The 132,945-nt window shown below is 47.8% G+C and overlaps 4 protein-coding genes and 1 long non-coding RNA gene across 10 annotated transcripts; 3 read left to right on the top strand and 2 right to left on the bottom strand.

The window, feature by feature from the left end:
• On the top strand, positions 13,464–28,644 carry EXTL1 (exostosin like glycosyltransferase 1). Its single transcript, XM_003356212.4, is given in 12 exon segments — positions 13,464–15,053; positions 15,056–15,137; positions 20,675–20,765; positions 21,062–21,169; positions 22,019–22,138; positions 22,918–23,050; positions 23,247–23,353; positions 24,181–24,270; positions 25,018–25,104; positions 25,759–25,919; positions 27,101–27,272; positions 27,425–28,644. Coding segments are annotated over 12 exon segments (2,022 nt in total). The 5' UTR covers positions 13,464–14,365; the 3' UTR covers positions 27,608–28,644.
• SLC30A2 (solute carrier family 30 member 2) lies at positions 30,804–36,919 on the bottom strand. The gene is given in 9 exon segments (NM_001139475.1): positions 30,804–31,152; positions 31,630–31,756; positions 31,759–31,763; positions 33,165–33,270; positions 34,019–34,217; positions 34,810–34,963; positions 35,857–36,003; positions 36,573–36,677; positions 36,680–36,919. Coding segments are annotated over 9 exon segments (1,041 nt in total). The 5' UTR covers positions 36,732–36,919; the 3' UTR covers positions 30,804–31,006.
• TRIM63 (tripartite motif containing 63) lies at positions 45,243–59,514 on the bottom strand. The gene is given in 9 exon segments (NM_001184756.1): positions 45,243–45,258; positions 47,205–47,282; positions 50,438–50,562; positions 50,921–50,943; positions 51,710–51,943; positions 54,099–54,194; positions 54,970–55,138; positions 57,648–57,820; positions 59,258–59,514. Coding segments are annotated over 9 exon segments (1,068 nt in total). The 5' UTR covers positions 59,417–59,514; the 3' UTR covers positions 45,243–45,247.
• LOC110261436 lies at positions 70,703–79,457 on the top strand. The gene is made up of 3 exons (XR_002345517.1): positions 70,703–70,827; positions 77,009–77,300; positions 79,423–79,457. It is a non-coding gene; the product is annotated as an uncharacterized LOC110261436 (long non-coding RNA).
• PDIK1L (PDLIM1 interacting kinase 1 like) lies at positions 94,777–113,287 on the top strand. 6 transcript variants are annotated; one of them, XR_001309276.2, is made up of 4 exons: positions 94,779–95,433; positions 97,921–98,222; positions 107,316–107,508; positions 113,078–113,287. XR_001309276.2 is itself a non-coding variant. In XM_005665135.3 (3 exons), exons 1-3 carry the CDS (start codon positions 94,869–94,871, stop codon positions 113,132–113,134), a joined length of 924 nt encoding a protein of 307 aa, XP_005665192.1. In that variant the 5' UTR covers positions 94,777–94,868; the 3' UTR covers positions 113,135–113,274. The 6 variants fall into 6 exon arrangements, 5 of the variants coding, with proteins under 5 accessions (XP_005665192.1, XP_013854525.1, XP_020951269.1 ...); XM_005665135.3 differs by lacking the exon at positions 107,316–107,508 and having other exon boundaries at positions 94,777–95,433; positions 113,078–113,274; XM_013999071.2 differs by lacking the exon at positions 113,078–113,287 and having other exon boundaries at positions 107,316–109,910.

The raw sequence follows: 132,945 nt of genomic DNA on the forward strand, positions 1-132,945 counted from the left end.
TGAATCCGACTAGGAACCATGAGGTTGCGGGTTTGATCTGTGGCCTCGCTCAGTGGGTTAAGGATCTGGCATTGCTGTGGGCTGTGGTGTAGGTCACAGATGCGTTGCTGTGGCTCTGGCATAGGCTGGTGGCTACAGCTCCCATTCGACCTCTAGCCTGGGAACCTCCATATGCCGGGGGAGCAGCCCAAGAAATGGCAAAAAGACAAAAAAAAAAAAGAAGACTATCAGGTTCTTATTGTTACCTCCACACTTATATTCATGCTCTTCCCTCCACTAGGCACTCTGCCCTGCCTGGTGGCCTGTCTAATCCTGTTCTTCCGTGGAATCTACCTCTCCACGAAGCTTCTCTGATTCCGCTCCAGTCCCAAACCACCTCTACACCCTCTAGGTGCTTACCTCACACCGCCTTGCATCTTCTACCAGGTGGGAGGCCTTAACTCTCCAATAAGTTGTGAGCTCCTTAAGGTCAGGTGCTGAGTCATACAGCTGATCCCTCCATCTACCCTCAAATCACCAGGGTCCGGATTCCATGCTCCAGACTTTAGACTGTCCTCTCTTCCTGACACACTGTCACCACTACTGTCCTTCCAGAAGCCAAGATAAAGTCATCAGGAAAGAGTGATGGCAGCAGTACCCTGTGATAATCAAACCCTGGATTTAATTAAAGCTGTGCTTGGTGTCGGTGACTACAGAACATAAAGAGCTTAGTGCAAATCGGAGATGGTTCTCTTTGGCTAATTAATCAGTGCTCTGCAGCTGACTCAGAACACTCATGATTAACCAGAGTTCCTAGTCATGAGAGGGGCAGCTGGAGTTTGTTCCCCTCCCAGACAAGGCCATGCCAGGGACATTTACTGGCCAATCAAGATTAGTCTTTATTTATTTATGTATTTTTGGCCGCAGCATGGAGCAGCTTGATGTGGGGTTTCAGTTCCCAGACCAAGGATATAACCCTGGGCCACAGCGGTGAAAGCACTGAATCCTAACCACTAGACTACCAAGGAACTCCCTAGCCAACTAAGTTGTAAACTTCCCAGGGACAGCAATGTCACAGCCTCCTTTACCTCCTTTGTCACTGTTAGGAAGATCTACCTTGGGCCCAAACTCCTGTGGCCAAATAACCTACTTGAATTCAATTGCATTTCCTTCCAATCTAGTCTGTTTGGGGAGAAACAACCCAAATGCTTTAAGTTTTCAGCAAGTGGTTTCTTTCCCAGGCTTTCATTATAGATCCTGTTCTCAAACGGCTCAAGGATCTCTTCTGGTCGGCTACCATCCCATTCCAGAACTACCTTGTTGCTAAATTACTTTAAGTTGGCATCTGTGTGACCAGCTTTGGATGTTCTCTCCCCACCTCCACCTGCTGAAGTTGGTAGACAATACTTTTTAAAATTAAACTATAATATGCATACAATAAAATGTGTGAATTGCACTAATATTAACTGTACAACTTAATCCTTTTTTTGGCCACATCTGTGGCATGCAGAAATCCCCAGGCCAGGGTTCGAACCTGCACCACAGCAGTGATCCAGGCCGCTGCAGTGACAGCACCAGATCCTTAAACCCACTGCACCACAAAAGAACTCCCAACTTAATATTTTTTTGTTGTCTTTTTCTTTTGTCCTTTTAAGGCCATACCCACGGCATAAGGAAGTTCCTAGGTGAGGGGTCTGAGCTGGCTCAGAGATGTGGCTGCCAGCCTACACCACAGCCACAGCAACATGGGATCTGAGCCTCATCTGTGACCTGCACCACAGCTCATGGCAACACAGGATCCTTAACCCACTGAGTGAGGCCAGGGATCGACCCCAGGTCCTCATGGATACTAGTCAGGTTTGTTACCGTTGAGCCATGATGGGAACTCCAACTTAATCTTAAAAAAAAAAAAAAGAAAGAAAAAGAAAGAAATTGATGTAGCCATCCTCTCGTTTAAAATGTAGGACCATTTCCAATACCTCAACAAGGTTGTCTCTTGTCCCTTCTCCATTTACAATCACTCATCCCCCAGAGGGAACCATTATTTTTCTCTGTCATCTTATTGGGACCCAGTTAGTCCAGACAAATCCTCCTTTAACCTCCTATGAACAGAGGGAGTATATGCTTAATAAAGATCAAGAACAGTAACTGTCCTTCTCTATTATTGTTGCTGTAATAACAATAATAAGTGCTGAAAATCAAGCCATGAATAAAGAGATTAATTCCCTACCCACATAGTATTTTCGTTCTATTGAGGAGAGGCAGATAATAAATTACCAAGATAATCGCAGACTGTTAAATGCGCTAAAGAAAGTAAGATGCTTGGATGGAGAATACAAAGACTGAGCTATGCTCAACAGGATGGTCAGGGAAGGAATCTCTGAGGCATCTGAGCCGAGTCCAGCTTTCAAATCCTTTAGCTCATTTAGTCCTCCTGGGAATTACATCAAATCTTTTTTTTTTTTTTTTTTTTTTTTTGCTATTTAGGGCCGCACCTGCGGCATATGGAAGTTCCCAGGCTAGGGGTCAAATCAGAGCTGGAGCTGCTGGCCTACACCACAGCCACAGCAACACCAGTTCCAAGCTGCATCTGCAAGCTACACCACAGCTTATGGTAATGCCGGATCCTTAACCCACTGAGCAGGGCCAGAGATCGAACCTGAATCCTCATGGATACTAGCTGGGTTCATTACGGCTGAGCCATAATGGGAATTCCCCATCATATTCTATTTTTCAGACAAGAAAACAGAGGCTCAAAAAGGTAGTAGCAGACATTGTTGGTACCTGCCTCATATGCCCTCATCCCTCTCTGAGCCTCCTTGCCAGTGGGATAGTTTCCAGCGGCTGAAAGCCCCTCCACTCAAAGTCCCTCTTCTCTCTGCTTCCTTCCCTGAGGGCTTCCTTAGGCATCTATGAACCAGGAAGGGGGAGACATGTGCTACCCACCCCAAGGGCAACCTTCAGCCATCAATGAAGTCTATGACTCCCCATCCTTAAGATGATTCTGAGGTGCATTTCACAGATCTCTTAAAGAGTTTCCAGGAGGAGGGAACCCAGTTGCTCCCAGCAAGCTGCACATTAATTTACCCATCTTATTTTCTCCCCTCCCTGTCTCACTTTCTCCATGCTCTTACCTCTGCTTTTTTTTTTTTTTTTTTTTTTTGGTCTTTTTAGGGCCGTGCCCATGGCATATGGAGGTTCCCAGGTTAGGGGTTGAATAGGAGTTGTTGCCACCAGCCTATGCCACAGCCACAGCAACGCCAGGTCCAAGCTGCATCTGTGATCTACACCACAGCTCACAACAACTCTGGATCCTTAATCCACTGAGTGGCGCCAGGAATCAAACCTGCATCCTTATGGATACTAGTCAGATTTGTTTCCACTGAGCCACAACAGGAACTCCTCACCTCTGCTTCTTGCAATCACCTCCCAAATAGACTATGAGCACCCAAGTCTCAGGGTCTTCTATTGGAGGAACTGCCCAAGCACAGTAGAGTGCTTGGGGACATAACATTCTCCAGTCTGGCCATGTTCTGTCACCCTCCGTGCCATTGCAAATGTTGTCTCCTCTGCCAACACATGTGTTGAATCCACTGTGGTCCATCCAATGTCCACTTCAATCCACCCCTGCCACCCTCCACCTAATGAACTCCAGCCTCCGGTCTCCAACACTGGTAAAGAATCATGTTCGTGGGTTATTAAGTGGGTTAAGTTTCCCCAGTGGGTTAAGGATCCGGCGTTGCTGTGAGCTGTGGTGTAGGTCGCAGACGCAGCTCGGATCTGTCGTTGCTTTGGCTCTGGTATAGGCAGTGGCTACAGCTCAGATTAGACCCCTAGCTTGGGAACCTCCACATGCTGCGGGCGTGGCCCTGAAAGAACAAAAAACAAAAAAAAAGAAATAAGATTTTTGGAGACTAGGCCAAAAATTGAATTCCTTTAGGCAAGCCACTCACTGTCCAGTTTGCCACAGTCCTTCCTGCTCCCTACTGCCTTACACCTGACTTGCTTGGACCCCGAAGGCATTCATGTTTGCAACCTCTGCTCTGGGTACCTAGTAATCATTCCCTGATTCTTTCAACCAACACTCACTGTTGCCAGGTGCAACAGTGTCAGACTTACTCCTGTCAGACTTACTCTTCCTTCTCATCCGAAATGACGAGCTGGTCCCGAGACAGGCATGAGCTCAGCCATCTCCATGCGTTTGTTTGTGCTTTTTCCATTTGCTTGTGCTGCACCTTTTCCATCTGCTTCCAATCGTTCAAACCTGGCAGAGATGTCACTTGCTCTGGGAAATCCTTCCTGGCTGAATCACCCTGTGTTGTTTGATGTTTTGCTAATACTCATTGGCACGGCCATGACAGCATACATAACAATGCAGTGAAGCAACCTGTGTGCAGATTTCTTCTGAACATGGCCATGGGCTCCTTGAGGGCATGGATGCCATCCTACTCATCTCCATGGACCTAGCACAGCACTTGGCAACAGTGAGTGTTGGTTGAAAGAATCAGGGAATGATTACTAGGCACCCAGAGCAGGGTGGCAAACATGAACGCCTTCGGGGTCCAAGCAAGTCAGGTGTAAGACAGTAGGGAGCAGGAAGGACTGTGGCAAACTGGACAGTGAGTGGCTTGCCTAAAGGAATTCAATTTTCTTTTTTCGTCTTTTTTTTTTTGCCTTTTCTAGGGTCACTCCCGCAGCATATGGAGGTTCCCAGGCTAGGGGTCGAATCAGAGCTGTAGCCACCGGCCTACGCCAGAGCCACAGCAACTCAGGATCCGAGCTGTATCTGCAACCCACACCACAGCTCACGGCAATGCCGGATCCTTAACCCACTGAGCAAGACCAGGGATCGAACCCGCAACCTCATGGTTCCTAGTCGGATTTGTCAACCACTGCGCCACAACGGGAACTCCCAGGAATTCAAATTTGATTAAAGAGCTTGAGTGGGTGAAATTCAACTTCTGTTAAAAACAACAATAACAATAATCATTACTGTAAACTTACTATGGACTAGGTGATAAAGTGCGATGGTTCAGAGTATGGACTCTGAAAATGAGCTGCTAGGTTTAAACCCCAGCTCTCCCACCTGTCAACTGTGAGACTTTGGTCATGTCACCTAACATCTCTAAGCCTCAGTTTCCCTACTTATAAAATGGAAATAATAATAATAATAATACCTACCTTATAGGGTTGTTGTGAGGATTCAAAGAGTGAGTACGTGAAAAGTACATAAAACAGAGCCTGCTCGTGGAAGACACCCAGAAGTGGTAGCGATTGTTATGCCTTGATGGTGAGTGCTCGGAGAAGGCCTCCCTCGGGAGGTGACATGTAAACTGAGCCCTGAGTGTCGATAAGGAGCAGCCTATGCTGAGCTTTGGGAGAAGAATGTTCCAGGCAGAGGGGACAGCCAGATGAAAGGTCCTAACTTGGAAATGGCTTTGCTGGATCAGGAACCAGGGAGAAGGCAGGAGACAAGGTCTTGAGGGCAGGCAGAGGCCAGATCAGGGAGGGCCTTCCAAGCTGTGGGAAAAAAATCTGGATTTTGTTCTGTGTGATGGGAGCCACTGGGGCATTTTTTTTTTTTTTTTTTTTTGTAACACATAGGTGTTATTATTTAGATGTAGCGAGGCTGACCAGGTGAGGATTGCCATTGGAAAGACAGTTTATTATACTCATAGATCCCAAGGGGAGTGCACACCTTGCCCCAGGGGGCCACACGAGGAAGCACCAGACTCAGTCAGGAGGCAGAGAGAGGGAGGAGACCATGCAGGCAAGGACCTTTATTGAGGTTTCCATGGGAGGAACAGGCAAGGCATCAAGTAGGCTTAGAAATGACTGGTAGGAATAACTTCAGGGAGCTCTGAGGTAGGGGCTGTCTCCAGCTGCCTGGTATCTGCTCCTGGGATGCATAGAGCAGGGACATAGTGGCCCTGAGTATGAGGGCCCAATAGAGGAGGTGACAGGGTCTGGGCTCTAGATTGCTTGGTTTACATTTGAAAGGCAAGCTCAAAGGCCAACTGTTTACCACCTGTAGGAGTCTGAAGGCTACCCTGGGAGGCTCAGCAAGGCCCCAGTGCCAAATAGCAAAACACAGAAGCTAGGGAGTTCCCTGGTGGCCTATAAGGTTAAGGATCCAGCGTGGTCACTGCTGTGGCTCCAGTCACTACCATGGCACAGGTTGTATCCCTGAAATTTCCACATGCTGCAGGTGTGGCCAAAAAACAAACAAAAATCCCCACAGGAACTGAAGAGACATGGTTAATAGAGAATACAGTCAAGGAAGAGATGGACCTTACCTTTTAACAAATCCTCTGGCTACTCTGAGGAGATAGTGTTTGAGTAAGACCAGAGGGACGCAGAAACCAGAGGCCACGGCAGTGATCCAGGTGTGAAATGATGGCAGCCTGGACGCCAGAGGAAGCAGGGGGGATGGGGGCCAGGTAGCACTGGAGTCTGGATAGAGGTGGGGCTGCAGGACCTGATGGACATTCAATGAGGTTGCCTTTGGGTTACAAGAGGCACTTGAAGCCCATCCGGCCCTTATTTCTGGGTTTCACGTCTGTGTTTCCTTCCCTAGTTACAAACTGTACAATCTCACTCTTTTGAGGTTAGTAGGAAAGGGATTGCAGGGAATACTTCTGGCTTAGAGATTGAAATAAAGGTCCAGCATAGCGCCTGGCCCATAATAGGTTCACAGCAAATCGACAGCCTTTTCTTCCATTAGCGAAAAGGCGGAAAACCCAGCAGATCCGATGTCAAATAGATGGTGTTTGGTCCCAGGGCTACTGCCCACTAGCAGGGTGACCCTAGACAAGAGAGTTCACCTCTGCATGGCCCTTCCCTAATCTGGAACCAGAGATAAGAGCCCCTTGCCCTTCTGGTGCTTGTGAGAATTAAATGAGGTGAAGTATATAAGCGGCTCCATCAACTTCAGTGATAAATGATCATGTCTTAAAGAATGTCAGCCTAGGCCAGGCTCCTGAGGCGGGGCCCAGACTCCAGAAAAATGGGACTGAGCCCCATTTAGCTCCTTCTCCTCCTCCTCCTCAGAGCCTACCTCAGGGCCTGATCCCTGCCCCCAGTTTCCACCCTTTGCTGATCATCTTCTCAAAGAGCCAACAGAAAGCTGTGTTTACTCTGCCAAGCGGCCTCCCTGGGGAGGGAGGAGAGGCGAATGAAACCTTCCTGCCTTGGCTTTGGAAAGCAGCTTAATTACCTGGGGTTCCAAGCAGCCTGCCTGCTAGGTAAACATTTGCCAGGCCCCAGTGGTTAACCCCTTGGCATCCAGGGCTAAGGTGGAGGTGCCTGGGTGTGGGCAGCTCTGGGAGGCTTCAGGAACGGGGGAGGCTGGGCCTGACTTCTGGAGCCTTCAGAAAGGGTCTAATTCACAAGATCCTGCTGTACAGCACTGGGAAGTATATCTAGTCACTTATGAGGAACATGATGTGAGCAAAAGAATGTATATATGTATGTGTGACTGGGTCACCTTGCTGTACAGTAGAAAATTGACAGAACACTGTAAACCAGCTATGATGGGGAAAAAAATCATTTAAAAAATAAAATAAAATAAAATGTATTTCAATAAATTTTTTTAAAATGAAAAAAAAAAAAAAGGGGTCCAATTCAGGTGAAATATTTAGCAGGATGGCACAGAAGGACTTCAGAACCAGCATCTGAAATTTACTTGACTTGGTCTGTCCAGATCTGCTGTCCCCCAGCCCCTACTCTGGACCCCTGCCCCAGGAATACAGGTCAGGAAGGAGTGGCCAGGGCTAAAAGCTCAGCCAGTAGTTTCCGGCAGGTGTCCTGTTTGTGAGGGCCGGGACCAGAGATGCCTGCTCACCTCCATCTTCTCTGCCTTTCTCCTGATATCAGAAACCTATCTTGGGAGTTCCTGTCGTGGCGCAGTGGTTAACGAATCCAACTAGGAACCATGAGGTTGCGGGTTCAGTCCCTGTCCTTGCTCAGTGGGTTAAGGATCCGGCGTTGCCGTGAGCTGTGGTGTAGGTTGCAGACGTGGCTCGGATCCCGCGTTGCTGTGGCTCTGGCGTAGGCTGGCGGCTACAGCTCCGATTCGACCCCTAGCCTGGGAACCTCCATGTGCCACGGGAGCGGCCCAAGAACTAGCAAAGACAAAAAAAAAAAAAAAAGAAAGAAACCTATCTTGGGAGTTCCTGTCATGGCGCAGCGGAACTGAATCTGACTAGGATCCATGAGGATGCAGGTTTGATCCCTGGCCTTGCTCAGTGGGTTAAGGATCTGGTGTTGCAGTGAGCTGTGGTGTAGGTTGCAGACATGGCTCGGATCTGGCATTGCTGTGGCTGTGGTGTAGGCCAGCAGCTGCAGCTCCAATTCGACCCCTAGCCTGGGAACTTCTATATGCTGCGGGTATGGCCCTAAAAAGACAAATATATGTATAGTGAGATGTCAAAGCTGAATTTCACTCATTCATGAGGAAACTCTCAGGACGACAAAGCTGGTTCAGAATACTCATTGATTGTCCGCAAAGCACAGAGGAGGCTGAAATAAGACAGCTGGTCAGATTCTCAACTGGCAAATGCATGACTATAACCTTTGGGGTAATCCCTCCTGGTCAGAAATCATTTGCATCACTATTGGACAAAAATCCTTTGTATCTTGTCTGTTTTCTACAAGGTACCATCTTAGTTCTTAGGCTTATAAAATGCCTGGATCCTAATACAGAGGAAGTCCCATGACTTTCAGGGGCTTGTTAGATGATGCCCCAGTGGATGGATGAAGGTCAAGCAGTCTCCCCATTGCCTCGCTTCCAAGTTCACATACTTTTCCTTAACAAAGTCAAGTGTTGACAGGATGGGAAAGGGAAGGATTGACCTGGAACCTGTGTCAGGGTGACTTCTCAGTAAGAATTCCAGGTCTTTTGGCTCTGGGAAGCCTAGTCCTGCTACCATGTTAGGCTGATGATGAGAAATTAAAGACCTGAGGTCACAAACCATGCCTGGAGGAAGAGCAGAGCAGAGGCCAGTTCTGCTTTCCCCACGTCCCCTCCCTGGGCGCTCCCCACCCAGCCCTCCCGCAGGTGGGGTCCGGGTGTGAGTTATCCCTGCTGTGGGCAGGAACTGCTCTGCATCCTGGTGGAGCGCAGGGGGCAGACACTTGGGCTTGAGCTGTGTAGATATTGCAGGGCCTGTGGGGGTTCACCTGGGTTTGGGGTTTTCTGTGCTCCAGCAAATGAGAGCTGCGACTCCAGAGCTTCCCGCAGTCTTCAGCCCCCGCATTTGCTAATTCTGCCATGAGGCACCCAGAAGGCTCAGAGCTGGAGGAAAAAACAGCAGCAGATAAGAAGCAGCAGATGGGTTTCCATGGTGATTGCCTCCTAGAGCTCCAAGTGTCTTATTTCTTCCCAGACGGCGATGGGGTGTAGCAGGAGGAACTCAGGTGCAGGAAGGAAAACTCAAGTCCTGGTCCCGATCTACCCACAGGGCCAGCTTGATGCCCCTTGTGCGAGTCATCACCCTTGAGGGGCAGGGAGGCCATCATTTGTTAGGTGCCTGAGGGTTTCCAGATGCTGTACATTCATGATCCCATCTCCTCCTCCCAGCGAGCCTTTGAGAAAGGAGCTATTACTGGCATTTTACAGAAGAAGCAGCAGAAGCCCAGAGAGGTGAGGTCGCTGGCAGGGGCACACAAGCTTGCTAAGAGCACCCGAGCACAGCACAACCCAGTTAGGCGCCCCTTTCCCCCAGGAGTAGATACAGTCCTTCTGGAGCTTTCAGGCTCAACCCAGAGAAGGCAGGCGGGGAGGGAGGCAGACTCAGGGTACAAAGAGGGAACACTTCAGATCAAACCCATTGATGTTAGCACCCATTTTCTACCTGGGCCAACTTGGTCTGCATGACACTTGGCACTTCAGGCAGGAAGCAACCCCACGCTCAGGCAGCCCCTGGGCAGCGCGATGCCACCACAGCACCACGCCGTAGTGCTCAGAGTTCCGGGAGCACCCCCTTGTCCTCAAATCCACCTAAAGGCCAGCTTTAACCCTGCCCTGCAGGAAACAAGACCCCTGCCTCCTCCTAGACCCCTCAATGTGCTGAGCCAGACCCCTGGCCTTCTCTTTCTCCACCTCTCCTTCCTGCCCCCAGTCACGGCTGTCCTCTTCTTCCTGCCCTGTCCCACTCCCCTCTCCCCAAAGAGTTGGCTTCTGTCCCATTGATCAGAGCCCTAGTACAGGCTGGGAACTCCTAGAGGCTTTGATGAGCCCTGAAGAGCCTGATGGAGGCCCCGGAGCCTTGGCAGAGCCCAGAGATGTATTTTTAGGCTAAGCCCAGTGCAGTCTGCCTGCCAGGATGCCCTGCCATCTCTTCCTCCATCCAAGCCCCAGGGCCACTGGGTGACACGCAGACCAGACAAGCCCAGGCCCGGGCTTGCCCAAGAGCCCCCTGCAGGGATGAGAGGAGGAGGGGCTAGTGTATGGATGGAGGTGTGGGCCTGGGCATGAGCCAGCCAGGGTGCCCAGGGCTGGGAGCTGGAACAGGCTCGTGTTTCCCCCCTCCCCCCAAGCTCTTCAACAGCTGACCTTGGCCTCCTACCCTCCCAACTTTTTGTCCGTCATCCCTTCATGCACTCATTCAATAAGCACTTGCTGGCCATTTATGATACTAATGCTGGGGATGAGAAAGATGAATGAGACCTGACTCCCAGCCTCAGAACCGAAGTCCTGACCTTCTTCCCAAATCAGCTCCCCACTCAGTTCATCTCAGTGGGCAGCAGGTCTGTCCTGCCTGTGGCTCAGGCCAAACCTCACATCCCATCCATCAGCAAATCTGTCACTTTGCCCTGGCTCAAGCTATATCCAGAATCCAGCTACTTCTCACCCTCTCACCACCCACCACCATGGTTCAAATCACCATCACAACTCATCTGTGTGGTTCCCCTGGCCCGATGGGGCTCCCTGCTTCTGTCTCTGCTGCTACATCAGCCTCTCGGAGTTCCTGCTGTGGTGCAACGGGATCAGCGGCATCTTAGGAGTGCTGGGTCACAGAGGCCACTGAATGAATGGATGATGTCCCAGCCCAGCACAGTGGGTTCAGGATCTGGCACTACCGAAGCTGTGGTTTAGGTTGCGAATGTGGCTCAGATCTGATCCCTGGCTCGGGAGCTCCATGTACCGTGGGATAGCCAAAAAAAAAAAAAAAAAAAAAAAATCTGCATAAGCCTTTTGCCTGGAGTCCGAGCTGTGCTGTGAAAACAGTCAGATTGGGCTGCACACATGGCAAGCACACTCCCCACCCAGAACCTGTGCCCTGGCTGCTCCTGTGCCCAGCATGACCTTCTTCAAGAAACAGCCTCCGCTCACTCTCTCACCTTGAAGGTCAGCTTCTCCAGGAGGCCTGCCTGATCCGTTGCATTTAGCATTGCAGGCCCTCCTCTTCTCCAGAGCATTCTTGCCAAATACCACGTGAGATCTGTTTTGCTTGTTGCTGATTTTCCCTCTCAGGAAAGCAAGCTCCACAAGAGCAAGATTTTGTCTGCTTGGTCCACCACCCTGGGGACCTGCCTGGCCCACAGTAAGAGCTCGTGAAGGAGGTGGGGAATGAGTGAAAGAGTGACTCGTGGGCCTCCACTCCCGCCATTTCCTGTCTGTCCCCACACAGGCAGCCACACCTGTCACTGCCAGAGATGCCATTTCTGGGCCCCTCTGAGCACTTGCCACAGCCCCCTTCCCTCGCCCTGTAACTGCCAGGTTACTGGTCTTTCTTTCCCTGGGACAATGAACTTGGGGGGTGGGGGGGACCACATCTGTCTCTCTCAGGAGGTAGAATGGTGCAGGTGCACAGGTTAAAGGAATGGACGGCCTGGATTGGGAGTCCCAAGGTAACTCGGGAATATAATCAAGTTTCTTAAACTCCCCGGGGGCCTCCATTTCCTCATCTGGAAAATGGGGATAATGATAGTATCTCCCTCAAAGCCCCCATAGGAGAGGATTAAATGAGCCAAGGCACTGGCACATCCCAAGGGTGATATGAATGTTAGCTATCACTGTTCTTCAACCCCCAGTGCCTGGCACAAACCTGGCCCATATTAGTAACCCATTAAGTATTTATTTGCTGGGTGAAAGAGTGAATGAACAGAGGCACAGAGGATGAAGAAATGGAAGAAATGGCCCAGAAGGGGGTCCTAACCCAGCTGGAGGAGAGTCAGGGGAACTTCCTGGAGGAAGGGAGGCTTCGGCTGAGTACTGTGGGCTGAGGAGGGGTTCGTGGAGGAAGGAAGGAGAGAGGCGGGAGGAACCTATGCAAAGGCCCCTCTTGACGGGAGAGAACCTGGTGCGTGCAGGGAGGTCAGTCTCTCACTTAGTACCTGACCCTGCGGTGCCAAGAGGCCAGACCCCCCTGCTGTTGGCCATTTTGAGGAATTCTTGGTGTACGGACTATGCCCCACCCCAGACTGGCTGCCTACCGAGGGCACAACATTCCCGAGGGGGGTCCCTATCAGGGCAAGGCAGGAGGGCAGGAGGCTCTTGCGGAAGGAGCCGCATGGGGCAGGCCTAGCTCTAACTGGGCCACTACCTCATGGTGGATATATCATTCCCTTCCTAGAGAAGAGGGGACGGACACCCAACATCATCCAGCCAGAAAGGGACAGAAGCAGAGTCCACTCCAGGTCTGCCCTGTGGCCGCCCTCATCAGACTGAGGCTCCTGCAGCCAGAGTCTGAGTCTCTCTCACCACTCCAGTGACTCTTCAGTGGGTGACCTCACCCGCTCCTGACTCCCTTCATAGAGCACAGGCCCAGGAACCAAGCAGGGGACCCTCAACGGGTGTGGACGAATGGAGAGTTAGCTCATGCTCAGGAAGAACTTCCCATGCGAACTGGAGCAAGGATCCCATCCCACAGACCTTTTCTCCAGAGCTCCAGGCAAGGGCTGCCCCATATACCTGAATGCCAGGTGCCAGGAATGGCCCTGAAAAAGCAGGGGCTGGAGCTGGATGAGGTGGTGGAGGCGGAGAGGCAAAGGAAGAGGGACCCATCCTGGAAATAGTTGGGAGCACCTTACCCAATCCCACCCCACCCTCAGGCCACTTGACACCTCACGAATCTCATCTGTTGGTGGAACGGGTTAAGTGGAGGGTCTGCCTCCCAGCCAAGAGTGAATCCCCGAGCTGGGCTAACCAGCAGGGAGCTCTAAGGATTTGGGTCAGGAGCTCAGGGTTCAAATCCTCCCTCACTCCTTAGCTGGGTCACCTTAGGAAGAGACCATTCCCTCTCTCACTATACCTTTCTCACCTGTAGGAAACAAGAACGATGATCTTTGGGCTTGGAAGATTGATGTGAGAATTCAGAGACTGAGGCTGCGATAGCTCAAGACCAACTGTGAGGTGTGGGCACTGCTGGTTCTTATTATTAGCAATCCAGAAGACTGGTTTGGAAAGGGTTAAGTGGAGACCCTGCCTCCCAGCCACGAGCCAATCAGAGCTGGCAGGGGTGGAGCCAGGCTGCTGCTGGGAAAGAGATCTAGACCTGACAGATGCTGTCTTGAGCCGGGAGGCAAGACACCAGCAGGGTTTGGGTGTCAAGAAGCAGGGGCTTGGCGTGGGGTACCTGGCCTCTGCACCCAGATAGCTCCAAACCAGAGGGTGCAGGACCCGCTGCTAGAGGTGGGGGGAGGAGGAGCCCAGCTGCCTGAGCCGGGAAAGGGGCAGGGTAGGAGAGAACCAGAACCCAGAGCCCTCCTGGCCCCCTAGGTGGCGCGGGGTGGGGGGGGGGCACCGGCTGCACTCAGGCCTTGACCTCAGCTGACCCTGAGAGCCCACATGGGCTGTAGGGTCTAATTTTAGCTTCAGCCACAGGACCCAAAGCCCAGGAGTGCCTGCCAGTGGGCACAGGGGTGATCAGGGCTGCTCAGGGGCTGCTCCAGCAGGAGGATTGGGGAAACCAGCCCTGCTTCCATCCAGCCCTGCACCCTTTCCAAGCCACCTCCTGTGGGAGCCCTGACGGGTCCCCCATGGCCTGGCAGACGGCCCTTCTCTCTGTCCAGGCCAAGGTCAGGGGGTGCAGCCAGGAGGGCAGAAGGACACTACCTTGCAGTCTGGACAGGGGTTGCATCAGCCTGAGCAGCCCTCGGGGCAGGGGCCCTGCTGGGGGGGAAGGTTTGGCTTGTCCAAAGTCCGAGGAAGCCGAGCGCTGACCACAGGGAGGCAGGGCTGGAGAGCTGGTCCCACCTGGCCTCCTGGTGCCTGGCCTGAGACTTGCTGTTAGACCTTACACAGGGAGCCTGCCCTCAACGGGCCTTCTGTACCCACCTGTACCATGAGGGCACTGTACCTAGAAGGTTGATCCCAGTCCTAGAGACGCGCCCTCTGTCCCCTGCTCCTCTGCTTCCCGCAGCCCTGGCTGTGGGTGGCCACATGCAGTCATGGAGAAGGAAGTCCCTCTGGCTGGCAATGTCTGCCTCCTGGCTCCTCGTCCTGCTGGGAGTCTTCCCCCTTCTCCGCCTGGCAGTACCCTCCAGACCCCGGGCAGGGACCTCCCAAGGCTGGCCCCGCTGGCTGGACGCCGAGCTCCTGCAGAGTTTCTCCCAACCTGCGGAATTCCCGGAAGATGGCCCTCAACCTCCTCGAGCCCCCGGTGGAGGCAGCTGCACCTGGGAAGCTTGCTTTGACGCCTCAAAGTGCAGAGGGGGTGGCCTCAAGGTGTTCGTGTACCCAGCGACTGGACCCGTCTCAGAGACTCACCGCAGGATCCTGGCTTCCATCGAGGGCTCCCGCTACCACACCTTCAGTGCTGCCGAGGCCTGCCTCCTCCTCCTCCTCAGCCCAGACACCCCTGCTGGACAGTGCACCCCGGTGCCCCTGCAATGGGACGGGGGCAGGAATCACCTGGTCCTCGGTCTCCACCCAGCCCCGTGCCCCCGGCCCTTCCAGCTGGGACAGGCGATGGTGGCCCAGGCCAGACCCACAGTGGACACCTTCCGGGCTGGCTTTGATGTGGCCCTCCCGCTTCTCCCTGAAGCCCACCCGTTGCGAGGTGGGGCGCCTGGCCAGCTGCGACAGCACAGCCCGCACCCTGGGATGGCCCTGCTAGCCCTGGCAGAGGAGAGGGCGGGTGGCACACAGCAGGCACCAACTCCTCTGCCTGCCCCTGGGATGGGCACTGTGAGCAGGACCATGGACCCAAGCAGTAAGTGGATCTTTCCCCTTGGGGGCTGGATGGGAAGGGTATGTGTTGGGAGTGAGCCCGGGGGCCAGGGTGGAGGGCAGGATTGAGATGGGTGAACCAGCTCGTCCTGGCAAACTTAAGCCTCCGCTGCAGCAAGAAGGAATCGGGTTAGACAGCAGAGAGCACTACTACCAAGATGGTGATTTGCTGCAAGGGGTGTCCAGGGCACATTCTGGAATTCTTCCTTGGGGATCTTTAAAAGCATAAAACATGACTCACTCCTCTTCCTTTATTCCTGTCCTTCCTTCCCTAATATTTTATTTAACATACAATTCGATAGTGCTTACTAGATGCTAAGCACTTTTATAAATGATTATAATAATATTCACTGCTGTCTTTTAAGTGTTTGTGTACCAGACACTGAAGCGCAGAGAGATTCAGTAACTTGTCTGAGGCTACCCAGCTGGAAAGAGCACAGCCAGTGTTTTAATCCAGAATTGCCTGTCTCCAGAGCCTTCAGCATTAGAGTTCTGGGTTTTAAGCAAGAGTTTATGATCAGTCCTGTCAGAGACTGAGTTTATGATCAGACCTCAGAGCCATGGTCGCAGATAGAAGCTGCTCTTACATCTAATTTTGGGGACTAACCTCTCAAAGTAACTGCCTTTGCTTAGAGCAAATATGAAGTCAGACCTACAGAGGAACTTCCCACCAGTGAGAGTGCCTGAGTACCTATAAGGGACATCGGGACCTATGGGGACATGGAGAATCATTCAGAAACTTCTCTCTACCTGTGCTAGTTGGGTGACACACCCCAAGTGGTTAGGCAGTTGACCCCTAAGTACCCTAACCCCTCTGCACCCCCAGGAGGCCAGCAGCATCCAAAGGCTGGCTAGGCAGACAAGAACAGTCCTTTTGTGGTTGCTCAAAAGGGCCCCTGTAGCAGAGGGTCCCCCCTCCATGTTCCAGGCAGACTGAAGTTGGAACCTGTCCCTCTAGAGTCCTCCCTCTGTCCCCTATCTCAGGAATCTCCCTGTTCTTTGCTAGAACAACATAGCCTATTCTGAGCTCCACTTCTCTCCCAGGAATTCTTCACGTGGCCGGGCTCCATTTTTGCCTCTCCTTGGGGCTTCTGGGGCTTCTCTCAGCCACAGAGCTCTTGTGGGAATGGAATCCCTCTACCCCTTGAAGGCACATGGCCTCCAGGGAGCCCCATGGCCAGGGATAAGGGCAGAACTGCCTCTCTGTCCCCATGGCCCTTCTGCCAGGGCCCATCCCTAGCAGGCATCCTCAGAAGTCCCCTGAAAAGCCAGATCCCCCCAGGCACCTCAAGCTCCCAACTCAGAGCTCACCTTGCCCAGCCTTACTTCTGATTAGGCACTTAGCCATTCTTGGCTATGAGCATTTCTTTCGGCTGACTTTGGTTCCTGCTAAATGTAGGCAATTATTGGTGACTCTGAAAGCTATTTCAGCTAGAACATCTTTGAGAAACCGAAAACTTAGGGAGTAGACACCATAGGTGGGTGCTCATGAAATGTTTACTGATTGAGCGCAAATTGGCCAGAACTGGCCAAGGTCTACTAATAGGCATGGGCCACCCTCCGAGTAGCATTTTTAATGATTATTTCCAAGGTGCAACACCTGGCAGCCTTTAACTGTCCTCAGAACTTCAAAAAGTTTTGCCTTTGGCTTCAACCCACCTGCAGGTGATGGGACTTGTAATCTCTGGAGTAGATGAAGCCTCAGTTTCCCTGAAGGGCTGGGCAGCTGCCTGAGCCAGTCAGTCAAGTAGAGGCATAGAGAGGGAGGGAGGCCCACAGCCACAGGCTGGCCCCCGGAAGGTGGCCTGAATAAACAAGTGCTGGCCAGAGAAAGAGGCAATTCACAGTCCCTGCCACTGTCCCACATTCACTCTGCCGGGGGGCGGGGGGGGGGGGGGAGGGGAGAAAGTGAGCATCTGGGGAGAGCCCGCTCTGGGCCAGGTGCTGTGCCAGCTGCTTTATGTAAGTCATGGCTAATCCTCTCCAGCACCCTTCAAGGGAGGTGTTATCCCCATTTCAGGGAACAGGAAACTGAGGCTCAGAGAGGTGGAGGGAGCCAGCCAGGGGCCTTTGGTGACAAGCTCCTTGGTTTGCCATGGCCTCCTTCACTGTGCTGCTCAGGCACTTGGAAGCAGCAGCACTGGGATTAAACCCCATACTCTGGCTCCAAAGCCCATATTTTTCCACCTCATTGAACAGTCTCCTGTTGCTTGGGAATAAGCCTCCACCCATTTAAATTGTTATTTATTTATTTTTATGAACAGAGAATTCATTCACATGGTACGAAATTCCAAAGGCACAAAAGGGTATACAGTAAAAACTCCCTCCCACCCCTGTCTCTGGCCACCCACTTTTCCCTTCTTGGAGCCAAATACTGTTTCTAGTTTCTCTTGTGTCTTTTCTGAAGCACTCTGTCTGTACATAAACATGTACATATGATCTCCTCCGGTTTGGGGTCTTTTTTTTAAATATAAATTCAATGCATGTCTTAAGGTCCCCTGGCCTGTCTCCACCAGGCACAGAAAATGCAGTGCCTAGAACCCATGTTACTTTAAATGGCCCCTGAAAATTTTCTTTGACAATCAGAAGAAAATGAAACAGAAAAAAATGCTTTAATATATAATATTAGTATGTTCATTTTTATGCCAACGCAGTTATCAAATACAATTTTTATAGGCGTTCTCACTGTGGTTCAGCAGGTCAAGAACCTAACTAATATCCATGAGGGTGTGGGTTCGATCCCTGGCCTCGCTCAGTGGGTTAAGGATCAGGCATTGGTACAAGCTGAAGTGTGGGTCACAGATGTGGCTCAGATCCCGCATTGCTGTGGCTATAGCATAGGCCTGCAGCTGCAGCTCCAATTCAGCCCCTAGGCCAGGGAGCTTCCACATGCTGCAGGTACGACCCTAAAAAGAAAAATATATATATTTATATATACATATATAATTTTTATATTTTTATGGCTGAGGGGCCACAAAGGTAAGTGCCTAGGGCACTGAAGTTTTAATGCAGCCCTGCCTGGGGCTGTCGGTGGAGTCCCATTGACAACAGCCTTGGGCACTGGGGCCCAAGTCCAATGGCAAGCACTTTATAGGCCCACAGATCATCAGCAATCACCGCGATATCCCTTCTACAACACACATACACACAAACACACTCAAGTGCTCATCCAGTTTCTGATGGGGAAATTACCACCTTCCAAGGCCACCCACGCGCTACTCTCAGCCTACCCCATTACCAGACTATGTGCTAAAACTGACCTTTCAGACATTTGGTCCATTAGTCCTGGGTCTCTTCTCTGTTGCATTCATTCATTTAGCACCCATTGAATGCCTATTCTCTGCCAGGAGCCCTGCTGGGCCCTGGAATACTGAGATGAAGGAGGCAGCCCCAGCCCTCAAGTCGCTTGGTCTTATGACACACAGTATTAAGCAGAAGAGGCTGGGCAAGCTGCATGCCTGGCTCCTCTTCTTCAGAGCTGTGTGACCTCTTCAGGCCTCAGTTTCCTCATCCGTAAATGGGATACCAACAGCACAGACCTCCCATCTCATAGGATTGCTGTGAGAATAAAGTGAGGCAAGGCCTGTGAAGCCCTTAGAACAGTGCCCAGAACAAAGGACATGTTCAGTAGCAGTTAGCTTGACTCATTACTACCACAGTGTCCACAGGGGCTGTGGGAGCAGAGACGGCGGGGGGGGGGCGGCTGGAGAGACCAAGGAGGGCTTCCCAGAGGAGGTGATGTTTGAGTTTTAGACATTAAGACCAAGTAGGAGAGGAGTTCCTGGTGCCTCAGTGAGTTAAGAATCTAGTATTGTGGCTCAGGTCACTGCTGTGGCATCAGTTTGATCCCTGGCTCAGGAACTTCTATATACCACAGGTGCAGCCAAAAAAAAAAAAAAAAAAAAAAAAAAAAAAAAAAAAAAAACAAAACCCAAATAGAAAGGAGGTCCTGTTGTGGCTCAGTGGTAATGAACCTGACTAGTATCCATGAGGATGTGGATTTGATCCCGGGCCTCACTCAGTAGGTTGGGGATCTGGTGTTGCCCTGAGCTGTGGTGTAGGTCACAGATGCTCCTCCGATCCCACATTGCTGTGGCTCCAATTCACTCCCCAGCCTGGGAACTTCCATATGCTTCAGGTGCAGCCCTAAAAAGCAAAAAAACAAAAACAAACAAACAAACAAAAAAACGAGTAGGAGGAATTCCTCGGGCTGCAAGCGAGGGAGGGTGCTCCAGGCTGAGGGAAAAAGAGGTGCAAAGAACAGAGGAAACAGTGGAGGTTAATGAGGACTCATGGGTTTGGATTATTGAGCAGTCTCTTTGGCTCTAGGTTCTCCGGAGCCTTAAACTTGGGGGTTTTCAGTCCCTTAGGGCTTTATTGGAGAAGGGGGAGGGGCCGTAGCTGGCTGGTATTGTAGTTTTTTTAATGAAGTGCAGGGTGTCCTGGTATTTAACTTGTGGTTTCTTCCAGAGGAAGCCAGGCAGACCCCTGAGCAGGGTCCTCTGGGAGACCCCTGGCAGCAGCTCTGGGGTGGTTCAGATAACCTGGGGCCAGGAGTTAGCACACCGTGATCCTAATTCTAGCTCCGCCCCAGCCTTTCTGAGAGCCTAAGCCAGTCCTCAGGTCTGAGACCCAGTCTCCCAATCTGTTCAGGGAGGGTTGGTCCAGAGGCTAAGTACTCCTAGGAATGCTTCTTGGAAGTTCAGACTCAGGACCAGATAGACTGTAGTTGAGACGGGTGGAGGGACCCTCTAGGCCCTGCTCATCAGCCCCCCCAGCAGGCCTGTGAGCCCTGGAGTCCTGCGCGTGTGCACACACATAGCTAGGTCATGGCTGGGCAGTCCCAGGAAGGTGGCTCTGAGGAGAATGTGACTCTTGCCTCTCCCCCCACAGGCACACACAGGCTGGGTGTGGCCCTGGGGCCGGTAGTGGGGTAAGGGGAGGGACAGAGGAAGCCTATCCTCTGGGCAAGGGGGGGCCTCTGGGCAGCAGCTTCCTGTGTGGTTCCAGGCTGGGGGCCCAGCCCACCTCCCGACAGAGGAGCCTTTCATGGGCCTGTGCCCTCAGGATGGGGGGAGGGCAGGGCATGGAGGCCACTCAGGTGAGGGCTGCCCGGGAGCCTGCGTGTGGCAGAGTGGTGGCAGGGCAGACGTGCTTGCCCAAGTCAGTCCGGCCTTGGAAACATCTGCTCCCGCCACCTCCCAATTTGCAAATGAGGGAACCAAGGTCCAGAGAAGGGAAGGGAGGTTTGGAGGACCACCAAGGGCAGCGATAGAGCCAGAGCTCAGGGCTCCTGCCTGCTGCCCCAGCCGTGGGCAATGGGCAGGCCACTGTATGGCTGCGCGTGGCTGTGCGTGTGTGTGTGTTTGTTAACATATGAGACCATGATGGTCGGTCTGCACATTGTGAATTTGGGAGTGTTTCTGTGAGGGGCTGGGGGGCCATCAAAGGAGCTAGGTGGGGTGAGGGGCAGCTGTCTCAGGCCTCCTGTGTGTGGGACCCCCTCCTGTGCCTCCTTAGGACCCACCCTGGGGCAACGCTACCCAATGCCACCTTCTGCCTCATCCCTGGCCGAAGTTCTGATGCCTTGCACTTCCTCCAAGCCCTGCAGGTACAACCCCCATTTGAGCATCCCCCCAGCCCTGTCCCCCCACTGTCCTGAGCTGACAGGGCAGTCTGGGCCCGGGGCCAATGGGAAGGGGTGGTGAGCTGCCCATTCCTTTATTCTGGGACTCAGATGTGCTTACAGCTGTGTTACTGCTTCCTCTGCAGACCACCCCCCCATACCCCTCTTCCTCCCTCTTTACCCTTTGCCCCCAATGCAGCAGTTGCTGCCTCGGAACAGGGAGGAGGGGTGAGTGTGTGCAGGGTGGGACTGGGCTCCCCAGTGACCCCCCTACCCCTCAGGCTGGCTGCATCCCTGTGCTTCTCAGCCCTCGCTGGGAGCTGCCCTTCTCCGAGGTCATCGATTGGACCAAGGCGGCCATTGTAGCTGATGAGAGGCTCTCACTTCAGGTAGCTCAGGGCCTTGCCCACGGGGTGGGGACTGGACCCAGGACATGGGAGGACCCCCGGGATCCTGGCCCCCAGGCTAGTCTCAGTCCTCATTCTTATCCCCCATCTATGTATATTGTCCCTAGTCCCAAGCCTCTGGGGTTCTGAGCAAGTCCTGAGCCTCTTTCAGCCTCAGTTTCCCCATCTGTACAATGGGATAAGTTAGACCAGATGATCTCCACAGGCCCAGCCCCACTGGTCCAGGACTCCTTAAATCCCCAGTTTAAGGGAAGGCCACAAAAAAAAAAAAAAAAAAAAAAAAAAAAATCCAAAATCTGAGTACCTACGTGGAACTTAGGATAGGAAAGCAAAATGCACAGTGACTTTTCCAGCTGATGAAACTAATTTTGCCCAGCTCTGAAAAAAACCTATGTGTGAGCCTTGAATCCCCTGAGAAGAGAGAAGAGGGTAGGAAGTTAGTAAGAAGAGCATCCATTCACTGAGCCTCTGCAATGTGCTAAGTACTTAACATGTATCATCGAATTCAATCCTCACAACCACCCTATGAGACAAGTACAATTTTTGTCCCCATTTTACAGATGAGGAAACAGACTCAGAGAGGTTAAGTAGTTTGTCCACCATCACACAGTTCCTAAGGGGCACTGACACCCAGCTCTGTGTGATCCTTGAACTCTTTGATTGCTCAGTGACCTGGGACTTGGCCAGAGATGGCTGCTGCCAATCCATTTGGAGAACCGTGGGGAGGGGGCTTCTGGCTCCCAGACCTGCAGCCTAGGTTGTCTCCACCCCAGGGTGAGTCCGGGCCGGCCAGGGCCCCGTGCTGTCTCCTTTTCTCCGTCTGTGCCCCAGGTCCTGACTGCCCTCCAGGAGATGCCCCTCACACGGGTCCTTGCCCTGCGTCAGCAGACCCAGTTTCTATGGGACGCCTACTTCTCCACAGTGGAGAAGGTCATCCATACCACTCTGGAGGTGAGGGGCTCGCCTGCTGGGGGCTCTGGTGCTTGGCTCTGACTCATCGCTGCCCCTTCTCCACGCCCCTCTCTCCAGACACCTCCTCTGCCCTGGTGTTAGGGCTTCTCCCTTGAAACTGCTTCTGGGGTAAACTTGAGACTTGGCTTGGAGCTCTTGGATGAGTTCCTCTTCCAGTCATGGGCTCAGTTTCCCCATCAGTAGAGGAACATCTATAGCAAACAGATTTCAAAGCAGGTGCCAGGGAGTTCTGTTGTGGCTCAGTGGTAATGAAACCGACTAGTATCCATGAGGACACGGGTTCCATCCTTGGCCTCACTCAGTGGGTTAAGAATCCCCTGTTGCCATGAGCTGTGGTGTAGGTTGCAGACATGGCTTGGATCTGGCATTGCTGTGGCTGTGGTGTAGGCCAGCAGCTGCAGCTCCGATTCGACCCCTAGCCTGGAAACTTCATATGTCTTGCGTGCAGCCCTAAAAAGATATTAAAAAAAAAAAAAAAAAGCATGTCCCAACTCCAATGGATGGGCAATGGTTCCCTGGGGCGTGTGTCATGACCTATTACTGACATCTGCCATCAATGAGGATACCCTCACTGGGTGACCCCTGCTCTGGACTTCTGCATTTGAACCCTCTGTCCCCAGCCATCTAGTGATGCAGATGCTACCTTCCCTAGATTCCTGAATTGGAGGTGTGGGAAGGCACCAGGTCCTCACTTTCTCAGACCCCGCCCACAGCCACACTGACAACTCCCCCCTGCATAGCCATCTCTCATTTCACAGATCATTCAGGACCGGATCTCTGGAGCATCTGCTCACCCCTCGCTACTGTGGAACAGCCCTCCAGGGGCACTCCTGGCCCTGCCCACTTTCTCCACAAGCCCCTCGGACTTCCCCTTCTATCACCTACAACAGGGTATGCCCTACGGATGGGACAGCTTGAAGTCCCCCACGAATTCTTCCCAAGTCTGCCCCAGCCTCAACCATAGAGCCCTACCAAGCCCCTCTCTAAACCCCCTCTCTCTCCTGGCTCCCCAAGTCCCCAGCTCAGATCACTCTCCAGGGGTGCTCTGTAACCTCCCACCCTAATAGCTTGTGTCTCGTTTCCCCAGGCTCTCGTCCTCTGGGCAAGTTCAGTGCCCTGATTTGGGTGGAGGCTCCAGGCCAGCTCCCCGTGAAGCTCATCCAGGCAATGGCAGGCTCCCAGCACTGTGCCCAGGTCTGCCCCCTTGCCAGCTAGGGTGTGGGGATCCAGGGTAGGGGCAAGGGATAGGGCAGGGCCCTTGAAGACATCTGGACAAGGATAACCACACATTTTGGGGGGAAGCATGGGAAGGATTTTCGAGTACCATTACTCTTTCTCTTTAAGTCCCAAGTTTCTAGTTCCTTTCCCCCACCTCCAACCTCCCTCCCTCATGGAAACTGATGAAGCTACCTGAAAAACAGGTGCCTCTTGGGGAGGGTGAAGTTGTCATACATGCCTCCATTTATTTATTCACCCAGCATTTTCTGAGTACCCTGGGCTTGATGCTGAGGAGGCAGAGCAAAAACAGGAGAGGATTCTGCCCTGGATTCAAATTCAGCTAGCATTTCCCTGCACACTGACTGTCAAATGTCACTTCTAGAGAAGCCAGATAGGCTCTTGAGAGTACTTGGAAGAGACAAGCATCTCAGCCCAGGCGCAGATGGAAGAGCTTCAAAGATGGAACATTTGCGCTGGGTTGGGAAGGATAAAGGAGCAGGAGGAAGAGAATGAAACCTCTGAGAGAAGACGGGGATGGGGAATGGGGTCAGGGCCCAGGCTAGGTGTGACTTGAGTTCTAATGCTACAAGTCACTGCTCCAAGTCAATGGAATTCCTGCCTTCCAGAAGCCCAGAGGCAAAAACAGGGCAGCCATGAAAGAACCTTGGCTCCAACTAAACTCTCATACTCACGTATACAGCTGCTCTCCCAAACTTGTTCCACCCTGAAAAAGCTTACTCCTGGGATTGCCCGGCCCCCACCTTCTGCCCCAGTCTTCAGGAAACACTCCCCTTTCCTTCTAGATCTTGGTTCTCTGGAGCAGTGAGAAGCCACCCCCACCAAGGTTGCCGGAGACAGCAGTGCCCTTGACAGTCATTGATGGACCCAGGAAGGTGAGGGGTGGGGAGGGGCGAGGAAAGGTGGCCTCAGTCCCCGAAGGCTGGGATCTGGGGTGGACACACCCAGTGTGACAGTGTGATTTACTTGGGCCTGAGCCGAAGCTGGACTTCACGTTGGGCCTGAAGAAAATCGGACTGTGGGTTTCAGCTGCAGACCTGATGGAAATGATTCTTTTTCATCCACGGTCCTTGGGAATTGTGCTTCCAGAGAACTGGGTATTTTGTACTGCAGAAAGGCAGAGGGAGTTCATTGTTGTCTCAGATAAAGGATAGAGGAGAAACCTGGGATCCTGAGAAAACAGGGATGGGTGGCAGCACATGGGTGGGGGGTGTATGGGGAGGCGTGGCTTCTGAGAACCAGGCTGGTGTGACACACCCACTTGCTGTGTGGTTCTGGGAAATTTCCTTCATCTCTCCAGACCTGTTTCTTTCAAACGAAGGCTGTTGAATAATCTCTTCCAGGGTCGAGGTGAGCCCCTAATGTGACAGTAGAGGAATCCGAAAGTGTCAAAACTGAAGGGCCCTACGTGGGACCAACAGTCCCATTTTACCAAAGGGTGAACTGAAGTCCAAAGACATAAAAAAAGGTCCTCAGATCCGAGTTCCAGGCTGACTTGCTGGGTTCCTGGCTCTTTCTTCTACACCATGTCTACAGGGACTTCTGCTTAGCAGATATTCAGATACTCACCATGGGAGCCTGGGGAGGGGTCTCACAGCTGAACTGCACCCCCCTCCCTGCAGGTCAGTGGCCGCTTCTTCCCGTACAGCGCCATCAACACAGATGCCATCCTCAGCCTCGACGCCCACAGCAGTCTTTCCACAAGTGAGGTGAGGAGCCCCATCTGGGTTGGGGCAGAAGCAAAGCCCTGGTGGCCCCTCAGATTCCGGAAGCTGGGACCACCAGAGGTCAAGAGGTCCAGCCTCCTGCTTTTGATACCACCCCAGCAAGCCAATCACGCTTCCTCCTCAGAAATCTAATGGGAGCTTTCCACAGACTCTCACTCTTTCTCTTTCTTTCTTTCTTTCTTTTTTTTAGCCCTGCACCTGCAGCACATGGAAGTTCCAGGCTAGGGGTCGAATCCAATCTACAGCTGCCCACCTACATCACAGCCACAGCCATACGAAATCTGAGCCTCGTTTGTGACCTACACCACAGCTCACGGCCATGCCGGATCCTTAACCCACTGAGCAAGGCCAGAGATCGAACCCGCATCCTCACAGATGCCAGTCAGGTTCGTTGCCACTGAGACGCAGGGGAACTCCATCCACAGACTCTTTTGAGAACATTGTTTTCTGCTCCCAACTGCAAAAGCATTGTTTCTAGCTTCCAGTTGGAAAGTTCCCGTAAACATCCCTGGGAGCTTTCAGGCTTCTGTCTCCTTCCCCAGGGCCGCTCAGCCAGTCTGGCTTGCCTCCATGTCTCCGGATGCTCCTGGCTGGTCAGGAAGTCCTTCCTCTTACCTGACTTAAATACCTCCCCAGGTGGACTTCGCGTTTGTGGTGTGGCAGAGCTTCCCGGAGCGCATGGTCGGCTTTCTGACGTGGAACCACTTCTGGGATGAGGCTCGGGGTAGCTGGGGCTACACTGCTGAGAGGGCCAATGAATTCTCCATGGTTCTCACCTCGGCTGCCTTCTACCACAGGTACAGAGGGCCAGAGACTCCCACCTTGAATCTGGAGCAGGGTGGCATGGGAATGAACACAGCAGTCAGCCTAGAGCCCAGAGGTTCAAGGCCACTTCCAGTGCTGTGATGGGCAAGTCTCTTCACCCTTCCAGAGTTTCTGTTTCCTCATGTAAAGTGTATTTGCCTCACAGGGCTGTTGTGATCATCAAATAAGAAAACATATTAAGTCCTTGGCACACAGTCAACAAACGGCAGCTAGGGGTTCCCGTCATGGCATAGAGGAATCGAATCCAACTAGGATCCATGAGTTTGCAGGTTCGATCCTGGCCTCGTTCAGTGGGTTAAGGATCTGGCATTGCCTCGAGCTGTGGTGTAGGTCGCAGACGCGGCTCGGATCCTGCCTTGATGTGGCTGTGGTATAGGCCAATGGCTGTAGCTCTGATTCGACCTTCATATGCCTCAGGTGCAGCCCTAAAAAGCAAACCAACAACAAAAATGACAGCTAGTGTTATTTTAAATAGAGCCATGCAGAGTATATGGACAGTTTGGATTTGGTGCAGGGTTGGGGCTGGGGGATTACCAGAGAATGGTCCTGATGCTTTATAAATGGGCTGGGGCCTTCCAGAAGCTGCCTGCAGCACCCCTAGGGACTGAATTCTGAAGGGCCTCTTTAGAGGGGTTCCTTAAAGGTGTTTAAATTAAATTTGTGTAACCTGGAATCTCTTTGTAGACCTACACAAAAGCTATGCAGGAAGAGTGACAAATGCCCCTAATGTCTGCAAGGTGGGCCCAGGCTGCTCTGTAGGAGGGCCTGTGGGACATAAGGTTGGTTAATCCACAACCTTCTGAAAGCTGGTCTTTGGGCCGCCATGGCCGATGGCCCTGGAACCAGCTGCTCCTCCCCTCATTCTGGCTCCGAGTTCAGACCTCAGAGCCCGGGGAGGGGGCCCCAAGGAGCTGTGAGGGAGGGGCAGGGGGTTCGCCATTGGCTGCAGACAAGCTGCAGAGCACAGAATAGTGGAGACGGTGCATACTAGGAATGGGAGCTCTCCGAGGAGGCCAGGGCTCAGAAAAGGGAGCAGGTCTTTCACAGGAAGCTTAGAGGCTGAGGTCAAAGGGAGAGTGAGATGGAGAAAGAAGAATGGGGCCTGGGAGGTGAACGCTGCTCCAGCCTCTCCTGCTCCTCCTTCCTTACCCAGGTATTACCACACCCTTTTCACCCACTCCCTGCCCAAGGCTCTGTGGACCCTGGCCGATGAGGCACCCACCTGTGTGGATGTCCTGATGAACTTCCTAGTAGCAGCAGTCACCAAGTTGCCCCCTATCAAGGTGCCCCATGCAACTCGGCATGGGGAAACCAGCCCTCCACTGGTGAGGAACCAGGGGGACTGGTGGCACTGGGAGGGCACTGGGGAAGGGATTCCCTTGGTCTAACCCAAATCCTTTTTGCTGCATGGGGCAGGGGTGGCTGAGGTTCAGAAGCTCAGAGAAGCCCTCCAACACTTTGCTCTGCCCCCTTTTAGGCACCTGGGGGTCCAGGTCTCAGGCAGGAGCAGCAGCCTGCCGCCCAGGACTGCATCAACCAGATGGTGGCAGGGTTTGGCCACATGCCCCTCGTGTCCTCTCGCCTCCGTCTGGACCCAGTGCTCTTCAAGGACCCAGTGTCTATGCTGCGTAAGAAGTACCGCAGCCTGGAGAAGCCCTAGGAGGGACCGTCTCTACTGCCCTCCATCTGCCTGGGGTGGGTAGGGAGTGGAGTCTCAGCCTCCCTTGAGACTTCTGGAGACCCAGTCAAGGCTGCCAGCTAGCCCCCACCCGCAGGTCCCGATTGGCCAACCGCACCCTCCAGTCCCCAGGCTGCTGCTCCGCCTGTGCTTTCAAAGACCTCTTGCCTTCCTGGCTTCTCTGCCAAGCTGACATCTACTTGTCTTTCAGATCTTCGTCTCCTCTACCAACTTGCCCGACTCCCACTTCTTCCCCGGATCCTCTGAGCTTTCCCCAGCTGGGTGTGTCCCACAGTCCCGAGAGCAGTCATTGCTGCCTTGCAAGGAACACCATCAGGTCCCCGGAGGCCCGGGCCATGTCCCCTTCTCTCTGGCCTGGCAAGTGTGCCACAAACACTTGACAAAGAGATGGAAGAGACATCAACTACATGCCTGGCTCTGGGCCCAGTGATGGGGGCATGGGCAGGGTGTTAACAAGTGAGAGCAAAACCCTACCCCCATCACCTGGGGTTTCTAATCCGGCCAGAAGGCAGTTTCTCACAGACTCCTGGATTGTGAGGCTCAATCCTGGATGAATTGGAGAAGTGTCCGGGAGCCAGTGTCCGGTCTTCCTTCCCCACCGGCGGCCAGAGCAGAGTTTGGGCAGAAGAAGGTGGCCTGGGACCCTTGGCTCAGGCACTGCCGTCTCCCTGCATTACCAGCCTTGACCACTAGAGGTCAGCGCCACACCATGCTTCCTCCTCCCCGAAAGGGAACAGTTCTAAACCAGCCCAGGGAATGTGGAGGTTGGCGGTGTGCAGCTAGTAGTCTGAAAACGGGCGTAAAGAATCTGAAAGAAAAGCCCCACCCTTTGGCCCACACACTTAGGAAGAAGACTGGGCCATTTATAGTGGGTGGGTGGGAGCAGGGGCAGTCCCCGATCGCCCTGCTGAGTGGCGTGAGGGAGATGACGCTGGGTTCGTTCACCTGGAACTGGAATTATCACTTCCGAAATAAAGCCTATGTCCTTGCCCCCTCAAGCCTGGGCTATAAGTAGCTCTGCAGCAGCTGCCTGGAGGGGGACTCAGGCCTCGCCTGGGAGCGGAGGCCACTCTAGAGTAATGGGGATGGTGGGTCCAAGCCCAGGTCCAGGGTATCGGGTGTTCTGCTGCTTTGGTAGCCTCACAACTTTGGAAACTCCCGTGACTAGTGCCTAGCTCGCTGTCCAGAACATGCTGTCCCCAAGGCCTCTCCAAGGTTTCCCACCTCCATCCTCCAGCTAGACCTCTGGTCCCTGGATGGCTTGGGTCACTGCATGGGGTGCAGAGAAAGCTCCCCTTGGGGAGGCTTACTGTGCCTAGATTCTTGAAGTGGAGGGGGCACGGAGAGTTAAAGGAAAGGGGAGACAGTCTGGCCCAGAGTCAAGGACAGTGGGTGAGGAAGCACACAGCTGCAGCCCAGGCAGCCTTCCCAGGGTGGGGAGGACTCCAAGTGCAGGCCCAGCCAGGGGGACAAGAGGCACCTTTTCCCTCCCCACTCACAGCTGCAGCACCCAGAACACTGAATGGCCTTGGCATGGCCTTGGCCCTGGGTTGGCAGTTCCAAGGGCTCATACTGTACCAACATGCAGCCCAGAGCAGGCCTCCAGCCCCTGCCTGAGGAAGTGAGACAGAAATCCTAGACTTGTCCCACACTGGTTGTATAACTCTGGGCAAACAACTTCAACTCCTCTGAGCCTCAGTTTACACATCTATAAAACTGGAGGAGAGCAATGGCTGTCTCTTGAGAGGGGTGTAAGGAATTGGCAGACAGCAAAGCCCAGGTTTCCAGGCCTGCCCTAGGCCGGGGGGGGCGGGAATTTTGATTCCTGAGACTGAGGTGGAGTGAAGCTCAGCCACCCGCAGTCCCCCCTACCCCCCACCCCTACACACGCTTCCACAGATTTTTAAGTGACTGAAAAATCTGCAGACCTAGCTCACAGGCGACCCTGGATGACTGCTGGAAAGGCACAGAGGTCGTTTCCCAGGTGGTAAGAGAGAGGCCAAGAGGGGAAGGTGAGTGACCAATACCCATCCCCAGGGCACCCTGACCCAGCTGCCCCTGGGGAGGCTGGGGGGCCCACCTGGCTCCCCTGGAAAGCAGCCTCAGGCCAGCCTTCCAGAATGGTGATGAAAAATAACCACTCTTCCACAACCACCAGGTGCTTAGCGGACTTTGGCTCCAGCCCTCACAACAACCCTGTGAGGTAGGTGTCAAGGTTCTCAGTTCTCAGAGAGCAGCTCTGACTTGCCTGAGGGCAGAGACCACTAGATCAGGGCCACCAGATGACTGGGCATGCTGCCTCCTCTGTGAGACGGGGGGCATGCTGCCTCCTCTGTGAGAAGGTTACCCCCACCTTCACCATCTTGTAAATACAAGCCATCCCCTAATTCAGGAATCTTCACACGCACCCCAGGAAGCCAGGGCCTCCTGTCCTGGTCGTACCCTCTTTGTCCTCCATCCTCAAGTTCTGAGCAGGCTAGGCCGTACTAGCAACAGAGATGGTCTAACCATATTGGATGTCAGACTCCTTGACCCCCACCCCCCACCCCCGGCCACTATCTGGGCAAGAGAAGTGGCCTCGGGGGCTGTGCAGCTGTTAAATCGGGACCTAAGCTGAAATCTCTGCCCACCCCCACTCATCCTGTCACCTTGGTGTTGGCAGAGCTTCCTGGACTGGGGGAATGAGGCAAGAGGACCAGCAGGTCCTTACAAACTTGGAAGCCCCCTCCGTCCAGGAAAAGAAAGATTTAGCTCACAGCTGAAGTGACTAAGGCACAGGTTAGCCTTAGATGCCCTCTGGCTCCTCATCTCGGGGACAGGGGTGGGCGGGGGTGACCTGTATAGCTGTGCAGCGTCCTCCCAGCTCCCCAACCCCCCACTGGCCTCCTTAAACCGTATTGCTAGAGGCACAGGGAAGGGGCTTTGTTCCAGAGCTTCCTTACAGGTTCCCAAGGCAAAAGGCCAGGCAGACTGAAAATGGGAAATGAGGTGGGTAGGTGAGGGGACACTGACCCCTCACTATGCTTCACTGCCTTTCCAGAGGCTGCTGGTAGGCCAGCATGGGCTGAGGATGCGGCCCAGACTCTGCCCTGCCAGGAGCTGAGGGTGCCGGGTCACACTAGTTCTACACCTGCCGAGTTCCCATCCTGGGGCTGGCTGTAGGCAGTTATGGGAGGCAGAGGAAGAGCCCATTCCTGGAGCGGGACAAGGCTCCTCCACCCTGAACGTGGAGTGGCGATCAGGAGAGGCACCCGGTTTATAACAGAGTCAGGCTAGGCGGAGTCCTGGCTCAGCCTGGGGGACACTCTGTCCGGCCATCTGCAGGCCTGTCCATGCTCCAGGTGGTGCCTGGCCAGGCGGTCAGGCCGAGGGGCCCTGGCATGACTGACAGTCCTTCATGTCCTCAGAGTAGTCCTCGATCTGGATGGTCACAGTGTGGAAGTGGAACTTCCCCTGCAGGCAGGCACTGGCTGCCTTCAGCACAGCCTGGGCATCTGTGTTCCGAGCTGGGGGCCAAGAGGACACACAGCGGGAGGCAGCAGAAAAACGTTATTCACCGGTGGGCCCTTAGGAATGATTAGGAGCCCAAGTCTCATATCCTACCCCTTAGCAGAACAAGATGGGGAAGCACGGACATCAAGAAACCTTTAGACTCACTCCAGGCCACCCTCTGGTTTCCATACCTGGCACAACCCTTAAAGAGCAGGAAAAGCGTTGGCTTTAAGGCTAGGAAGCCCCTCTGCCTCTTACGAGCTGTAAAAGCCTGGCCAAGTGACTTTACCCCCACCACCACCCTCCGTTTCCTCATCTGTACATTGGACTGTGATGATCAAATGAAATCATGTATGCCAAGTACTCAGCCTAGGGTCAAGTCCAGTGCAGGGGCACTGCAAGCATCTGGGATCATCTGGACCCTTGAGGGATGGCCCCAGCCCACCAGCTGCCTCTCCCCCTCACCCACCCCCAGGATCCCCACCGCTCACCGATGGCAATGTGCACAGACAGGACAGGCTGGGCCACGGTCAGCGCCCAGATATGCAGGTTGTGCAAGGCTTCCACCCCCTCCACCGACAGCAGCAGATCCCGCACAGCTGTGAAGTCCACGCCCTTGGGGTCCCTGAGGACAGCAGGGACAGGGGCTGAAGGAACCAGCTCCCTCCCACCCCCACCGGCTCCTGCTGCTTAAACGTCTTCTCACTCAGACCTCATCGGCCAGCAGACCCGAAGCTGCCCCACCTCCCAAACGGTCCCCATTACATCTCCCTGTCGGAGTTTCCTCTTCACACTTAACGCTGTGGGAAATTATCGTATTTGTTAGTTTCTTGCTGTCTCCCAAGATGGAAACACTATGAGATCAGGACATCTGGCTTACTACCCTCTCCTCAGCGCCTGGAAGAGTGCCTGGGCCCCACAGTATATGCTCAATTAAAAAAAACAAAAAAAACTTTTAATGGAAAGAAGGCAACCTGGGGATCCCTGCACCCCCATGGGGCAGGATTACACTCTTATCTGGGTCAATCACACTCTTGGAGAAAAAGCCCTGACCTGCAGCCAGACACTCCTGCTGACCTCAAACTGAGCCAGATGGACTCTGACCACATAGAGACCTATGACCTTGGAGCACAAGAAAGCTGGGTGAATAAGTGTGAACTCGGGGCAGCCCATTTACCACCACCAAGCACCCCTCAAAGCCCTTCCTTGTTCTCAGGAGGCAGGAGCCACAGAAAGGATGCTCTGGGTGGAGTGGACTCAGTGGTTCTGTCCAACACCGACTGTCTTTTTCTGACCCCTAGTCTGGCCAGCCCTCTGTGCATTGAGAAGCATCATCTTCACCCCCCACAAAGGGAAGGCAAACGGAGACTAAGAAAGCGTATGAGGGAGTTCCCGTCGTGGCGCAGTGGTTAACGAATCCAACTAGGAACCATGAGGTTGCGGGTTCGGTCCCTGCCCTTGCTCAATGGGTTAACGATCCGGCGTTGCCGTGAGCTGTGGTGTAGGTTGCAGACTCGGCTTGGATCCTGTGTTGCTATAGCTCTGGCGTAGGCCAGTGGCTACAGCTCCGATTCGACCCCTCGCCTGGGAACCTCCATATGCCGCGGGAGAGGCCCAAAGAAATAGCAAAAAGACAAAAAAATAAAAAAAAAAAAAAAAAAAGAAAGCATATGAGGAAGGAAGGGCTAGAGTGCCAGATGCTACAGACACCACCCGGAAGTCCCCTAACTAGGCAGGGAGGACACATCCCAGCAGGGAGGAGGCACCCTGGGGACAAGAGGAAAGGAAAGGACGATTCAGGACATTTCCAGGAACAACCACACCCCAGGGCCCTGCTCAGTGCCAAGATCAGCCTGGGACTCTGGGAGGTTCTCCAGCCCATGCCAGGCTCCAGCCCATGGCCCCCCACCAATATGCTGGGCACCCCTCCCAACACACACACACACACACACACACACACACACACACACACACGACTTAGAGCTTGAGAGCCAAGAGCAAAAAAGGAGCCCCAAGCCCAGGTTACCTTCCATCAGCACCACGATCACATCTCTCAGGATGGTCAACGTTGTCCCCAGGACGAGGACAGAGAAGAGGAAGGTGCAGATGGGGTCTATATACTTGTACTCGGGCTACAGGAAAAGGGGAAGGCAGAGCTGGGCCTCACCACCCAACACCTCCGCCTCCCTTCTCCCCTCCCACCCAGCATTAAATCGGGTAGAAGGGCTTTCTCTGCAGGGTGGGCATGAGCCTTGCCCTGGCCCTGCCTCCCAGTTCTCCACCTTTCATTCCATGTCCAGAGGGACAGGCAGGACAGACCACGGTTCAGGATAAGGCACATACCTTCCCACCCCTCCTGGCCCAAGGGGCAGAGGCATGGACAGAGTTAAATGGAATCTACACACCATCGGGTCCAACATCCCCAGCTTATAGATGGAGAAAGAGAGGCTCAGTTAGAGCAACAGACTCACTCTACATTACACAGCTAGCAAGGGGTGGAGCAGACTTCCAACACAATGCCTGGCTCTTTCCACTACACCACACTACCTCTGTGAGATGGGCAAGTCCCGGCTTGGGAAGCACACACAGTCCTGGGTTTGAATCTGGCTCCACAACTTACCAGCTGGGTGATGCTGTGCAAGTCCCTGAGCCTTTCTGAGCTGCAGAAAACACCACCATCTCCCCTTCAGGGTGGGTGTCAAGATCAGAAGTGCTGACACTTAGTGGGTGTTGGGTAAATGGTTCTCTCCCTCTCCCACCCCTTTGTCCAGAGCTGGGAAGGAGCTAGAATCTGGAAAGGGTCCTGTGCAGAGAGGAGCCCCCAGATGAGCTACACTCCTTTCCTCACCCAGCCCACTTCCTCCTGTCCCCAGCTCTGACCTTGAAGTATAAAATGTAGGCAGCCACCAAAACGCCCAAGCTCTGCAAAAAGTCTCCAATCACGTGGATAAAGGCAGCTCGGACGCTGGGATTCTCCTGATGCTGGCTGGCGCTGTCACTGTGCCCATGGTCATGGCCATGCCCATGGCCGTGGCTGTGCCCGTGGCCATGGCCGGACTGGTGAAGGATAAACCCCATTCTATGGAAGTGGAGACAAGTTCAAGGGATTCACTGAGGTAGCAGATAAAGACTTCACTCAGCCAGGCAGAGGCCACCTATTAGGAGTGGCCTCCCCGTGGAGTAAAAATCCCAACCCCCCACCCCCAGACCACATGTTCCCTTTGGCTACATGAGGAGCCTGATTCAAGTGGCCTCAGTCCAGAGTGCCTGCCATCCAATGCCAGGCTGAATCTGGGCACAGAGATGTCCCAGTGCCAAACCTCAGACCAGGAGAGCACACAGGGTTCCTCTAGTTCCTCCCGCCTTTGCACAGATGGTGATGCTGAGGCCTAGAGAGGAAAGTGGCTTGTCCGAGGCCACTGAACAAGGGAGAGAGAAAACCAACAGAGACCCCCATGCTCTGTGCATCCTGCCTCTCAGAGGTGGATTTCAGGCACATCACCTTGAGAAAGGACTCAAATTCTGCCCCTAGGGACACCTGCTCCTGCAAGAACTACACTCGCCCCTCCGCATGGCAGGTATGAAGCCTCTTTGCTTATTCACTGACAGGCAGGTACGTGTGTGACAAGTGGGAGGAGGGAGGACTCACGGGGAACCGAGGCCACACTCACATGATGTTCACGACCACAGCACAGCCCGACGTGATCAGCATGGTGCCCCCCACGATCTCATAGTTCCCGGAGATCAGCCGTTCGACCGCCAGGTACACCAGTACCCCAGTCACGACCCAGATGGACAGCACAGAGAGCAGGGCGCCCAGGATCTCTGAGGAAAAACCCGACCCCCAGGAGCCATCTCAGAGTGCGGTCCTAAGGCTGAGGAGCCCCCTCCCCCTCCCCAAAGTCCAGGCCTGGGTCCGATCAGGCTCTGCTGGAGGTCTGGCTGGTGGGGCTGCACCTTACCCCACTACTCCTACATCTGAGAATGCCCGCACGAGAAGAAACCCAAGAAGTCAGCAGGGTCAGTCCTCTCTATTGAAGCTGACCCATTAAAACAGAAACCTGTTGCCCAGCTGGCAAAGTGAGGCTTCTGAGGAACAGAGGCTGGGCCATCTGCAGCCCAGAGATGAATTTCAGAAGCCTTTGCTGACCTTTCCCTCCTCCCCAGAGTTATATGCAGAGTCAGTGCCACAGTCATTTCTTCTTCTTCTTCTTTTTTTTTTTTTTTGTCTTTTTAGAGCCATACTCATGGCTTATAGAGGTTCACAGGGTAGGGCTCGAAGCAGAGCTACAGCTGCCTGCCTACACCACAGCCACAGCAACACGGGATCTGAGCTGCACCTTCAACCTACACCACAGCTCATGGCAATGCCAGATCCTTGACCCACTGAGCAAGGCCAGGGATGGAACCTGCATCCTCATAGATGCTAGTCAGATTCATTTCTGCTGAGCCACGATGGCAATTCCCACAGTTGTTTATTCTTAAAGTCTGGCCACCTCAGTTCCTAGGAAGGTGGAGTCTCCTTCCATGCAGGGTGGGAGTTCCCAGAGAACAGGGGACCAGGGCTCCCCCATCAGACTGGGAGCTCCCAAAAGCCAGAAGCCAAGGTTGACATTCTCTTCCCCCACCCAAGTTCCACCCACTGCACCCTCCTAAGAATGCATGTCATAATGTATCTCCTCTTCCAATTCCATCCCCAACCTAACCAGGGCCCTCACCAGCTCGCTGCCAGCCGAAATTCATGGTCTTGGTGGCTGGCCGGGAGGACATCCAGAGGGAGAAGAGGCTGATGAGCATGCTGGCAAAGTCAGTAAGCAGGTGGGCTGCATCTGTCATGATCGCCAGGCTATGAGCTAGGTACCCACCTAGAGGGGCAGGGCCAGGAGGATGAAGGGTTCTTATCACCTCCCCTAAAGAGCCAGCTTCCCAGAGTGTGTGTGTACCAGGGAAACCATGAGCTCTGGAGAAAGACATTAGCTATATAACCATGAGCAAGTGACTTACTTTCTCTGAGCCTCAACTTCTACTATCTGGGAAGTGGGATTAGCAAAACCTCTTTAGAGGGTAAATGTGAAAACGGAGTTCAAATTGGACCTAGAAAGCATAGGAGGCACTCGGTAAATGCTCTTTCCTTCTAGGCCTGCAGGTCTTCCCTGACCTACTAGGTGTGTGTGATCTCGGGCAAGTTACTTGACCTTATGGTGCCTCAGTGTCCTCATGTGTGAGATAAAGAGAATGACAGCACCCATATGACAGCACAAGGTTGCTGTGAGGATTACATGGGACAGTGGGCATACAAAGGGCTTAGCATGGTAAACGTTCAATAAATGGGACTACTGGTATTAACAGCATGGGAATACCCAGGAGAAAGGCCTTTTGGATCATTCAGACTATCCATGTGCCCACTTCATTTAATTAGCACCAAAGTCCTTACCAATGACTTCCCCAATCATGAACAACAGGCAGAAGGCAGCGGCCACACAGAGCTGGCGCCAGGCCTGCTTCTTCTTGGGGTCCCAGGGACTGTCAGGGCCCTTCTGGCATGACAATAATGGTTGCTCTTGGCAGCCAGCTCAATGGGCTGCAAGTCCATGTCAGGTGAGGACAGAGGGATCCAGCTAGCCCCATTCTGCCACAGAGATCTGTAAGACCTGTCCAGAGAGAAAGCGAGAGGAGAGACTCAGCTCTGAGATGGGAGCAAGGGGGGGCTGACTCCAGTCTTACCTCTCTTTGGGGCCTTGGAGTTCCCAGGTGCCCATTTGGAAGAAGTGCTAACAATACTCTAAGCTCGACAGACTCTCGGAGGAGTGACCAGAAGCCCCTGTTTGCAGGGGGTGCTGAGGAATGACCAGTCCAGGAGTCTCGGCCCCAGGTGCTCCCTCCTCCTTCCTTCATCCCTCCCAGGGCCTGGAGGAGGCAAAGACCTTGGAAGGTGGCCAAGAGGCTGGGCCGGTCCAGCCGAGCGCGAAGAACAGAGCTTGGGCTCAGGGAGAAGAGAAGATACCGCCTTTCCCGCCCCCACCTTAAGCCCTAGGGGACACTGGGCCTCCCAGGGCCGAGCTGCCCTGGGGCAAAGTGCCGGCCCAGGGGCGGGGGCTCCAGGCACGCACTCCCCACTAACCCTCAGGGGTTAGGATCTGCGCTCAGCCGCGAGGGAGAGATAGTCCCCCAGCCCACGCTCCATTTCCCTTTCCTTCACCCCACCCCTCCCCTCCTCCTTTGTGGTCCCAATTCAAGCCGCCGCCAAAACCATCCACTGCCAGGAGAGCACAAAAGGAGGTGCGTCTGATGCCACTCAGATTTCCGCCCCTCCCCAGGCTCCCGCCTTACCTGGCTCCCAGCCTGGCGTTCAGCAGATGCAGCTTCTCGGTGGCCTCCATGCGGCCCCGCGCGCCCAGCCGCGTGCGCCTTGGAAGCTGCGCGCGGAACGGCCCCGGGGCGCGCACTCACCTGCCGGGAGGGCCCGGCTTGCCGCTCCCGCAGCCCTGCCGCGTGCGCCCCTCGCCCGCAGGCTCCGCCGCGAGTCTGCTCCCGCCTGGGTCGCGCGAGGGAAGCCGAAGGGTCGTCCCGCCACCGCTGTCGCCCCCACAACGCCTGCCGCCGCGCCTAGCGCCCGCTGGCTTTATCCGGGCCCCTCTACCCCGTGTGAAACGGTGCGTCGTGCGCAAAAGCCCGCAGGGAAGGGGGAGGGGGTGGCGGGCCGCAAAGGGCCCCGGCGCTGCCCCCTAGCACCTGTTCCCCTGCGCCTCTGGAGCCCAAGAAGCCCACCTGGCTTGCGACAGAAAGCCTACCTGCCTCTGCTCAGCACTTCTGCTGGTGTTTCTGAGTTAGGACTGGGCTGCGCCCACCTTCCTCCGCGCGGGTCTGGCCAGGTCCCACCGAAGTTTGTAGAAATCCGTTTTGGGTCCCCTGAGACCAGGAATGTGGCTCCTAAACTTTGAATAAGGGTTCCTGAATGCCGAGGTTGTGTCTTTCCCTCAGGAAACCCCAGATCGCTTTCCACCCTCAGGCTCCAGACGCTCGAGGTCCCCCGTGTTCTTCCGCTCAGACTGGGGGCTCCTGGGCGGGGTATGCCTGCGCTCAGTATGGGGCGGTACCCTTCCTTAAGACCAGTCGGTACTGATTGACTCATCCTCACCACTGAAGAAGCGCCAGTTCCTCCCCTCTTGCACGCTCGGATTAGAGTCTGGAGTGGCCGGCTTTATCTCCACCGCTACATGGAGAGTGTCGCGCTTCAGCCGCAGTTGCCATCTGGACAGAACTGACACCACTACCACCACACCATCCTTCCTGCTCTGCCCCGAAGCAGTTCACAAGAGCCCCAGGAAGGTGCCCTGCGAGGGGTTCCGCCGCGGGCAGAAGCCGGCCAGCCCTTGCTGCAGGCTTGGTGCCCCACCCACTTGAAGCTTCGCCCTCCCCCAGGGGCCTCTGTCCTCAGCTCTGACCTCTAATAGGTGCCTTCTAAATAGAGAGAACTTTGGGTTGGCAACCTCCCTAGCCAGTCACTCCTCATCAAGGGCGCTGGGGACCTTGCCTTGGATATGGACCTTCGCAGAGACAAGAGTATAGGGTTCGAGCCCCTGGCCCACAGCAATGAAGACGAGAAGGGGCTCCTTCAGGGTCTCCCGACAGAAGTCATCTTGTTAGAAGATTAAGTGCAAGGAGTGAGGGTGGTAGCGGCATGTCCACCTAGATTGGGTCCCCACGGAGTGCCTGTCCACTCACTGTGGACTGTGTGGAAAACCTTTACCGCAGGCTTCCTGGCTTTCCTGTATAGTCTAAGAACCAGCAGAATGAGCGTTACCTGGAGAAGGTGTAAAATGCAGGTTCCAGATCCTTGCATCAGACCAATTGAATCTCGGTGTGGAGCCTGGCAATGGGCATGTTTACACTTTCCCCAGGGATTTTCTGCACAGTAAATTTTGAGGACCTCTGCATAAACTCTTAGCATCTCAGATATTCACCTGATCTCCTCTAAAATTTTTTTATGACAGATTTCCCTTAAATCAGTACTTTCCCAGGTTAGTTTGTAAGGGTTTGACTGATCAGTTAACATTTGATTTACTGAAAAACTGCTCCACTAGTATTCTATACCTGGCTCAGTCAGAGATTGCCAGGAGGTCCTCGGCGAATGATCTAGCAGTTCATAGACTTCAACAATTTTATTCTAAAAATGTAGATTCCCCTATAAGGCAAAAAATGTTTCCTGTCCTTCCAGTTCTGCAAGGATCAAACTTTTAGCTACTGCAGTCACCCACTGAGGGGAATTCAGGATGGAGAAAAACAGGAGTATTCTTGCTTTGGATATACTAGCCCTTAGGTAGTTAAAATCATGTAACGCAAAATTTCCAATGATCCCAGATTCTTGCATCTTCCCATACATAGCATAAAGTTAAAATCATTAATTTGAAATATTTATTCCTTGTGATTAACCCAGTACATGTTTTTCCCAGCAAAAAAAATGAAAGTTTATGTATACATCTTAGTTCCTCTTTTACTTCTTCAGAGCCTTTCCTCAGAACTATCTGAAAGGCTGTTTCTGGGACTGTAGCCCTCAGAATAAAACTTAACTCACAAATTTTTTGTTGTGCATTTTTATTTGTCAAAACCCACGTTCTGATTCTGTAGGTCTAGGGAGAGGGTCTAGGAATCTATATTTTTAAAACTTGTATGTTTACTATTATGAAGATATTATTTGTTTTTTATGGTATAATGGTTATGATTTTAAAAAGAACATTTAGGAGTTCCTGTTGCGGCTCAGCAGTTAACAAACCCAAGTAGTATCTATGAGGACTAGGGTTCGATTCCTCCCCTCGCTCAGTGTGTTGAAGAATCTGGTGTTGCCATGAGCTGCGGTGTAGATCGCAGACACGACTCAGATCCTGTGTGGCTGTGGCTGTGGTATAAGCTAGCAACTGTAGCTCCGATTGGACCCCTCGCCTGGGAAACTGCATATGCTATGGGGGCAGCCCTAAAAAGAAAAAACAAACAAACAAACAAAAAATTTAAAGTATTGAAAGATTAAAAAAAAAAAAAACTCAAAAAAGAGTTCCTGTTGTGGTCCAGCAGAAATGAATCCAACTAGTATTCACGAGGACGTGGGTTTGATCCCTGGCCCTGCTCAGTGGGGTGAGGATCCTACATTGCTGTTAGCTGTGGTGTAGTCATAGACATGGCTCGGATTCTACATTGCTGCTTTGGTATAGGCGAGCAGGTGCAGCTCCAATTTGACCCCTAGTCTGGGAACTTCCATATACGTGTAGCCCTAAAAAAATAAACTATTAAAGGATAAAAGGACATGACAGCTGGGATTTGGGATTTTCCTTATAATAACCCCAGTAGAGGGAGGGGGTAATGATGGAGAAGAAATGAGTGTGTCAGTAATTGCTGAAACTGAGTGATGAGTGTGGAGAGTGTGTAGTATTGTTATACTATTCCCACTACTTTTCTGTATTTTGAAATTTTCCAGAATTAAAGATTAGGGAAAAGTAAACCTCTGGTAATAATAATGCAGCAGCCTGTGGAACTGTCAATATTCATGGAATAACTTCTTGGAAGCCTGTTTCCTTATAGCATAGTCTTAAAGGAAATTTCTTTTTTTTTTTTTTTTTTTTGTCTTTTTGCTATTTCTTTGGGCCGCTTCCGCGGCATATGGAGGTTCCCAGGCTAGGGGTCCAATCGGAGCTGTAGCCACCGGCCTACGCCAGAGCCACAGCAACACAGGATCTGAGCCGCGTCTGCAACCTACATCACAGCTCACGGCAACGCCAGATCGTTAACCCACTGAGCAAGGGCAGGGACCGAACCCGAAACCTCATGGTTCCTAGTCGGATTCGTTAACCACTGTGCCACGACGGGAACTCCAAGGGGAAATTTCTTTAAGTGTTTTGGTTTGCAAGACCCCTTTGTGTGGCAAAGTAGATCCCCTTATTTGCAGTGAACAGATATCTCCCTGGAATTCAAATTTCTGACTGCAGAGCCTTGACTGCCCACCCTCCTCCCTCTGATTACTGACAAAATAGTAGATGGGTACACTGGGCTCCTATGTGATCAGTAACCTGGAGAAGAAATCTGGAGATAGAATGTGGACAGATTGTAATACTGATTCTTGCGATTTCAAGGCGATGAAAGTTTCTCTCTGGGAGTTCCTGTTGTGGCTTGGCATAAACAAATCTGACTAGCATCCATGAGGACACAGGTTCTATCCCTGGCCTTGCTCAGTGGGTTAAGGATCTGGCGTTGCTGTGAGCTGTGGTGTAGGTCGAAGATATGGCTCAGATCTGGTGTTGCTCTGGCTGTGGTATAGGCTAGCAGCTATAGCTCTGATTAGACCCCTAGCCTGGGAACCTCCATATGCCAAGGGTGCAGCCCTAAAAAAAAAAGACAAAGAAAAAAATAGAGAGAGAGAAAATTTCTCCCTTTCTGGCCTCAAATTCCTTCAGTCTCCTTTAGGAAGATACTTTAGGACTATAAAGAAAAACAAGTGCATGCTTGTCAAAAAAGACAGGACAGTGGCTATGTCCAAGCAGGAGGAGGGAAGCACACAAAGGGCTTCTAGAGGCTGATAATGTTCTTTTTCTTTCTTTCTTTCTTTCTTTCTTTCTTTCTTTCTTTCTTTCTTTCTTTCTGTTATGGCCTCACCAGAAGCATATAGAAGTTCCCAAGCCAGGGATTGAATCCAAGCCTAAGTTTCGACCTATGCCTCAGCTGTAGCCAACACTATGCATCCTTAACCCACTGTGCAGGGCTGGGGATCGAACCTGTGCATCTGTAAAGACCCAAACTGCTGCAGTTGGATCCTTAACCCACTGAGCCACACAATGGGAACTCCGAAATATAGTTGATTTGAGGTGTTTCAGGTGTACAGCAAAGTAATTTTGTAAAATATATAATGTTCTTTTTCTTGACCTGCTCATAGAAGCACAGGATTTCACTATACAATCAATTATTTAACTCTAAAATTGGAGTTCCCGTCGTGGCCCAGTGGTTAACGAATCCGACTAGGAACCATGAGGTTGTGGGTTCGATCCCTGGCCTCGCTTAGTGGGTTAAGGATCTGGCGTTGCCGTGAGCTGTGATGTAGGTCGCAGATGCGGCTTGGATCCCGAGTTGCTATGGTTCTGGCATAGGCCAGCAGCTGCAGCTCCGATTAGACCCCTAGCCTGGGAACCTCCATATGCCTAAAAAGACAAAAAAAAAAAAAAAAAAAAAACCTCTAAAATTAGTTCTGTGCACTTGTGTTTATGTAATATGTCACACATTTTTTTTTCAATTTTAATGCCTCAGAACTTGAGAAAGGACTGGAAATGAAAGCAAGCAAAAATCTGATTCCCTAAAATTCAAAGTTAGACAAAAAAAAAAAAAAGAAGAAGAAGAAAAAGAAGGAGTTCCCGTCGTGGTGCAGCAGAAACGAATCCGACCACGAACCATGAGGTTGCAGGTTCAATCCCTGGCCTCGCTCAGTGGGTTAAGAATCCAGCATTGCCGTGAGCTGTGGTGTAGGTCAAAGACACGGCTCGGATCTGCTATTGCTGTGGCTGTGGTGTAGGCCAGCAGCTACAGCTCCAATTAGACCCCTAGCCTGGTAACCTCCATATGCCTTGGGTGCGGCCCTAAAAAAAGACAAAAAACAAACAAAAAATTTGAAGTTAGAGACTAAGTTAGTCTTGGAAAAACTCCCAGAAGTGAAAATGGGTAGAGGTATGAGGGTTTAAACACTTCCATAAAGTGAATTCCACAGAATGCTAGTTCTGGAGGATGTCAACTGAATGAATAAGTTGGGAAGTGCTGGGTTATTCAATCCACCCAAAAATATTAAGAGCTTTAAGGATCAGGCAGTATTCCAAACGCCATGAACTTGATGGAGCAGTAATTTGTCTCAAGTTAAACAGCTTTCTTTCTGGCAGAACTGCTCAGAGCTCTTAAGTTGCTACTGAGTTCTGAATGGCCAAAATGTGGGACAGGATTTTTCTGATGGCCTAGTGGTTAAGGATCTGGTGTTTTCATTGCTGTGGCTCAGGTTCAATCCCTGGTCCAAGATCTTCCACATGCCGCAAGCACCACCAAAAAAAAAAAAAAAAAAAAAAAAAAAGAGTGGGACAGACTCTGCCTGTTCCTCAAATTTCTAAATCCAAGGTGTCCCAGACCCAATTAACATGGCACCTCAGGTTCACTCAGCTGCACTGCTATCCCAGCCCCTCATCCCCTTGTTCATGGAGAGGCTGAATGCTACTTCAGCTGTGGTCATCACCTCATCCCCTAGCATTCGTGGCTGTCGTGGCCTTTACTGGAGTGAATCTGGGCTCTAGCAGAGCCTCTGTAGGCAGCTCCAGTGTGCCCAGTGTAACCCCTAACAGGCTGTTTCTGGGGCTTTTTTTCCCCCATTTTTGTTATGCAAGTGCCTGAACTTAAGCTTTGATGATCCGTTTCAAAAGAGGCATCCACTTTATCTCTAATAAACACTTTGCCAGACACACCACCAGATAAAGAACCAGGCCGCCTCTCCCCACTGAGGATCCTTTGTTTTAGAGATCTTAGCTGATTTTGCTAACTGACCATTTGGGCCACTCGGCTTTTTCTCTCTTCCCCACTTTAAATTCTTGCTCTTATGTTTTAAATTCAGTGAAATTTTGAAACCCTATGCCTCCACCCTGGACCCCAATAAAAGCAGAACCCCAGGCCTATGCTTTCTCCCTCCCTCTCTCCACCCTCGAACTCATTACATGGCCCCAGGGATGCTATGTAATTTCTAGATCTTATAAGTAATAAACCCTTCCTTTTTCAAAGTTTTCTTAATGGTTAGTACTGAAGGGCTTCTTGAAATCAAAATAAGAACTGCAAGGGCAGGTCCAACCACAACGTGGGTTATTGATAAGCCAAGACCGAAGCACAACACACAACACACACCCAACCCCACTGGACCCCTGGAGGCGCTGCTGCGCCCACCACCTGCAGAGTCAGCTGACAGGTGCCTTCCAGCTTCCCCTGCAGCTGCCCCAGGCAAAGGCCAGTTAATGCAATGGAAGAGCAAAGACCTAAATCCTGAGAGATGGGAGGTGCAGGGTGCTGGCTGACAAGTCTCTCCCTTCTTCCCCCTGATGAGCTGTTGAGGCACCCTGTTCTTTATGACCTGCTAGAAGCATCTGCTGTGGCTGAGCAAGCAGCAGGGGCTCTTAGAGAAGCTGTGGCCGGCTCTGTAACATGATACATTTTATTTGCTTCCCTCCTTTCCTGCCTTAATTCCCCTTCCCTTCACTCTGGCTGTCCTGAAAATGTAGCAAAACTAAAGCCTTTACGCTTTGCCTCAGCTCTGGTTTCTGGAGAATCAGAGAAGAAGGCCTTGGCCTTTCTGGAGGGTCTGTTTTCCTTGGAGCTTTCATTGGGAAAGGCTGGCTTAAAGGACAACTTCTTTGGCAGGATAGAAACCTAGGCTTGCCATTCCTATTTCCTGGCGCACGCTTCCTATCGCACCTTCTGTCCAACCACCCAGAATGCCCCTTTCCAAAAAAGGGTGACTGAAACCCCAGCTCTGTGGATAATAAGTAGAAGAAAGCGCTGTGCATTTATTAAAACAACATATAACACAAACTCGGTTACCGTCCCTTATGTCAGGAATTGACATTGAAATACAGTACGTTATCCCTTCCTAGGCCTGTGAGGGCCACCCAGCCCTCCCGCCAAGGGAAGGAAGTGGGCAGCTGTATCAACCTGGCTTCCTTCCCTTCTTTATAATAATCGCCAGTCACACAATGACCAGGCGTTATCATACAAAAGTTCCTTTACAAAAAGCACCAAATCGGCATACATATACAAGTATATACAAAAATCACATTTTAAAAACGTACAAAATATTCCATTCTGCACCAACGTAGAAAAGTATCCAGTATGGTTGTTTCAAGCATGTTTCCAAATCTGGTTCTCAACGCTGGACACAGCGGTGGGGTCCTACTCCTAGTTCCTGCTCTCTGAGCAGAGAGAAGACACACCTCCCCGTTGCCCTCCAGGGGCCCGACCCCTCCCACCCTGGGCCTGTCACCAAGGCATCTGGGCCCATCCCCACCCTCCCCAGTCTCTCTGCATCTAGAGGGTCTCTCCATCATCCAGCTCCTTTTACTGGTGTGCTGAAAGAAAAAGAATGAGAAACCCAAGGTGAGATGACGACTCAAGAGGATCCAGACCTTACCAAGCTGCCATGACAAAATTGTCAAACTCCAATTCCTGCCTGGCTTCTTTTTAAAACCAAAATAGAATGTAGCAGGGAGTTCAACCCATGAGGTCGAGGGTCCACCCCTGGCCTTGCTCAGTGGGTTAAGGATCCGGTGTCGCCGTGAGCTGTGGTGTAAGCCACAGACGCGGCTTGGATCCCGAGTGGCTGAGGCTGTGGCATAGGCCAGCAGCTACAGCTCCAATTTGACCCCTAGCCTGGGAACCTCCATATGCCACAGGTGCAGCCAGAAAAAGCAAAAAAAAAAAAAAAAAAAAATCAAAAAACAAAAAACTAGAAGGTTACTTTGTATTTTCTAACTAGATTGGAATTTAGTTCCAATAATAATATGAATTGAAAACATAATAACATTAGCAAAACTGTCCTCTCTATGCACCAATGCATTAAATGACCATTTACTCCTAAATACCACCTATTCTTTTGAGGTTGGTACTATGATGTCCCATGCACAGATGAGTAGTTAAGACTAAGAAAAGTTGTGAATTGCCCAAGATCACACCACTGGTCCATGGTAAAGCTGTGATTCAGAACCAGGCCCTTAACTATACTCTGCTAGGCTGGCAAACTCAGATGCTCACAGGAACCAGCAGGTGACATGAATGGGTCAAGCAAGTAAGCTGAGAGTGGTGGAGATGGGCAAACCGGCAAGTGCATGTCCCACCCAAAGAGGGCAGACATTGCCCGGTGCCAGCTCTCTGAGATTAGAGAGAAGGGCGAGCCCAGCAATTGTTAGCGCCTTCCAAATTTTCACAAGGTGAAAATCCAGATTTGTAGTTGAAATCTAAACAAAACAAAACAAAACAAAACTTTTTTTTAAAAAATCTACTAATTTAGGAGTTCCATGTTAACCTAGCAGTTAAGGGATCTGGCGTTGTCACTGCTATGGCTCAAGTCACTGTGGTGATGCAGGTTTGATCCCTGGCCTGGGAACTTCTGAATCTCAAAGGTGCAGACAAAACAAACAAACAAACAAACAAACAAAATCACTAGTAATTTTAAAAAGATTGACAACTGGAGTTCTCAATGTGGCAGGTAGGAAATGAATCGGAGTAGGAACCATGAGGTTGAGGGTTCAATCCCTGGCCTCCTCAGTGGGTTAAGGATCTGGCGTTGCCTTGAGCTGTGGTATAGGTTGCAGCTGAGGCTCAGATCTGGCATTGCTGTGGCTGTGGTGTAGGCCAGCAGCTGTAGCTCTGGTTTGACCCCTAGCCTGGGAACCTCCATATGCTGTGGGTGCAGCCCTAAAAAGCAAAAAAAGGAGTTCCCGTTGTGGCACAGTGGTTAACGAATCCGACTAGGAACCATGAGGTTGCGGATTCGATCCCTGCCCTTGCTCAGTGGGTTAACGATCCGGCGTTGCCGTGAGCTGTGGTGTAGGTTGCAAACGCGACTTGGATCCCGCATTTCTGTGGCTCTGGCGTAGGCAGGTGGCTACAGCTCTGATTCGACCCTTAGCCTGGGAACCTCCATATGCCGCGGGTACGGCCCAAGAAATAGCAACAACAACAACAACAAAAGACAAAATAAATAAATAAATAAATAAAAGCAAAAAAGCAAAAAAAAAAAAGAAAGAAAGATTGACAACTAATTTAAAATATTCTGATGACCATCGGGCCAAGTCTGCCTTATGAGTGCTGTATCGCTTTCTGTTTAGTAAGGTCATTTAGCTGTAAAACGGGAATTATTTACTAGGAAATAGTTTGATTGTTTTTTTTTTTTTCCTCCATAAGTAAAAGGGAACATGATTTTAATAGGAACAGGAAATAGCACCCCAGTGTCAAGCACCACACTGTTGTCACCGAATGAATGAACGAATGAATGGAGAAAGACAGAATTTCTCACCTTCTTCCTTTCCCTCTGTGGCCTCTTCCTCTTCCTGATCTTCTTCTTCTTCTTCAATGAACTCTTCCTCTTCCTCATCTGTGTGTGACAAAGAACAACAGCATTGGTTGGGGCTGGTGTCTCAGAGGAGAGACTCAAAGGGGATCCAGGCTGGAGAGAGCACTCATCACACCCCCAGCTGGGGTGACATCAGTGGCCTGGGAGGTGATGGGCTTGCCAAATCCAAGCTGCACAGAGGCCAGCTTCCTCCTTCCCCATCTCCTCCTCCCTATCCACACCCCTCCAAGGGAGAGCGGCTCAAGGGCTCCTTTGTTCTAACAGCAGTAGTATCTCTCACTTGATCTGCCTGAGACCTGGGGAGACTCTGGGGAAGCCTTGCACCTCTGTACATTTCTTAGCCACCTCCATGTTGCCTGGGAGAAATGGGACAAAAACGCCTGTGGTTCTCAGGGATCAGAGTCCTTATCCTGAAGGAATCTCCTCAACCTTTGAAATCTGCTTGTCCAGCTCTCCTTGTCCAGTTTTCCGCATTCCTTAGCCTACAGACGCTTGGATATGGGATGCAGAGTGCTTCTGAGGCCACCTACTCCTTGGTCATCTGAAGCTGAGCCCCAGACAGTGACTGCGCCACACCCCACATCCCCACTCTCCCATCCTGGGAGATCACCTTCAAGCCCTCCTCACGCCCTCTCTCAAATCTCTCTCTTAATCCTTTGAGGGCCCCGAAAGGGTCACCAAGAGTCAGAGCCTCTATCAAGAGTTTCTGGGGAGAGGCTTGAAAGAATTAATTCCTCCATACTGATGGCCCAAATTCCAGAAAATGTAGCTGGGATCTGTGCAAAACCCAGGGAATTTTTTTGGTGGCAGTTTAATCATTATCACAATTTTTTAAAGCTTTATTAAAGCATAGTTGATTTCTTTATCACAATATACTACTGATAGAAGCATTTGCTGAGGACTTACTGTGGGCCAAGTGGCTATTTATGCTAAGGACTGTACAGGCATTGCCTCAGACAACCCCTGCAAGGGTCTTGTGAGCCAGACAGCCCTTGGTGGAATTACTGGCTGTGTAGCCTCCCCTCCCTTGGCGTCATTGCCTCAACTGCAAAATGGAGATGACAACAGAAACTACCTCTTAAAGTTGTTGTATTAAACAACAGAAAAAAAAAAAAAAATAGAAGTTCCTGTTGCGGCTTAGCTGTAACGAACCCAACTAGTATCCATCGGATGCGAGTTCGATCCCTAGCCCTGGGAACTTCCATATGCCATGGTTTTGACCCTAAAAAGCAAAAAAAAAAAAAAAGAGAGAGAGAGAGAGAGAGAAAGAAAGGCGTTCCCATTGTGGCATAGTGGAAACAAACCCAACTAGTAACCCTGAGGTTGCCGGTTTGATCCCTGGCCTTGCTGAGTGGGTTAGGGATCTGGTGTTGCCATGAGCTGTGGTGTATGTTGCAGACGCAGCTTGGATCCCAAGTTGCTGTGGCTGTGACCTAGGCCGGTGGCTACAGCCCCTATTTGACCCCTATCCTGGGAACCTCCACATGCCGCAGGTGTGGCCCTAAAAAGCAAAAACAAAAACAAAAATACAGAATTTACTTCAAGGGCTCAGTATCTGGGACATAGAAGGTGCTTGATAAACGGTAGCTGTGGGTACTCTCCCATTACCTACATGGACACTGAGGCTCGGGGAGATTACTGAAGGCCATGCAGATATTCACGATGCCAGACTACTCACATCACATGATCCACTCCTGAGTATCTTAGCTTAGGGAGGGCAAGAGCGGAGCAGATGATCTATAGCAATGGATATATCCAAGTCCAAGTCCATTGGCATCTCAGCTCTGGGATGCATTTTGACCTTACTCAAGAATAGGGTCTATTTGGGCTTCGGAGAATAGATGTAATACAGCAGATTCCGAAAGCCTGCAGGAGAGCCCATGCAGGAGGTGCCAAGAAGATTTTCTGTTTCTCCTGCCAGCCCATTCAGAGTTCTTCCCTGTTCCTAGCCCCCCTTTTTTTTCCTACCCCTCTTTCTTTCTCTCAGCAGATCTTTGGAGCATCACCTCTGAGACAATGCAACATTCAGCGGAATTGGATCCGCCCTCTCTCTTTGTTATTGACTAGCTACCATTCAACTGTGTCACCTTGAGCAAATTATCCACATCTTTGTTCTCCACCTGGTTCCCTCGTTTTCTCTGGTTATTTTTCCTTTATTATTGTTATGGCTATGTTGTTACAGTGATTATAGGTACTTTATGGAAGAGTAATCACAAACAGTAATGAGGATAGAATATAGATACATTTAGGTGTCTGAGTGTCCTCTATTATAGCAGTAACAAAGCTGAAGGTAGGACTAGCTTTAGGCAATAACTAGTATATGTCTAGAACCTTACAAATGCTTCTGCATCAATATCTCATTTGTTGCAACAGTATCATTCCGATGGTCATTATCAGTAGACCCATTTTTAACCCAGATTTAAAGTTAGGAAATGAAGCTCAAAGAGGTGGAGGGAGTCACCAAAAGGCCACGCAGATACAAAGCAGTGGAGCTGGATTTGATCTTAGGTTGGCCTGACTCTAGTTGCCATGCTCTTTCTTTTTTTCTTTCAATTTATGGCCACACTCACACACACACACGTCAGATCTTTTTTTTTTTTTTTTTTTCCCAGTTTTTAGGGCTGAACCCACAGCATATGGAAGTTCCCAGGCTAGAGGTTGAGTCAGAGCTATACCACAGCCACAGCAACTTGGAATCCGAGCCACATCTGTGACCTGCACCACAGCTCACGGCAACATCGGATCCCCAACCCATTGTGTAAGACCAGGGATCGAACCTGCATCCTCATGGATACTAGTCAGATTCATTTACCCTGCACCACAATGGGAACTCCCACTCCAGCTCCTTTAATCCACTGCACCAGGCCGGGGCTCGAACCCACGCCTCTGTAGAGACCCGAGAAGCAGCAGTCAGATTCTTAATCCACTGTGCCACAGCAGTAACTCCACCACGCTCTTTCTATTGCCCCAAATTGCTCCCTGTAGCAGATCTATACATAATTTATCGAGCAACAATTATGTACCAGGCACACTGGTGGGCTCTGGGCTCATTCAGAAGTTGGCTATATGAGTTTCACTGTTATCTGGATGCCTTTGTATCTGCTTCCACGTGGGCTCAGCGGGAGGAAAGCCAATTTCCAAGGGGAAATAGACACGGGGCACCACCCCCTCCTTACCTGTCCCAAAGTCGATGGCCCTCAGGGTGTCTGCTATGTGCTCTAAGTTCAAAGTGAAGTAGTCCATGTTTTCAAAGCCCTGCTCTGTCTTCCCCAGCTGGCAACCCTTGGAAGCTTCTACAATACTGTGAGGGAGAGAGAGGAAAGGGGGTGGGGGGGGGACAGTGAGATATCTGGCCTCAGTGAGAAAAGGAGGTGTTTTAGCTCCTCTTTAAACCAGTGCACATGCTTGTGTCCACACCCAGGCCTTGCACCCTGAGGCTCCCCACCAGAGGGTAGAGTATTTCCTCCTCAGTCACAAGCAGAAGAGATGGTTCAAGAAAGCAGGGATGCAAAGGCCAGGAAAGCCCTCCCAGCAGATCTAAAGCAAAGGAGGAGGCCCCCTGAACAAAAAGTCAGAGGCCCAGGGGGATCAGGGGTGCAGGGGGGGTGGTGGAGGGGGAAAGTTAGGGATTTGGATCATAGCCCTGAAGAGACACTGACCTTCTGATGAGCTGCTTGGCACTCTGTGGAGAGAGAGAAAGAGCATGTGGTCAGGACTGAAGAAAGGGTGGCCCCAGGAGATCAGCGAAACCAGGGACTACAGATGGGCACTTGTCGCTGCTCTCTAGCCCACTTGGGACCTGCTTGCTAGCTTCAGCCAAACCGAACTTGGGTCTTTTCCCTCTGTCCAGTCTGCACAGGTCTTGGTCATCATCCTAGGACCCTCCCATGGTCCTGGCAGACAGCTTGGATTCTAGGACTATCCGCCTAAAGTCTTAAACCCTGAAATCTCCAAGATGGGAATCACATTCTAATCACCGTTTTATACCCATCATGTAGCACAAAGCCTGCTCCATAGTATGCACTTAGGAAATTTTTGTTGAACTGCATTCCTCCCTCATAAAATCTTATAGCTGATCCTTTTCTGTCTCCCCCAACCAGCTTTTCTAGAGCAGGGCTCTTTTTCCTTCATACGTGTCTCCACCTCAGTGGCTGGCCTATAGTAGGTGCTCAATTAACAGTCTCTCCATGGACACTGTATTTGCAGTTTACAAAGCCGTTTCACAAACATCCTCTTATCTGATCCTCATAAAATCAGTTAAGAGGAAGGAAGACAGGAATAGTTACAGGCTCATTTTACAGATGAGGAAACTGAGGCTGGGAGAGCTTTAAGTGCCTTGCCCCAGGGCACACTCACTGGTGAGCAGTGATGAGCAGTGATGGAGCACGACTTGACCCTCAGACAGAGCTGTTGAGTTGAAATGCCCACACCCTCCCAGTCCTGCTCACCAAGAGGAAGATGGCCCCACCAGGCTCGTCCAGGGACTGGATGGCTGTCTCCACCAGCTTGGTGGACTTGTCCAATTGCTCCCGGTACTGCTGGATGAGACCCTCGAGGAAGCTGAGCTTCTCCTCCTGCTCCCGCGTGATCCGCTGAAGCAGCTCACTCTTCTTCTCGTCCAGGATGGCGTACAGCACATCAAATTTCTGGCTCAGCTCTTCCTTCACCTGGTGACTGTTATCCTGGGGACAGAAATCTTGGAGTCACATCCTGCAAGTCCTCCTTCCTGCCCCCAAGCACTTCCTTCCTGGGATAGGGGCGCTGGGAATAAAGAGTCTAAAGCTGGGAGAAATTTACTACACCCTGACTTTACAGATTACACAATGAAGCCTTAGCAAAAAGAAAGCATGTGTTAAGGTTTCTGAGCCACTTAATACACCAGTAATGCCCTAGTAATGTTTGGAGGTGGGTGTCATGGAGAAAGCTACCCTTTTCCTCAAAAGTAGAGACGCTAGGGTCAGATGGGATAATGTATGTGGCTTCCTGTGTGCCCCTGATATGAATGAAGTAGGATAGTTACATAGGTAGTTGTAGACATTCCAATAGGGGACCATAGATAGAGAAGGAAACCTAGGGAACTTTGGGAGATCACTGTAAATTAATACTCTCTCCCATCAGAATGAAGCAGGCTTGCTTAACTGTAAAACCACAAAGCACAAGCTATGCCTCAGGTCATTAAAATGAGGTCTGCATTCAAGCTCAGCAAGACAATGACCCTTAGGACCAAGGGCAGGAGTTTAAAGCCTGTCCTCCTGCTGATTAGTTTTTTGTTTGTTTGTTTGTTTGTTTTTGTCTTTTTGCCTTTTCTGGGGCCGCTCCTTCGGCATATGGAGGTTCCCAGGCTAGGGGTCGAATCAGAGCTGTAGCCACCTGCCCACGCCAGAGCCACAGCAACGCAGGATCCGAGCCGCATCTGCAACCTACACCACAGCTCATGGCAACGCTGAGCAAGGCCAGGGATCAAACCAGCAACCTCATGTTTCCCAGTCGGATTTGTTAACCACTGAGCCATGATGGGAACTCCCTGCTGATTTGAATAAGCACCTTGACAGTCCCAGTTTGACCTGATAGGGTCAAGTACTCTCTTATCCACACCAAGGAGGAGCTACTACTGGAAGAAAGAGGAAGAGGCAGTCTTTTCCCATCCTCCACTCCCCTTGGATTATGAAAATGTAGCCTCCTTGCCTGCCTGCTTGCATCCCTCACAAGCGTCTTATCTTAATAAATATATTTCTTGCCTATCACTTTGTCTCTCCCTGAATTCCTTCTATGCTGAGGCACAAAGAACCTGAACCTCAATAAGTCCAGACACCAGGTGAGTGATTCTAATTTAAAAACCATGGGTTCAAGACCCAATCTGGGTTTAGGCTGGGTTGGGGTCCCAGCACGTGGGTTCAAGTCCCAATCTGGGTTCTGGCTAGGTTCAAGTCATAAGTGCTGTCAGTTTCACCCACAGGTCACACTCTTCCCCCCATCTCAGGACCAAGACCAGATTCTGGAAGCTCTGCATCATGTGGTCCTCCAAGAGCTGGAGAAGCAGCTCCTCCCTCGGTGGCCTCCCCATCGAGGATCCCTTCTATCCAATACTCATGCCACATCTTAGTTTCCTTACCTGTAAAATGGGTATAATAATAGCATCTTATCCGACTAAGGGCTCTGGTATCCTCTGTCAGACTGGGAGCCCCTCATGGGTAATAATAACATCCACATCCTTCTTTAAACCTGTCATTCACACAACTCTGTCCACCAGGAATATAATGGTGGTCCCTTTCTCCCATCTCATTTCCAAGTCCCCACTTCAAAGGGAGATGGAAAATCATGGTTGCTTTTGCAAGGATAGAAAAGTTGCCTTCTGCCTCTATGGCCTTGCTACTCAGCGTGTGGTCCAGGGACTAGCAATTTGGGCAAACCCCTGAAGCTTGCTAGAAATACAGAATCCCATGCCTCATGCTAGACCTGCTGAATCAGAACTTGAATTTTAACAAGATCCCAGGGTGATCTGCATGCACATTAAAGTTTGAGGAGCCTTAGCCTACAGAGCACTGGAAAACAATGCTCTAAAAACTACTAGAACATTGGGAATGAGTGGTGGGATGCCCCCGAGGTCAGCCCTGGTCTGTCTTGCTCACCACTCCCATCCTCCGCACCTCTGTGACTCACAGCTGTGCTCAAGAAGCATTTGTTGAGTGAGTGGGTGAATGGATTGTTCAGTCCCTCCCCCACCGTCCCTGCTTGGAACCCCCCTCCCAGTCTCCAGGCCCCACGGGTGAGCCACCCCAGAGTCCAGGCTGCACTGGAAGCCTTCGAACCCCTAGGAGGCGCTATTCTTCCCCTCACCTTGGTCACTCGACAGGAGTCCTCCAGCTGAGTGATGATAGTTTGCATGCGGTCATTCCCCGCCACCAGCATGGAGATGCAGTTACTCAGCTCAGTCTAGATGGGAGGAAGGAGCGGGGGATCAGCAGAAGACAAAGATAGACTCAAGGCCTGCCCTCTGGGAGGGGCAGCAAAATGGCACCCTCATGCTCATCTCTTCCAGAAAGAGCCTGTTTCTGAGGCTTAGCTCATTTCCAGAGCAGAGACTCCAGTGAGATGCGGCATCCCTCATTTTACAGATGAGGCCCAGAGAGGGGAAGTGAGCTGCCCAAAAACACAGAGCAATGTGCTGGCAGAGGAGAGGCTTATTTCTAGGAAGAAAAGGACCCAGAAAAGCAACAGGTTTGGAGAGTTCTAGAAGAGATAGAGAGAAGAACAAGAGGTGGGGAGGACAGAGTGCAGAAAGGGGAGCTACAGCTTACTGCATGTACAGATTGGCGGGGCTCCCACAGGCCCAGAGACCCAGGAGAGGGCTCTCAGCTGCCTCCTGCTGCAGGGGGATTTGGGGAGAGGTGACCAGCATGGGAGAGATATCCAGGGTCCGAAGCTTCCTGGGTTGCAGAGGTCGTGGCCTGAAAGGGCCTTGTTGCCTGGCCCTGGGATCTGGTCTCTCCCTTGTGGCTCTCAAGTAGCTCTAAGTATAACCCATGAGCTCAGCCATCTCCCTGAGGAAGGCAAGGGCTGTTGTCCCTGTGGCCTGGGAAGTCACTCCAGGGGGACTATTCCTGAAAGCCCAGCTCAGCAGATCTACAGGGATCAAATCAGCATCCTGAATCATCTGGTCGTGCCCAGCAGGCTCAGGCTGGGGGGTAGAAGTGGCTCAGGCCAGTACCTTCTGTCCCTGGAAGACACTCTGCAGCGGGGCCACCTCGCAAGCCTTGTGGGCCCCAAACACCTTGCACATGGAGCACGTGGGCACTTCGCACGTGAGGCAGTAGATGTTGATTTTCTCGTCTTCGTGCTCCTTGCACATGGGGTGGCTGCCCTTCTGCAGGGGCCGACTGCAGAGGAGAAGAGTCATGAGTCACGAGGTGAGGATCTCAAGTTCCCGTCTGCCCCCCGCGCCAGCCCCAGGAGGCCACCACAGACCTGTGACTCCAGTTCTCAGGGCTTGCCTGTCCCCATCCTTTTCTTTTCATCCTCTGAGGACCCAAGACCATGAGAGCCAATGACACCAAGGCTAGGATTCAAACTCCAGTGATGGAGTTGAACTTGGGCCCTGATAGCACAGGATGTGGGAAGGGCTGTAGGATCCCAAAGTCAATTTGAGACATTTTCAAGAAGAGGAAACTGGGTTCCAGAAAGGTGAATTGACTTGCCCAAGGTCACCCAGCAAGTCAGGGCAAGGGAGGCTAGAGTTCATTTGCTCTAATTATAGTCTCCATAGCTCTTGGTTACAGCAGGCCGGGCGCTGAGCAAAGTAATTTATACTCATGGCCTCACTGAATTCTATATTTAATCCACTAGACTGTAATCTCCATCAAAGCAGGGAAACTTGCCTGTCCCTGAATCTGCAGTGTACAGTGCCTGGCGCAGAGAAGGTGGTCATTAAATACAGGCAGAAAAATAAATGGGGAAGCATGCCATGAGGGTGCCCTGAGGCTCCGAGAAGGAGGTGGTATGTGTGCCCCAAGTCACACAGCTAGAACATGGGCCATCAGGGCGTCCAACAGCCCAGCACAAGCCTTGACTTCTAGTCCAGAAATTTTTTCCAGGGTCCAGAATCACTTCTTTGCCTTTTTTCCCAAATACACACGTTTTTTGGTGTGTGTCTGCTGCATATGGAAGTTCCCAGGCCAGGGATCAAACTTGAGCCATAGCAGTAACCTGAGCCACAGCAGTGACAATGCCGAGTCCTTAAATGCTAGGGCAGGGAACTCCCCAAATACACACTCTTAGAATGACTTTCTCCCTCTGTCTCTCTCTTTGCTTCAGGCTTCTGGCATGTTCTTCTGTGCTTCTCTCAGGGTCACTTCCTACCTGAGATTCAGTTTTTGGAGTCTAGGTCTTACCGCTCCAGCTATACATTATACTCTCATTTAGAGCCAATAGCATGTCTACACCATCTCTGAGTTCCCAATCTCATAAAGGGTGAATCGTCCCCATCTGTGTCAGTGCCTCACCTCCAAACAGCCTTGCATGACTGATCTCACCCTGATCACAGACCTCAAGGTCTTAAATAAGCCCCTTTCCAGACTTGTCTTTTTGCATCTTTCAGCCCACCCCACCCCCACCCCATGCCGGCAGGGCTGTGCCTTTGCCACCTGTCTCTACCCCCGGGAAGGGATCTCGAGGAGGGCAGTAGGTACAGAGGTGAGGCAAGATCCTGGGGGTCTGGTGCCTCTGTCCTCCACCATCCCAGATGCCATCCTCCCAATCCCAGGTGCCAGCATCTGGGATCAAGTCCAGATTGATCTGCCACTTATTTACTGGGAACTTGGACAAGTGATTTTACCTCTCTGAGCCTTGCTTTTATCCCAGAGCTAGTGGGATCCTGGCAGGAGTTGTCTGTAATGATTGCATAGTGCCTGGCACAGAGCAGATCCTCTGCAACTATCATCATCCTTCAACTGTGTAGAAAGACCTCGAAGGGTTCAAACACTAGGTTCTTCCTAGGTCAACACTGGGTGGGCTAATATTTTGGTACAATATTGGTTTTATTATGATTATTATTATCACGATCGACAATATAATTGAATTTTTGCAGTGTTGAACTCTAGCAACCTGACAGGCAGTAGAAGTGACAAATGTCCACTATGGAGTCAATCAGACAGGCTTCTTCTCGGCTTCGCCACTGGCTAGCTGAGTGGCCTCGGCCAAACGTCTGCCTGCAGAAAGGCACTTGGTGATGGTTTGGGACCACAAGGGGCATGAGGTTAGAGTCTGGAGGTCCTGATTGTAAAGCTATCTCCCTGGTAGCTCTGTCTCTCCCCCTGGATCTGAGGCCCAACACTGCACAGCCTCCACCACTCACAAATTCTGCCTGAGAATGAGCTGCTGTTTCACAAGCAAGGAGACTTGGAACCGGATGGATGGGGCCGAGCAATTCTGCTTCTCGGCTGGGAAAGCTTGGGTAATTGACTTCACCTCTTTGAGCCTCAGCTTGCTCATCCGTAAAGTAGGGATGATGGTCCACAGGACTGCTCTGAAGCAGCAGCGAGAAGCAGCCCCAGTGTCTGGCGCTGTAGTTATCACCTCGGGGAAACTGGCTCTGTTCTGTGTGCTTTCTTGCTTATCAGGGCCACTGAGCTGGCCCCAGTGCCTCTGTCTCCCTCTCGCATCTCATCCTTCCCCTGGTTTCTGTCTCAGGAGGGCAGCTTAATGTCTGGGTCCCCTCCCATTCACCGAGTGACACCGAGAGCCAGGGTTCAGGGATAAGATGAGCTGCTGTTCCTGCCTGAGCAAGAGGGCTGGCTCCGGGCTGGATGAAGGGGAACAGAGCCTCGGGGAGCCAGGCTCAGAGGACAGGCTGGGGAGGAAGGACGGCCTCCCAGCCGCTGGAAAACCGACCTGGAGCACTCCTGCTTGTAGATGTCAATGATGTTCTCCACCAGCAGATTCCTCTGCAGGCCGTACACTCCGTGACGGTCCATGATCACCTCATGGCGGCAGGAGGGACAGCGGAAACGGCCTCCGGACATGGACACCGAGCCACTCCGGCTGGTCCAGTAGGGATTTGCAGCCTGCTGGTGACAAGGGCAGGGGTGAGGCCTGGGCTCCCTCCTCAGTCCCTTCCCCTTTCTGATCTCCCACCAGCCTTCTCCTGCTTACCGCCAAGAATTCTCATCAAGTCACAGGACTTAAAGCTCCCCGTCCTGGGAGGATATGTGAAAAAGAATGTATGTATATGTATATATGTAGTATGACTGGGTCACTTTGCTGTACAGCAGAAACTGGCACAACATTATAAATTAACTATACTTTAATTTAAAAAAAGTGAGGTGGTTCCGGTTGTGGTGCAGCTGTAATGAACCCGACTAGTATTGATTAGTATCCATGAGGACAGGGTTCGATCCCTGGCCTCACTCAGTGGATTAAGGAGCTTGCATTGCCATGAGCTGTGGTGTAGGTCGCAGATGAGGCTTGGATCCCGTGTTGCTGTGGCTGTAGTGTAGGCCAGAAGCTGCAGCTCCAATTCAGCCCCTAGCCTGGGAACTTCCATATGCCATGGGAGTGGCCCTAAAAAGCAAAGAAAAAAAAAAGGTAAATCTCCCCATCCTGAGATGAGAGAACAGTCACTTACACAGGGAGCATCTGAGGAGTGACTAAGCAATCAACAGGTTTGGAGGTCAACAGACCTAGGTTCAAGTCCCAGTAATTCTCTCAATGACTTTGAGCGAGCAACCTTCTCTCTCTAAGCCTCAGTTTGCCCATTCATTAAATGGGCCTATAATTAGAGCCAGCTCATAGGGCTGCTACTTTATTATTTATCTATTTCTTTATTTTAGCCATGGCCACTGCCTGTGGAAGTTCCTGGGCCAGAGATCAAACCCACACCATAGCAGTGACAACGCTGAATCCTTAACCACCTGGCCACCAGGGAACTCCCTAGGGCTGCAGCTTTAAAAACAAAGTAGTGAGAGGACATGTTGTGAAGTGCTTCTGGGGGAATCAGGAGCACTTTCTTAGGGAGAGGAAGCCTCTCCTGCCCCATAGTATAGGAAACAGCTTCAAAAAGGAAGATGCCTCTACTGCCCAGGGCCTCTCGGCCACCGGGCCACCCCTCTCCTAAAGCTCTGGGCCCCCTGCCACCTCCCAGCTGGCTCCAGCCCCTGGGGTCTGGTTTCTCTCTCCTCTCTGCTTGCCTCTCCCACTTATCGCTTGAGGCATTTGACTCCTGATTGGAGAGTCAACGGCTGCTCAGGGCAGGGGTGGGGTAGCTGCAGGCAGGGTCGGGAGGGGACATGTGCGTCATGGAGAAGGAATGGGGCAGCCAGAGCTGCCTCCCTAGCCCCCTCAGCCCCTTCCAGAAGCCTCCGGAGCAGCCATTCACTTCAGCAGGGAAACAACCCCAGGCTGGAAGGGGCCCGGGCTAAGCAAGAAGTGCTCTTTGCATTTCCATCACGGGTAAACTGAGTAGCCACTTGGGACCCCCGGACTAGGCCATGCCCAGCACTGACCTGGAAGATGTCGTTGGCACACTTTCGGCAGAGGTTGTGCTGACACGGCAAGATGACCACCGGCTTGGTAAACATCTCCAGGCAGATGGGGCAGATCAGCTGCTTCTCCAGGTTCTCCATGGGGTTCCCATCCTGGATCAGGCTTGACTTATAATCCATATTGTTGGGAGACGTGGGGACCCGCCTGGCTGCCTCCTTCACCTGCTCTAAGCAAACCTGGGGTCTTGCCTTTGTCACAAAATACCCACCCGGAGCCTCTTTGCCCTCTTCTCCTGGCGCCTGAATTCTGTCTTGGTCTGAGGCCCCTCTGATATTTATAGCTGAACCCCGGTCACATGAGCCCCAGGAGGGGACCAGCTGAGCATTCCGGTGCCAAGTGGCTGGCGAGGCTTGAGTTTCCTCCAAGCCTGAAAGACTGGCCCTCTCAAATCACATGTGGGGATGAGCAATCGCTGTTCCCTGGGGATGGGGGTCGAAAACAAGAACAGCCTGTCCGTGGGCAGCTTGTGGCAGGACTGGGTACCCAGAATGTCTCCAGAAATTCACCTCCTCCCACCGCAGTCTGGTAAGGAGGGGATGGGCCACTGGGGTTTGTGGGTTAATAGCCGGTACCCCCTCCCTGACCTAAATCAGGTCCGTGCCCTCCTCTGCGTCCCGATGAGGCCCATCCCTCAGCACAGCATGTGGCTGGAGAACTTGAGACCCCCCTTCTCCACCATCATCCGGGCTAGCCCATCTCTCAGCCACTGATTCCACTTTCATGCTGATAGTGTTCCCTTGAGATAGAATCCGTTCCCCTCATTTTATAGCTTTTGACACCGAGGTCTAAGAAGGAAAGGACCTTATCTGAAGTCATTTAAAAGGTAAGTGGCAAAGGCAGGAATCTTATTCATTCACCAGACATTTTCCTGAGTACTAACTATCATGAGGCACCAAGGTGAAGGATAAATGAGTGATCCTTTTGCCCGCCCTGGGATGCTCACAGCCTAGTAGGGGAGACCGACTGAAATGGTCCGAAGCCCTACCTAGCCACTCAGAAGTTATCCAGATGTTCCCCTTGGCACAACTTTAAAATTTTCTCCACGTCCTTCTGGACAGTCCTCCATGTTGGCAGGTAGAAGACATTAGATATGCTTGACTCAGGAGTCCAAGCTCCTTATGTCTCTACGGAACATGAGGTCAACTCTGCCAGGCGCTGGAGAAGGATGAGTGTTGAAAAGAGGTCATCGCTTCTTCCTTGCTCAGTTTTGTTCAGGGATCTGGTAGCACTGTTCTCCAGGAAGGAGGTCCTTTCCACTGATTCAGGAAACAAAGGCTTCTGAAGCAGCCTATTATGGAATCGTGTTCTCCTTTGCCTAAGAGACATAGTTATGGCCAAGGAGACCCAAAGGCTGGCAGAGGCAGGCTGGAGATGAAGGATCTCCTCCTGAAAAAAAAGTAAACTATCAGAAGAAAGCTTTATTCTTGCCTTTGCATGAGGTTCTAAGAGGGTAAGGCAGATATCGTGGAACCAAGAAGGGACAAGTCTGAAAAGAAATCAGCTCTTGAGGATGGTAAACAGGAACCATAGAAAGCACTGGGGTTGTTGATGTCATCATTATGCTGCCCATTTACACCCCCAACCACCAGAAATGCCCGCCTCTTGACTATCTAAGATGTGATATAACAAATGTCATAACAATGTGATTAATCTAGCCTTTGCAGCAGAAAGCAATTTATACCCATTCATGATTCCAACTCCTTTTTTTCTTTTTCCTTTTTTTTTCTTTTTCTGGTTGCACCTGCGGCATGTGGAAGTTTCCAGGCTAGGGGTTGAATCAGAGCTACAGCGGCCAGCCTATGCCACAGCCACAGCAATGCTGGATCCAAGCTGCCTCTACAACTTATACCACAGCTTGCAGCAACACAGGATCCTTAACACTCTGAGTGAGGCTAGGGATCAAACCTGATTCCTCATGGACACTATGCTGGGTTCTTAACCCACTTAGCCACAGCGGGAATACCATGATTCCAACTCCTATGTGCCAGTGACTCTCAGGTCTCTAATTCCAGTTCAGACCTTTCTCCCTTAAGCTGAAGATCTGTTGGAGACCTCTACAGGGATGACCCAATAGCACCTCAAACTCATCATTCCCAGACAGAACACACTATCCTCCCCTACCCAAACGCCTACTTCCATCTTCCTTATCCCATGTCTCAGTGAACAGCACATGCATCCAGCCATCTGCACAGACCAGAAAGCTGAAAGCCATCCTAGGGCTCCTTCTTCTTCCCATTGCACATCCAGCCAATCTCTGCATCAAGCATGGGTCTACCTTTATGTCTCACTTGTCATCTTGCCATTTGTGAGTTTGACTCTCCCTCTAGACTTTGGAGACCCTGAGGGCAAAGACTGTCTCTCCTCATCTCTGTACCTCCAGCGCCTGGCACATAGTAGGCACAAAGGAAATGTTTCTTAAATGACTGAATGAGTGAATGAAACATGGAAGCAGCAGGGTTACTGCCAAACTTGAGGGAGATGGAGGTACTTGAGCAAGTTTTTCTTGGCTGAGATGGCACAGACAGTAGGGATGGGGAATGGGGTTGATGGAGTAAATTCCAAAGCCTTGGGAAGGAGAAGGGACACCCCAAGCTTTGAGTTGGGAGGATAGGAGAGGGGAAAGGATGGAGGTTAGAATCAGAGGTTTTGGGAGGTGGAGAGAAACACACTCATATTAGCGACTTTGGTCGGTCACCAGAGATTTGAGGTCACCTTCTGGGGCTGAGGCAGGGGGAAGGGTAGCATGAGTGGGTGGCGGAAAAAGCATGGACCAGCCAGTGTGAAACACAAGAGGAAGTGCCCTGGAGAGGGATGGAAGGACTGTCCGAGAGCAGAAGAGTTCCGCTGGTTTCCCAACACGGATTTGCCATTTGAGAAGAGCCATTCACATGGCTCTGTTGACTTTCTCCAGCCACACTTGGCAGTCCAGGTGCAAAAGCCAAGCAAATGGACAGTGGGATGGACTCCAGCCCGGGAGCTGGCAAGGGCAGCACTGCTGAAAGTCAAGGGGTGAGAAAGGGAAATTCCTACATGGGCCATGCTGGGCATCAAAACATGTCTTGTCATTTAATCCTCACAACAGCCCTGCAAGGGAGGTATTATGATCTTTGTTTTTCACAAGAGGAAACAAGATTCAGAGAGTTAATTGGCTTGGCCAGAGTCACACAGCCACAAATGGCAGAGCCGAGCTGAGGTTCATATCCAAGGTAGCCTGAATCCTAAATCTAGGCTTCTCACGCTGAAGCATTTATCGAGTGCTTACTGCATGCCAGGCTTATGCTAAGCCCTTTCTATCCATTCCTCTTGTTCAGGCTTCAAAATAACTCAGTGAAGCAGGGATCATGGTTTTGACTGTGTTGCAGCTGAACTACAGAGAATCGGGGGAGGTTAAGTCACGTGGTCAAAGTCCCCCAGCCAGTGAGTGGCAGAGCCAGCCTCAGAAGCAGGAAGTTTATAAACCAGTATCATTACCAGTTACTAGAACATGCTATAAAGCTATGGACAGAAAAATGAAAACAAACATGGAATATCAGTGGCACATCTGAGCCCAGTGCTCTTAACTGTTGCATTTTACTGCTTCTCTCTCTCCTTTTTTTTTTTTTTTTTTTTTGTCTTTCTGGGGCCACATGGAGGTTCCCAGGCTAGGGGTCAAATAGAAGCTGTGGCTGCTGGCCTACACCACAGCCACAGCAACATGGGATCCAAGCTGTGTCTTCGACCTACACCACAGCTCACGGCAACGCAGGATCCTTAGCCCACTGAGCAAGGCCAGGGATCAAACCTGCATCCTCATGGATGCTAGTCAGCTTTGTTAACTGCTGAGCCACGACAGGAACTCCATGACACTATTTTTGACTGATTAAAGACTTGCAAGGAGCTGAGCATTTGCTCAGAGCTCCAAGGCACAATTTCATTCAGTCCTCACCACAACCATGAATAGGTCATAATCATCCCCCATTTCACAGATGAGGATACTGAGGTCCAGCTTGGCGTATGGAGTTGCCTCGAGTTGCAGAGCTAGTATAGGCAGAGCTGCAAGAGGCCAATTTAACCTCAAAGTCTCTGCTCTTTTTGAAGGTCACTAGGGGGGACTTTTCAGAAACCTGAGATGTGGAGGCCTTCTTGTTGGGGGAAAGAACGCCAGATACCTGGACTTCATCTCCAGCTCTGCCAGAGACAAGCAATGTGATGCCCAATAAACCACCCCCACCTCCATGTCTTCGTCTGCCACATGGAGCAACCATAAGAGATGATGCAGGAGGGTCCTTGCCCCTCCCCAGGGAAAGGCTTCTCGGAGGAACTCTTCCTGGGATGGATGAGGCAGGTCTGGGGCAGTGATGCTGGGGCGGAAACCACCCTCCATCTCCCCTTTCATTCCTGCATAGCTCAGGCTTGCTTAGATGTTTTCGTGGTACATCACAGAGCAGATCTTTGCCACGTGTGTGATGTTCTTTCCGCAGCCCCATGATCCTCCCTGGAGGGCGGGGTTTGCCCGCCTCCTCCCCTGGATTTCCCCTCTAGCCTCTGTGGTGCCTGGAGTACCCTCAGAAGCGGGGTGGGGTGGGGGCTGTTTTTCTCACCGTTTCAGATCCCCGTCACATGCTCCGGTGTCATCCTCATTACAGAATCATCCCAAATCACAGGATCAAAAGGATAGGTCATTTGATCCAGAGACCAAAGCCAGAGCAGTTTCCAGAGGTGGGTCTATGGGGTCTAAGTCATGATGCAGCGCCCCAGGTGCCAGGGCGAAGCCCACTACTGGGCCTGGCTCACATGCCAGGGAGGGGGCAGAGCATCCCAGGGTCTCACCACTCAGGGCTGGAAGCCCTTTAGGCCTGTTCCCTCTGTCCCCAGATCCAGATGACCACTGAAGGTGGCTACAAGGGCTCTAGGGAGTGGGTGGCATTTAGAGAAAGGGACTGCCCCCAAGGAACATGCAGGGTCCAATAAGGTCCGGAGGGAGGTCTGCAAAAATGAACCTGAACTAAAGTATCAAAAGTGCTTTACAAATGGTGAGAGGCAATAAACCCTTACTAAGAGGCCCTGCGAGTGCAGAGCGAAAGGAAGAGGCTGCCAGGCACTAATGGATCTGGGTTCAATTTAAGCCTCCTCTACATATCAGGTCTGTTACTTTGAGCAGGTGCTTTAACCTCCGTGTCTCAGTTTTCTCATCTGTAAAATGAGAGTTAGGCAGATCAATGATATCTCTGGGTCTTTCCAGACCACAGAGTCCAGGGTTCTAGGTGACTACGTCCAACATGCTAACCCTTGCTGAAAATTCCTTGCAGAGGAGGAACTCCATTTGCCCGGGCACACGACACATATTTGGCAAGGGACAGACACCCAGCAAACATCGCTAATATTTTTAGTCAGGGGAATAACACTGGCTGGCATTTACTGAGCAGTTACTGTGGATGACCCCAGGGTATGTATATTATCTATTGCTGCACAACAGATTTTCATCAAACTTAACAACTGAAAGCAATAATAGACATTTATCTCACACAGTCTCTGTGGGTCAGGAATTCAAGAGCAGCTATTTATTAATTTATGAGGTCAATAATATGACCATGGGTCATATTATTCATTTATGAGGGCAATAACATGACCATGGGTAATAGTATTCATTTATGAGGGCAATGCTATGACGATGGGTTCCAGCTCAGTGTCTCTAATGTGATTATAGTGAAGACGTTGACCGGGACCACAGTTCAGTTTGTCTTAAGGCTTGACTGGAGCTGGAGGACCTGCTTCCAAGATGGCTCATTCACGTGGTTGGCAAGTTGGCAGGAGGCCTCCGTTCCCCAGCAAATGTACCTCTCCACAGGGCTGCTGTGGCTGCTTCCCCCAGGGAGAGTGACCCAAAGGAGCAAGGCAGAAGTTGCCACTGGCAAAGCCCCTTAATAATTCCCAGGAAATCACACAGAATCTGGGTAATAAAGTCTAACCTTTTTTTTTCCCTTTTGTGTTCTCTAGTTTCACTTGCTCATAGTTTACCGCACACAGAGGCCCTGCGCCCAGCACATACGACCACCGTTCCTAGTGAGAAATGGCTGCACCTGACATTTCAACTTGGCTGGCCATGTGCAGTGAGCTGTACCCAGCTGACCCATGAGAACTGCCCTACTCCTTGCTGACAGGAACTCTATAAAGGGCCTTTTAGGGAGAGTGTATACTCTAGAGCATGCGCGTACACCTTTCCATTCTTTGATTGAAAAAATAAAGCTTTTGGAGTTCCTGCTGTGATGCAGCAGGTTAGGAATTCAGCATTGTCTCTGTGGCATAGCTTGCAGCTGCAGCTCAGATTCAGTCCCTGGCCCAGGAACTTCTATATGCCATGAGTGTGGCAGAAAAAGAAAACAAAAACAAACAAACAAAAAGAATAAAGCTTTGGAGTTCCCATCGTGGCTCAGTGGTTAACGAATCCGACTAGGAACGATGAGGTTGCTGGTTCGATCCCTGGCCTTGCTCAGAGGGTTAAGGATCCGGCGTTGCCGTGAGCTGTGGTGTAGGTCGCAGACGCAGCTCAGACCTGGTGTTGCTGTGGCTGAGGCGTAGCCTGTGGCTACAGCTCTGATTCAACCCCTAGCCTGGAAACCTCCATATGCCGCAGGTGCTGCCCTAAAAAGACAAAAAAAAAAAAAAAAAAAAAAAAATCAAGAATAAAGCTTTAATTTGCCTCTGAACCAAACTTGGTCTTGGAACTTAATCTCACACTATTGGTCCTTCAACACTGGGGCTGAAGGACCTTGTTGGGGAGCAACTAGGGAGGGTCAGTAACAAAATTCTAGCAACCCAGATGGGGTGCACTGTGCCCTTTTCACCACCACCTAACCACAGGCTCTGGATGTGCCCCAGTTCCAGAGAGAGAATGGTGGAGGCTTTGGGAGGTTCACCTGAGAATGATTGACTCTGATCTTTGAATTCACTCTGATGGGGTAGAACTGCAGCAGCCTTTGGCCAAATTCAGAGCAACTCTGCCCAGCAACCTGATACAGGATGTGGTGCACACACAGCATAGCCCTGAGTAATCTGGACTGCCCCCCCTTGAAGGGATCATACTATGGCATCATTGGGAAGTGGAGACTGAAAGTCATGCCTGTCTGTCCGCCGCCTCTGACTGGTGTTCCTTCAGTACCAGTTGCCTGGAAACAGTAGGGATCTGTGGACGAGACAGGGCACAACAGTCTCGCCCACAACCTCACCAATAGTGCTGTCTTCTTGACCCCTGTATAAGGCAGTGTGGCCACACCTGGCTTTTTGTTCTCCTTGCCAGTCTCTAGGGGTCAACAGTAGCATTTTCCATTGTCACTTTCAGCTTCATAAAAGAAAGTAGCCAGCCCCTTGGGCCAAGAGGTAAGACTATGAAAAAGCCCAGGAAATGGGGACAAAACAGAACGAGGACACTTGACTCAAGTTCAGAAGAAGACACCAGTGACACCTATTTAGCATCCCTAAATAGGTACATGATCAACGACCTGACCTCTTCTGATCAATACTGGTTTGTCTGAAATAGGCTGGGGAGCCCTGGGAGCCCTGTGATCCCTTGTGGCTCAGCAGGTTAAGAACTTGGCTAGTATCCATGAGGACACTGGTTCAATCCCTGGCCTTGCTCACTGGGTTAAAGATCCTGTGTTGCCATGAGCTGCGGTGTAGGTCAAAGACGCGGCTTGGATCCTGAGTTGCTGTGGCTGTGGTGTAGGCCAGCAGCTACAGCTCCGATTCAACCCCTAGCCTGGGAACCTCCATATGCTGCAGGTGCAGCCCTAAAAAGACAAAAAAAAAAAAAGTTCCTCCTCACTGTTGCCCCGTGGTGATAAAATTCCTTCTATAATGTGACCAGAGATATTCAGAAAGGATGGAACTTCACTGATTGTTGGATCTGTCACACCCAACCTGAAACAGGAAAGGACCATTAGGCATATTTAAAAGGAAGCCCAATAAAGGAGGAGGAAGCGCAAAATAACACCCCCCTCCCCACGGGTAATAAACTGAAAACAAGTTGAAGTGGCAGCTGGTCCCAGCTGTGACACTTATGGACCAAGAGCACCAAGAGTTATGTGGCAGTCCAACTCGGGGAAACAGAGTTGACTTTGGTACCTGGGTGCCTCAATAGGACCCTAGATATACTTACAAGGTTGAAAAAACAGGGCCCTGACCCTTTGAGGATTCAAACCAATGACACAGGGCCAGTGTGGTTACAAAGAATACATGTTCTTGGTAAGCCTCCAAATTCAATGCAAGGCTAGGCATCCCGGTCCTTAGACAGGACCAAGGTGAGGGGCTTTGTAACCATAACATCTATGGAAACAGATCCAAACTTAGAGTTCACAATGTGACCATTATCCACTGGAAGATGCCATGATGCTCCAAAAGAGCCACAGGACACTAGTGGCAGGAGTCATTGCACTCATAGGGGTTCTAGTGACCCTGCCTGGGGAAATCATATATAACACTGTCACCATAAAAATATATAACAGCCACAGTGGTGACAGTGGCCGATGAGACTGGCCCCAACTTTAAACTATTAGAAAAAAATTGACACGTGAAGCAGACTAAACCCCTAAACCCCATAGCAAAATCTGTTGACTCGCTGGCCAGTATGGTCCTAGATAACTGAATTGTTCTAGATTATTGTCAGCTGACCAGGGAAGGGTCAATATGTCATATTGCTTTCATGTCAATGCAAGTGACCTGATTGGAGAAAGTGTACACAGGCTACTGGAAGAAGGCTGGCTGGCTAAGAGAAGCCAGCCAGCCTCACCTGGCCCAATAAATGAGGAGCAGAGTGAAATATGCCCTCCCCAGCATCACCTGGTATCTACCTTTCCTGAGCCCCTTAATTACTTTTGTCCTCTTGCTGATCAATGGGCTATGTATCCTAAATTGTCTGGTGATCTTTGTCTCCAAAAGGTTAGGATCTATAAAACTTCCAGTGGTGGTCGCTCAGGGACACAATCAGTTAGGGCAGAGGCCTGGTGACAGTCAAACACATCTAAAGTCAAACACATCTGAAGCTGGGGGGAAGCTGTGCTTCCCTACCTGGGGTTGTGACAACGCCCAAATTCAGCAGGAAGCAGTTGCAAAAGATGGACCTCTTTGCCTCTAAGTGCCCCTCGGGAACGAGGAGCAGGACCAAAGACAGGAGGAATTTGTCATTGCCAAAGACCGTTAACAATTCCCAGGGAATAAAAATAGACTCTTATGCTTATTGGGTAAGGGTTCCCGCTGGGGTGCAACAGATCAGCGCCGTCTTGGGAGACACAGGTTTGATCCCCACCTGGCACCGTGGGTTAAAGCTCCGGAGTTGCTGCAGCTACGGCTTAGGTCGAAACTACAGCTCAGATCTGACCCCTGGCCCAGGAACTCCATATGCCACAGGGTGGCCAAAAAAGAAAAAAAAAGTGGATTCTGGGTAATAAAATAAAGTCTAACCATTTTTTCCCTTTGTGCTTGGTGTAGCTGCACTTACTCACAGGGTGCCGTGTGCAGAGGTCTCAAACTCAAAACTTCAGAGTTCCTAATGGGAAATGGCTGTTGCCTGACACCTCAGCTCTACAGGGCCATGTGCAGAAGTGCTGCACATGACACTGCAGTTCAAGATGGTGGGAGAGGGCAGTGTGCAGAGATGCTGCAACTGACACTGTGATCTGGACCATGAGCAGCATAACTGCACCCCACCTGCAAGATCTCCACCCACACTCCCCCACCTCCACCCCCCTCACACACACCCCAACCCCAACCCCCCCACCCACCCTCACTGACAAAAACCCTATAAAGCAGCCTGCCTGATGGACTTTGTGGGAGCTCACACCTCTCCTTTTTTTTTTTTTTTTTTTTTTGATGAAACCTTTTCCTTTGAAAAAAATAAAAGCTTTTTCCTTGAAAAAGGCACATGCACCCATGTGTTCATTAAAGCACTACTCACAATAGCCAAGACATGGAAACAACCTAAATGTCCATCAATAAATGAATGGATTAAGAAGATGTGGTATATATACACAATGGAATACTACTTAGCCATAAAAAAACCAAAATAATGCCATTTGGAGCAACATGGATGGAACTAGAGACTCTCATACTAAGTGAAGTAAGTCAGAAGGAGAAAGACAAATACCATATGATATCACTTATATCTGGAGTCTAATATATGGCACAAATGAAATTTCCCACAGAAAAGAAACTCGTGGCCTTGGAGAACAGACTTGTGGTTGCCAAGGGGGAGGGGGAGGGAGTGGGGTGGACTGGGAATTTAGGATTAATAGATGCAAACTCTTGCCTTTGGAATGGATAAGCAGTGAGATCCTGCTGTATAGCACAGGGAACTATATCTAGCCACTTATGATGGAGCCTGATAGAGGATAATGTGAGAAAAAAAATGTATATATGTTATGTGTGATTGGGTCAATTTGCTGTACAGTAGGAAATTGACAGAAGACTGTAAACCAGCTATAATGGAAAAAATAAAAAATCATTTAAAAAAATAAATTGAAGTATAGCTTATTTACAATATATTCAGTTATCTGAATCACTGTGCTGTACACCTCAAACTAATTTCTTCTTCAGATTCTTTTCCCTTATGGGTTATCACAAAATATTTTTTATAGTTCCCTGTGCTATACAGTAAGTCTTTGTTGGTTATCTATTTTATATATAGTCGTGTATATATGTTAACCCCAACCTCCTAATTTACCCCTTCCCACACCTTTCCCTTTTGGTAACTGTAAGTTTGTTTTTCATATCTGTGAGTCTCTTTCTGATTTAGAAATAAGTTCATTTGTATCACACCTCTCCATTTTTGATCAAAGAATAAAGCTTTCCTTTGCTGCTGAAACAAACTTGATCTCATTCTATTAACTCAAACACTTGCTGGGGACTGACTTGAGAGGTCCCTAAAAAGTGGCAATGCCGTCTGTGACCTAACCTCAGACATCTCACACCATCATTTCCACTGTATTCTATTGGTCACACAGATCAACCCTGATACAGTGGGGGGCGGGGGGAGACCACACAGGGCATGAGTACCAGAGGCAAAAATTATTGAGGAACATCTTGGAGCCTGACTATTGCAGTCTGTTCTAAGTGTTTTATAGCTATAATTCATCTATTGATTCACGAGGTCGTTGACACTGTGATCATCCTCATTTTACAGACAAGGAAACTGAGTCACTGAGAGATTTGGTAACTTACCTAACGTTGTACTTCTAGGAAATGGTCTGGGGCAGTTGCTATGGAGTTAATTTTTGTCTCTCCAAAATTCCTATGTCAAAGCTCCAACCTCCAATGTGATGATATTTGGAGAGAGGGCCTTTGGAAGGTAGTTAGAGTTAGATAAGGTAGTTAGGGTTAGATAAGGACTAGTGCCCTTAGAGACGGGGGAGGCTGCTCACTCTCTCTTCACGCACACACTGAGGAAGGGCCAGAGGAGCACACAGGGAGGTGGCAGCCGTCTACAAGCCAAGAGAAGAGGTCCCCGTATGAAACCCACCTTGTCAGCACCTTGACCTTGGACCTCCCGGCCTCCAGAACTGTGAGAGATAAATTGCTGTTGTTTATGACACGTAGCCTGTGGTATTTTGTTCTGGCGCCTCTAGCAGACAAAGGCAGGCATTGAGCTCACAGAGTTCAGGACTTGAACTCAGACAGTTGGGCTGCTTAGCCCCTGCTCCTAAAATTTCCCTCCCTCTGCTGTCCCATTAACACTGGCCCTGACGCATCCAGACCCCTGCCTGGCTCTTGGCTGTGTGGGAAGACCTGGAAAGAGGGCTAGAGGAAGCCTTGGGGGGAATTCAAGCCCAGGGGCTCCGTGCTGACCCTTATGTTCCCATGTTTGTACCCCAGAGAGAGTCTTGGGGGCCAGCTGCCCACCCCACCGGGCCTGCTGCTCCCCACCCCCAACAACAGCCTGAACCTGGGGTTTGCCACACATACCCCTGGGATGATCCAGATCATAAACGTAAGCAGGCGGAAAACAAACTATATTTAAACCTGCAGTTGCTCCATAAACAAAGCGAAGAGACCAGCAACCGTTGGGAGAAAACAGTAGAAACACACGTAAAGACCAAGTGTCAATATCCATAATATATTAACCATCTAAAAACGAGCCATGAACACAGAAAGGCAATTTACAAAAGAATAAATATCCATGTCCCCTCCCCCAAACTAAAAGCAGACAAAACAAGGCACTGGTCCTCACTAATTTTAAAAATCTCATTAAAATTACAATAAAATCTGATTTTTCCTCTATTAAGTTGACAAAAATATGAAAGATTAATAGCACCCAACGTTGGTGAAGGTGTAGGACAATGGACACTGTCACTACTTTTGACCTTGGTAGGGTGGGGGGTGCAATTTGACAAAATCATAGTGTAAAATATTTATATGTGACTCAGCAAGAATTGTATTCCAAGGAATCTTATTAAAAAACTAGGAAGGTGACAACAGAAAGTTATCCATAGTTAGCTAGGTAGCTATAGATAGAGATTCAGATCTATAGATCTATTTATATACAAGGATTTTTTTACAGTATTGTTTGTAGTAGCAAAACCTTGGAAACAACCCCAATGTCCATCAATGGAAGAGATAAATAAAATCGTTGTGTAGTTGCACTGTGAGGAGTATACAGCCAGGAGAATGAATAAATATTACCCCATGCAACAACACCTCATAAAGGATGTGTACAAAAGAGTACATATTGTAGTACTCAATCTTTATAAAGTTAAAACTAATATAAGCTGTTAGAAGTCAGAATAGGAGGTCTTATTGTGGCGCGGCGGAAAACAAATCAGACTAGTATCCATGAGGAGGCGGGTTCGATCCCTGACCTCACTCAGTGGGTTAAGGATCCAGCGTTGCCGTGAGCTGTGGTGTAGGTCAAAGACACGGCTCGGATCTGGCATTGATGTGACTGTGAGGTAGGCCAGCAGGCATAGCTCTGATTAGACCCCTAGCCTGGGAACCTCCACATGCCGTAGGTATGGCCCTAAAAAGCAAAAAAAAAAAAAAAAAAGAAAAGAAAAAGAAGAAGAAGTCAGGGTAATGTTACTCTCCCTCTGAAGTGGGGTGGAGGCTGGAAGTGGGTGTAAGCCAGGCTCTAGGAATGCTAGCAGTGCTCTGGTCCCTGACCTGCGTGCAGGTGACACAGATAGACTCATTTTTGCAAATGCCTTTCACTGTACATTTAGGGAGTATGACCTTTTCTTTTCTTTTTTCTATTTAGGGCCACACCCTCAGCATATGGGGGTTCCCAGGCTAGGGGTCTAATCAGAGCTGTAGCTGCCGGCCTACCCCACAGCTACAGCAACGCCAGATCCTTAACCCACTGAGCAAGGCCAGGGATCGAATCCACAACCTCATAGTTCCTAGTCAGATTCATTTCCGCTGTGCCACAACGGGAACTCCCAGAGTGTGCCCTTTTCTGCATGTATGTTATACTTAAAGAAAAAGTTTACTAAAAAAACAAAAGCATAGCCCAGTAATTATTCCAACTGTCTGTACATAAGAATAAATACATGTGTACATAAATATTCCTCCAATTAAAAAAATGACATTGAGAGAGTTCCCTGTGGTGCAGCAGGTTAAGGATCTAGTATTGTCACTGCAGTGGCCCAGGTTGCTGCTGTGGTGCAGGTTCGCTCTCTGGCCTGGGAACTTCCACATGCTGCAGACACGGACAAAAAAAAAAAAAAAAGACATTAAGCTTTCTACATGGAATACCAATATGAAAAGATGTCAGCAACATATTGTTAGGCACAAACAGAAAAATACATGCCTCATGTATGCAATCTACAGAATTCCCATCATGGCTCAGAGGTTAACGAATCTGACTAGCATCCATGAGGACACAGGTTCGATCCCTGGCCTTGCTCAGTGGGTTAAGGATCCGGCATTGCCGTGAGCTGTGGTGTAGTTGCAGACGCCGCTTGGATCCTGTGTTGCTATGGCTGTGGCGTAGGCCAGCAGCTACAGCTCCAATTTGACCTCTAGTCTGGGAACCTCCATATGCCTCAGCGTGACCCTAAAAAGCAAAAAAAAAAAAAAAAGCAATCTGATTCTTTTCTATTAAAAATAATATTTATATGTGTGTAAATAAATTTATATATCAAAATGTTACGCAGACACAGAAAATAGCTGGACAGAAATCTTCACTGTTAAAAATCACTGTTCCTATGGATTAAAACCCGAGGAGCCCGGGCTCCTTACTAAGGCCCTCTAATGGGGTCCAGTAGGAAATGTGAGCTGCAGCAGAGTGAGTTGGGCTCTCATCTCTGTCAGAACTGGGCCCTGGCCAGGATGCCAGAGGGGACTTAGGATCAGGGTTTCTGGAAGCACTGTGAGACCCCAGTGCAGCCAGGTCAAGACCTGGGGGAGGTGCACTTAAAGGCCCCTCTGGACAGGGGGAGGGCAGGAGAACTAGCTCTGCCCTTGTTGACCCAGGGATGATGGGAAAGGGGGGTAGTGGAGAGGGTTACAGCCCTACTCTGGGACCCCTCCCATTCAACATAACCCTATGAGGCAGGTATAACTGTCTTCATTTCTGGATCTGGACACCAAGGTTAAGCACCTGGCCCAAGGTCGCAGAGGTAGTAAATGGCACAGCTGGGCCTCAGACCCAGGTCTGTCTGAACCTCAAGTAAAAAGCTCTGCACTGGGCTGGGGAGGGAGGGAGAGAAGACAGCAGGCTGCCCTCGGCCAAGACTCCGAAACCCGGCCCACAGGTCTTTGCAGGCCTCAGAGTCTCAGGAGCCCCCAGCCTACCAGGAATCACAACAGCAGGCTCTGCCCAGTGTCTGCAGCCTCGCCACCCATCTGGGGTCAGGGCTCAACCGCTAAATCTGGCCCCAGGGGCTGCTCTGTTAACTCAGCACTGACACTTCAGCTGGCAGCCAGAGGCTGGCACAGTCCAAAATAGATCCTAAGAGCAAGAGCCCAGTCAGTCCACTGAACCTCTGCACATAGCACCCCCCAGTTCCCCAACTCCCTCTCCACCCCCTCACTTGCCCTCCCCTGCCCCAGCCCCAGCCCCTGGGTTCACTCAGACCATTGGCTATTGGGAAGAAGTAAAGGGTGGGGCCATGGGGGCCTAGAAGAGCCTGGGTCCTGGATTCAAGTCCCCAAAGTCTAAGCCAAATATGACCTAGCTAATTATCCTAAGCAGCTAAAGACAAGCTAATTTACTCTTTTTTTTTTTTTTTTTAGGGCTGCGTCTGCAGCATGTGGCGGTTCCCAGGCAACGCCAGATCCTTAACCCACTGAGTGAGGCCAGGCATTGAACCTGCAACGTCATGGTTCCTAGTCGAATTCATTTCTACTGTGCCATGATGGGAACTCCTAATTTACTCTTTGTTGGAGATGCAAGTTGGGGGCAGAGTAATTAGTGATTGGGAGCCAGTTTTGTACCAGTATTATTCAGTTCTTACAACTGTGAGAGGGAGATATTAGTGCCTCCATTTTACAGTTAAAGAAACTGGGAGTTCCCGTCGTGGTGCAGTGGTTAACAAATCCAACTAGGAACCATGAGGTTGCGGGTTCGATCCCTGGCCTTGCTCAGTGGGTTAAGGATCCGGCGTTGCCGTGGGCTGTGCTGTAGGTTAAAGACGCAGCTCGGATCCCCGTGTTGCTGTGGCTCTGGCGTAGGCTGGTGGCTACAGCTCCAATTCGACCCCTAGCCTGGGAACCTCCATATGCCGCGAGAGCGGCCCAAGAAATGGCAAAAAAAGACCCAAAAAAAAAAAAAAAAAAAAGGAGTTCCCGTCGTGGCGCAGTGGTTAACGAATCCGACTAGGAACCATGAGGTTGCGGGTTCGATCCCTGCCCTTGCTCAGTGGGTTAACGATCCGGTGTTGCCGTGAGCTGTGGTGTAGGTTGCAGACGCGGCTCAGACCCCGCGTTGCTGTGGCTCTGGCGTAGGCCGGTGGCTCCAGCTCCGATACGACCCCTAGCCTGGGAACCTCCATATGCCGCGGAAGCGGCCCAAGAAATAGCAACAATAACGACAAAAGACACAAAAAAAAAAAAGAAAGAAAGAAACTGAGGCTCAGAGGGGAATTAACCTGCCCAAGGTCACCCATGGTGTGAACTCTGGAACCAAGGAAGACCTAGATTAGATTTTTGAGCCTGGCCCTATACTTACTGGCTGTGCGGTCTTGGGCACACCTCTCTGAGCCTCAGTTTCCTTACCTACAAAGGCAATACTATTAAATTAATATCTGACTCTTAGCATGGTCCAGAGAAGGTCCTCAATGTTATGATTAGTTCAATTATCTGACCAATGAGAGTGTTCCCTCCCTAGGAGCAGTGGGGCTGGGGAAAGTTTTTAACCTTCCCAGATCAATCCAAGAGGACTTCCTGAAAGAAGCAGCATTTCTGTCCTATTTTAAACTCAAGACCATGAGCTCACTGGGTGTGTGTATAGTTGTAGTGGGGTGGGGGCAGGGGGTACTTGGAAGAAAGTGGCACAACTGGGTACAGACAGTTGCCTCAGTCTGCTGTGGGGTGGTCAGGTCAGGTCTAAATGTGGGCGGGCCTCCAGGCCTCGTTCCCGGAGGATATCCCAACAGCCTGCTTAGGCATCCTGATGATAAACAGGTTGTCACCTTCTGAGACCCAAGTGAACTTGATAAATCCTGGCAAAGCTAAGGAGAAGAGGCCCATCTATAAATACCCTATGACTCAGGCTCAGCTTCCTGTTGAAAGGGCCGCTTGTGTTTATGGTCCTGTGCTCTGGGGAGGCATTCCAACTCAGGGAGAAGGTCTAGGCCACCCTGAGGTCTCAGACCACCCAGTTTGCTCTGCTGGGGCAAGTTTGGGGTCTGGGGCAGGCCCGCCACAGCTCAGTGTCCGGTCTGAGACTCTGAGAAAATCTCTCATCTCTCTGGGTCTCCTGTCGGATGGGCTATGAGACAGGATGGCCTAAAGATTGGGTGCACAGATTTGTTTTGTTTCACAGTGGGGTGGGGGTTGGTGCTGGAAAAACATGGGCTCAAGATCTAATTTTGTGCCTTAACTAGTGATGTGACTTTAAACCGATCACTTCCCTTTCCTGAGTCTCAGTTTCCTGAAGTCTAAAATGGAGATATAGGGAGTTCCCGTATTGGCTCAGCAGGTTAAGAACCCCACATAATATCTGTGAGGATGTGTATTCGATCCCTGGCATTGCTCAGTGGGTTAAGGATCCGTCATTGCCACAGCTGCAGTGTAGGTCTCAGACGTGGCTCGGATCTGGCGTTGCTGTGGCTGTGGCGTAGGCCAGCAGCTGGAGCCCCTATTTGACCCCTAGCCTGGGAACTTCCATATGCTGTGAGTGAGGCCCTAAAAAGAAAACAAAAACAAAAATAAAATGAAGATACTAATGGAAATTCCTTGGCGGAATTGTCATGAGGATGAGAAAGGGGTATATAAGGCACTTAGCCTAGGAACCAGCATGTAGTAAACCTTCCATTCATGATAGGTATTCAGATTACAAATTAAGCTCTTTAAAATATTTTGAAAAAGGAGCACTTTGGGATTTTGTCCCTTCAGAGAGATATTTAGCGGGGGTACATGGCTGCCCCAGACGCTCTCTCTGCTTTGCAATTATAAAGAGCCAAGGTGTAAAGAAAACAAGACAGTTTCTGAGATAGCTAGGAACAAGGCAAGGTACTGTCATTCATCACATACCTACTGTGTGCCAGCTGCTGTCACTAAAATCATCATCTCTTTTGACTCTCCAGTCACCAGCAAGGTAGAACTCCTGGAAAACCAAGGCCCAGTGAAGTTCACTGAATGGCAGAACTGGTATTTGAAGCAAGGTCTGTGTGCCGCTAAAGCGCTTGCTGTGTGTGGCTGACTTCACCACTGTACCTGGCTGCCTCCCTGTTCTAGAAAGATGGCCAAAGAAGGGCTCTAAGTAAGAGAAGGAAGAAGGAAAAAATCAAAAGCTTGGCAACATTTCTGGGAGAGTACAGAGAACCAGAAGCACAATTGGAGATAGGGAGCTAGTTTCGGAAGACACACAACTTTGAGGTGAGTACATGTGGGGTTAAGCAGCAGACAGATGGAAAGGCATAGCTGAACTCATAAGAAATGTCATCCTGGGATGGAGGGAAGAGTCTTGTGCTCAAGACTGTCTGAAATGACTTCTGAACTTAAACCCCCAACAAGATCCTATCTATTCTACCTGGCTTTGAATGGCCGTCTCTGAAGCACCTACCTCAGGGCCTTTGCACATGCCGTGTGCTCTGCCTGGCAGTTTCTTCCCCTTCTCAACTGAGATGTTACCTCTCCAAAGAGGCCTTCCTTAACCACTCTTTTAAATTGGTCCCCATGTCCTTACTCCTGGATTCAGCACTTGGTCTTTACTCAGATTTATCACAATTTATAATTGTTTTATTCAATTTTTTTGTCAATTTATGTCCCCACCCCCACCCAATAAAGTATCTGTTCCATGAGTACAGGGATTGGATGGGCTTCTTCACTGATATATCCACAACCTCTGGCATACAGTAGGAGCCTAGCAAACATTTGTGGAATGAATGAAAGATTCAGCCCTACCAATCTCCCACTATGCCCCTTTTTCTGATTCTCTGCTCCTTCATTACTGGTTTCCCACTATTTCCCCAGCACATCCTCTTCATTCTCCCTCCTACGTGCCTTCGCTTGGAGACCCCTCACTCCTCTGCCCATTCAAACCCTGCCCTTGGCTCAGCTCCTACTGGAGCTCCTCAGGGAAATCCAAGCATCCCTGGATCAAATGTTCCTGTGAGGTGAACAACCTATACACCTGTGTATGGTGGCCCTACTCCAAGCACCACTACTTGTATGTGACCTTGAGCAAGTCACTTCAGGGTGGCTCTGGGCCCATTTCCCCCAGTTCTTTCTGTCTTGAGGTTGTATCTAAGGGAAAAATTCAAAAGCAGAGAAAAGCCAAAAATGCCCAAAGGTATACTTTGAAGCATTATTTAAAATAGAAAAATTTTGGAGTTCCCTGGTGGCTCAGTGGGTTGAGGATCCAGTATTGTCACTGCTGTGGCTCTGGTTAATGCTGCGGCATGGGTTCAATCTCTGGCCTGGGAAATTCTACCACCCACAGGCATGGCCAAAAAAAAAAAAAAATTAATTAATTTAATTAAATAGAAGGAAAAATTTAAAAAATAACAATGTTAAATATTATAATAATAGGCTCAGCGATTTAAGAACCCAGTATAGTGTCCGTGAGGATGCAGGTTTTATCCTTGGCCTCACTCAGTGGATTAAGGATCCCGCATTGTCATAAGACGCAGCATAGTTCGAAGAAGTGGGCTTGGATCCAATCGCTATGGCTGTGGTATAGGCCAGCAGCGGCAGCTCCAATTTGACCCCTAATCTGGGAACTTCATACACCACAGGTACAGCCTTAAAAAGAAAAAATATAGATATAATAATAAAAGCTACTGTTTAATGAGTGAACAGGCCAGACAGTGAGTAGGGCTTTAAGAGCTGTGGTTAAGAGCACAGGTTCCAGTGCCTCCGCCTCACTGCTTATTCTCTGTGATCTTGAGCCAAGGACTTTACCTCTTTGAGCCTCAGTTTCCTCATGTGTAAAATGGAGATGATAGAGATTCCTACTTCATAGGGCTTGTGTTGTTGTTAAGCAAACTTTTTACTGACTATAATCCAAATACAGAAAAGAATACAGGTAGGTGTGCATCTCAATGAATTTTCACAAGATAAGCAGGGTTGTGAAACCATCAAAGAAGGAGCTTTTGAGGATTACATGAGCCCATACCTGGAAAGCGTTTAAAGCACTGGCTCTGGCTAGTGTTTCTTGCTCTGTATTTCATGAGCACTGTGCTAAGCACTTCATATGCATTATTTTTATTCAATTTCCACAGTAACTCTACAAGGCAGGCACTAATATTACCATCGTTTCATATAAGGAAACCTAGATTCAGAGGAGTTAAATATACTGGCCAATGTCACAAAGTTAGTAAGTGACAGAGGTCAGAGAGGAACCCAAGTCTTTTGCCAAAACTTTCCTCCCAACCCTCTTGATATACTGATTCCCTAAGAAGTCTATTACAGCATCAACTAACAATTTTTTTTCTTAAGAGAAATAGGACTTCCCTGTGATCAGTGGGTTAAGAATCTATCATTGTCTTTGCAACAGCTCAGGTTGCTGCAGTGGCGCGGGTTTGATCCCTGACCTGGGAACTTCCACATGCCATGGATGCATCCAAAACAAATAAACAAAAAACAAACAAGACAAATGAAATGTATATCATTAAAAAATAAAAATAAAAAAAGAGAAACCAACAACTGACCCAAAAGCTGTGGGCTTCTGAGTTCTTAAATCAATTTAATAACTATTTATTGAATACCTACTATGTGCCAGTTACTGTTGTAGGCGCTGGAGATACAGAGCAAGCAAGATGGAAAAGTTCCCTCTCCTCATGGAACTTATATTCTGGTGGGTGAAAGCCAATAAAAAATAAAGAATTTCTGGAGTTCCCATCATACCTCAGTGGAAACAAATCTGACTAGCAGGAGTTCCCATTGTGGCTCAGTGGAAACGAATCTGACTAGCATCCAAGAGGATGCAAGTTCGATCCCTGGCCTCCTCAGTGGGTTAAGGATCTGATGTTGCCGTGAGCTGTGGTGTAGATCACCGACGCGGCTTGGATCCTGCGTTGCTGTAGCTGTGGTGTAGGCCAGCAGCTGTAGCTCCAGTTGGATCCCTCACCTGGGAACCTCTGTATGCCATAGATGTGGCCCTAAAAAGACAAAAAAAAAAAAAAAAATCTGACTAGCATCCATGAGGACGTAGGTTCAATCCCTGACTTTGCTCAGTGGGATAAGGATCTGGCATTGCCATGAGGTGTGGTGTAGGTCAAAGACACGGCTTGGATCCTGTGTTGCTGTGGCTGTGGTATAGGCCAGCAGCTATAGCTCCAATTCGACACCTAGACTGGGAACCTCCATATGCCTTGGTGCAGCCCTAAAAAGACAAAAAAATAAAAGAAAAGAAAAGCATTTCTGGTAGAAATAAATGATATCAAGAAAATAAAACAGGCTAACAGGTTGGAGAAAGACTTGTGATCAGGGTGACCGCTTTAGAAAAGATATTCAAGGAAGAAAGACACCGAGGAGGTGACCCAAATGCTGGGGAGGAGCTGGCTGCAGGGCAACCCATTCCAGAGCCACCGTGAGCTTGGCGTGTTTGAGGAACTGGTTAAATATGATGCAACCATTCTAAAATATCATTTTGAAAACTGAAACCTGAAAACTAGTAAAATAAAAAATTACAGGTACACTAACATGCTATCTTGTCTCAACATATGCTAGATAGAAAAAATTATCAGAAAAGTGAAATAATTGATTTATCAAGGTGTGATTGTGGATGGTTTAAATATTTTCCTTTTCAGAAAATATCTACTGTCACATTATTAGTTTCTGCAACTTTTTTAAAGTCAAGGGAAAAAAAAAAGAAAGAAAGAAAGCGCATTCCAGGAATCTCATACAGACCAAATAAGACAGTTCTCTGGTTACCTTGAAGGTTGTGCATGTGAAATGGACATATCGTCTCAGTGAACATGCTGTGCAATCTCCAGCCAGTCACACTCCCTCTCTGGGTCGCAAAATGGAACATGCAGGATGCCACATTGCCTGATATACTTGTCAAAAGCGGGGTCCCTCATAGATGAAGACATTGGCAAAGTCAACCCTTTCTGTTATTCACATGACACAATTATGAGAATACTTTTTAATGAGATTGGGAAAATAACATTGAATCATTAATTTAAAAAATCAGTTAGTAGAATGAGATGACAAGCCACAGACTGGAAGAAAATATTTGCAAAAGACATTTGATAAAGAACTGTTATCCTGGGAATTCATCAGTGGCCCAGCAGGTTAAGGATCCAGCATTGTCTCAGCTGTGGCACAGTTTCAGTCCCTGGCCCAGGAACTTCCACATGCCACAGATGTAGCCAAAAAAAAATTTTTTTTTTCAATAAAACAAGAACCACCTAGTTTAAACATGGGCAAAAGATCTGAACAGCTCAACAAAGAAAATACCAGAGTTCCCATCGTGGCGCAGTGGTTAACAAATCTGATGAGGAACCATGAGGTTGAGGGTTCGATCCCTGCCCTTGCTCAGTAGTTTAACGATCCAGCGTTGCCGTGAGCTGTGGTGTAGGTCGCAGACGAGGCTTGGATCCTGCGTTGCTGTGGCTCTGGTGTAGGCTGGCAGCTACAGCTCCAATTGGACCCCTAGCCTGGGAACCTCCATATGCCACGGGAGTGGCCCAAGAAATGGCAAAAAAAAGACAAAAAAAACAAAAACAAAAACAAAAAACAGAGAAAATACCTAGATAGCAAATAGGCATATGAAAAGACACTCAACATAATGTCATTAGGGAATTGCCAATTAAAATAACAAGATGAGGAGTTCCCATTGCGGCACAGTAGAAACGAATCTGACTAGCATCCATGAGGATGAAGGTTTGATCCCTGGCCTTGCTCAGTGGGTTAAGGATCTGGTGTTGCCATGAGCTGTGGTGTAGGTCACAGACGAGGCTCCGATCCTGCGTTGCTGTAGCTGTGGTGTAGGCCAGCAGCCGTAGCTCCAGTTCCACCCCTAGCCTGGGACCCTCCATATGCCACAGGTGTGGCCCTAAAAAGACAAAAGCAAAAAACAAACAAACAAAAAAACACAAACACTAGACTGTATAATTCCAAGCATGGAGACAGTAAAAAATTCAGTGGCTGCCAGGGGACTGGGGAGAGAAAGTGATTAATAAGTGAGGTACAGGGAATGTTTGGGGCAGTGAAAATATTCTGTATGACACTATAACGGCAGCTACATATCATTATACATTTGTCAAAACCCATACACACAAAGAGGGATGTCACTGTGGACTTTGGACACTGGTCGGATTCATTTCCACTGTGCCACAACGGGAACCCCCTGGATGATGATAATAATATGTCTGTGCCAGTTCATTGACTGTAACAAATGCACAGCGTCCACGGTGGGGGAGGCTGGGGTTGGGCAAGACACAGGTGTATGGGGATTCTGTACATTCTGCCCTTTTACTATGAATGTAAAAATGCTCTAAAAAAATCAAGGTGTTGTTTTTTTCTTTTGGTTTTTTTAGGGCCGCCTCCATAGCATATGGAGGTTCCCAGGCAAGGGGTTGAATCAGAGCTGTAGCTGCTGGCCTACACCACAGCCACGGCAATGCCAGATCCAAGCCGAGTCTGTGACCTACACCACGGCTCACGGCAACGCCGGATCCTTAACCCACTGAGCAAGGCCAGGGATCAAACCTGTGTCCTCATGGATGCTAGTCAGATTCATTTCCACGGAGCCATGAAAGGGAACTCCTAAGGTTGTTTATTTTTTTTAAGTCATTTAAGAAAACAAAGAAGCACTGTCTGGTAAAATTGTTACCTCGGGTGGGGGAATGGGAAATTCCTGGAAGATCTGTGTTCCTTGAGGTCTGCTACTCATACGAGAAGGAATAAGAAGGAAGTCATGTGTAAAAGAGGATAGGCTGCTAACACCTCCTCTTTACACTTTACAGGATGCATGGCACACTAAGCCCTGTGCTTCTATCAATAATTACATTTGTTCTTTCAACAGCCAAATGAAAATGTTTACATAACATGAAAGACTTGAAAATTGTTATTATTCCTTCCCAGTGAGCAGTTAACAGGTAATAGATTTTCCCAGTCACCCTGGTCTGTCTGAGCCCAGAGGCTGAGCAATAAGGCCCTGGGGCGGGTTGGGGGCTCTCAGCCCCCTTCCACCTTTAACATTTCATGATTTTATGAGTTGATTTCTCTTCCAGGGGCACAGGTGAGGGGCCTTGTTCACTTGGGCATTGGATCCCTGGAAGGGCTGTGTCCTTAGGGGACTGAGATTTTGACTGCCTGGAGCTTGACTTCATGCAGGAATTTCACACCTTCCCAGACCCTAGACTGCAGGTGGAGGGTGTCTGGTGGGAAAAGGGGCCAAGTGCTGTCTGCAAGGCCGGAAAGGGCTGATCCCACAGTGACTGCAGGCTCCTCTCCGCCCTCAGCCACCTGTTCCCCAGCTCCACCCTCCTCACCCCTCCACCTCATCTTTGGAATGCTAAATCCAAGAGCTGGTGGGGCCGGTTGGGTATTAATAACTGGACTCTGACGTTTGCACTGATTAGAAAGGCATTCCCTCCTGGCAGCCGAGACATTTGCATGCCTTTTCGGCTCATCTCTCCAGGGCCCTGAAGAGAATGAGAGGGGGTCAGATAATAATCATAAGCATAGCCACCCTGTTCTGAGTGCTCTAGGGTGCCAGGCCGAGTGCCAAATGCACCATCCACCTGCTTGCCTTGGATCCCTTCAGGTGCTTTTATTTTATTTTTATTTTTTGGTCTTTTTAGGACCACGCTTGTGACATATGGAGGCTCCCAGGCTAGGAGTCAAATCAGAGTTGCAGCTGCCAGCCTACAGCATAGCCACAGTAACTCGGGATCCGAGCTGAATCTGCGACCTATACCACAGTTCATGGCAACACTGGATCCTTAACCCACTGAGCGAAGCTAGGGATCAAACATGCGTCCTCACGGATGCAAGTCAGGTTCATTTTTGCTGAGCCAGGACTGGAACTCCCCTTCAGTGCTTTTAGCATCTCCACTTTCTATGCGGGGAAACTGAGGTTCTTGAGAGGTCGAGTAACGTGCCTTGGGTGACACAGCAGGTGAGCAGCTGGGCAGAAACTCAAATCCTATCTGCCAGCAGCACCAGCCCTCTCCTGGGTGGTGAGAGCCAAAGACAGACGTCCTGCTCCGGCCACATAAACACTCAACAAGGCAGCCCAGTTCCTTTAACTTCCAGGAACAGAGTGACTGGGAGGGCGTGGGATGTGGGGGAGGGGGAGCTTCCAGGAAGTGGATGGCAGGACCAGGCCTGTTGACCCAGGCCTCGTGACAGCCCAGCCTGGGACAGGGGTGCTTCCGGGTGGGGAATCAGGTGACAGGAACCTCTGTTCCTGGGTGGGGGAAGGGGACACGGTCTACCCGGGACAGGCCTCCACCCCTTACTCACCTGTTCTCTTCCTCTTCACTCCTTTGAAGTGCTCGACTACTGGGGGCCTCCTAGGAGACAGGGTCCATCCCAGGGAGAGGAGAGCAAAGGGGCTCATTGTCCACAGGCTCACAGTCACAAAGGCCTCAAAACTTAGGGTTTTGACATTAGCTTTTTTCCTTTCTTTCTTTCTTTTTTTTTTTTTTTTTTTTTTTTTTTGCTGCACCCATGGCATATGGAAGCTTCCAGGCCAGGGACTGAATCTGAGCTGCAGCTTTGACATTCACCACGGCTGCAGCAATGCCAGATCCTTAACCCACCGTGCCACAGCGGGAACTCCCGCCATTAGGTTTTGAGTGGCAAGCAGCATCGTGGTTAAGCCAGCAGCCTCTGGAACCAGACCACTATTGGACCTTCCTCCAGACTGCTACTAAGGTCTGTGTAGCTTTGGTCAGATTCTTTTACCGCTCTGTGCCTCAGTTTCCCCATCAGTAAAATGGGGAGAAATACCCACTTCTTAGGGTTGTTGTGAAAATTAAATGAGCCAATACATGCAAAGTGTACATTTCCCTAAGTGTAAAGCCTGGCACAGAATAAGCACTCGGTCAGTGTTAGCTGCTGTTTCCAAATGATGTTGCAAGAAGAATCACAAACAGAATGGAAAGGGGAAGATGTTCATCAAGGAAACTTTAAAAAATGATCTCCTTATCTGCACGCCCATGTTCATATGAATTATAATAGCCAAGGTATGGCAACACCCAAATGCCCATCAACGGATGAACAAACAGCTTTAAAAGTGAAGAAATTCTGACACACTGCATGAAATGAACACATTATGTGCAGTGAAACATGCCAGACACAAAAGGATGAATATTTGGTGAACACACAAATGTTGGAATTCATCTAATCGTACATTGTAGGTCTCTGCAGTTCATTGTATGTAAATTTCAGAAGCATCACATGAAATAATTCTACGAAGTTAGGTTATTAATTTGACATATTGGTGAAGTAAATTACTTTCAGATTGCTTTCAGTTTTAGGGTTTCCTTTTTTCCCTTTTTTAATGTTTGAATGTACAGCACAAAGATTGCATACAGGCCAATGGAACAGACTAGAAAGTCCAGGGAAAAAGGACAAATATCGTTATATTATCCTAGAACACTTACCTAAGTTACCTTGAGTGGTCAAATTCAGAGAGACAGAAAGAAGAATAGTGGTTGCCAGGAACTGAGGGGGAGAGAGAACAGGGAGTTATTGTTTAATGGACACAGAGTTTAATTTTGGGAAAATGAAAAAGTTCTGGACACGGATAATGGTGATGGTTGTGCAACCATGTGAATGTACTTAATGCCACTGAACTGTACCCTTAAAAATGATTAATTGTAAGTCATGCATATTTTGCCACAATTTTTAAAAACTTCAATGACTCCTGACCCTACGGGATCTGGCCCCTGCCTTATGTTGGTATTTTGGGGCTCTTTCCCTTTCAGTTGGATCTGGACCTGTTAGGAAATAGGAAAGGAAATCAGGCAGATGGAGAGAGAAAGATACAGGCTTTATTACTGATAAAGTTGGGCTGGAGACAAGGTTTGGAGCTTCCTAATACCTCCCTTCCTCCATTGCTTCCCCCAACTCCTGATTTAAATTCCCGCCTCAGCTCTCTGTAGAGCAGTGGGACATGTCTGTTCCCTCTGCCCAGGATATTTTTCCCTTCACAGTTCACTTGGCCACTTGCTACTCATCTGTCGTTTCCTTTTTTTTTTGAATTTTTGGCACACGGAGCGTTCCTGGGCCAGGGGTCAGATCCAAGCTGTAGTTGAGACCCAAGCCACAGCTGTAGCAACATGGGATCCTTAACCCACTGTGCCAGGCTGGGGATTGAACCCGAGTCCCAGCATTCCCTAGACACTGCCAATCCCACTGCACAGCAGTGGGAACTCCAGTCATTTCTTAGCATAAATGTCCCCCTCTGAGAGGCCTTCCATGACCCCATGGCCCATCCTAACACCACTCTGTGCCACTAACACATCTCAAGACCTTTAGAGCGTCTCCTTCATAGCGCTTCCCCAGCTATGTTACGTGTCTCTTTTTCACTCATGGAAGTAAACAAGAAAGTGAGCTCCGGAAGAACAGGCTCTGTGTGTGTTTTGTTCCTGGCCACACGCCCAGTGCCTGGCACAGGGCCTCGCTCCTAGACTCCATACAGGCTAGAGAACATTCTATTCACTAGCCCTCATTTCAGAGAGAGCTCTGCGTACGGTTAGGAGGAGGATACGGGTAAGGCTTTGGGTTGGGAGGTCAAGGTGAGCCTAAGCTATATTCGGTGCTACATTGAGCAGCAGGCCTTTTTCATTTTGCTACATGGGGTCTACAGGTTTGTCCTGGGCCCTATGGCTCAGAGCCATCAAGAAGCTAAGTGCAGGAGTTCCCCTTGTGGCTTAGCAGGTTAAGAATGTGACAGAGTGTCCATGAGGATGTGGGTTCAATCCCCGGCCTTGCTCATTGGGTTAAGGATCCAGCATTGCCATGAGCTGTGGTGCAGGTTGCAGACGCAGCTCGGATCTGATGTTGCTTGGGGTCCTCCATACACCGCAGGTGAAATAGTTGAATACAATTACCTGGACTCCCTTCTCGGCCTTTCCCCAGTAGCAGTGTTAGGCCTGCTCTACATAACTGTTGACCAAATATTCAAAGAATGTCACTTGAAAGAGCATCCAAACGTCTCACTTAGAAACTCAAGTCTCAATTTTGATGCTACCTCTTCAAAAGCATTTCCTGACTCCCACCCCCATACCCTTCATGTAAGGACAGCTCAGGGTCCTCTCCTCTGGGTTCACGTAACCCCTTTCTGGCACTAATAGTGTTATACGCTCTTCACCAATTTAGGTGTTTCGTCTCCCCATTAGACGATGAGGGCCACGACGGCAGGAGCCTTGTCTTCTTGTTCACTGCTTTTCACCAGCAGCTATCACAATTTCTTGCACATAGTAGGTACTCCTTAAATAGCCATTGACTTAATGAGTGAAGTGCCCATCATGTGTCAGATACCAGCTGACTCCTCAGGAGGGGTATGTGCAGTGACATTTGCCAGCTGCCCTCCTGCCTCTGGATTTAAGCCAGTGAGTAAGCCCCATCCTCCAGGACATGGAGTTTGGGCAAAGAAGGGCCCACAGTCCTATATGAGCCAATCAGATCCAAAAAGAGTCAGTGCCCAGGAGTTCCCATTGTGGCTCAGCAGTAACAAACCCGACTAGTATCCATGAGGATGGGGGTTCGATTCCTGGCCCCACTCAGTAAGTTAAGGATCTGGCGTTGCTGAGAGTTGAGATGTAGGTCGCAGATGTGGCTTGGGGTTCAGCATTGCTGTGGCTGTGGTGTAGGCTGGTAGCTGCAGCTCTGATTCAACCCCTAGCCTGGGAACCTCCATATGCAGCAGGTGCCGCCCTAAAAAGGAAGAAAAAAAAAAAAGAAATGACTGTTTCAATCTTCTTGGTACAAGCATAGTGGAGATAGGATGGAAGAATCAGAGTGTCAATGTTGGAGGAATCCTTAAAGATGAGCTGGGCAGATCCTTCATTTTGCGGATGGGGCCCAGAGCAGAAAGGAGACTTGCTCAAGGTCACACAGCAAGTTAGCGCCAAAGCTGGCATTCCCTTAAAGGAGTTTCTCCATCAGTCTGCCTTACAGATGTGGGGCTGGGGCTCCCCCAGCTGGGGAAGGAAAGAGGAGGAAACACTGATGGAGAATCTCCCTGCGATGGCAGGATAGAAGCTGCTCCCCCAGTCACTGGTGGGTAGGCCTGGTGAGTCACCCTTAATAATCTGGTAGCATTTTGATAATATCTTGTGGCTAGTCTAGGGTGAGATGATTTCATAGGGAACTAAGTCTCTGACAAAGCATCAGTGATGCCGCCAGAATTTCTAAGGGAGGAATTTAGGGCCAGCAATCTGATGGAAAAGGGAACAAAGAGACTTGCCCTGGAGCGGCATTTGTATAGCAAGTCAATGATTGTTATTTAGAACAGGATTTCTCAATTTCTTTTTCTTTCTTTCTTTCTTTTTTTTTTTTTTTTTTTTTTTTTGTCTTTTTAGGGCCGCACTTGAGGCATACGGAAGTTCCCAGGCTAGGGGGCAAATCAGAGCTGCCACTGCGGGCCTACACCACAGCTCACGGCAGCGCCAGACCCTTAACCCACTGAGCCAGGCCAGGGATAGAACCCGCATCCTCATGGATACTAGTCGGATTTGTTACCACTGAGTCACAAGGGGGAAGTCCTCAATTTCCACACTATTGACACTTTGAGCAGGATAATTCTTTGTTGTGGTGGACTGTCCTCTGCTTTGTAGCATGTTTAGCAGCATTCTTGGTGTCTACCTACGAAGCTTAAAGCACATACTCTCCCAGTTGTGATAACCAAAAACATCTCCAGACATCACTGAATATCCCCCCAAAAGCAAATCGTCCCATTTGAGAAGTTCTAACACAACCGCACGCTTCAGTGGCCAAGAGGGCATGATGGAAAGTCTTCTAAAAGGAGAGAGGAAATAAAATAAGAGCCACCGGTCTATATAAGAAAAGAAAATTGTCACAGGGATAGTCAGCTCTAGGGAACTGTGAAACTTTCCTTACCTTACCTTACCTTCTACCTGTGAACCTTACCTTACCTGTCTACCTTCCCTTTCTTGACCAATTTCCTCTCTTCCCTGACTCCCATTCCTACTTAGAAAAAATTAATAAACTATTCAGGAAAAAATTAACATTTGCATTCATGCTAAAAAGTGAGTCAAGCGGTATACAATCACTCCTACAGTTTTAAAAAACAAGGATCATACACTTAAGACGTGAGCATTTCACTGTATGTAAACCATATCTCAAAAAATAGTCAAAAAGCACATAAGAATTATAGTTGGACCTCGGTTCAAGTCCCAGTTCAGACATTTCCTAGCTGTGTGACTTTGAACAAGTCCTCTCACCTCTTAGAACCTGTTTCCTCAGTTGTAAAAGGGGAGTAGTAACAGTATACCTCACAGGGTAACTTCAGAGTAAATGAGATAATGTATAAACAGCACTTTGTACAGTGCCTGGCACAGGAGGTAATATGAATATTACCTACTACGTATTTACACTTACATTACTGCTTATATTTATCTCTAGTTTATAAGTAAAATTCCTCCCTGATGGTCTATTTCTTGTGGACCTGTTCTAATAAAGGCATCTCCACTTGCCTCTACTGTGACCCCTTTAAGATAGGAAAAGTAAGTTCTGGAAACAGCAGTTTATGTGACTCTGGACTCTAACTCTGGGCTCCACCAGTGTTAGTCCCTCTGAGTCTCAGTTTCCTCGGCTGTAAAATAATACACTAAAACTTGGAGTTCCCGTCGTGGTGCAGTGGTTAACGAATCCGACTAGGAACCATGAGGTTGCGGTTCGGTCCCTGCCCTTGCTCAGTGGGTTAACGATCCGGCGTTGCCGTGAGCTGTGATGTAGGTTGCAGACGCGGCTCGGATCCTGCGTTGCTGTGCCTCTGGCGTAGGCCGGTGGCTCCAGCTCCGATTCAACCCCTAGCCTGGGAACCTCCATATGCCGCGGGAGCGGCCCAAGAAATAGCAACAACAACAAAAGACAAAAAGACAAAAGACAAAAAAAAATAAAATAAAATAAAAATAAAAAAAAATAAAATAAAACTATCCACTTCTTAGGGCTCTGGTGAGATTGTTAAATAACAGGACTAGACAAGGTCTGGGAATTCAGACCGGCCCTAAGGTGGGGGCAGCAGCTGCACTAATAGAACCTGCCACCAGGGGGCAGGATCGCTACATCCAAGTTCCCCTCTATCGAAGACATTCCATTTTTTTGAGCACGATTGTCTTAGCTTTTTATTGTGGAAAACCTCAAACATACACAAAAAGTAGAATAGCATCATGAACCCCATGTATCCGGCACCAGGTTTCAACAACTATAAATATTTTTCCAGTCCTCCTGCCTCTCTCATTTTGCCATACTTCTTGTGGGGTATATTGAAACATATCCTGAACCTCATTTCGTTTGATGCAGAATACATCAGTGAGCATTTCTAATTGAAAACGACTTTTATTAGCATGGGCTCTATCTTATTATCACACCCAACAAAAAAGAACAAATAACTCCTTAATCTATCAGTTCATATTGAAATTTCCCTGATTGTATCAAAGATGCAGTGAATATCCAAATAAGGCTGTTGCGTTTGAGAAGCGCCTTTGAGTTTTATTTTATTTTATTTTTAAAAATTTTTTTATTTTTTGTCTTTTTGCCTTTCCTAGGGCCGCTCCCGCGGCATATGGAGGTTCCCAGGCTAGGGGTCTAATCAGAGCTGTAGACGCCAGAAGCACAGCAACGCCAGATCCAAGCCGCATCTGTGACCTACACCACAGCTCACGGCAGCGCTCTGGAACCTCAACCCACTGAGCAAGGCCAGGGACCGAACTCGAAACCTCATGGTTCCTAGTCAGATTCATTAATCACTGAGCCATGACAGGAACTCCTGTCTTTGAGTTTTATGCTTTAACATTCTACCTTCTCTTTTAACCTCAATACCATGAATTTGTTGCAGAAATAAGGTCACTTATCCTGTGGAACGTCCCACATTTTGAGTTTGGCTGATTTTGGTGTTTGTCTATGCCCCATATTTCTGGTAAACACTTAATTAGATCTTGGCTTGATTAGGCTTAGGTTCTTTTTTATCTTTCAAGCAAGAATATTCCATGGAAAGCACTGTATTCCCCTCTTACTGATTTTAAGTTTGGTCAGTGGGTTCAGCCAGTGTCAGCCCAATGTCTCCATTATAAATTTTCCCAACAATTTTTCATCCAGTTGTTTCAGTATCACATGATTGTTGCCTAGAGTCATTATTTCATTAGGTTTTGCACAACTGTGCTTTCCTAATGCTATCATTGCTTCTGCGCATATCAATTGGAATTCTATTAAAAATAACTTTTTCAGAGTTCCCGTAGTGGCTCAGCTCAGCAGTAACAATCTGGACTAGTTTCCATGAGGACTAGGGTTCGATCATGGCCTTGCTCAGTGGGTTAAGGATCCTGTGTTGTCATGAGCTGTGGTACAGGTCACAGACTAGGCTCAGATCTGGTGTTGCTGTGGCTGTGGCATAGGCCGGCAGCTACAGCTTTTATTCAATCCCTAGCCTAGGAATTTCCATAAGCCTCGGGTACACCCCTAAAAAAAAAAAAAATAGGGACTTCCCGTCGTGGCCCAGTGGTTAACCAACCCAACAAGTATCCATGAGGACATGGATTCGATCCCTGGCCTTGCTCAATGGTCTAAGGATCCAGAGTTGCCATGAGCAGTGGTGTAGGTCGCAGATGCGGCTCAGATCCCTTGTTGCTGAGGCTGTGGTATAGGCCGTTCCGATTCCACCCCTAGCCTGAGAACTTCTATATGCCTCAGGTGAGGCCCTAAAAAGACAAAAAAAAAAAAAAAAAAAAAAAAAAAACCCTTTTTCTTATCTACTATCTTGTTACCTGAACTACAACTCATCAAGGGAAAACCAGAAAAATTTTTATTTTCCTTTATCAATGTTCAGAGTAATTAGTTAACTCCCTATGAAACTCCATTAGTAACAGATGTGTTGTTTTCCTATGTATCACTAATTAATAGATTTTTTTATGTATTTTATGTGTTGCAATCTATTGAAGTAATTATTTTTCTTTTAATGCTCAAATTCTTCCATCTTGGGTGAGTGGGGCCCCTTTGTATTGGTTCCTCCATCATTTTTACATGGCCTTAATAGTCTTTGATAGCTTCCTAGCTTTCAGGCACAAGACAATCCAACTTCATCTTTCCTGCTCCAGATCTGGAACCAGCCATTTACCAAAGGATCCTTGACTTTCTCTAATTTTTAATTGTCTTTTAAACTGGAAAATGGGATTTGGACTAAATCTGTGCACTAAGTGTGTTCACTATTACTGGGTTGGTCATTGCTTCTAGGCCTTTTCAGCAGACAGAACTAGAAAATACATTTTTTTATGAGAAAAAATACATATTTCATTCATTCTGCTAACTCAGATCTAAGATCACCCTGGGCTTCTTCAATACTTCTCTTTTTCTCATATGTTGAAAATCTGGATTTCCAATGCCACTGATGTAATTACTTTAATTTGCTTTATCTTAAAATATACATATCATAGCTTCAAAATAGCAATACTAACATTAATACTAACAATAATACTAATGTATACAATTTCACATTTCTATGCAGTTCTAGTTTGTCCTTAGATATATCTCATTAGGGAGGTATAGTCAAAATACTTGTAAAGCTACTTGAAATTCTTTTCTCTGTGTAGTTATGCCACTTCATTTCTTTCCATTTGTTTTTAATTTTTATAATGTCTTATTCTTTTCATTGAACTTTGCTTTATAACTATGCAACATTTACAAGTTTCCAAAATAGTAACTATAAAAGAAGGAACATTCATAGAAATCTCATTTCCATCCCTACCCACTCCATCCCACGTAGCAAACAAGTTTCAGAAGACTGAGTTTATTCTTTCACTATTTAACGTTTTTTGAGGGGGTGCACCCACGGCATGTGGAAGTTCCCAGGTTAGGGATCAAACCCAGGCCACCGCAGTGACCTGAGCCACTGCAGTGACAACACTGGATCCTTAACCCTCTGAGCCACACATGAACTCTTACTATTTAACTTTTAAATATAAGCAATTAAAGCATATTTATATGCCCCTACTACTTACACAGAAGATAGTATACTATAAAACACTGTTATGCACCTTGCTTATTTCCCTTAACATGTGGACATCACTACATATTAGTTCTGCTTATCAGTACATATAAGAACTCTTCCATATATATTTTTTACAGCTACATAGCACTGCATCCTATACAGGTACTATAATTTATTCAGCAAGTTACTTACTGACACATGAGAAGTTTCCAACCTTTTGCTGTCAAAATGTCATAATGAATAGCCTTGTGCACACAGTGGTTAGAATTTTGCCAATGTATCACTAAAAAAGATTCCTAGAAGTTTAGCCTTGACCTAGGATTACTGGGTGAAAGAGTAAATACATATGCAATGTGGCCATAGATTGCTAAATTTCCTTAATTAGAGTTACATCATTTTGCCTCCCCACCAGCAATGTATAGCAATGCTATCCTCTGGAGTATTTTGGCACCATAATTTTGGCAGATAGAGGAGCCTGGAGAAATGAATCATAGACAAAGTTTCTGTCCCCAGGAACTCTCAGTCTAGTAGAAAGCCTATTGGCAAACATACTCATATAATGTAATTTTCAGAGCAGATTTATTCTGAAGCTTAAGTTTCAGAGTCCCTCACTTACAAAGACCCTTTCCAAATCCCTAGCAATGGGTTCATTTTGTAATCTTTTTCCTAAAGAGGACATGCCAAATTATTTAAACATCTACCTCACAGACTTTAGAGTCAGTTTCTTAACTTTGGGGTTTGGGGAGTGGATTCCAAATTCTGCAGCCAGCTTGAGAGGAGGAATTCCTGTATTTAATGACTGAGACAAACTGAGACAAACAAAAGGACAAGGCTCCTTTGACCAAGAGACACCCCTCCCCTGATTCTGATCAGTTACCCCACAGGTGTCCAGCTGGCTATCTACACAGAGCCCTCTATTTTCCCTGTAGTTTTTTTGTTTTTTGCTTTTTAGGGCTGCACCTGAGGCATATGGAAGTTCCCAGGCTAGGGGTCAAATCGGAGCTGCAGCTGTGAGCCTACATACACCACAGCCACAGTGACCCGGGATCCAAGCTGCATCTTCGACCTATGCTGCAGCTCACGGGCATCGTGGATCTTTAATCCAATAAGCGAGGCCAGGGATCAAACCCACATCTGCATGGATACTAGTTGCGTTCTGAACCGCTGAGCCACAATGGGAAGTCCTTTCCTCTACTTTCAAGGGTAGAAAGCAAGCCTTAGATTACATCAGTATTCCCAGGAGACAGCTAACCTCACTTCGCACTCAGGGCAAAAGCCTGAAGGGATTACAGAGCAGGGGGTTTTGGGGGCGGGGGTAAAGGGGTCACACCAGCTGAGTGGGTATTCAAGGCAGGTGCTCCCCCCTCAAAACAAACAACTTTCGCCAAATAAGACAAAGATCCGTTTTTGCTTTTGTTTTTCACCTCTAAAAGCAAGATTCGTCATAAAGCCTGTCCTTGTGGGGTTTGGTTGGGATTAGGAGACAACATTTAAAGACTTAACCCAGCCCCAGACTTTGCAGAGAAGCTGCATAAGTGGAGGACAGAAAATAAAATGGGTAATTGGTTGATTCTTGAGGGCAGGAGCAGGGATTCTTTGCACATCGTGCCTTGTACAGCACTGGGAGGAGGACTAGCCACTTTATTGACAAATAGTTGGTGCAGAATAAATCAGTTTAGAAGGAATGAAGGTTTCTGGCAGATAAAATATCGAACGACCGATTGGTCCGGGTCTCTGAGCAAGTGACAGTCCCGGACTGGCTATGAGGTGAACGCTTCCCTGGATTTGGCTGACAGCTGTCGGGTACCCCAATGACTCAAGCTGACCGTCGGGCCCCAAGAACGGCTGTCTTCGCTGTCAATCCCGGCTCCCGCCAACCCGGGCCTCCCCCTCTAGATGCGCAGGGCGGGGGTGGGGGAGGCCGACCCTCCACGAAGAGCCCGCGGGTGCCGCCACCGGGTAGGCGTGCGCGCGCGGCAACGGCCAAGTGCGGGCGCCACGGTCCCTTCCTCCCCACTGGGGGCAGGGCGCCCGTGACTCGCGGCGGCCGGGCACCGGAACAATGCGGCTTCGGCTTCTTTAAGGGAGATACCACCGCGCCGGCGGGGCAGGGGACTGCATCTTCCCAGATGATCGCACCCAGCCCCGCGCCGCCGCTGCCTCGGCAACTCCACCGCCCGCAAAAATGGCTCAGTGACTCTGACAAAAGGTGCAGCCTCCCGCTCGGCGGGGTGGACGCCAGGCCTCCCAGCTCGGGCCGTGCCTCCCCGCGAGCCCGCGGAAGAGGCCCGCATCCTGCAGGCATCTCAGGCCCGCGCCGAGGAAGATGCACCAGGCGTTCCACCCCAGCGACCCCGCACACCTGCCCGCAGCTCGGTAGGTCGTGAATGGAGGCGGGGCGGGGGAGGGGAGGGCGCCGACAGCACGCACCCCTAGGCCCGGACCTGCTGCTGCGGACCACCCAGGACCGCAGGCCGTGCGAGCCTGCCGCAGCTGGAAGGCGACCGAGTCCCGTGCATGGAGCGGCCTCCGACTCCCGGGCCCGACCACCCCTGCGGGGAGGGGCACGAGTGGTGCGTTCCGGAGCGCGCACCCCTTCCGCGACTCCCGTGTCCTGAAAGCCAGGGGAGCCGGGAGGAAGCCAGCGGAGCGCCGGGCGCGCGCCCAATAGGACTGGAGCTCGGCGTCCCCGCTCGCGCTACGGAAAGCCGGAGGGGGGCGGGGCCGCGCGGCGTAAGGGGGTGTGTCCGCGCGCACCACGGGGGCGCGCGCCGGCCTCTGACTGGAGGCCGCGGCGGCGGAGGCGCGAGCTGCCCGATAATGGCGGCCTGCAGAGCCCGTGAGAGGGAGAAGCGGCGGCGGCTACCCTGAGGTAAATCTGGCCCCTCGGCCTGGCAGAGAGGCCTTGAAGCAGAGCCGAAGGCCCTGCACGTGCCTCCGGCCCCAGGAGTCCTGTCACAGGGCTGTCAGCACAGTCATCCTGGGGAAGGCCCCTCGCACCTCAGGCCTCCGGCCCGCACCCCTCAGGCCACCGGCCCCAGCTGCGGCCTCCTCTAATTCCCGTGGTCCCGGGCCTCAGCCGCCGGCCCCGAGAAGTAGGGACAACTGCAGGACCGGCTCTTCGGGGTGAAGGGCCCCTGGAGGATCCCCTCCGGGTTTCAGCTGGACGCAGCCGAGGAGGGGGAGGGCCTGATACTTGGCCAATGAGCGGGGCCCTGAGCCGCCGCGTCTGGCAGCACCTCTGCCCAGGACTGGCCCTTCCCGGGCGCCAGCAGGTGTACTGCCTGGCCTGCCCGCGTCCGGGGCTGCGTGCGCCCGGCAGGCGCGAGGGCCGGGAGATGCCGTCGTAAATTACCAAGGTTCTCCCGGGATGCTTCACCGTGCTAGGTTTTGACCCCGGATCTCAAGGATTTCATAAACACCTCCTCCCCCTTATTCAGGTGCTCTTTCGTGTGAGGATGTGGGTCGGCTTCAAAAACACGAGCCCCTTTGAGATGGATAGTAATTGGCGATCCACGGAGAGCAGGAAAGCATGTCCACTGTGTAGTTGGGGCAGAGGACTCCGAGGCAGGAAATCAGATGCTTGGAAATAGAGTAGGAATTTGATGAGTGGGTGTCCAGTGAGAGGAAGTAGGATTAAGATGCAATCTCAGAAGCTTTCGTTTTCTTTATTAAATCTATCCTACAGACTTAAAGTAGCTGATCCTAACTTCTCAGGTTCTAGTGTCAACAGCTTTTTGTTCCCACAGACTGTACAGTGTAAAAATTGTACAGTCTCAGGTGACTTTTCTTGCCCATGGTGGCAGTCTACAAATGAGAATTTATTCCTGAAGCTCGTTAGAATTTTGACATCCTTTGGAGCGTGAGGAGGCACACTTTAGACACTCTTGATTCAACACGTGAGCATTTCCGTGTAGGGCCTTTGCTCTTGCCTTTAAATAGTTTATCAAGTTTAATTCCAAAGAACTCCCTCGGAGAGCCCCTTAATTTGCAAGACAGATTTCGCTGGGAAAAATGACCTAGATCTGAATAGCTATCGTTAAAACAACAACAGAAAGGTAATCATATTCTAAGTAGCTTACTATATCTTTAAAGGAACATTTTTCTCCACAAATGTTATTTTCCTTTTGCAAGAAATAAGGAAATAACATAAACAAAATTAACCTAGGAACATATACAGTTTGACTATTTACTTTTAAATAATAACAACTACACATTTTCACTTCTGTGATCTGGTTCACTTTCAGTCCCTAAGCATAAGCCAGGTGTTTGTATTTATAACTCTGAGGGTTTGGTTTTGGTTTTGCCATTTTTATGGCCTTTTATGTGTGTGTCAGTTTTCAGGGGAAGCTGGAGTTTTGTTTGTTTTTTTATGATCAGTAAATAATAATGCTGAATTTTTAAATTTATTTTAAACAGTGATGTATTGAAGCAGTTCATGAAAGAGACAGTATAGTGTAGTGGTTAAAATTAAGAATTTCAGAGCCAGATGGTCTGCTTTCCAAATCCCAGGCCCACCAATTACTAGCTGTTTGACATTGGGCATGTTGCTTAAACTCTCTGTGCTTTAGTTTCCTCATCTATAAAAGGACCATAATAGTATCTACCTCATAATGCTGTTGTGAGGATTAAATGAACTCAGTGATATAAAGTGTTTGGAACAGTTCCTGATACGTGGTAAGTACTACATTAGTGTTAGCTGCTCTACCATTATTACTAAAATATTTAGATTTTCTCAAGGTATAGCAAATACATTCAAGCACTGCAAACAGTGAGACAAATGATAACTTAATTGTATATAAGAAGAAATACAAGCCAGTAGGTATACTTAATTTCAACAGAGCACTTTGTTGATTTTTCCAGAAACCTTGACCTTGAAGATGGTGAGTAGCCAGCCAAAGTACGATCTAATACGGGAGGTAGGCCGAGGTAGTTACGGTGTTGTATATGAAGCAGTCATCAGAAAGACCTCTGCACGGGTGGCAGTGAAGAAAATTCGATGCCATGCACCTGAAAATGTTGAACTAGCCCTTCGTGAGTTCTGGGCACTAAGCAGTATCAAGAGCCAACATCCAAATGTGATTCACTTGGAGGAATGCATCCTACAAAAAGATGGGATGGTGCAAAAGATGTCCCACGGCTCTAATTCTTCCCTTTATTTACAGGTATGTGTGGTTGAATGGGGAATAGAAATGATTGGAACATAACATTGGTCAGCAATAAGAGGAATGAAAGAGTCAAATGAACTACTTTTTAATGCAGGTGTTTATATAGTGAGCAATAGATAAGGGTTTGCCAAGAATTGAATAGATGTTTGCTTTAAAACAAGGTTTTATTTAAACCTGTGATGCAAATACCTAAAAATAACATAAGCCACCTGTTAGGCCATGATACTTGCCAATCTGCATAGGAATAGGGCAACATAGGAGCTAGAGAAGTGATCAAGACTAGAGTCTAATTAGTTCACTTATTTGAAATCAATTTTTTTGGAACTAAAGACAGAAGAAAGGGGAAAACTTCACAACCAATAGCATACACATAGGTAATTGGGCATTTCTTCATATACCACTGGCTTGAATATAAGCCTCTGCTGTTTCAGAGGGTTATTTAATTTCTTAACCATGCAATTCCAGTATGTGGCTTATCACATGAATGATACTAGCAATGCTAATAGCTAACATTTGGATTCCTATGCATTCTATGTTATGTACTCAGAACAATCTTATGAGGAAAATACTATTATTGTCATTAAAAGAAACTGAAGCTTAGAATGGATAATGAATTTATCCAGAATCATATAGCAAGTGGCAAAACTGAGAGCTAAACATAGGACATTGACAGCTAAAACTTGGGCCAACTTAACTTCCAAATTACACTTTTGCCTCTAAATTATGCTTCTGTAAACCTGGGGAGAGCATTAATGTAGGAAAATAGAAAAGGTTTTTTTGTTTTGGGGGGGTTTTTTTTGGTTTGGTTTGGTTTGGTTTTTTTTTAGATTGACTTCTGTAGATTAGAATCTCTAGTAGTTCTATACTTGATGAAGAGAAAAGATTCTTAAGACATAGCTAGGAGTTCCCATTGTGGCTCAGCAATAACAAACCCAACTAGTATCCATGAGAATGTAGGTTCAATCCCTAGACTTACTCACTGGGTTAAGTATACTGCATAGCTGTGGTGTAGGCTGGCAGCTGCAGCTCCAATTCGACCCCTAGCCTGGGGACTTCCATATGTCGCACATCCGGCCTTAAAAAGCAAAAAAAAAAAAAAAAAAAAGACATAGCTAGTTAAAGGCCAGAGCAAAATTTAAGTCTAATCATTCTTAGAATAGGAAACAACACCATGAGTGTATCTAAATTCAGGACTTACCATCAGGATACAAAAATCTGTTTTAAAACACCAAAAGCTTTTGGACCAGAAACAACAAAACACATTAATCTGTGTAACTAGAAACTTGCAAGTTTCATAGTATGATAAACAAATATTAATCTTGAGAACCTAATTTATACTGCAAGTTTAGCATGCTATACCCTGAAATTCTCTCACTTTTAAAGCAGGAAGTATAAAACACAACTACTCAGCCTTTATTTGTTTTATTATTTATTTTTCTACTGGTTCCCGGTGGCTCAGCAGGTTAAGGGTCTGGCATTGTCACTGCTGTGGCATGGGTTCATTCAGTCCCTGGCCCAGGAACTTCTATATGCCGCAGGTACAGCCAAAAAATAAATAAATGAAAGTGCTTATTATGTAGGTTGTCATGATAGAAAGTATCAGAAACATTCTTACCACATTCTCCTAAAAGTAGATAGAAACTTGCTGGACTTTGCATTGAATTTTTGGAGACTGAGATGCATAATCTCTTTTGGACTACAAATGCAAAGACATTAAAACATGTGACTTAGTGCTGATGGTATCCTTGAGTCTATATCAAGCAACCATTTTAGTAACTAGCCATTAGCTAGCAAATCTTTCAAGACTTTAAGATGTAGTGTGTATATGTATAACTGAATCACTTTGTTGTACAGCAGAAATTATCACAACATTGTAAATCAACTATGCTTCAATAAAACTTTTAAAAATGAAAAAAAAAAAAGACGTCAAGTACTTCCAGACTTGATTCAATGTTTTGTTTTGTTCTGTTTTTAAATCTGAGGTACCTTTTGTTTAGTAATCTCTTTCATCTTTTCAAAGCCTGATACACCTGTATTTGACTGGTGGCACTTTTTGCTAGCTCTATGACCTTGGATGAATAACCCACCTTTTCCCAGCATCTGTATATTCCTGTGTAAGGAATAATAATTTCTACCTTCCATGGGAATTATCAAAATTAGAGGTGATGCAGATACAATACTTGGCACATAGGAAGTATTCAGTAATAGGTAGCGCTATTAAAATTGTCTTTCCTATGGATTTATTTAGTTAATCAGACATTCATCAATACATTAGCAAATGCCTTCTTTAAATTTACACTAGTAGTAAAGACAACCAATATTTACATCTAGAAAAGATAAACCTGTAGTGTGACCACAGAGTTCCTATACAAGGTCTTTACCATTTGCTAAATAAATATTTATTTTTCTCTATGTTTTTCTATATATCTTCCTTGTTCTCATTCAGTCATTCATTGACAGCTAAAGACCTCACCTAGAGGAAATGTAAAACAAACAATTAACGGGACACATCTTACGCATAGGAACTTAGTAGCTGGTCTGTATACTTGTGATGAGCGCAATGAATGAAAAATATGGGATGGTATAAACACATACAGTAGGGAAACTGACATAATCCTGGGGTTTGGGAATTATGAACTGTCTCAACTGAAACTTGCAGGGAAAAGAGTTAGCCAAGTGAGTGAGTGAGAAAACATCCCAGGCAGGAAGAACTATACATACAAAATGTCTAGAAACAAAAAAGCATGAAGCATTCTAAGAATTCAAAGATGGTAATAAGACTGCAGTGTACAGAGAGAGTTGTTTTAGATGAAGCTAAAAAAAACAGCGTGATCAGAACACTCAGAATCCCATAGCCCATGTTAAAGAGCTTAGACTATATCCTAAGGGAACAGGGAAGCTATTAACAGACTTTAGGCAAGAGGACCAATGGTTAACACCCTCTACACGTGAAAATAAGTAGATTGGGTTCTGTATTTCTGAAGCTCTCAACCAGGGGCCCTCAAACTATGGCCCTTAGTCTGTTTTTATATGGCCTGGATATTTAAAAATAGCTTTTACATTTTTTTAAGAGTCGTTAAAGAAAAAGGAAGAATATGGAACAGAGACCTTATGTGACTTGTCAAGCTTGAAATATCTACTATCTGGCTGAATTCTAAACCATTATTTGAATGCTGGAACTCTGCATTGCTCCAAGCTATTTAGGAAGTTTGCTTTTGAGAATGAAGACAGAAGAAGAGAAGAAATGAAAGAAGAGTGATGGCAGTAGTCTTTAATCTCAGCATGTTTAGTAATAGGGCACCTGGTAAATAATTGTGTGATCTGGACCTCCTATCATTTTCTTTCTCAATGGGGCAAACACATACAATAAGGAAAATGCATGCAAAAAAGATATCTGCAGACTATCGCAATTATGGCAGTTTGCCATAGGGGGAGATGGTATGGAGAGGTGTGCTTTGCCTCGCCCCACAAAATGGCAAAAGGAAATACTAGTTGATTTAAACATAAAATTAGCAGTTCACTCACTCTTCAGCAACTCTTCACACTCCCTACTGGGTTTCTGTTCAACCTGTGGGAATGAAAAGGATACCACACAAGTGCTTTCAAAGCACTATATTTAAGAATGGTACTTCATGTTCAGTGAAGTAATTAATATTCTTGAATTTCAAATAGAGTTATAATTAGATAATGATACAAGTAAAACAGTGGTTCATTAGATTTTCAGGTTGTATCAAACAAATACAAAATCAGATTTGAATCCTTATGTCAAAATGCATGTGGTTTTTATAAATTGGTTTCTAGAAGCCGTCTAATGATAGAGATAGCCAGCATATTTGCATTCTGCTATAGAAGTTTATGTAGTAATGACATCAATCTTTATTTTTATCAGTGGCTACAGGAGTACTGTATTTCTGTAACAACTAGTTTCTTGATCATCTTTTTCTCAATTTCACAGATTATACTGATAGCAAGAAGTAGATTTCAGGCAGCTTCATGGAATAGAATTTCCAAATTGATGTTTATACTCCAGCTGGCAATCTCCCAGGTCTAGCTACTGAAACTTTGATCTTTTCAGGAAGCTATTAGCTAGGTGGTTAGAGTTCAGCTCTACTGACACATGCAGAAAATGCATAGCCAGTTGGATGCTTTTCAGAATAAAGCTATTTATAAGTAAGTTTTTACCTCTTGACTTGGAGATTTGATGTGGATTTGTTAGGGATAGATTGAAGTGCTAAAGTTTAAAATAAAATACACATCTGAAAGCACTGACCAAATAAGTTATACATGGAATTTCCACCTCGAATTGGAGACTAACTTAACCAGTAACTCTTTCTCTATAGTTGAATGGTATAAACTGTGCAGAAATTATAATCTGTTTTTCCCCTTCTTATAGCTTGTAGAGACTTCACTAAAAGGAGAAATTGCCTTTGATCCCCGAAGCGCCTATTACTTGTGGTTTGTGATGGATTTTTGTGACGGAGGAGATATGAATGAGTATCTGTTGTCTAGGAAACCCAATCGTAAAACTAACACCAGCTTCATGCTTCAGCTGAGCAGTGCCCTGGCTTTCTTGCATAAAAACCAGATCATCCATCGAGATCTCAAGCCTGATAACATCTTGATTTCTCAAAGCAGATTGGATACCAGTGACTTGGAACCTACACTGAAAGTGGCCGATTTTGGTCTAAGTAAAGTTTGTTCAGCATCTGGACAGAACCCAGAAGAACCTGTCAGTGTAAACAAGTGTTTCCTTTCCACAGCATGTGGAACAGATTTCTACATGGCTCCTGAAGTGTGGGAGGGACATTATACAGCAAAAGCTGACATCTTTGCTCTGGGGATTATCATCTGGGCAATGCTGGAAAGGATCACATTCATAGACACAGAGACAAAGAAAGAACTCTTGGGGAGTTATGTAAAACAAGGCACTGAGATTGTACCTGTTGGGGAGGCGCTTCTGGAAAATCCCAAAATGGAACTTCTCATTCCTGTGAAGAAAAAGTCTATGAATGGGCGAATGAAACAACTGATTAAGGAAATGCTGGCTGCAAACCCTCAGGATCGTCCAGATGCTTTTGAACTAGAACTCAGATTAGTACAAATTGCATTTAAAGATAGCAGCTGGGAAACGTGACACATTATATTATTTGCAAATATCTTGGATGATATGCTGCTTCTGTTTTAACAGTGATGCAACATAATGTGGCTGAAAAAGAATATAAAAAGCTAAACTCCACCTTCTAAGGGTTTAGATTTTATCATGGAATTTTTTTCTTTCCTCATTTCTCTTAAGTCCAAGCTGGCCATTTTGTTAATATGTTTTAAATGTGTATTACCAATGTAGGTGTAAATTTTTTTAAATGATCATTGGTAGAAGTGTGGCAGGAAAATTCTCTAAGAGCCAAGAAGAAAAGAGTCCAGTTTTCTGGAAAATGTCTCTAAGTATTTTAGACATTCCTTGTCAGTATTAGGAATTTCCATGGAAGAAGAGGTTTGCATGCTGGTAATGCAACCTTTGAAGCTTTGTAAAGGAAACATATATGTATATATTTATGTATATGTAAGTATGTGAATGTGTGCATTTTGCATTCCATATGAAAAAAATGCCACTTCTGTTTAAATTATTTGATGTAGGTTTGGGTTTTTGAGATTTGCTGGTGAAATCAGTGATGAAAAATAAAAGAACCTTCCCTTATCTTCCTACCCTGTTCCTCCCTCTAATGAAATCATACTAAGTTTTTTTTATTTTTGTAATATTATACAGCTTTTTTTAAGGCATCGTTTTGGAGAGTCTAAAATTATCTCATTAAGCATGAGTGAAGTTAAGTGATCCAAAGCTGCTGAAGTATGAGCTCTCCAGTGCCCTATAGCTGCAGGAGTTGAATTAGCCATGCAGTCATGTGATAGCAAATTGGCAAGGACATTGATGATTCAGTCATACTTTCTTTAGGTAACCAAGCATTCAATTAACCAATTAAACCACTGCATTAGGACATGTCTGCACTTGAGCATCTACAATCTGATATAAATCTGAACACAAGATTCTTCTGTTGCTGAAAACTTTGCTGTAGATGAGCTGTAGTACATGATAAATTAGTTTTTGATTTCAAGATTTTGTCTAAGCCTCAGCGTAAAGTTGAAGAAACCAAATGAGCTCTACCCTCACATTGCCTGCCCTAATATGGTCTCTTGTTTAATCACTGGAATTCCTTTCATTTTGGCACTAATGCTATTTTCTCTCATCTAATTTGACACAGGAATGGTAGTGATATGGTTGTATTCAATGTTGATCACCTTTTTCTAAAGTGGGAGATGATACCTATACAGCTTGGCAAATGGGTAAAATATTGCGGCATCAATTATCTTTCAAATAGAAAAGTTATCAGTTTTATACAATCACTTGGTGTGGTCTATGTCAAGAACCAGTAGACTTATTTTTCTTGAAGTCGGTTTGATTGTAACCCCTTATGGTTATCTCCAATTTGTCTTCCTGTAAATGCAGATAGTTCAAATCTAAGGGAAGAAAGTTTTCCTAAAACAGTACATTAGCCTTTAAGGTTGTTAATAATTTAAGAACATTGTATATAGGTTAATCTTTATAAAGCACTAGAGTCTTTGGTCAAAAGTTTAAAAAAAAGTATTAGAAATATTGAAATCATTGATAGTTCAGATAGTCTCCTCAGCCTTTTTGAACTTCCACAACTTTTGGAATATTGCTATCGTAATCTTCTTATTTAAAATGTGTTCAGGGGACTATAAAAGGTGAAAAAGCACAAAAAATTGGAGTACATAAAATTTCTGAACTATGCATTACTTGGTCTGGAAGTTTAAAATTTGGACTGAAAGGGTAAAACCTTTTAAATGAAAAAAGTCATATCCTTTTAACATTACTTTCAAGCTAATAAATATAAGAATTCTTTAGGAAATTAGAGATGGAAATATACTGGAACTTCATGATAATTGACCCTCTGGATTGCCAAATTAGTATAATACAGATCTGGCCAAGAGGATTGAATTTATGGAATTCATTATAATGTCTCATCGATAACATGGCACTTCAGCAGAGATTTATGATGATTTAGGTGATGGTATGCCAATGCTTTGTATGCTCTTCAAATATCTACATGTCATGGTTTCCTAAGTACATAGTTTTTGGTCCTGCCTCATTTAAAATAGTTAATGATTATAACTTATTTTGAAAAATACTTTATTTTACCTGTGAAGTGGAATTCCTTCTTTCATTGGCAGTAAAGAAGTGAGGTAACCAGGAAGTTTCTTCTGAAATTTTCTCAAGTCCTTGTATTCTAAAATAGCCTATAATACCAAGAAGAATGATGGTAAATTCTTTGTCTTTATTTGTTCTTTCAGTCAGGAGGAATTTATTAAGTACCTACTGTGTGCTCAGCACTAAGGATCAGTTGATAAAATGACAATTAAAAAATGGCTTGTGGCCTCGGAACTTTTCTCGGCAGGAACAAGAAATAAAAGATGATTAGTGGTACTTAGAAATTCCTGGATATTTGCCAGAGGAAAAATGGAAGCAAGAATTTGTGCACAGTGCCTTGCCCATAATAGGTACTCAATAAACAATTATTCTTCATAGAGTCTCTTGCCATGGTTTATAGTGTTTTATGAAATTTGTCTTAATTGAAAAAAGACCAAATATTCCAAATAAGCTTATAGGCAGCTGTGGCCAGTTAAAAATGGGGTTGTACAGTTAGTTCCTAGAATGTTATTTTGCACTAGTTGTCACTTAGAAAGATGGGGTTCCTGTAGTTTTTTGGTGCTAAGGGATACTTTGTCATTATGATGAAGTTAAGTGTTAAGTGTCAGATAAATAGCACACTGAATAGTTCTTTCTGCTGGTCTGTTTTTTCCTCTTTGTTGTTGTTGTTGTTTTTAACTGTAAAATGTTTATCAATCAAACTATTGTAGCAGCTACAAATAATTCACCAGCATGACAAAATGGTCAAAAAATAAGTCATCAGCACTTCAAAAATGAAAGCAACTTTTGAAATTTTCTTTTAAAATTGTCAAATATATTTTATGAAGAATTTATAAAAGGGGGAAATGATTGTAATTTATTGTTCATGACTTTTTTTTTTTAAATAAAGTGAGTTTCAACAAAAAAAAAACCCTGGAAATTCTACATTGCTGCTTTGATGGCTCTCTTAGTAGTTCTATAATGATTTACTTCATGAACATAAAATAGAGCATATAAAATTTGTTTATTTATTTATTTTTTGTCTTTTGTCTTTTTAGGGCCAGCACCGAAGCATATGGAGGTTCCCAGGCTAGCGGTCTAATCGGAGCTGTAGCTGCCGGCCTACACCAGAGCCACAGCAAGGCCAGATCCAAGCCGTATCTGCAATCTACACCACAGCTCACGACAATGCTGGATCCTTAACCCACTGAGCAAGGCCAGGGATTGAACCCGCAACCTCAGGGTTCATAGTCCGGTTCAGTTTCTGCTGCACCACGATGTGAACTCCTAGAGCATATAAAATTTGAAACAATGTCATTTTCAGCCTTATCTATTAAAGGAAACTTTCTGTAATGGAAACTGTTGCTGAGGAAAAGATGATTGAATTATAGGAGTTTCAGCATTTCAAGTTCTCTAAAATTTTAATGCTCACTGTATTAGAAGAACCTGTATTGCCTGAAATAAATGCTTTTTTTCTTCTATCTCATTAAGCTGGAAATGTATCCCACACTCAGAATGAAGTATTGTAAATATACTAAGAGGGTACAGTTTTTCAATCTATAACTTTGAGCCCATGGTTTCTTTATTGTCTTTTTCCAGGGCTGCACCTGTGGCATGTGGAGATTCCCAGACTAGGGGTCTAATCTGGAGCTGTAAACGCCTGCCTACGCCAGAGCCGCAGCAACGTGGGATCCGAGCCGCGTCTGCAACCTACACCACAGCTCAGGGCAACACCAGATCCTTAACCCACTGAGCAAGGCCAGGGATCAAACCCACAACCTCATGGTTCCTAGTCGGGTTGTTAACCACTGCGTCATGACGGGAACTCTGCCATGGTTTCTTTTCTATAAAAATCATCTGAACCACTTTTTTCCTTTCTTTTATAGGTTTTATTATGTATGCCTTCTCCAGAATAAACTGAGGATGCAGAGTACTTGGTGCAATGGAACAGCAGAGGGGAAATAGGAGACAGAAAACATTAATTCTGCTTGTGATGAGTAGTAATGAGTAGGAAGGTGAGCATCAGGAATTGTGGCTGCTTCTGATTCTGCCACCTCCTGATATAGCCTTTGCAGACAGGTAAATTTTGTTTTATATTTAGAGATTATTTTTTTATTTGAATCTTAAAACTATATTTGTGTTTACTAGCCTTTCCTTCTTAGTTTACAATGCATTTTCACATGGATTTTACATATCTTTTTAGTGAGTTTTACTTAAGATGGAGCTGAATTCTTGATGAGGAAATTAATAGTAATTTAACAACAGTTAGTGAGGTAAAGGTTTTACCTTAACACAGGGTTTTAGTGCCTACTCTCTGACTCCAGTAGGAGTTTTCCCTAACAAAGCTTTATCTTTCTCACTCTAGGTTGTTTTGGTCTTTTCTTTAAATTCAAATATTGCTCTCTTGGTCAACCAATCATAGACGTCCTCTAAAGTGCAGTGTAATGATAGACAGTTGGTTTGTGGTTAGATAATAACTAACACTTAAGAAAACCACACCTCTTGGAGGCCACACCTCTTGAAGGCAAAGTGCATCTTTTAAAGGCAGTACTTTCCCTTTTGCCATCGTCATTGGTTAGAAGGGAATTGTTTAAAAAAATTAAAAAAAAAAAAAAAGGTGCCTGGGTTTGGACTTCACTCTTTCATTTCCTGTTCTGCCCTGGTATTTCAAGCTTAGCTTGTCCTGAGCAGAAGTTAGGCAACTTAACGTTACCAAAGATATTACAGTCTCGGCAGAAGCACAGGCTTTGGTGAAGCAGGTCTCATATTGAATACTACCTTTTGCAAATACCTACATAATAAATGTGTGGCATAGAGCAAGTCACTTCATTCTGAGCTTCAGTTCCCATATCTGTAAAATGGAGGTAATGATATTTACATTTCAGAGTTTTTGAAAGAATCAGTGATAATACACATAAAGTGCCTGGCACATTAAATTCTCAATTGGTAGCCATTGCTGTTACTGTGTCCTGATTTTGAAATGTTGAATGAATGAATGAATGAATGAATTCCCTTTGAGCCAGTCTTCAGTTGTGGCTTTTATTTTTCTCCCCTTTTGGAGAATATAATGAAGGCATTATATCCTCTCCTCAGGAAAATGTTTGCCTATAATTTCAGGGGATTTATGGATGCTCACATGGACCCCAAGTTAAGGCATCCTGAGCTATAGGCTACACTTAGTACCTCTCTGATATCCCCCTGAGTTGAAAGTGAGCCATATTTGACAGACTTCTAGAGTACTTTTTATTTCTTGACCTAGATGCTGGTTAGGTATGTTTACTTTGTGAAGATTCATCAAAGTGGACTTATGATTTTTATACTTTTCTCAGTTATTTATACTTCAGTAAAAATGTTATTTAAACAAATGTGCATTGGGGCTGGAGATTGTTGTGACAGCTGTTGTCAGAGGCAGAGAGGGAAAGGACATAGACTTTGAAGTCAGACACTGCCTTTCTGTTACTAGCTCTGTGAGTTTCATGAGTTCCCTAACCTCTAAATCTATAGCTCCCCACATGTATAAAATAGAGGAGGGCGTTCCCACTATGGCACAGTGGGTTAGGAATCAGACTGTAGTGGCTCTGTTTGAGGCACAGGTTCGAGGATGCGGCATTGCCACAGCTGCAGCGTAGGTCACAGCTTCGGCTTGAATTCAGTCCCTGGCCCAGGAATTTCCATATGCTGTGGGTGTGGCCATAAGAAGAAAAGAAAAAAAGACAGAGAGATGATACCTGACTCAGGGCACTGTAAAGATGAAATAGAAATGCATGGCACAGTCCGCAAAAGATTGCTTCCCTGACAGAGAACAAGATTACTTTTTTTAACTTAGCTTATACATTTTTCCACAATATTTGAAAAGCATTTTGGAATTCCCTCTCTGGCGTAAAGGGATCTGGCAGTGTGTCTGGAGCCTGGCACAATGAGTTAAGGATCCAGCAATTACCACAACTGCTACATAGATTGCAACTGCGGCTAGGATCTGATCCCTGGTCCAGGAATTCCGTATGCCTCAGGGTGGCCAAAAAAGAAAAAAAAATCTTGTATTCTATTACTATAATGTCCTATCCTGCTTGGCTCTTTGCCTTTGTACCCTCTATAGATATAGTTCTTACTATTGTAAGTAACAATCTCCCTAGCCCAGTTTTCTTTCCTCTTTCTTTTTTTTTCTTTTTCTTTTCTTTTTAGGGCTATACCTGCAGCATATGGAAGTTCCCAGGCTAGGGGTCGAATTGGAGCTGCAGCTGCTGGCCTACACCTAGAATGTCATGCCATTTCTCCTTAGCTTTGGGTATAAGGCAGGGAGAATGTGAATTAACCAGTATGATTTGAGAGGTGACAGTAGAAGCACAGCTGCAAGGGGGCGGAAAAAAAAAGCCTGGCAATAGTGGCTAAAACACTAATAACAAGAATAGAATTAGGAGTTCCTGTCGTGGCTCAGTGGTTAATGAATCTGACTAGGAACCATGAGGTGGTGGGTTCGATCCCTGGCCTTGCTCAGTGGGTTAAGGATCCGGCATTGCCGTGAGCTGTGGTGTAGGTCGCAGACGCGGCTCAGATCCCACATCGCTGTAGCTCTGGCGTAGGCCAGCGGCTAACAGCTCTGATTAGACCCCTAGCCTGGGAACCTCTATGTGCCAGAGGAGCAGCCCAAGAAAAATGGCAAAAAGACAAAAAAAAAAAAAAAAAATAGAATTATATTACAGTGGTTCTCAACTCCAGCTGCATATTAGAATTTTAAGCTAGAGAGGTTTCAAAAAAAAAAAGCCAAACTGATAACTTCTGCTTCTGGGCATTAGGGAGAGATGGGGACTAGATTTCTCTTCCTTCCTTAAACAACTAAAATGTCAGACATTGGACAACTAGCAGGGCAAGACAGTGATCCCTGGGAGATGGGAATCAAATGAGGAGCCCCGGAATTGTCCCAGCTTACTTCCTGTAGAGAATCTTCAGGCTGCCACAAAGGGAAGGGGCACTTAAACTGAGTCCAGCATCTTGAATTGAGGAGACAGCATTCGGAGTTCAGGGAGGCCAGGCCAACCTATAATTCATGGGAGAGAGACAGCTGAACAAAGATAAACTCCAGACATTCGCAGAGATTTTTCAAGATACTGGCTGGGCACTGATCAGTACATGCTTGTAAGGAAACTACCCGAGAGCAGGACCATCTCAAAGGATCAGGCAGAACAACCCTCAAGCTCACACAGGACTAAGGATGATCGCTGTTCCCACCAGCCAGAATGGAAGGGTGTCCTGATATATCACAGAAGTACATCCATCAGGAGTGAGGCCAAATTAGTCCTAGGCTAAAGGGCGCCAGGACAAAGCTCAAAATTATTTAAAGGAGTACAAAAAAACTCCAGTCTTCAATAATGTAAAATTCACTCTATCTACCATACAATTAAAAAGTATTAGGCATGCAAACAAAGCAGGAAAATATAACCCATGATGAAGAGAAAAATCAGTAGAAACAGACCTCAGAGCAAGTGAGGCCTAGCTGGTTGGCATTTTTGAAGACACCAATCTGTGTGCTATCCATGCCAAATGTGTAACAATTATACCAAAAGACATTCAGCTAGCATGTTGCATACATGGAGAACATGCTTAAGAATCCATTATGGGAATTCCCATCATGACTCAGCAAATCCAACTAGGATCCATGAGGATGCAGGTTCAGTCCCTGGCCTCACTCAGTGGGTTAAGGACCTGGTGTTGCTGTGAGCTGTGGTATAGATTGCAGATGCAGCTCAGATCCCACATTGCTGTGGCTGTGGTGTAGGCCGGCAGCTGTAGCTCCGATTCGACCCCTAGCCTGGGAACTTCCATATGCTATGGGTACAGCCCTAAAAAAAAAAAAAAAAAAAAAAAAAAAAATTCACTACAATGGGAAACATTTCATTCTTTAAAGAAAATTTCTCTTCTTCCTGTTATTGGTAGTTCTGAACATTAGACATTTTTTTCCCTGTGGGTTCAAAAGGTACCTAAGTATATAATTGCAAGTGGAAAAATAGAGGACAGAAATCAGGTATTGGCAGTTTTTCCATTTTCATTTGTGTGCGAATTTTTAATATAAATGGAGGGATATAAAGCATTAATGCAAGTCAAAATGTTTCAGTGAACAAATTACAGCAGTTCAACTTTATGACAATTATAAATAAACTTGTTAATTTTTTCTGGACAATGACGTTTGGATTTTTTTAAAAACAAGTAAATTTCTGGAGTTCCCATCGTGGCACAGTGGTTAATGAATCCGACTAGGAACCATGAGGCTGTGGGTTCGATCCCTGGCCTTGCTCAGTGGGTTGAGGATCCGGCATTGCCTTGAGCTGTGGTGTACGTTGCAGACGTGGCTCGGATCCCATGTTGCTGTGGCTGTGGCATAGGTCGGCAGCTACAGCTCCAATTGGACCCCTAGCCTGGGAACCTCCATGTGCTGCAGAAGTAGCCCAAGAAATGGCAAAAAGACAAAAAAATAAAAAAACAAGTAAATTTCTTATTGACTGCAATTAAATGGTATTTGCAGCATTTTTATCATATAATAGATTCCATCCATTCACTATACTTTTCTGAGTTGTCCTACATGCAAATACATGTTTTTAAAGTTGTCTGTTTTCTGTGCTGTTCCTGTAAGTTTGCTATTAAAATACACTAAACTGGAGTTCCCATTGTGGCTCAGCAGTGATGAACCTGACTAGTATCCATGAGGATAGGGGGTTCAATCCCTGGCCTTGCTCAGTGGGTTAAGTGCCTTCATTGCCATGAGCTGTGATGTAGGTCGAAGAAGCGTCTTGGATCCTGTGTTGCTGTGGCTGTGGCTTAGGCCAGCAGCTGTAGCTCTGATTTGACCCCTAGCCTGGGAACTTCCATATACTGCACATGTGGCCCTAAAAAGCAAAAATAAAATAAAATAAAATTTATGTTATAAAAAAAGAAACAGAGTTCAGAAACAACACTGATAAAGTAATATAAACGATGTTAAATATACTTCAAACATACTTATGTATATTTGAAGGCAGAGGGAAGCATGAGCATAGTAAGGAGAGAAAGTTTGGAATACATATATTCCAAAATGAACTTTGAGAGATGAAAAATATAATCACTGAGGTGAAAAATACACAGAAATTAGACACCATAGAAGAAAAGATTAGGGACCTTGAAGACATATCAATATAAGCTACATAAAATGAAACGGAAGACTGAAAAATAAATGAGCACAGCATTAGTGAGCTGTGAGAAATCAAGTGGCCCATGTATAATTGGGATCCCAGAAGGAAAGGAGAGAATTGGAGACAGAGAAAATATTTGAAGTAATAATGGTCAATTTTTTTTTCTAAATTTGATGAAAATTATAAACTAAGAGATCCAAGAAGCTCAATAAGCCCAAGAACAAGAAAACTACACCAGGGTATATCAGTTACTTAAAGTCAATGATAAAAGAAAATCTTAAATGGAGCCAGAGGAAGAAAAATATCTTGCATGCAGGAGAAAAAAACAATTTGATGACAGATTTGTTGGAAATAATGCAGAAAAAAGACAATGGGAAAACATCTTATAAATACTTAGAGGAAAAAAAAATACTCTAACTAGAATTTTACACCTGGGCAGGGCGGGGAGATCTTTTAAAAATGAAGGTAAAATAAAGACTTTTTTTCAGAAGTACAAAAGCTGGAAGAATTCATCACCAGTAGACCAGCACTACAAGAAATATTAAAAGAAGAAGGAAGGCTTTCATGGAGAAGGAAATGATAGCAGATGGATCTGAGCCTATACCAAGGAATGAAGAACAACAGACACAGTAAATATGTATGAAACTATATAAAATACTTTTCTTACTTTAAAAAACTCTTTAGGGAGTTTCTGCTATGGCTTAGGAGTAACAAATCCAACTAGCATCCCTGAGGACGAAGGTTTGGTCTGTGACCTCGCTCAATGGGTTAAGGATCCAGCGTTGCCAAGAGCTGTGGTGTAGATCACAGATGTGGCTGGGATCTGGCATTGCTGTGGCTGTGGCGCAGGCCGGCAGCTACAGCTCTCATTCGACCCCTGTCCTGGGAACTTCCATATGCTGCAAGTGAGGCCATTAAAAAAAAATCTCTTTAAAAGAGGAAAAATAATAACAACATATTGTGGGATTTATAAATGCAGAACAACAAAAGCACAAAGGCTGGGAGAGGGTTAAAGGAAGTACTCTGTCATTATGTTCTCAAAGCAACAATACTGTTACTTATAAAGTGGTAAAATATTATTTGAAGTAGACTGTAATAAGTTAAAGGTACATACTATAAACCTTAAAGCAACTACCCAAACCAAAACAAAACAAAACAAAAACTCAAAGAGATATATCTAATAAGCCAATAAAGGAGTTAAAAGGGAATCATCAAAACTATTCAATCCATAAGAAGATATGTTACATATATATAATGGAATACTACTGAGCCATAAAAAGGAATGAAATAAGGCCTTTCACAGCAACATGGATGCAACTAGAGATTATCATACGAAGTAATTCAGAAGGAGAAAGACAAATACCATATGATATCATTTGCAAGTGGAATCTAAAATATGACAGAAATGAACATGTCTGCTGAACAGAAACTGACTCACCGACATAGAGAACAGATTTGTGGTTGCCAAGGAGAAGAGGGGAGGGAACGGGATGGACTGGGAGTTTGGGGTTAGTAGATGCAAGCTATTGCATTTAGAATTGATAAACAACAAGGTCCTACTGTATAGCACAGGGAACTATATCCAATCTCCAGGGATGTGTATGTATAACTGAGTAACTTTGCTGTACAGCAGAAATTGGCACAATACTATAAATCAATATAATTTTTTTTTGTCTTTTTTTTTTGCCATTTCTTGGGCTGCTCCTGCAGCATATGGAGGTTCCCAGGCTAGGGGTCCAATCGGAGCCGTAGCCACCAGCCTACGCCAGAGCCACAGCAATGCGGGATCCGAGCCGCGTCTGCAACCTACACCACAGCTCATGGCAACGCCAGATCCTCAACCCACTGAGCAAGGCCAGGGATTGAACCCGCAACCTCATGTTTCCTAGTTGGATTCGTTAACCACTGAGCCACAACGGGAACTCTGATAATTTTTTTTAAAAAGAAAAAACCTTACTCAATCCAAAAGAAGGAAAAAGCAGTAGTAAAGAAAACAAAGAACAGATGAGACAAATAGCAACGTGGTATTTAACAATATGACTTATGTTGAAGGCTTTGGCACTTACTCTGTAAGTTCCAACCTCTAGAGGAACTGGAGATTGAAGGAATTGACCTGAACCTCTGGGAGAGACTGGAGACTAAAGGTCAGCTATTCAAGTAGTGTGCGATGGAGCCCCACTCAAACACTGGGCCCCAAAGTCTCAGATGAGCTTCTCTGATTAGCAATATTCTGAGTATTGTCAAGTTCAGCACCCAGAGAGTAATGTGTCTTTGCGGATGACAGGAGCTTTGCTTTTGAACCCGCTCAGATTATGCCCTTGTGTACGTCTGCCTTTGCTTACAATTCTAGTGGGTCTGGTTCTAATGTGTATCCTTTTGTTATAATGAAACTGTAATTGTTAATTATAGCACTTTCCTAAGTTCTGTGTGTCCTTTCAGCAAATTTTTGAACCTAGGAGTTGTGCTGGAACTCCTGAATTTGTAGCTAGCTCCTCTGAAGTAAGGGTGACCCTGGGAATTCTGGAAGTTGCTATTGGTGTTTGCAGTGAGGGCAACCTTATGGGGAATGTGCCCTCAGTCTGTGCAGTATGCCCAAACTTCCTTATGACTATTCAGCAAAAAAAAGGAACAAACTACTGGAGTTCCCTGGTGACTCAGTGGATTGAGGACCCGGCATTGTCACTGCTATGGCTCTGGTTACAGCAGTGGTGTGGGTTGAATCCCTGGCCGAAGAACTTCTGCATGCCTCTGGTGCAGCCAAAAAAAGAAAGGAACAAACTATTAATAAATGCCTTTTTTTTTAATTATCTTTTTAGGGTCACACCCTTGGCATATGGAAGTTCCCAGGCAGGCTAGGGAACGAAGGGGAGCTGTAGCTGCCAGCCTATACCACAGACAGAGCAGCTAGGGATCCAAGCCATGTGTGCCATCTACACTGCAGCTCATGGCAATGCCAGATCCTTAACCCACTGAGCAAGGGCAGGGGTCGAACCCGCGTCCTCATGGATGCTAGTTGGGTTCATTACCATTGAGCCATGACAGGAACTCTGATAAATGCCTCTTTAATGATATTATAAAAGCAGCCATTCCCCTCCCCTCAAAGTATACACCGTATGGTTACATTTCACATTAATGAAATCTAGAACAAATATAATAGAAAGCAGCTCGGTGGTTGCCCGAGGATGAAATGTGATAGGTAGTAGGAGGATGGACCACAAAGGCACATTAGGAAGAAACTTTGGGGGATGATATTATGTGCATGGGTTTTATACACTTATCAGAATTCACCACACTATATGCTTAAATGTATACATCATTTCTTTTACATCAATTATGCTATAATAAAGTTTAAATTTTTAAAAAACTAATGCCCATAACTTTCCCAGACTTCAGACAATATTACAAAGCTACAGTAATCAAGACAGTGTGGTACTGATACCAAAACAGACATATGGACCAATGGAATGGAAAAGAGAGCCCAGAAATAAACCCAGACACCTTTGGTCAATTAATCTTTGACAAAGGAGGCAAGAATATAAAATGGGAAAAAGTCTGTTCAGCAAATGGTGCTGGGAAAACTGGATAGCTGCATGTAAATCAATGAAACTAGAATGCACCCTCATACCATGCACAAAAAAAATTCAAAATGGCTTAAAGACTTTTTTTTTAATGGCTGCACCCATGGCATATGGAAGTTCCTGGTCTGGGGTTGAATCAGAGCTGCAGCTGCCAGCCTATGCCACTGCCACAGCAACACCAGATCCGAGCCACAGCTGAGACCTACGCTTCAGCTTACTGCAATGCCAGATCCTTAACCCACTGAGCATGACCAGGTATCAAACCTGTATCCTCTCAGAGACTACATCAAGTTCTTTACCCACTGAGTCACAATGGGAACTCCTTAAAGACATTAACATAAGATGAGACACCATAAAACCCCTAGAAGAGAACATAGGCAAAATATTCTCTGACAACCGTACAAATGTTTTCTTAGGTCAGTCTCCCAAGGCAATAAAAATAAAAACAAAAATAAACCAATAGGACCTAATCAAACTTACAAACATTTGTACAGCAAAGGAAACCATTAAAGAAAGAAAGAAAGAGAGAGAGAGAGAGAGAGAGAGAGAGAGAGAAAGAAGGAAGGAAGGAAGGAAGGAAGGAAGGAAGAAAGAAAGAAAAGAAAGAAAGAAAGAAAGAAAGAAAGAAAGAAAGAAAGAAAGAAAGAAAAGAAAGAAAGAAAGAAAGAAAAGAAAAGAAAGAAAGAAAGAAAGAAAGAAAGAAAGAAAAGAAAGAAAGAAAGAAAGAAAGAAAAGAACCTATGGAATGGGAGAAAATAGCTGCAAACAACAAGGGTTTAATCTCCAAAATATACAAACAACGCATACAACTCAACACCAAAAAAAAACCTAATTGAAAAATGGGCAAGAGTTCCTGTCGTGGCTCAGTGGTTAACGAATCTGACTAGGAACCATGAAGTTGCGGGTTTGATCCCTGGCCTTGCTGAGTGGGTTAAGGATTTGGCGTTGCCATGAGCTGTGGTGTAGGTCGCAGAAGCGGCTTGGATCCCGCATTGCTGTGGCTTTGGCACAGGCTGGTGGCTACAGCTCCGATTGGACCCCTAGCCTGGAAACCTCCATATGCCGCAGGAGCGGCCCAAGAAATCAAAAAAAAGAAAAAGAAAAAGAAAAAAAAAAATGGGCAGAAGACCTAAATAGACATTTCTCCAAAGAAGACATACAGATGACCAGCAGATACATGAAAAAATGCTCATCATCACTAATTATTAGAGAAATGAAAATCAAAACTCTAATGAGGTACCACCTCATACAGGTCAGAATGGCTATCATTAATTCATTAATAAATCTACAAATAACAAATGCTGGAGAGGAAACCCTTTTACCCTGTTGGTGGGGTATGAAAATTGGTATAACCACTATGGAAAACAGAAAACTAAATATAGAACTACTATATGGTCCAGCAATCCCACTTCTGGTCATATATCTGGACAAAACTACAAAGATACATGCACCCATATGTTCACAGAAACACTATTCACAATAGCCAAGACAATGGAAACAACCTAAGTGTCCACTGACAGATGAATTGATTAAGAAGATGTGGTACATACACACAATGGAATACTACCCAGCCATAAAAAAGAATGAAATAATGCCATTTGCAGCAACATACTTAGTGAAGCCAGAAAGAGAAAGACAAATACCATATATCACTTACATGTGAAATCTAAAATATGGCACAAATGGGGGGTTCCCATCATGGCTCAGTGGTAATGAACCCAACTAGTATCCATGAGGACACGAGCTTGATCCCTGGCCTCACTCAGTGGGTTAAGGATCCCACTGTGTAGGTCACAGGTGTAGCTTGGATCCTGCGTTGCTGTAGCTGTGGTGTAGGCCAGCAGCTGTAGCTCAGATTCAGCCACTTGCCTGGGAACTTCCACATGCTGTGGATGTGGCCCTAAAAAGACATAAATAAATAAGGCACAAAAGAACCTATCTGCAAAACAGAAACAGATTCACAGACATAGAGAACAGACTTTTGGTTGCCAAGGGGAAGTGGGAAGGGAGTGGGATGGACTGGGAGTTTGGGGTTAGTTACATTTAGAATGGATAAGTATGAGGTCCTATTGCATAGCACATGGAACTATAGCCAATCACTTGTGATAGAACATGATGGAAGATAATATGAGAAAAGGAATGTATATATATTGTATATTATATATATGAGAAAAATAATGTATGTATATATGTATATATATATATATATATGACTGGATCACTTTGCTGTACAGCAGAAATTGAAGGACATTATAAATCAACCATATTTTCATCAAAAAAAACATGGGGAGCTCCCACTGTGGCTCAGTGGTAATGAACCTGACTTGTATCCATGAGAGCCCAGGTTTGATCCCTGGCCCCAATCAGTGGGTTAAGGATCTGGCATTGCTGTGAGTGGTACAGGTTGCAGACATGGCTTGGATGTGACTATGGTCTGCAGCTGCAGCTCTGATTCAGCCCCTAGCCTGGGAACTTCCATATGCCTTGGGTGCAGCCCTAAAAAAACAAACAACAACAACAAAAAACACCCTGATGCCCAGGATCCATTCATATTAATTTAATTAAGTGAGAATTTCAAAGAGTTCTCTGGTGACCTAGTGGTTAAGGATTCTGCTGCAGTGTTTAACTATCACTGCCGTAGTGTGGGTTTGATCCTCCCAGGAACTTCCACCTGCCACCGGTGTGACCAAAAAAAAAGAAAATTTCAATGTGTAGGGCCCTCACATTAACATTTATTTTTATTTTTTTGTCTTTTTGCCTTTTTCTAGGGGCCACTCCTGCGGCATATGGAGATTCCCAGGCTAGGCGTCTAATCTGGAGCTGTAGCCGCCAGCCTGCACCACAGCCACAGCAATAGGGAATCCAAGCCACATCTGTGATCTACACCACAACCCACAGCAATGCTGGGGTCCCTGACCCACTGAGCAAGGCCAAGGATCGAACCCGCGACCTCATGGTTCCTAGTCAGATTCGTTAACCACTGAGCCACGATGGGAACTCCCTAACAGTTTAAACATATTAGTGATCCTGGAAATTCCTGTTGTGGCTCAGTGGTAATGAGCCCTACTAGGATCCATGAGGACGCAGGTTTGATCCCTGGCCTCACTCAGTTAAGGATCTAGCATTTCCATGAACTATAGTGTAAGTCACAGATGCGGTTCAGATCCTGAGTTGTGCTGTGGCTGTGGTGAAGGCCAGCAGCTGTAGCTCTGATTCGACCCCTAATCAGGCAACTTCCATATGCTGCAGGTGTGGCCTTAAAAAGCAACAAAAAAAATTTTTTTATTTTTAAATAAAAAAATAAAATATTAGTGATCCTGGGAGTTCCTTGGTGGCACAACAGTTAAGGATTTGGTGTTGTCACTGCTATGGCTCAGGTCACAGCTGTGCTGTGTGTTCAGTTTCTGGCCCTGGAATCTGTGCATGCCATGGACAAGACCAAAAAAAAAAAAAAAAAAAGTAAAATATTGGTGCTCCTAATATGAAAACAGTTAAAATATTACAATTGAAAGAGCACTGGGCAGAGTTCCCGTCATGGCTCAGTGGTTAACGGATCTGACTAGGAACCATGAGGTTGAGGGTTTGGTCCCTGGCCTTGATCAGTGGGTTAAGGATCTGGCATTGCCATGAGCTGTGGTGTACGTTGCAGATGCCGCTCGGATCCTGAGTTGCTGTGGCTCTGGTGTAGGCTGGTGGCTGCAGCTCCGACTGAACCCCTAGCCCAGGAACCTCCATATGCCGCAGGAATGGCCTAAGAAATGGCAAAAAAAGACAAAAAAAAAAAAAAAAAAAAAAAAAAGAAAAGAAAAAGAAAGAAAGAGTACTGGGGGAGTTCCTGTCATTGCTCAGTGGTAATGAACTCAGCTGGTGTCCCTGAGGATGCAGGTTCAATCTCTGGTCTTGCTCAGTGGATCAAGGATCTGGCATTACCATGAACTGTGGTGTAGGTCGCAGACATGGCTCGGATCCCAAGTTGCTGTGGCTGTGGTGTAGGCCAGCAGCTTCAGCTCCGATTCAACCCCCAGCCTGGGAACTTCCATATGCTGCGGGTGTGGCCCTAAAAAAAAAAAAAAAAAAAAAAGAAAGAAAGAAAGAAAAGAAAGAGCATTGGTCAGACTTTGGGATAGGTAGATAAGGTCAAAGTGTAGTATCTTTTAGATTCACTTGCCTTCTTCCAACCAGCAGCACAGGCCCCATATCTTCGCCCTCAGACTCCTTATGCCTCATATTAGAAGTTAGCTGTGTTTCTGAGAAACAAAGAGATAATGCATTAAATGACTATCAGGTATTTTATTCTAGGGGAGGGCTTCTTTTTTTTCTTCTTTTTATGGCTGCACCTGCAGCATATGGCAGTTCCCAGGCTAGAGGTCAAATAGGAGCTCCAGCTGAGGCCTATGCCACAGCCACAGCAACCCAGATCTGAACGACATCTGCCAGCTTGCATTGCTTCTTGTGGCAACTCCAGATCCTTAACCCCTGGGGCCAGGGATGAAACCCATGTCTTCATGAATACTAGTCGGCTTCCTTACCACTGAGCCATAACGGGAACTCCAAGAGAGTCACATTATGTATGGACCCTTGGAATATTGGAGCTGGGAAGAGAGCCTACTGGTTAAGGCAGATAGGGAAAGCCTCTAGAAGGCTGAAGCCTGCCCTCTGGTGGATGAACCTGGAATAACTTGCTCAAACACATATCTCCACTTTCTGGGTGGCCTTGGGCCCTCTTCCTGATGGAACTTGGGAAGGAGTATTAGTGGGAGGAATAGCCATCACCACTGCAGCTGCTCTAGTCATCTCCCTCCTCCTCTACGCATCCATGTTCCCCTCACCCTCAGCTACCACTGAGGCTTACATGGTAGCATGATCCGTGGCATGGTCCTTCTCAAGCCAGAGTTAACTTACCAGTCCATATATAGTTACGACAGGGCTGGGAAGTACTAAGAAGCACCCAAGTAGATCACCTAGAATCCAGACTTATTTCGCCATGTCCCTACCATGTAGAAACAACCTATTTAAATGAAGTCAAACATTCCAGCCATGACAGTGAACCCACTTCTTGACTGCTGGTCCCTGGATACAAGAAGCTCAAAGCACTCAAGAGGCAGATGTAGCTTATAATTAAATGTAGTACGCCCTGTTTTTTTGGGGGGGCCTCCCCGCAGCATATGAAGCTCCTGGGCCATGGATCAAATCCAAGCCACAGCCACAAACCAAGCCAAATTCACTGTGCCAGGCCAAGGATCCAACCCACATCCCAATGCTCCCACGCTACTGCCGATCCTGTTGCACCACAGCGGGAGCTCCAGTGTGGCCCCTTTGAGGACCAAGACCCTTAATCCTGCAGAGTGGCCAGGCTGGGAAGTGTAAGGTCTCCAGGGGGTTATTAGAGTAAGGATAATTGGAGTCATTCCTGCTTCACCCTTTGGTTCCTATACTCCTACATTCTTCCATATGGGGACATAGCACCATACAGGTCTTTGATTCAGCCAATGCTTTGGAACAAGTACTGCCCATGGGTGTCCCATTTGGCCAGAACTTTACACCCTCAGCTCCTTCAATCACTAGACGTGGGCCGCCCCAACAAGGTCGTGACCTTGGGGAAGGGAAGCAGCTGAGGCATTCAGCTAACTGCACTGCCCACAGATGGGGGCAGCGAGGCCTTCCCTAAGGGCATTGTGAGTGAAAGACCCAGTTATCCATGTTCCCCTCCTCCATGTTCCCCAACCCACACACCTTTTTCCTTAAACTTATTCTCCTCATGGTCCCAAGATGATAGAACAGTTCTAAAAAATCACATCTAGGGGAGGAAAAGAGCCATCCCATCAATGTCTCCTTGAGAGCAAGGAACACTTTCCCAGGACCCTGCAGCAGACTTCCCCTCTTGTCTCACTGGCCAGAAAGGGAAACTGCATGGTTTTGGAAAAACCTCTGGGGCCCAAAATTTATATCCCTTTGGTCCCAAGACCCACCCCTCTCAAGAGACTCTCTCTGACCCCCTCCACAGTCCCTCCAGGGTCTTTTCAAAATTCATCCATGAAGAGTTCCCATCAGTGGTTCAATGATAACGAACCCAACAATATCCATGAGGACTCAGGTTTGATCCCTGGCCTCGCTCAGTGGGTTAAGGATCCAGCATTGCCATGAGCTGTGGTATAGGTCACAGACATGGCTCGGATCCTGTGTTGCTGTGGCTGTAGTGTAGGCTGGCAGCTACAGCTCCAATTCGACCCAGTGCCTGGGACCTGGGACAAAAAAATGGTAATTCATTCACGAAAACAACATATTGAGAACCCACTGGGCACCAGGCACTATTCTAGATGCTTGGGGTATATCAGTGAACCAGAGATCCCTGCCTTCACTGAACTTACATTCTAGTGAGTGGGGGAAGTACTTATAAGCACAAATAAGTAAATTATTTAGTATGTTAGAAGTACTAAGTAAGTCGGTTTTGGAGTTCCCTTTGTGGCTCAGTGAGTTACGAACCTGACTAGTATCCATGAGGATTCGGGTTCAATCCCTGGCCATTCTCAGGGGGTTAAGGATCTGGCGTTGCCGCAAGCTGCGGTATAGGTCGAAGATTCAGCTCAGATCCAGCAGTGCTGTGGCTGCTGCAACTCCAATTCAACCCCTACCCTAGGAACTTCCATACGCTACAGGTGCAGCCCTAAAAAAAAAAAAAAAAATGGAGCAAGTTTTTAAAAATCAAGAAGGGGCAAAGAAAAACTAGAACAAAGTCAAAAGGATTAGGAATGCTGCAGAAAGGGGCTGACTGACTTAGTAAATAAGGTCAGGGTAGGTTTCACTGGGTAACATTTTAACCAAGTTCTAAAAGAAGTGAAAGAGGTCTCAGGGTGGAGAAGAAGAGCAAGGCCATTCCAGGTGAAGGGTCAAAGGCCCTAAGGTGGACATTCAAGAAACAGGCCGGGAGGCCAAGCGTACCTGAGGCAAAATGGATGAGAGGGAGGATAGTCGATATCCCGTCAGAGAGCTAACAGCAAGGTCACGTAAAATCATGCGAGGAGTGAGAATTTTGGCTTTCCCTCCAGGGAAACAAGGAGAAATTTTCTAGGATTTGAGCAGAAAAGTAGCATGCTTGACTTTTTTTTTTTTCGGCTGTGCTTTTGGCATGTGGAAGTTCCCAGGCCAGGGATCAAACCCAAGCCACAGCAGTGACCCAATCCTGCTGCTTCAGTGACAACACCAGATCCTTAACCTGCTGCATCACAAGGGAACTCCTTTAAAGGACTGATCGAGCTGTTATGTTGAGAATAGACTATTGGGGATGAGGTTAAAAGAAGGGAGACTTAGAGACTATTACCGCAATCCAGGCAAGAAAGGGTGATGGTTTGGACCCAAGTGGTAAGAGTGGAGTAGGATAGAAGTGATTAAATCTGATGGTCTTCTGAAGATGGAGCCAACAGATGCTGCTGCTGAATGAGACCAGCATGCGAGAGAAAGAACATGTCCAAGATTATGCCAAGGTTTTGGCCTGAGCATTTGGAAGGATGCTGAGATGGAGTGGGATCAACTGAGATGAGGAAGGCAGTAGTGGAGAGATTTGAAGGCACTGAGATAGAACAATAGTTTAGTTTTGGACATGCTGATTCTTGGGTTCCCAGATATTATCATCAATTCAAAGCTAATGCTAGTAGCTGCTGAAAGATCTGGATTTCCCCTCCCCCCTTCTTTGGAGGAAGATTTACAGTATATGTCTGTGGCAGTGCTACGAGTCCTCCCTTAAAGGACCTAACTCCCTCTTCAATCAGGATACCAGGTCTGTAAAATGGCTTAGATGTGGAAATTAGCTGAAAAGTTGAGATGCTCCATTAAACAACAATTTAAGTTGGTCTTCTGGCCATAAGACATGGAGATATTTGTTATTTAACTCAACAATATTTAATAAGTTGCTCATCTATTCCATTCCTAAGGACACACTGATCAAAGATCCCTGCAAGCCAAAACATTCTGAAGATCACTTCATCCTGCTGCTCATTACAGTTTAGCAGTTTAGTCACTTGGCCTCTGCTCCTCTAGGACCCCATCATCCCTAGTGAAGTCAGAGAGCCCGTCTTAGTGGTGCCTCTTTCAATATCCAAATTACAGAGGACATCCATCATAAATTGTTCAAGGAAGAGCTCCCATTGTGGCTCAGCGGTAAGGAACCCGAATAGTAACCACGAGGACGCAGGTTCAATCCTTGCCCTTGCTCAGTGGGTTAAGGATCTGGTGTTGCCGTGAGCTGTGGCATTGGTCTCAGATGCGGCTTGGATCTGGTGTTGATGGCGTCATTTAGGGCGGCAGCTGCAGCTTCGATTCGATCCCTAGCCTGGGAACCTCCATATGTTGCAGGTGCAGCCCTAAAAAGACAAAAAAAAAAAATGGTTCAAGGATACTGATGCTCTTCTTACTCATGTTTATCTCAACACCTAGGTGAAGAACTACTCTCTGTGAGCCCTTTTGGGAATGTCCTTGGTAGGAGGAGGGAGTACATGCAATTTCAAGTAATAAATCTCTGCCATTCCTATCTTTTTAGATATCAGACACATTCACCAGGAGAATGCTGGCATATCAACCTCACTGAATACAGATCACGTTGAGTATTGGGTCCAGTCAACCAAATAAGCCAACGCTGAGAGCTACTCTCAGCTGTAGAAGACAGCTCATTAAATCTAGAGTCTCTAGTAAAGGGGCTCATAGCAATACAATCAGTCTGATCCAGTCTTGTAGTCTTTCCTCCTTGATGCCACCTAAGCTCAACTCAGTTAGGTTCTCCAAGGGTAGAGGCCTGGCATCTGTCCTGGTAACAAGCATCCCAGGTAAACTTCCTGTACCCAGCCGGCATCCACCCAAGGAACAGCTTTGGGGAATCACTGGTCTAATCCACTTTCCTCTTTTTTTTTTTTTTTTTTTTTTCTTTTTTGGCCACCTCGAGACCTATAACATTCCTGGGCCAGGGATCAGCCCTGAGCCACAGTTGGGACCTAAGCTTCATCAGAAGCTGTGGCAACGAGGGACCTTAACCCACTGTGCTGGGACAGGCATTGAACCTGCATCCCAACGCTCCCAAGACACTGTCAATCCCATTGCACCACAGCAGGGGCTCCTCCACATTCCTCTTTTTAAAGATCAAAATCTAGGCTGGAGAGAGAAAGTGACTTGCTCCAGATCAAAAGAGAGTTCATGTCAAAGTCAGGACCATAACTTTGGTCTCCTGACTCCTTTTGGAAACCTCTGCTGCTCTTCCAGGCCAGCTTTACCACCAACCTGGAGGTCTCTGGCCACACACCTGAGAAATTAGTGTGGGAATGGGTGGGAATGGTGGGTAAACCAAGGTTGCACATGCTCAATGCCACGGCCACTGTAATGAAGGTGACTTAGTTTGGGAGGGAATGATGTGCTTCCTTCGGGTTGATTTTGGTTGTAAGTGACTGAAAAATCAACCCAACAGGGTTAAGCCAAAATCACATGTGCTGCCTTCCCCAACATAAAGACCACATATATGTCTGCCTAGGACATGAGATATGGAGACTCATCAAGATTGGTTTTTACCGTCTCCACTCACCACTGACTCTGTCCTCAAGCAGGCTGCCTCTCAGGGCTCTGTCTTCCCAGGTTCCTGCACAGCAGAGAAGAGAGGGAAACTTTATCCCAGCCATTGCAGCAAAAGTCCCACCAGCTGTAATCAAGTTACATGTCCATCTTTAAATGAAGTACTGTAGCCAGAGAAATGTGATAGGCTTTTTGACCCAGGCCTAGGTCAAGTGCCCATGGAGCCATGTTACCCCCTCTGGGAGCACAGAGACTGAAAGTAGGAGAAAGGTGGCCAAGAATAGGGTGAGAATATCAGGAGAAAGATGAGTCATCCCTGAATGGCAAAACCTGCAAATGTTTACAGTGCTAGGAAGGATGGGGAAGCTGCTGAGGGCCATGGGGAAGGTGACCGTTGTAATCCAGTGGTGATGTGTAGGTGTCATGTGTAATGTTATAGTGGTGTGAGAGATAGTGGTTATATAATATCCACCTCTTGGAGTGTCTGCCTACCCCTCAACCCCCACCCTCTCTGAGAACTGCCCCCCTCACAAATAAAAGGGTAGGTCCTCCCCATCGGGTATGTTCAGTGTGACACGATACCTCTATGACCATAGCTCAGTGCCACCCTTACAAGTTGCTAGAGAGGCTCCTGCTCATTAAAGGGTCCTTGACATCAAAAGCACCCAAAATTCGTCTATTAAAAACCACATGGGGAGTTCCTGTCGTGGCGCAGTGGTTAACGAATCCGACTAGGAACCATGAGGTTGCGGGTTCGGTCCCTGCCCCTGCTCAGTGAGTTAACGATCCGGCGTTGCCGTGAGCTGTGGTGTAGGTTGCAGACGCGGCTTGGATCCCACGTTGCTGTGGCTCTGGCGTAGGCCGGTGGCTACAGCTCCAAATCTGCCCCTAGCCTGGGAACCTCCATATGCCGCAGGAGCGGCCCAAGAAATAGCAGCAACAACAACAACAACAACAACAACAAAAGACAAAAGACAAAAAACAAAAACAAAAACAAAAAACCACATGGGCATGTGCCACTCAGGAACCAGTGCTCAATGCTGCAGTGTAAGCTGTAACCAGCAACATCTGCTCAGCCCTAACACCACTCTGCCCCACAGAAACAAACACTTCTTCACATCCTCCAAACAAAGGGTGATTGCATCCCAATGCCAGAAGGTTTGCACTGAGGCTGACATTGCAGACAGTTACTGTTTGGAGTGTGGGGCAGACTGTTGAAAGCACTTAAGTAAGAGAAAAAATTAATTAATTAACTCATCAAATCCTTCCTCTCAGAGAGCTAGAATGCATAGATTCACACATAAAGAATATTGTTTCCCAGCAAGTGCTGAGTATCCATTTTCTTTTTTTTAAAAAAAAAGTTATTACTATTTTCTTGGCCCGTCGCAGCATGTGGAAGTTCCTGGGCCAGGGATTGAACCTGCTTCACAATAGCGACCCGAACCACAGCAGTGACAACACCAGATCCTTATCCCACTGAGCCACCAGGGAACTCCTAAGCACACATTTTTTTGCTTCACTTTCTTTTTTTTTTTTTTTTTTTTTTGTCTTTTTAGGACTGCACTTGCGGTATATGGAAGTTCCCAGGCTAGGGGTTGAATTTGAGCTGTAACTGTCAGCCTGTGTCACAGTCACAGCAACACCAGATCCAAGCCTCGTTGCTGTGACCTGCACCACAGCTCACAGCAACGATGGATCCTTAACCCACTGAGCGAAGCCAGGGATCAAACCTTCGTCCTCATGCTTACTAGTCAGATTTGTTTCTGCTGAGCCACGACGGGAAGTCCTTGCTTCACTTTCTGACTTCACTTTTTCCAGTGTATCACATGTTATCTGCAGTATTAGCATATGATGGCAATACTCTGCAATGTTACATTGTATTTCACATTTAAATTTGTAAATGAAGGAGAGGTATAATATGCAAGAAGCATGTTGCCAAGTTTTTAGTGTTATGAATTCAGACACTGTTTTATGAGAAGGTAAAAATTGTGATATAAGAGACAGGGATTTATACGATGCCATTAAAATACATTGAGGGAGCTCCTGTCGTGGCTTAGCAGTAACGAACCCAACTAATATCCATGAGGACGTGGGTCCGATCCCTGGCCCCACTCAGTGGGTTAAGGATCCAGCATTACCATGAGGTGTGGTGTAGATTGCAGACGCAACTTGGATCTGGTGTTGCTGTGGCTGTAGGCCAGCAGCTGCAGCTCTGATTTGACCCCTAGCCTGGGAACTTCCACATGCTGCCCATGCGGCCCTAAAAAATTTTTTTTAATAAAATACATTGTAATATGTTCTGTGCAAATGATAATTTATCATATACACACCATTGAAATGTTTGAACATGTTATGTAACATTCATAGTTCATCTCTAAATTTAAGTATTGCTTTAAGAAATTTATTTTCAATTCTAGCTGTTATTACCTCAGCAGAACAGTTCCCCCAAATTGGAACTTTAAAAAACTAAAAACAAAAACAGACTGAGGGGAGTCCCCATTGTGGTTCAGCCAGTTAAGCACCAAATATTGTCTCTGTAAGGGTGGAGGTTCAATCCCTGACCTTGCTCAGTGGGTTAGGGATCTTGTGTTGTGTGGCGAAGGCCTGCAGTTGCAGCTCTGATTCCATCCCTGGCAAGAAACTTCCATATGCCGTAGGTATGGTGGTGGTGGGGGGAATAGAATGAGGAAAGCTTGTCTAATTAGGCATTACTGCCAGTAGAATACAAATTATGTGGAAATTTAATTATACCAACACATTGGTAATTTTGGTGAAATCAAAGCAAGAAAAATAGATCTTATGGAATGAAGATGTAATCATTCATGAATTATTCACATGTTTGTTTTTTCACTCATCTAACATTGCTGACCTGTTAATGAAATGCCCGTATATGTTCAATGATAATTAAATTTAGTCATCTTTGGTACTTGGATGACTTTCTCTGTATAAAAAAATCAAAACATATTTTTCAACATGACACCATGAAAGAGTATCTGTCAAGACAGGATAGATTTCTTGTCCCGGCAGTCTATAAGAAGCCCCTGATTCCTTTCCACGCATTCGCCTATTTTCTTGAGTGTAGGTTGGTTGTTTTTGTCCCTTATGCTCCATAGTTGGAGACAGTGGTAGAAGGTAGAATACTTGAGATGCTGATAAAGACATGATGATGGAGGTGTAAGTGGCTAGGTCGGGAGCCGGAATGCCTCACTGGAGCATCAGGGCTGCCCACCTAATCCTTGCTTGGGTCCAGAAGACTTGAAGTCTTGCAGACCCAAAAGAGAAGCAAAGCAGCAAGGCCAGCAGGCAGTGAGAACAGATGTGTTTGAGGCTGGCCTGAGAGGTAGAACCAAGTGAGGCCGTGCTGCTCAGTGGTTAAGAGCTGGCTCTAGACTCCCAGCTCCATCATCTGCAAGCTGTATGAGCCTGGGTGAGTTTCTTTGCCTTTCTACCTGTTTCCTCCCCCATTTCACATAGGGTTTTTATAAAAAGTTAGTGAGGTACTGAGTATCAAGCACTTAGCATAGTGCCTAGCACAGAGTAAATGGAGTTGGTTTTGCAATTTCAACTCTAGGTTGTAAACTCCTGAGAGCAGAACTCCGACCTATTTTATTCCTATTGTCAGGAGCAACTTCTGCGTGCCGGGGGCGGGGGCGGGGGGCGGTGTTTAACGACCCGGTCCTGGTTGCTCCCGCCTCCCGGGCCCGCCCCCGAGCCACGCCCCTGGGGGGAGAGGGCGCGGGAGCCGGGCTATTGTTGCCGCTGAAGCCTCTTTCCGAAACGGAAAGCCCTGAATTAGGGGTTAGCGGCTGTAATCTCTGCCGGCCTCACCCACGGCCCGCGGGGGCGGGCTCGTCCGGTGGGGCTGCGGCGTTTCGGACGCCAGCCTGAGCTCCCGTCCTCTCTTTACCTCTCCTCCTCTCACTGAGCCCCGTCCCCTGCTCTGAGCCCCCACCTCTTTTCTAAGCCGTCTTCTCTCACTGAGCCGGCCTTGTTCCGTGTCCCCATCTCCTCACCGACCCTCCTCTCTTCTCTGCACCCCGTCTTCTCTCTAAGCCCTTCTGAGCATCCCTCTCTCTCTCTTCTGGCTTAGCAGCTCCTTCCCTAGCCTCTTGCCCTCTTTGAGACCCTGACTCCTGCTGTCCTCTTGGCCTCTTGCTCTCACCATCCCTCCCCCACCCACTCCTCTCCTGCCTCCCACCCCCCTCCCTCCTTTCCATCCCACCCGGTCAGAAATCCCCTCTAGACCCAGATCAGATACCTCTCTTCTTTGGAACATCCCACCCCACCCTGGGCAGAACAAATATCTCCCCCCGCTCCACTATGTCCCCTGCTTTGTTCACCTCTGTCACAGCAGCACTGCTCTCACGAGCTGTGATCAGAACTTCACATCTCTGTTGCATCCCACCCCTGAGGTAGGTTGAGCTCCCTGAGAGCAAAAGCCAGGTCTGACCCATCTGCTAGCCCCGTGGCACAGAGCAGTGTTCAAAATGACTTGTTGAAGCCAGCTGAGAGTGAGATTGTGGGATTAGAAAAAAAGACTTAGGCCAGAGGTGTCAGGAAGGAGTGTGGGGGGGAGATCGAAGAGACAGACTCCTGTGACATTCATCAACTCCTGAGGCGCCAGGTGCTTTCTCAGGCACCACTTTATGTGCCACACAAGAGCAGCTCTTATTCCCATTTTACACAGAGGAAATTCAGAGAGGTTAAGTTCTTGCTTGAGGCCACACAGCCAGTGAGTGTTGGACCAGGATTAGAATCGAAGTTATCAAAATGTGATGGCTGTGGTGAAAGGGCTATAGCTGGCTGGTGAGGGAGATGACACACATTTCTCCTCTGTGACAATGTGGGCCTGGGGCCTGAGGCTGGATCTGAAGGGTCTGTCTCCCTAACCTGTTTCATCATTCCCAACACTGACCAGATCTGCGCCCCCATCCTCCTACCACCCTCTCTTGGAAGGAGCCACTTCTGACTCAGACCCATTCCCATCTATCCTCATCCTCAGGGCAATCCGGGAATGAGCTCGGAAATAGGAAGGAAACATCTCTCAGATCTCGCCTCACCCCTCAACTGAGGTCCTGGCTCTGGGGCTGGAAGGAGCCTCTTTAAGGCTCTCCCTGGAGACCATGACCAGAAAGACAGATGATCCAGTTCAAGTTAAGTGTGGCCAAGAGACAGGCAAGGCACCTAGAGCTCCGCCTCATTATCTCCCCCCACCGCCCACCCTCTCTCAGGACTGACTCCTTCAAGGCTCCCTCACCCAGAAAGCAGATCCGACCTGACCTCACCCCCATGACTCTCTCTCCGAAATGGTAGTTTGTGTCTATTGACATCCTGTGATAGGGTACTGTCACCCCTCAGACTGGGAGCTCCTGAGGGAGGGCTCTTGGACCACCCCCTACCCCAGAGGCCTGAGGGCAGGGCTCTGTCTCCTGCCTCTGACTGGGGGCTCCCGGGGCTGGGGCTGTATCTCCCTACTCTGAGCACTCCTGAGGGAAGTGGGCTCACTTCCAGTCACCCTCATCAGACCCAGGGCTACCCCAGGGCAGCACCTGTGTTACACTCTGAATCGCCTCTTTCTATAGCCCAGTATCTTTCCAGAGCTGAGAAGGCGGCCCCTGCCTGCCCTTCCACCCAACCCGGATGCTCCTTTGAGACCAAAGGGATGGGGGTTGTATAAGAGTCAGACACAACAGCCCCATCCTCCCCCTCCTTCACGGGCCAGGTTTCCTGCCATTGACAGCATCCCAGCTGGGCCCTGCCCAGCCTCCTGCTTAACCCCTTCATGGCTAGATCTCAGAGCCACTGGGCTGCACCTTCGACTTTCAGCTATAAGATTAAGAGAATGAAAGTATCTATTTATTGGGTTGTTTTGAGGATTAAATGTGTTAGTCATTGTGTGAAGTACTCAGAACAGCACCTACATATATTAGTATCAATGAAATTTAGCTATTATTCATAATTGTGTGAGTTTGGATAAGTCATTTCACTTGATCTGAGCCTCAGTCTCTTCAGCAGTCAAATAGAAAAAATTATAAAGCCTACCTCCCAAACATAGTCCTGGGGATGAATTGTGATAATGTCGGAAACTAAAATAACTCTGGCTGGGGTCGTCAGTGTTGGAAAATTAGACACAGGGACGAGGAGAAATCTCGACAAGGCTCTTTACTTCTGCAGAAGGGCGCTTTTTGGAACACCCACGCCCTTCTGCAGAAGTAAAGAGCCTTGTCGAGATTTCTCCTCGTCCCTGTGTCTATTTTCAACACTGACGACCCGAGCCAGAGTTATTTTAGTTTCCGACAATAATGAACACGAAAGCATTTTGTAGAGTGCTGTAACAACACAATATGGAACTATCATGGACCTACTCACACTCACACAATACTCCCTTTAACTAGGTAATAAAAATCTCTTGGAGTCCCTGGTAGTGCAGTGGATTAAGGATCCATTATTGACACTGCTGTGGCTCAGGTCATAGCTGTGGCTCGGGTTTGATCCCTGGCCCAGGAACTTTCACATGCCATGGGAGCAGCCAAAAGGAAAAGAAAAAAAAAAAATCTCTTACCTGGAGATGGGCCTTCTCATTTTCAAACTTATTACCTTACTTGACAGGCAGAAGGTGCAATGGAAAGAATGGATCAGGGTTGGAATTAGGTAAATCCCTCCTCCAATCCTGTTTCCTTACCTGTTAAGTGGGGTGGTCACCCCTGCTGAGCCCTCTCTTTAGGGTCCTTGGGAGGGACAAAGGAGATCAGAGAGCACTTGTATGAATATGCTTTGCAAACATTAAAAAGTGCTAGAAGGGAGAGAAAGGGATTTGATAAAAGTAGGCAGATCTGGGGGGAGGCAGGGACCCCTTGGGAGGGGCATTCCTCTTTGAGCTCTGGGTACTGCTGGGGAGAGAGGAGGAGCTCTCCTGGAACCAACATTTTGGGGACAGGGCTTCCCCTTGAGACATGAGGTGTCAAATAAGAAACTGTGCCAGCTCTAGAAGTCCCCAATGGGGCAGAGAAGGAAAGAAGTCCTTTACCCAGTAAAAGGCCCCAGTATCAGCCCTTCATCACCTCTTCCCAGCCAGTTCCATTTGTCGTCAGAGGACCTTGGGCAGAGGCACCTCTGGTGGGCTCCTTTGTGACCTTCATGCCAAGACTTGCTGGGAGGGGCTCACCCTGGATATCGGCAGCACCACTACCCCCCTTAAGTTGCAGATTCCTGGCCTCTCTCCTAGGGAG

The sequence above is a fragment of the Sus scrofa genome, chromosome 6, assembly GCF_000003025.6.
Source record: "Sus scrofa isolate TJ Tabasco breed Duroc chromosome 6, Sscrofa11.1, whole genome shotgun sequence".
NCBI lineage: Eukaryota > Metazoa > Chordata > Mammalia > Artiodactyla > Suidae > Sus > Sus scrofa.

What these genes read in the sequence shown, in the direction of transcription:
- PDIK1L (XM_005665134.3), top strand. Translation starts at nt 94,869, where the DNA reads ATGACTCAAGCTGACCGTCGGGCCCCAAGAACGGCTGTCTTCGCTGTC. An exon ending in GCACACCTGCCCGCAGCTCG is followed by an intron (nt 95,434 to 97,920) that starts GTAGGTCGTGAA and finishes TGATTTTTCCAG; the next exon opens with AAACCTTGACCTTGAAGATG. An exon ending in ATTCTTCCCTTTATTTACAG is followed by an intron (nt 98,223 to 102,618) that starts GTATGTGTGGTT and finishes CCCTTCTTATAG; the next exon opens with CTTGTAGAGACTTCACTAAA.